Here is a 144179-nt window from a genome sequence, read left to right as displayed (position 1 = left end):
CTGTGAAAAGACAAGGCACTGAAAATTAACAATTGAAATTTGCCAATTTCTTGTCTTTCAAACTTAGAGGTACAAGCACTTAACATATTTTGTCACTGACCAGCTCACTACGCAATCATGTCAAGACTCGTCTAGCTTTGAGCATTTAAATTTAAACATGTTTGATATAGTATAATAGTGTCTGCTCTGAGTAGTCTGAAGCTCATTCAAGTGATGAAAAAATTGATCTTAAACCCCCACGCTAACCTGTGCCAAATGTCCTTGGAGATCTGCTCTATTTTATGCAGACCAGTGCAGACTCTCCAGGATCTCGAAAATCAGTTGTCATGGCAAAATCAGTTGTAATCGGGCATTTGTGTAGTGTGTTCTTAGCTCAAGTGAAGGCATGTAAAGAAGAAAACGGGACCCAGAATGGAACCTTGGGTTACGCCACACCTAAAGTCTGCTGAGTAGAATAAAGAGCTATGTCATGTTTGAAAACATATCGTAGAGAGAAGCATTGGCTTCAACTTCCAGCCGCGATGGCTACCGCTTGAGCAACACATTTTCATTTACTGCCATAGGTATAACTGTCAAGACAGCAGTTGATTAATGTCTGGGTTGCAAGTGCATACAACTCTGGTTCACTCAGTTGAATGCTGTTGAATGAATACCTCCTGAGAATTGGCTGTGTACAGAGGTGGTGCGCTAAAACAACTATAAAGAAAAAAATCAAATGAAATTTCTGGAGCTGAAAAAATTCCACTCCCAACATTGATATTCAACTATAAAACTTATCTGACTGAATTAAAATATTGGCCTTTGTTTAAACCCTCTGAAATATTTGTCTCCTTGATTTTAAAGATGAAGTTGCATCTTCAGGACATGTGAAGCAGGAACTGCAGTTGGCATGAGTGGTTGTGGTATACCACAACAACAAGAGTCATTAGGTATTTCAGCACAAGCACATAATATAACGATTTTCTGAAACACTGTTTTCTAGCAAAGAGCTTAGTTAACAAATTGTTCAAGTTGGAATTATTACATTTTTTCTATAATTTAAATGCTCCTCTCATCTAATTCTTTGGAATGTCATACTCCAAAAAGATGCCAGCAATTTATTTATTTATTTATTTATTTTTTGTCAGAGACAAATATAATACTTGAATCTGAATTTGTGAAATACAATACATTCCCCTTCCATATGAGTGCCATCTTTAATATATGACAACTCTGTCCCTGTTTGAGTGTGGCAGAAATGCCAGAATGAAGGGAGCTGTGCACTTTTTTTTTTTTAGCTTCATAGCCCACTTCAAAGCCATTAGGTCCTCAGAGTTAGATTAGTATGCCACTCACATGCACAATTGGCTGTAAGCAATAACCGTTGAATTACTGGATAGGTTTATGACTGAAGTAAGACCAGAGAACACGTTAATATTTTACTTTCTGTCAATATTGTGGCACAGCCAATGATAAAGTAAAGGTTAAATAATGGTAAAGACAACATATGGAACAGAATGGGATCAACAATGGGGGGAAAAAAACGAGCCTTTGGGATTGGTGAAATTATGTGACTGTGAATACTGCAACATACTATTGTTGATGGACAATTTAAACAAATGTTTATGATATACATTCACTGTGATTCAGTGTATTTTAGATTAGTGGCTGTTAAGTATCTGTAATATGACAATGATACAACTTTGATAGTATAAGTATGTTATCATTTATGTAAGCCCTTTTAACATTCAATGAGCTGAATTTGATTTTTCTTCCTAATTGGTATTGTATATAAAATATGGATGTAATAAGTAAAGATTTGTGAAGGCAAGTATATAATTTAACCTGTTAGTTTTTATATAAAATTGACAAAAATAAATAAAACGAAAATAAGTAAATAAAATAAAAAAGACTCTCTTCATCAAAGTATTTTGATAACACCAAGCTATTGGAATTAGCTATCATTTGACACGTTTTCTTGTTTGTTTGTTTTTCCCAAACCCACTAGGAGGGCATCCCATGTTTTGACACAAAATGTTGATGAGAAGTATAGCCAAACTACTCATTTTTATCATACGTAACGGTGCCTTTGGGAACAGTCCCTGTTTTTGACCGCCATTGCAGCAGTGGTGAGCAAGAATTCCATTTATAATTAAAAGCACGATTTCCACAGTAAGTAGAAAGAATACAAATACAGTGTAATTGTATGCATTCTATCAGAGCTAAAAAAAGAAAACTAATTGGCGCCGATTAATCAGCCAAACTGACCGCTAATCAAAATATTATTTATATACATGAAGTCTGACAGTACAGATAAGGGTAAACATAAGCATGCTCCAGATTATCCTTTGCACAAAACAGTTCTCAGTGCTTATTTGGAGTATGCACAAGCCCAGCCATGAATAACATCTCTTCGGCTTCACTGGTTTGAAATCCATGTGCTCTGGTATGCTACTAAATAGCAGATGAACCCCAGAAGCTTTAACTGACCAGCAGCTAATGTATTGGTACAAGGTGACCTCGGGGAGCCCTCGTTCAGGCTCTGTCATGTTCCTTTTGCTCAAATCAGAATTACCCGTAAGTGGGATTTGTAGAAAAGGTCAGTGTCACCCTAGTTTATCAGAAGAACAATGGGGAAAAAAAGGGATGAGGCTTAAAGGGGGCAACAGTTTCTGTATCATGGCAAGGTCATATGAGGCAAGGTGATGCGTGCTAGTGTAAAGTGACAATTTAGACCCACATGGTGTTAAATGTGAGGTCAAGCAAAAACTTCCACAGGTTTAATTGTCACTGAAAATATGTCCTTCATAATTTCCCTTCTCATTAAAGGTTTTACTTGTGCAGAAAGTTAATTTAAGATAACGGTGTCAGATAAGAGTGAAGTAGCTGCGGTGTAATGTTATTACTGTGATGATAGGTAGTGGACTGGATAAGCAGGTTGTAAGGTTTGGTTGTTATGTTGTAATGTTGATGGCAGTGGTGGCAGTGTCTTGATTACATTCTGCTGTCTTTGAGCGTCTCAGAGCTCGCCTTGATCTTGTCTCAACTATCTCCTACCCACAGATTTATTAGGCCTCTGTATAGGCTGTTGTCAATATCACAACCTCAGGGTGAGTCGCTTATTAATAAACATGTTGATATTACTTTAGGAGTTGTTTTGTATCTGCTTTGTTGTACAGCAAAGTGTTGAATGCCCTTAGGTTATACTTCAGTGCCAAGAGTTTTCCTCACCTCTTTGGGAAGGTCTCTGTAAACATTGTCTTGGTAATCATTAGAGTATGGCAGGGCTCACTGACAACATCAGTCTCAGAGGGATCTCTTGACAGCCCCCTTTAATTCTTTATGCTGGTATTTTTTACAACTTAATTTTACCCCGTACCTTTGTCCTGGTAGATCGTCCTTGATATTGTACCAACATGTGCACCAAAAGGAGAGTGCCAAATCTGCAATATGTCTCCTGGGCAGGGCCGTTTCTGAACATTTTGGGGTCCTAAGCGACATCTTACAGTGGGGCCTGCCCAAACCCAAATCACTGTCATTTTAATATCCCTGAATGAAAATGAATGACTAGGCATACGTTATCATCAATAAAGCTTTTAATTAACAAATAAAGCACAATATGAAAACCATAAATAACTATGTACAACATTTTTTTTTAGAAAATGAAATTACACAAATATTAGTTCAAGAGAATAACACATCCTTTCAGTGCAAATTACAAGATTATTCTAATACAATTGTTATGGATATGTGTTGGGGTCTTTCTTTCCCCTTCCGTTCTATTTTTCTTTTCTTTTTTTGTGCAGAGCTGATTGTAAATATGAGATGCCACAGCTATGCTTATTATTGTGTGTTGTACGCTGTGTGACGCCTGGGAGATTTACCAAAAAAAAAAGAAGAGCCTACAAATCCCAGTGCAGATTTCCTGTGTCGTCACTAGCGATGATGTAATTTTCAAAACTATGTAGCCAGCGAGTCCATGGTACCGGAGGCTCGCCAGGTAATGCCAGGAAGGGGGCAGGTGGTGGAGAGAGATATCAGCCATCCTCGTCGCCAATATTGTATTTAGAAATCACGTCAGGACACAGCGCTGTCGCTCGACACAACCGCTACGTTGCATTCTTTATTTAGACTGACCCAGCATCACAGGCAGACCCGATCAAACAACCCAGAGCCCGCAGGCATCACCAATCGATCCCAGCACAATAGAACAGCACCAAATCAAATGCAGCACTGTCGATGTGTGCAGACGTAACAGTCACGTCCTGCCCATTCGTTTGGCGGGAAGGGCTGAATTGGTCACCGCCGGCGGGCACAAGACAAAAAAAGTGAGGGAACGGTATGGCACACGCCAGGCACGTAGCCAGGTAGGTGGTTTTCGTGTCTGAACTCCCCCCGAAACCCCACGGCCCGTCTGAAATGGCACCAATAATTATTTAGTTATCGTTTTGATTATTTGTCACCGCCCCTCTAGCCTACTCATACACTGCATCTATCGTGACTGACAGACGTTAAACCTGTTAAACATGATGTATCTTATTGGTCTGTTTCGTAAAACAAATAAAATCACAGGCTTTTGATTGGCTCAGGGGTCTGACGAGTCAGCTAAGCAACCTGCCACTGGTTATGCTAGCTAAATGGTCGATCTATAGTTTGCTTTTCAAAAGCAATGGAGCCGCCGAAAGCTACCTGTAAATCAGGCAAGAGCAGTAAAGTTAATATTCGTAAAATCAGTGATTTTTTTTGTTTCAACGTGTCCCGACTCAAAAAAGAAAAAACAAGAACATTACAGATGATCTGGTCACTAACGTTACCGATTTCCCGGAGCAAGTGTTAGCAGACCCACTGCCCTCCTCCTCGGAAACGGAGCCAGAGTTAGCAGACCCGGCCCGCCGTCCTCTACCTCAGAAACGTTTTCACACGACTTTGTGGATTATATTGGTGGGAAAATATCAGACGAACAGAGAAGAGAAATATACTCACTGGACTGGACGGCCAATATCGGACAAACATTCCCTACAAAACTAGGAGGTAAACTACGTTTCCAACGTCATTGGATTGACCCGTTTAGCTGGCTAGTATACTCAACAAGGTCCGACGGTTGTTTTTGTAAGCACTGTGTTGCGTTTGCAGTCGAGCATGTTGTGGGCAAGGGAGGGCACAGAAAAGCTGGCAAGCCAATTAATGTCCACTTCTCAGACTGGAAACATGCTTTAGAGACGTTCAAAGACCACGCACAAAAGGCATATCACAAGGATGCATGTTTGAAAGCGGACAATTTCCAAATGGTTCTCAACAATAAAATGGATGCAATTTCACTGAGGCTAGATTCAGAGAGAAAAAAGCGAGTCCAAGAAAACAGAGAAAAACTCAAAAGCATCATTGCAACGTTGATTTTTTGCGGTCGCCAAGAACTCGCCCTGAGAGGTGATATTGATTCAGGACCAGTGACATTGAATGAGCCAACTCACAATGACGGAAATTTCAGGGCTTTACTCAGGTTTAGGGCTACATCTGGCGACACAGTACTGTTACAACACTTGAGTAAATGTGCAGCAAACGCTAGCTGCTGCAGTCCTGATGTACAAAATGAAACAATCAGCATAATTGGATATGTGATAACAAACAAACTGGTGCAGAAAGTAAACTCCGCGCAGTGTTTCGCTGTGTTGGCAGATGAAATGAAAGATGTTTCAGGGCGGGAGCAGCTTTCTGTCTGTGTCAGACACGTGAACCAGCATGACAGCCAATATAGCATCAGAGAGGATTTGTTGTCCTTTGTTGATATCGAGAAGTTAACCGGGGAGGCAATCGCCAATTCAATCGAAAGTCAGTTGACAAATGCAGGCGTTGATTTACAGTTTTTACGTGGCCAGGGATACGACGGCGCATCTGCCATGAGTGTCCGTTTAAATGGTGCCCAAGCTAAAATCAAAGAGAAGCACAAGCAAGCAGTTTATGTGCACTGTGCCAGCCACAGTTTGAATTTGGTCCTAAACAAGTGCTGCACTGTACAAATGGTGCGAAATTGCTTTGGAATTGTCTCGGAAATCTGCACTTTTTTCCATGATTGGGCTTTGCGCTCTGCCAGTCTGCGACACGAGACGGAGCGTCTTTTACCCGACTGCAAGAAAACGCGACTGACGAAGTTGTGTGAAACGAGATGGGTCGAACGCCACGACGCAATATTTACATTCAACGAGCTTTTAGACCTTGTGCGATCCAGCCTGCAGAAAATCAGTGAAACCTTCACAGGAGACACATCTGTTAAAGCCACTCAGCTCTTTAATTCAATTGACAATGCAGAATTCATGCTGTCCATGAATGTGAGTGAGAAGATGCTTGCAAAAACCTACCACCTGTCCACCTTCCTTCAGAAGGAAAATTGTGACTTGGCGAGTTGCGTTTCAGCTGCTGATGCTGTTATTAAGCAGGTAGATGAGATGAGGGCTAACTCTGAGATGGAGTTCAGGCAGATTTTCCAAAAGACCTCTTCCCAAGCAGCCAAGTATGGGGTTGAATTTCGACCACGAAGAGGCATGGACTGCAATGAGGAGCCATTGAAGGCCTGTGAAAATCACTACCGGCAAAAGCTTTTCATAGTCATGCTTGACTTTTATTCATCACAGATGAAGGAACGCTTCAGCAAACACGGAAATGTGATCTCCAACCTCTGCTCCTTACTGCCATCTAAGGTCAGCATGCTGAACGACAGCTCAGCTCAAGCGCTCTCCAACCTGTATCCTGATGAAGTGTCACCGCATCTGGAAGTTGTAAAGTCAGAAATTGACACCTGGCGGGATAAATGGAAAGATGCAACTTATGTTCCACAAAATGCCATTGAGGCATTAAATGCCTGTAACAGTGAGTTGTTTCCAAGCATCTTCAAGTTTCTCCGCGTTTTGACCACGCATCCTGTCACCAGTGCCCATGTCGAGAGAAGTTTTTCCCGTCTGGGAAGGATCAAGGACAAAATGCGCAGTACAATGACGGAAAGACGGCTTAATGGACTGACATTGCTCTCGGAGCACAGAGACATTGTGGTGACGCCGGAAGAGGTACTGGACATCTTTTGCAGACAAAAAAGACGATTGGACCTGCTTTTATAAGGTAAGACCCACTTTTATTTATTAATTAATTGATGATTATCTATGGGCCATTAATACGTTGAAATTTACCGTACGGTTGGGTATTAGGCTATAGTATACAGTGTGGGAATTTTATTTACCGGCAGCTTTCGGCAGTGTTGCCCGACCCCCCCCCCCAAATATGTTTCTGGCTACGGGCCTGGCACACGCAGAGCCCTAGAAAGAGAGAGTTACTTCAACTCCGTAGACGGCAATGGGCCAATTATTTAACAGCAATGGCGGATCATGGGAGCCCCGGATAGTTCCAAACAGTGCGACCCGGGGCAATAGGATTTCTATGGCGAAGGAACGTTTCTCGCATTAATTAAAGGTTAATTTTCAGGTAAGAAGCTACAGTTGACGTTTTAATGATGACCATTTTACAAGCACGTTTGAATCAAACTAACGACGTAATTTAAAGCGTGACAGCTCGTCAATTTCAAACAAAATATTAGTTTTAATGTATCTACACATGCGCATACAACATGTGTCACGTTGGAATGTATCTCTATATATATATAAATATAAAAATATGAAAATATTGGTAGGTACCAGAAATCGCGGCTAAGCAGTTCATTTAAATTACCCGCCAAGCTCCGTTTGGAACTATTCGGCGGCTACATGAACCACGTGACCCTCTCGCGTCCTGACCCCTCGTTGACGCCACTCTCGCTTTCTAGGGCTCTGGGCACACGCTCGGCGGAAGCAGCGACGTTCTCCTACACACCTCTCTCTCTCTCTCTCCACTAAAAACAAGAAACTTGAACACCGGCTAAAATGAAGAGGGCTGGCTGCTCACGGGAGCTGGGATTGCATTATTCGGACCACTGAGAGGAAGCGTCCTCGCGGGGATCCCGAACCAGCCCACGGCTGCAGTGACGTAAGCATGGCTGCCAGTTTATTCATCTCTGTTTTCATATATCAGCTCTGTGTTTGGTTTCCTCTCCATTCGTTTCACGTTGCGCTACTGCGGTGGCGAGCTCCGCTTGTTTGCTTGTCGCGGTTGTACCATAACACAATATAAAAACAGTAAACTAGAACATGTTCAAGAATATTAACAAATCGAGTCAAGATGGAGACCTGTGCGGTTAGTGGGTGGTGAGCTCCGAAGCTATAATTTGTACGGCAATAAAGAGAGACGGATAAACCCAGCATTGTGCCTACGTTTTGAAAAAGAAGAACACTGTGAGTAAATGGAACAGCGCCTAAACACGGATTTCTTGTGAAATAAACGTGAAAAAGTACACGCTCACTTCCTGGCTTTGCGTTAGCCTAGTGTAAACTACTAATAAGACACGTTAGCCCCTAGCTAACGGGTCTGACCCTTTAGCCGAGCGGTTAGTGATGTCGCCTTGTGGTGCAGTACACGCCGTATCGAGTCCCGCACCGGGCAAGAAAATAACCGGTTACATTGGTGGCAGCGGTGGGATCCGGAAGTGTGCAGATCCTCAGAAGTCTCTTCGGAGCGCGGGGAGGGTGACGACTGTACACTACCAATAAGACACGTTAGCCCCTAGCTAATGGGTCTGACCCTTTAGCCGAGCGGTTAGTGATGTCGCCTTGTGGTGCAGTACACCCCGTATCGAATCCCGCACCGGGCAAGAAAATAACCGGTTACACTAGTGCTAGCTTAACGTCAAGCTCAACATGCCGAAAAGAGATTCTGGAAACAAAACCTGCACATCACCGCTTGAACAAGAAGTCGAGGGCTTTGATGGTTTGTGCTCGCCGTTAGCTTTTACACCAACTAAGAGCCCGGAACCGAAGAAACAGCGCCCCTGGGATGGTGAAGAATCGGAGGGCATTTCAAATGCTGATATCCTAAAAGCGGTGATTGATTTGACAAAATGCTTCACTACTCTTGAGCAAAACATAGCCAAGAACACCGACGCCATTACCAGTGTCCGAGCAGCTGAAAATGATGGCAATCCAATTCAAGTAAACGAAAACAAAGAACATATGAAAGAGATTTCGGGGCAAGTCTCCCAACTGCAGAAGAGAGGTGAAGAGGCTGAACGTTACAGCGGGCGATGGAATTTACGCCTGCATGGAATGAGAGAGACACCTGCAGAAAACATCAGAGGAGAAATCATCAAGCTTCTCGCATTGCCCGCTCATGAAGATAAGGACAAGATGGGCTTTCTTGTCGACACGGTGCATAGAGTTGGAGTGCAACGGGAAAATGCAACTCGGCCCGTCCTTGTGCATTTCACAAGGCGATCCTTCAGAGACAAACTCTGGAAGATTTCCCATGGCAGTGGGATCCTGAAAGAGCGGAAACTACTCCTCAAGGAAGATTTGACACAGGTCGACAAAACGGAAAGAAACAAACTCTGGCCACTTGTGGATGCAGCCAGAAAGCAAGGAAAACGTGCCGGTTTTCGTGGTGCACAAGCTTATATTGAAAGAAAAATGGTGACCCGTTAAGTTAACATTGAGTTTAACACTCACAGTGTTCCAGCAAACAAGCCACAGTTGGATTGACTTTTAATAATACTAAATGGTTTTAAAATGCACAGTTGAGTGGGTCGGTACTTAAAGTTATAGTTGAGGGATACTGTTGGTAAGTACCTATTTCATTATCTTTCTACCATAGTTAAAAGTTTTTTTTCAGACATCAGCTAATCGTTTGTTTATTTTCTTAAAGTATGACGAATTTTAAGTTTGATGCATTAAGTTTATGTTCTATCAATGTAAGGAGATTACGTCATAGCACAAAAAGGAAGGCAGTTTTTCTCTTTAGTAGGCGTTATGTTAATAATAATACTTGTATTTATATAGCTCCTTTCTAAAACAATGTTACAAAGTGCTTCACAAAAAAAACATACAAGACAGGAATAAGTGTAAGATCAAATAAGAGTAAAAATAAAAACAAATATCAAACATTTGTCAAAGCTTTCATAAAAAGAAAAGTTAAGACTACATTTAAAAGCAGCTAAAGACTTAGTTCGTCTTAGCTCAGCAGGAAGAGTATTCCATAGTATGGGGGCTCTAACAGCAAAAGCCGGATCACCCTTTGTAACAAACTGAGACCTGGGAATAACTAGCAGGGCTTCATCTGCAGACCTTAATGGTCGAGGGGGGACACACCAAGTCAATAAATCACAAATGTATAAAGGAGCAATACAATTTAAAGCCTTAAAAGTGAACAGTAAAATTTTGAAATCAATTCGAAATATAACAGGGAGCCAGTGTAAGGAGGCAAGCACAAGAGTGATATGGTCATGCCTCCTTGTCCCTGTAATAAGCCGAGAAGCGGCATTTTGTACCAACTGCAGACGGTGGAATGAGCCCTTGCTGATACCAGAATAAAGTGCATTACAGTAGTCGAGTCGATAAAAAAGCGTGTACAACTTTTTGCAAATCGGCAATTGATGAAAATGACCAAATTTTGGAGATTAGCTTGAGTTGGAAAAAGCATGACTGAACAACATGTTTAATTTGATTGTCAAAACTGAGGTTAGCATCGAATATTACCCCAAGATTCCTAGCAGCCTGTTTAAGATTACCTGACAGACCACCAAGATTGGTAGCAAACGGACTGATGGAATTTTTGGGACCAAACAGAATGACCTCAGACTTACCATCATTAAATGTAAGAAAATTTTTGGACAGCCAGGATTTAATGTCAGTGAGGCAAGCTGTGAGATTTAATAGGGCGCTAGGATCGCCGGATTTTAGTGGCATGTATAACTGAGTGTCGTCAGCATAAAAATGGTAGAGCACATGGTGATTTTGAATGACCTGGCCAAGGGGCAGCATGTATATAGAGAAGAGAAGAGAAGGGGACAAAGAACTGAGCCTTGAAGGACACCACAACTCAACTGAGCCACTGAGGAGGTAGAGTTACCCAGAAGAACAGAAAAAGATAATGTAGATATAGTTTTCTTACAAGAAACTCATTCATGTAGTGATGATGAAAATTTTTGGAAATCCCAGTGTAGGGATATTTTTCTCATGGCTCAAATCATTCTGCTGGAGTCGCAGTGCTACTAAATAGATTTAATGGTTAAAAAAAAAGAAAAAAGGAAGGGCTGATTGATAATTGGTCACCGCCGGCGGGCACAAGACAAAAAAAGTGAGGGAACGGTATGGCACACGCTCAGCGGAAGCAACAGCATTTTTCTACACACCTCTCTCTCTCCACTAAAAACAAGAAACTTGAACACCAGCTAAAACGAAGAGGACTGGCTGCTCATGGGAGCTGGGATTGATGTGACGTAACCATAGCTGCCAGTTTATTCATCTCTGTTTTCGTGTCTGTGAACGTTCTCATTCATCCAGGTCATGGTTATCCAAAGGAGGCTTCCTCAGTTCGTGCCTTTCTGACTAGACCAAGCTAGTCTGACTGGCTGGTGATGAGACTCAGTATTTATCCTCTAGGAGTTGTTGTCAGAGCTATTGATATGCGTGGCTCTTTTGTGTACCGATGTTATGGCCGCGCCCGTCGCCATCGGAGCTATTGATTTACATTTGTTTAGCCGCGACGGTCGTTGGGGGTGTTAATTCGACTTCATTGTTCAGTGGTCATGAGAGTTGTTGGAGCCGTTAGTGACCGACTGTTGTTCTTGGAGGCTAGGCTTCTTGAGTCTCCTGGGTAGAGATGAAAGGACGGCATTGTAAGTGGGAGATAGGTGGAGTCGCAGACCTCCTCCTCTGTTGAGGGATGGTTTTTCCAGTTTTGCATAGATTGCTTCCTTCACCCCTCTTTCAAACCATCTATCTTCTCTGTCCAAAATGTGTATGTTGCTGTCCTCGAAGGAGTGTGTCTTCTCCTTTAGGTGTAGATAGACTGCTGAGTCTTGTCCTGAGGAGTTTGACCTTCTGTGTTGGGCCATCCGTTTGTGTAGTGGTTGTTTGGTTTCTCCTATGTATAGGTCAGTGCAATCCTCATTGCATTGTACGGCATACACCAGATTGCTTTTCCGGGTGTGTGGTACACGGTCTTGCAGCACTCAGGCCCAACGAGAAGAACACAAACACCTGAAGGGAGCTTTAAAAACCTGCGGCTACCCCAGTTGGACCTTTGTGAAAACTGAAACACGTTCCAAAAAGACCAACCAGGTGAGCGACGAGGAGAAAAGGAACAGAAGGAATAGCACAGTCATCCCATATGTTTCTGGGGTCTCCGAGAAACTCAGGAGAATTTTCAACAAACACCGCATCCCGGTATACTTCAAACCCAGCAACACACTCCGACAAAGACTGGTTCATCCCAAAGACCGTGTACCACACACCCCAAAAAGCATGTGTATGCTGTACAATGCAATGAGAATTGCACTGACCTATACATAGGAGAAACCAAGCAACTACTACACAAACGGATGGCCCAACACACAACCAAGACCTGTTGTTTCTCAGACAGAAAAAAACCCCAGGAAGTACTCTTGAACCTCCGGTGATGGCCCCATTTTCACAGATTGAATGGTGAATGACTGACATCTGTTCTTCGTGACTAATATCTGGAGTAAAGTCCAAGATGACCGAGAAGTACTTTGATCTTTTTAACTCTACCATTACTATGTCCTGTATTTTCAAACTGATTGAGCCAGTGAGTTAATTTTGAATGATGTTGCCAAGGTAGCTGCTTTGGCTGAATTGCCCACTTTGAACATGATGAATGTGTTCTTTCATGACTGGATCAAATCTTGCAAGGAGCTCCACCTCCTTCATAAAATTTCCATTATGCTCTTCATAAAGGGTGGATGAAGAGCCCCTCAAAGCTAGGTTTCTCTCGGCTAGTGATTTGTATAATAGCAATCAGTGTTGTAATTACATCTTGCCAGTGTTGTCTTTCAGCTTCCTGCAGAGAGCGTCAATGGTACTGCCAGTTCTATTTAGAATCTCCAACTCTTTCCACTTTGCCATATTTGTGGTGTGTTCTTGGCTGTTCTCATGGCTTTTCAGTAAATTGTCAATGTTTGTCCAGTCAGAGTCCTTCTTTTATTAGTTTTATGTCTTTTGGGAAGAATGATTTGCAACAAAAGCAGGTAACTGTGTTATTCTTTCTGGAATAAATAAGCCAGCTTCATTTGATCTTATCTCTATTTACTAGCTTTCTTTACATGAAATGGGTGTGGAAGCTCCTGTCATCTGTTCGTTTTGGGAGCGTGAAATCTGGGTTGATTTGAAATGGCCCTCTCGATATCATTTCCATCTTGTCGGCATCTGTGAGAACAGATGGCCAGTCTCCTGGATCCACTGGTGGCACACTGGACAGAGGATGAGTGGGTTGTGCAGGAATACCTGGGGTGGTTTGTGGCTGTTGAGTTGATGGACCTCGAATTTCTTCATCTTCTAATGGGTGAACTGGTGGTGCACTGGATGGATCAGCATGTTGTGGTTCAGAAGTAACTGAGGTGGTTTCAGACTGTTGATGTGATTGTACCTGGGGAATCTGAATCTGGATTAGTTGATATAAAGAAATAAAAGAAAATGTATCATTAAATCACTATAATATCAATTACTGTATAATACTAATATGTATATTGTGGGAGCCATTTAACCTGTTTTAGTTAATTTGTTGTTTTTCTGTATATATGTTTCCTTGCATCTCTGGGAAGTGATAAACGGTGTCACAACAATATTACTATTAATGTTAATATTAGAAGCCAAAACGATACGATAACACAACAACGACACTAATCATCATCAAACTTGTTCCTCATAGCAACATCATAATGAGCAACAGTGCTCACTCTATTCAAACAGACTTGAAAGAACCCATCCCATTATAATGAGCAAGCAAACTAGGCATCTTGTTTAAATAAATAGCAGCAGCAAGGTGGTTGTAACCTACCTGATGGCTGACTTAATCCAGTTTCCCCCTCTGGTACTTGTGCAGCTGCACTAAAAACAAATACACAGAGTCAAATTTAACAAAACAAAAACCATGCCGGGGTAGGTCTACACTATGCGGCTTTATTAGCCAATAAGCTAATGCTGAACATCTTTATCGAATAGCCAACAATGCACTTTTATCTATTAATTCAGTCCACACAGATTGATATATCAGGATTCAAACTACAAGGGGTGCTTGGCTCCCCTTAATAAGACTCCCCTGAAAACATCCATAATCCAAGCCGTTTATCCAAATTTGGGTCACGGGATGCTGGAGCCTATCCCAGCAGTCACTGGGCAGCAGGCGGGGAGACACCATGGATAGGCCGCCAGTCCATCACAGCGCCGACACATGATTTGTGAAATTTTAGGTGGTCTTTAAAATATTGACAATATGTACAGTGACTGACAATGTGTACAATATTGACAATAATAGCATTTCTATTTTTTTTCCTGTGTCTTCATCATCATGGATCATGTGTAAAATTAGGCGATTATTGATGCATGATTCATACATGAGGATCACTAATTCACTTTTAATAGATACTGGCATGAATGCAGGCAATTCTTGCCGTCACCATCGAAGTGTGGCGGCGCAATCAGAAAAAAAAACTTTCTGAAAAAAAAAACAAAGTCCCTCACAGTCTGTGTGCCGAATCGTCATTATTAATTTCTATTTTTTAGTCAGTATACAGATAGCTATGTCAAAAAGAAAACAACGGCACTTAGTTGCAAATTTTGGATTTACTAGCAAATCTAGGACAATCGAAGAGCAACCAGAGCAACGGGTGTCTTTGACAACTGACGCTGATGCTACACTTGCTGGAATTGCTGTCAGCACAAACCCGCCAACGCCCGGTGTGACAACGCAGGACAAGCCGACAGAAGAAGCTGGAGATGGGGGTAACAGCTTGAAAGAGGAAGAGGCCGATGATGATGCTAACTCCACCTGCCCCTCTTTCCCGCCTAACTGGACCAGCCAGCAGTGAAGGGAATCGAAGACTTGTAAGACATAGCTATTTGTTAAGGGTGGAAGCTTGGGATGCACAGTATGGAAAGACGCAAAAACCTTTCTGCTTTCTGAAAAGGTAATTGGTATGCACTTATCGGAAGAGCGCATTAACGGGGATGTAAGCAGCCACGCACAGAATCAGTTGTGCAAAAAATAAATAAATCTATAAACATCGTGATAGCATAGCACACAAAAAGACTGTTGAAGTTGCAGCAACCAAGAAGATTCTGCCAAACAAGGTACTCAAGATCAGTTCTAAGTTAATGGAAGAAACAGCAACTTCATTCAGAACTGCCTATATGGTGGCCAAGGAAAGGCTGGCTTACAAAAAAGCTCGCTCCTTTGATGAAGCTTCAGGAGCTCAATGGCACGAAAGTAGGCACTGTATATGAGTCAGATCACTTGTGTGTTGAAATTGTAGGCCATAATGCACAGAAAATGCGGAAGAAGTTTGTTTAAAATATTAAAGAGATCAGTTCATGAATCAGCATCACCATTGATGGAAGTTACAAGATAAAGCACCAGGTGAAACGCTGGAAAAGCTTTGTACAGCAAGCAGGACATACCTTCCCACCTCATCTGAGTGTGAGAGGGGGTTTTCTGCAGTTAATAATACTATTAGCAAGACCCGCAATAGGTTGCATGAAACGACCTCTCATCGCTCCTTTTTGTTGATGTTAATGGGCCCCCTTTGGAAGAGATTTGACTCAACACCCTTTATCACATCTTGGATTAAATCAGGTCATCACCAGTCCACATCATGGGCTTCTGGAAGAACAGTAAAGGAAGCTGATCCCAGGCCACTGGTCCCTTCTGTTTTAAGGTAAGGGCTATTCTCAGTTAACTGTATTATTCACTGTTAGCACTGTTTTGTACGTGATGGGTGTTAATAAGGACCCCCTTGTAGGCAGCCTGGCCTATTTCCGTTGGAATTTACAATGCTCATGCTTGTGTGTTGTTATAGGCTAGTTTGTTGATACGTGACCCTCGCATCTGATGTCTTTATTGTACCGAGAAATTATTGTGCTCATCTGTATGTGATGGGTAACTTTAACTGTTGTTGATGAGGACTCAATCCCTTGTAGGCAGGCTGGCATGCTCTGTTTTTGATACATTTGTGTGTTTATAGGCTGTTTTGCTATTTGACCTATCCGTATCTTATTTGTGCCGAGAAACTATGCAGAGTGTACTCTGCCCTGCTTTAGTTGGCCATATTGTAGCATACTGTGATGTTTGGTTTTGATACCCGTGTGGAGGTTTAATGTGGTCATTAATTGATTGTTATAATATGTTGCTGTTGTTGAATTCATGGGTCACCTTATCCAGATAACATGGAACCACAAGACAATAAAGCCAGACCAAATTACATGAGTCAAAATAAATTTATTTTGAGCGTTTTCAATGAACATATTGCTCATAGATTGCTTTGTTAGGCTGTTGTTTACATTGTTTTACATGCCTAACAGAGCGCATTTCTAACAAGATGGCACCCCAGTCGCAACATACAAAGCGGGTGACGTACCTTCACATTCCCTTTAAATCAGATGTACTGACATAAAGCAAGTAGGCCTACATGCTTGCAGCTATAAACGTTTCTTTGCAACAAGATTCACATTCAGCCCTTTCTTTGAGGCATATGCAAGCTCCCCCAAAAGCCATGGTATAGTTCACACTGTATGCTATTTGAGATCGTATCATCCATTCTTAGATTTCAGGAGACAATTCTCCTTCTGGCAGAGCTGTGCTGCTATGGAGTGCGTCTACAGGTGGTGGATAGTGGAATGCTCCCTCAAATATGGGGGACAATTGCGGACCAACAGCTCTGGTTGCTACCAAGGCAGTGGGCCATTGGGTGGCACTGGTGGACCTATAAAAAGCTGCAAAGGCCCCATAAAGGCACTGTGACAAGGCGTTTGAAGGTCGCCTTTAAATAGACCTGCTCTACACTGGGCAGCAGCAGTGTAGTACCTGTAGCTAGTGGATGAGCCAAACCGTCTGGCCAACAGTAGCTTCAGGACAACAGGAAGCATGCTGGAAACTCTTGTATCTGGTCTCCTGTACTGCGAGCAGAAGGCAATGGTAAACCACTGTCTATTTCATTACCGAAAACCCCAAATATGCTTAACACTATGAAGGCAGTTGTTGAGCGTGCTTTTTAGGCGGCCAACATCATAGCTGATGATGCTGAAAGAAGAAGAATTTACGGCTCTGGCAAGTTAGCTGATGTGCAATGTTACCAAAAAGCCAAAGAAGGCAATTGGCTAACTTAGGCTAGCTAGCCACGTCGTCGTCGTCTTCTTCTTCGTCATCGTCGTCATCATCTTCTCCTTCTCCTGGGTCCAATCCCATTGTCCACACTCATGGACTTTGAGGCACGTGAGGTAAGTCTGCGAAGGCGTAGCTGTCCCACTGTCAAATTGTCGAGTTCATGAGGGCTCTCTCGCAGAAAGTTTGAGCCCTTTATGCACACTTTACGTAAGTCCGCCTTTCTGCAGACTTTGCCTGAGGGAATTACCCACAGTACATAGCGTTGTGGCGCTAAACACGGGGTTACCAGGGGAAGCCCAGAAGCGCAAAACCCCCCCCAAAAAACTGTAAACAAACGAGCATGGAAGGATCCATGGAGATGTAGGTGTTCAGCCTGGCATGTTAGGTGTGCCGGTATGCCTAAAGAAACACTACACGTCCCTGATATCCTCCACTCCAAACTCATCCAACTTGCTGTACCAGCCCCCATTAGCCAGTGGATTAAAAACTTCCTGACAAGTCTGCGGTGGTGTAGTGGTCTGAGCATTGGCTTTGTGTTGATGCAGTTGCCCACTGGGGACCGGGGTTCGTGCCCCGGTCTCGTCAGATACGACTATGGCTGGACTCGAAACGGCAATAATTGGCAACTCTGTATTCGGGAGGGGGATGGAGTTGGCTTGTGTTTGTCACATGAATGTGTCTCTGTGTGTGTCGGAAAAAGCAGTGGTTCAGTCTGGATTTGCCTTGTCACGAAAGTGGGGAGGCGTCTCCTTCGAGACTGCCGGCAGGAGAGATGCATTTGGCGAATGCATGCGGTACGAGGGTGGGTGTTTGAACTAAAATAGGGATCGATTGGCCACTAAATTGGGAGAAAAAAGGGAAAAATCATAAAAAAATAAATTATAAATTATATATATATAAAACTTCCTGACAGACAGGAGGCAGTGGATGAGGCTGGGGAAAATCACATCCAGCAACCGGACAATTGGCACTGGCACCCCCCAGGGATATGTGTTCTCCCCCTCTACTTTTCTCCCGCTACAAAAATTATTGCATCTCAGTAGACCTATCTGTTTAACTTCTCAAGTATGCGGGCAACCATCATTGGCCTTATCTGGGATGGTGACGAGTCTGCCTATAGACAGAAGGTTGAACATCTGGCCTTCTGGTGCGGCCATAACAACCTGGAGTTGAATACGCTCAAAACTGTGGAAATGACAGTGGACTTCAGAAGGAGCCCCCAACACTGCACCCCCTCACCATATTCACCATGTTCAAAAGCACGGTGTCAGTGGTGAAAACCTACAGATTTCTGGATTCCACAATCTCCCAGGATCTGAGGTGGGCATCCAACGTAGACACAGTCATCAAAAAGACCCAGCAGAGGATGTACTTTCTCCGCTAGCTAAGGAAGTTCAACCTGCCTCAGGAACTGCTGATTCAGTTCTAATCTGCAATAATCCAGTCTGTTCTCTGCACATCCATCACTGTCTGGTTTGGATTGGCAACCAAAAACGACAGGGATGGACTACAATGGACAGTTAAGTTTGCAGAAAAAAATCATTGGTGCCAACCTGCCCTCCATTCAGGATTTATACATCTCCAGAGTCAGGAAATGGGCAGCCAATATCACTGCAGGCGCATCACACCCTGGCCACAACCTGTTCCAACTCCTCCCCTCTGGTAGGCACTATAGAACACTGTACACCAAAACAACCAGATAATAATAATAATGATAATAATGGATTACTTTATCTTGACACCCAAAGCGCTTCACAGTGAAGGGGGGGAAACTCGCCTCAAAATGCAGCCGAGAAGCACATCTACATGAACCCGGTATAGAACAGCAGAATCAGTTGTAATGAAAACATTTTAATTGAGAGATGCGTGACTAAAGACACACCCAGTGTAAACAAGGAGTAGAACTGACAAGAGATCGGATATGGGTATTACAGAGGTTCCTGTTGATGATTACTGCTGTTTGAATTCTGCCCCCTATAAAAACAGTTTCTTTCCATGGGCTGTCATTCAAACGAACGCTTCACACTGTCAAATAAATCCAACTATTTTGCATATGATGTACTATACATTGTATGTATACTAGTATGCTCTGTCATATCTATCTACCTCAGCCATTTCAGCATCTCTGATATATTCTCTGAACCATTGCACTTTATTGCCTCTTCTTTCGCCTGTATTTCACCTGTATATAGTCAGTCCTTGTGTATATAGCTGAAGATTGTTGTGTTGTAGTGTTGTTATTCTGATAAGTACATTGTGACAGCCATGAAACTGGAATCAAATTCCATGTTTGTGCAAACTTACATGGCCAATAAACATGATTCTGATACATTACCAAGGATTTGAAGTCCATCTGAAACGGCATTTCGAGAGTATCCGATTTCCGTATTGTGACATATTTCCGAGTGAAACAGGATAGACAGATAGGAAATACATTGGGAGGAATTTGACTGAATGCTGAAAAGTGGATGTGTTGCTAGCTAGCTAACTAATGAATCTTAGTTCTGTGCCGCTAAAAGTTGAAGATTTATTGATGGGTGGATGTCATAATATTATTGGTTGAAATTGGTTCGCTCAAGCCTACCTAAGTATAGATTATGTTTTGTTTTACAGGAAGAAAACATGATTGGATTTCAATATAAAGATACAAATAAGTGGATTTTTTGTTTTTTGTGTGTTTTTTTTTGGCATATATTGTTAAATAGGTGCACAATATGACCAGGGATGTGATATGAAAGGGTTAAGGTATTTTTCATTTTACCTCGACTTTAAGATGGTAAATAAAGAACACATGAAATCAGAGGAATGCAAGCATACGCTATATTATGGACCTAGTTTATTCATCAACCATTTCATTTATTTTTTGCTTAATGAAGCTGTTCAGACAAAAACGAGTAAATTGACTGACAACTACATCTCGTCCACTCTGTAAGGCAAGGGCCTGGAAGACATTCAAATCAGGCCCCTTAACTTAAAAGTAAAAAATGCACACAAAAAAAGGAAGTCCAAAACCCACAATAGTATGAAACATGTTATGGCGTCGTCAAGGTAACGTGATATGTTGCAAAGTACTCTCCCATTCCTATTCATACTATTGTGAGCCCCTGCAACCTCTCACCCTCAAGCACTTATCGAGTGATGTCAATTAAGTCTGTGAGGATTCAGGGCTTAGGCCTTAGGGGGGACATTGGGATTGGGCCTTCCTTCTTCTTCCTTCTTCTGTGAGGTTTTACGACAGTTGGCATCCATGATGTTTCATTACTGCCACATTCAGGTTTTATTCTCCCCCAGTTTCCATTAATTTTAAATCCGTCTTTCCAGTCCAGTCGTCCTCAAAAAGCTAAACAACCATTTCCTCTATTCAACAATGTCTCCATAGTAAAAAAAAAAAAAAAGCCCCATAGGGGTCCCCTGGTGGTTAGGGGGCCCATTGCAGTCACTTATATTGCAAATAGGCAAAAATGGCTCTGCTCCTGAGAGCATAGAGCATATTAGGAAGTACTGAAGGTAATTTGTGGTTCAGGAGAAAATTGGCCATTTGTCTGTCGTGGTAAGCCCATTCCCCCATTACCTGTACAGACCCATTATAAGCAACAGACTAAACAGTCCTCATGATTTGTAATTTTTGGACAAATGAACCCTATGTAGTATGTTCTAGGCTTGTGTCTTCATACACACTATATATGTATGTATATATGTATATATGTATGTATGTATGTATGTATGTATGTATGTATGTATGTATGTATGTATGTATGTATGTATGTATGTATGTATGTATGTATGTATGTGTATATATACACTACCGTTCAAAAGTTTGGGATCACCCAAACAATTTTGTGTTTTCCATGAAAAGTCACACTTATTCACCACCATATGTTGTGAAATGAATAGAAAATAGAGTCAAGACATTGACAAGGTTAGAAATAATGATTTGTATTTGAAATAAGATTTTTTTTACATCAAACTTTGCTTTCGTCAAAGAATCCTCCATTTGCAGCAATTACAGCATTGCAGACCTTTGGCATTCTAGCTGTTAATTTGTTGAGGTAATCTGGAGAAATTGCACCCCACGCTTCCAGAAGCAGCTCCCACAAGTTGGATTGGTTGGATGGGCACTTCTTTGAGCAGATTGAGTTTCTGGAGCATCACATTTGTGGGGTCAATTAAACGCTCAAAATGGCCAGAAAAAGAGAACTTTCATCTGAAACTCGACAGTCTATTCTTGTTCTTAGAAATGAAGGCTATTCCATGCGAGAAATTGCTAAGAAATTGAAGATTTCCTACACCGGTGTGTACTACTCCCTTCAGAGGACAGCACAAACAGGCTCTAGCCAGAGTAGAAAAAGAAGTGGGAGGCCGCGTTGCACAACTGAACAAGAAGATAAGTACATTAGAGTCTCTAGTTTGAGAAACAGACGCCTCACAGGTCCCCAACTGGCATCTTCATTAAATAGTACCTGTTAGAGCCTGTTTGTGCTGTCCTCTGAAGGGAGTAGTACACACCGGTGTAGGAAATCTTCAATTTCTTAGCAATTTCTCGCATGGAATAGCCTTCATTTCTAAGAACAAGAATAGACTGTCGAGTTTCAGATGAAAGTTCTCTTTTTCTGGCCATTTTGAGCGTTTAATTGACCCCACAAATGTGATGCTCCAGAAACTCAATCTGCTCAAAGAAGTGCCCATCCAACCAATCCAACTTGTGGGAGCTGCTTCTGAAAGCGTGGGGTGCAATTTCTCCAGATTACCTCAACAAATTAACAGCTAGAATGCCAAAGGTCTGCAATGCTGTAATTGCTGCAAATGGAGGATTCTTTGACGAAAGCAAAGTTTGATGTAAAAAAAATCTTATTTCAAATACAAATCATTATTTCTAACCTTGTCAATGTCTTGACTCTACTTTCTATTCATTTCACAACATATGGTGGTGAATAAGTGTGACTTTTCATGGAAAACACAAAATTGTTTGGGTGATCCCAAACTTTTGAACGGTAGTGTATGTATGTGTGTGTGTGTGTGTGTGTGTGTGTGTGTGTGTGTGTGTGTGTGTGTGTGTGTGTGTGTGTGTGTGTGTATATATATATATATATATATATATATATATATATATATATTACCAGTCGGGAAATATCCCATTTGTTTTCGATCTAAAAGTGCAGTTTGTAAAAGGGCTGCCTTCTTGATCCTCAAATGACTTAAATTCTTAATGTCAGTGCTTTCCACTGGTCTGTGTTCCTTCCCCCTGAGAATAGAAAGCCAATGACATATTCAAAACCCCAGAACTCATTCATTCTGCTCAAGAGTTTCCATCCCCTTTTCAAGTCCTTTCCACAGAAGGGGAGCTCATGCAGAAAGGATTTGCCCTATCCAAGCATTGTACCTGCTGTAAATGATAGATTTAGGGAGAGCTAGCAAAATGGCAAAAAAAAAAAAAAAATCTCTTTGACATAAGACATGACAAGTGAACAGACATAAAAAAGAAACCAGCACACAGAAAATTGGATTTTCAAGAGGGCCTTGTCTCTTAAAAAAATGACCAGTCATAGGGTGTTAGCGAGGCAGGCTGGCTTTCATTAGCCTAGTCATTTGGCACCATTGAACCATGAAGATGGTTAAGTGATATTATGTTAACCTCCTGTTTTACATCTAGAGTGAAGATTAAATGTAATTAGGTGGCTTTTGTACTTCCCTCATTGTCTCTGGGTAATTGATGACTGACTGAAGTCATTTGCTGAGTGTCTGCACTATTGTTCTGGTCTCAGGCCTTGGCGTCTGCCATTTTTACAATGATTGATCGAGACCACAGACATCATTTAGTTCGCTCCATCTTCAGCCTCCAATGAAGCCATATCAGAAGGAAAACACTATCCAATTTTTACCCCTCATACCATTTACTTTTGCCCAGTGTTAACTGAACAGATGGTGTAATCAAAGGTAAACTTTTACCCTAAATGTTGGAACTGATATTGGTGCTACTGGGCATATTTGCAAAGAACAAAACAAAAAAACATTACTGTGCCAGGTGTGGAAGCAAGAAACTAAACTTTTTTAGTGGAGCTATAATGTACCTCTGTGCTCTATATTGCAGTAACCCAGTCTGAGCACAATTTTGTTACTTGGTTTCATCACCTTTGACAAGGCTTATGTGTAATGTAATGGAACACAGAGGAATCCGCAAAAATGAATGAAATAAATGCATAAATATGAAAATCCAAAGAGGAGTAAATATGTTTTTGTTTTTTTTAAATACATTTGAAAAACAACTGTTGAATCTGTAAATTTAACGATAGGCTTGGTATTTTTGAAGTTAGGCCCTATTTTACATTCTGGCATAATGGTGAGCAGTACAAATAATAACTGTAGTATTCAGAAAGTTAGGGAAGAGGAAAAGAGGAAGGCCAAGGAGGAGGTTTATGGATGTGGTGAGGGAGGACATGCACGTGGCTGGTGTGACAGAGGAAGATGCAGAGGACAGGAAGAAATGGAAATGGATGATCCGCTGTGGCGACCCCCTAATGGAAGCAGCTGAAAGTAGTAGTAGTAGTAGTAGTATTCAGAAAGTTAGCGGAGTAGCCTATGTCATCAGGGTCCAATGCATTCAAATGGGGCAGCAATGAAAGAACCTCAAAAAGACTGTACATGTGTTCCTTTACAATACAGGAACCTCATAGTACTGCTGTAATTGTCCTAACTTATTTAATGGTTATTCAGAAATAATGTTGAATGATGGAAGGGGTATTTTTAAATGAGTATTTTTCATTAATGATGCAGTACCTTTCAACCAGGTGAAAACTTCTTTTCTGGAATACCTGGCGAATGAAAAGGAAATCGATTGAATGAGGTGATTGACTCAGGAAGTCAGCTCAGCTGTTCATCATACCGAACAGAGAAAAAGTCCACGAGCTTTAGTTGGGGTTTTCTGACTACCTTTTTATTCTTCCTCCTTGATATGTTATGGGTTCGGTTTCTAAACTCTTGGCAAACCAAGCCTCTCCAAAGCCATGGCTCACACTCGCACTTCTAAGCAAAGTATGCAGTGATCGCAGCAAGCTGATGCATACTGAAAGCTTTTGAAAAATGCAGATATAGGCAAAAATACTGGGAATCTGCTACCTTTCTATGCTCCTTTTTTATGTTTTTAGGATTTGTGCAGTAGTTGTTAGTTACAGTGCTTAATGATAGCGGTCAACACTCATGAACAAAGTTGTTGTTCATCTTGACCCCCTCCCCCCGCCTTCCACACAAAAGGGCAGCTACATTTTACTTGTTTTAAACCTTCTTAGTTGGGCCAAGTTGTTAAATTTGACCTCAGTCTCCAAGCAGTCTGAGCAGAGTGTACATGATATTACAAAGGCTGCCGGCACATAATTTTTCCCTGTCTTATCTGGCCTGCAATATGATGATGATGGTAATGGTGATGATGATGATTAGAGTAGCTTTGGGGCTAGAGTCAGATGGGCCCTGATTCTCCCCCTATCTGCAGATGGTCTGACCTCTTTGTCCCCTGAAAGCATGATACCTGTAAATGCCGTGATTATGAGCAGAGCAGGCTGCATAGGTCCACCACCCCTCTCTGTGCAGATGAGTGGAGAAGCAGTAGGCAAGAGGGAGAGACAGATGGAGAAAGATGGAAAAGATGGAGAGAGAGAGAGACAGCCCCCCCCCCCTTTATTTTCTGCTCTTTGGCTAATTAAGTGTTATTACCTGACACAGCAGGAGGTACCTGAGAGATAATTGTCCACAGCGACAGCTAAATATCCCAATCTGGAGGTGAAGCCAAAAGCAATGTTAAAGGTCACACGCCATTATGCATACTGCTGATCTAATTAATGCAGCAGTCTGTGAAACGACCCACTGCTATTTCATAGGCAAATATTTCTTTGATAAACATGCTCAGTTTCTCTTGTCTTAATGAAAACTCCTCTTGTTCAGAGGAAGGGACTTCATTTTTTCTCAAGCTGTTACTCCATGAGCAGCTTACCAATTTTGGGTTTCATGGCCACTTGTGACGATGTGTCTTTTGTTGTTACATCTGAACAACAAATACCATAAAGCAACAAACATTCCAACTAATACATGGGACATAAATGGGTTTTCATTCTCCAACTTGACCATTGCTAGTACTTAACCTACTACAATCCTGATGTGTGCTGTGGCATCCCTTTGTTGAAAAGTTCTTGGCAACATATATAGGTTTGTAAATTGTGAAACTAGTGTTAAAACTACAATGAAAAGCAACCCCACAATGAGAGTGTTTCTGTATGACTCAGGCAGTGGTGGGATCAGTCAATATTGCATAATAGCGTCTTTATCATGTATATACTGCTGATGAGAGCACTGTTGCAGCTAAATTCTCAACTTGGTCCTTTATTCTTTAAATTTGAATTGGCCATGTAGTTAAACAAAAATCTATCTAGTCTAAAAAAGTACTCTAAAACCAAGCAAGCACTAGCCAAGCCTCTAATGGCCAAACATATTGATCATAGATAAAAAAATAAAATAATAACGTTTCATACTAAGATAAAACCAAAGGCTTACAATTGGCATGGAGGATGTCCACAACTATTTGGTCGGGGCCATGGTCAAGATGTTCAAGACTTTGGGTTTTGCGAATGGAGGTAATCGTCAAGCTAGCCATGAGGGCGCACGATTTACAAGACTTGAATGAGCAATCATCAAGAAGCAGAAAAACCAAGTAATGAAATTAAAATATGTATAGCTAAGTAAATTACTAAATTACCTGTGCTTAATCTGCAAATAAGATCCTTGAACACTGGCATGAGACTGATTCAGATTTATGTTAAAACAAGTGACTATAAGCAAAAAACAATCCTTTCACTTTATGGTAACCGATAATTTGATTCAGAAATAAGTTATTTATCCAAATTATATGCATATACTGTATTTTTTTTCTAGCTGATGGGCTATTTGCCAAATGTGCTGTGTGTCAACAGATGTTAGTGTCTTCAGCTGATTTGGTACTTGTGGATGAAAATTTGTGTATGTCTCTTCTTCATAGGGGTCATATGGAAACATTGCCATTGTGGCCTTTACAGTGTGGTTTCTTTGATATTGTTGTGTGATGAGCAGTTGCTTTCCCTTTTTATGTAATTAGAGGATTTATTTTCATGCTTTACCTTTTAGTGTTTGTGTTGCCTTTTCGTATCTCACTTTTGTTATATGAATTGTTGACATTCTTTTGTGTTTGCATTTGTGTTGCATTAATTTGTTGTTTAATCTTTTGTACAGGTCAGACAGTGTTAGTGTTTACAGTGAATCCAAACTAAACAGTTCAAAATGTGTTGACGCTTGCTCAATAATCCAGGTAAGAAAATCAAAGAAAGTTGAATCAGTTCATCTGGAAAAACATTTATTGACAAAAACGTTCCATCACTCATCTGATAAGTGACGTCTTCAGTTTAAACTGACTGTGTCCTCATCATCATGGATCATGCGTAAAATTAGTCTATTAATGATCCATGAGTCATACATGAGGAGCGCTAATTCACTTTTAATGAATATACCGACATGCATGCAATTCTTGCCATCACCATCGAAGCATGGTGGCGCAATCAGAAAAAAAACAAACTTTCTGGAAAAAAAAAACTCTCTTAGCCCCTCAGTCTGCATGCCGAATCGCCATTATTCATTTCTATTTTGTAGTCAGCATAGAGATAGCTACGTCAAAAAGAAAACAAGGGAGCTTGGTTGGAAATTTTGGATTAACTAAAAAAGTCCAAGCCAATCGAAGAGCAACCAGAGCAAGAGGCATCTTCTACAACCGACACTGATGATACACCTGATGGGATTGCTGTCATATGGGATTGCTAAAACACTTGGCGAACCAGCCAGGGAGGCAGTTGAGGAGTTCTGCGACTGGAAGTTACAAGAGAAAGCACCAGGCAAAATGCTGGAAAACCTTTGTACAGCAAGCAGGACATACCTTCCCACCTCATCTTAGTGTGAGAGGGGGTTTTCTGCAGATAATAATACTAATAACAAGACCTGCAATAGGTGCATGAAAACAGCCTCTCATCGCTCCTTTTTGTGGATCTTAATGGACCCCCTTCTGAGAGATTTGACCCAACACCCTTTATCACGTCTTGAATTAAATCAGGTCATCGCAAGTCGCCATCATGTGCTTCTGGATGAACAGTAAAGGCAGCTGATCACAGGCATCTGTGCTCGCTTCTGTTTTAAGGTAAGGGCTATTCCCAATTAACTGTATTATTCACTGTTAGCAACTGTATTGTATGTGATGGGTGTTGATGAGGACTGGATCCCTTGTAGGCAGCCTGGCCTATTTCTGTTGGTATTTACAATGCTCATGTATGTGAGTGTTGTTCTCGGCTAGTTTGTTGATACGTGACCCTCACATTTTGATGTCTTAAATTACCAAGAAATTATTGTGCTCATCTGTATGTAATGGGTAACTTTAACTGTTGTTGATGAGGACTCAATCCTTTGTGGGCTGGCTGGCATGCTCTGTTTTTGATTTAATGCTCATACATTTGTGTGTTTATAGGCTGTTTTGCTATTTGACCTATCTTGTGTCTTATTTGTGCCGAGAAACTATGCAGAGTATACTGTGCCCTGCTATAGTTGGCCGTATTGTAGCACACTGTGATGTTTGGTTTTGATACCCGTGTGGAGGTTTGATGTGGTCATTAACTGATTATGTTATATTATATTGCTGTTGTTGAATTCATGGTTCGATATGGAATTACAATACAATAAAGCCTGAGTCAAAAAGCCCAGGGCTATTTTTTATTCCGGCTATATTATTGATGTTAGCTCCCTGAGCTAACAAATAGCTATGCTGGCTGACTCGTGAGCTAACTTTACCAAACTAACCCTTATCTTGCCGACCGTGGGGCTTTAACTCTCTCCTGCTTTATGATGAAGCTTTCATCACAATTCTTTCAAATAACATTATTTAATCACTTGAAATAAATCAAACCCCAGACATATCCATGGCAATTTACAGCAGAATTCCTGCACATCAGCTTTGCCAAACATTGGCTTATCAAACCACAGTAGGAATTTGTACTCATGCAGAGTGGCACGTCTCCAGGGCTCACCGTTTAGAGATAGTGCTTCAAGGTATAATTTCCCCAGACCAGACTTGATTTGTCAAAAACAGGCACTCATTTTTTTTTAATTTTTCATTTCTTATATATATTTGTCATCTTTTTAACATTCTTTATTCTAAGCCTTCTCAGTCCCCAGTGGTGGTGATATCATTTGATGTGTAAAAGGCTTTTGAACAGGTGGAGTGGGACTACCTTTTTTTTACTTTGCGAAAATTTGGCTTTGGTGCTAATGTTATATCCTGGGTCAGATTATTGTACTCGTCCCCGAAGACCTCAATATGTACAAATGATATAATCTCTTCATTTTCCCAGCTAGGGTAGAGGAACTAGATAGGGTTGCCCTTTAAGCCCCCCCCCCGCTCTTTGCCATAGCAATAGAACCTCTGGCCATAGCCCTGCGTAGCGACAACAACATCTGTGGTATTCATAGAGACCAGGAACATAAGACATCACTTTTTCTTGATGACCTGTTGGTTTTTGTATCTGACCCCTTAATCTGCATCCTTAAGATCTTGAAGGATTTTGGAATTTTTTCCGGATATAAACTCAATTTACATAAAGGTGAACTAACCCCAATTAACTCTATGGCAGATAAATGTCCACATAGCTCACTTCTGTTCAAGACAAGATTACAACTAACAAATTTACTTATCTTGGCATTGTTGTAACGCGGAGATATCATGATCTTCTTTTGGGGGTGGTTCCCTTTTTCTCCCCAATTGTATCTGGCCAATTACCCTACTCGTCTGAGCTGTCCCTGTCTCTGCTCCACCCTCTCTGCCGTTCTGGGGAGGGCTGCAGACTACCACATGCCTCCTCCGATACATATGGAGTCACCAGCTCCATCTTTTTACCTGACAGTGAGGAGTTTCCCCAGGGGGATGTAGCGCATGGGAGGATCACGCTATTCCCCCCAGTTCCTCCTCCCTCCCGAACAGGCACCCTGACCAACCAGAGGAGGCGCTAATGCAGTGACCAGGACACATACCCACATCCGGCTTCCCACCCACAGACACAGCCAATTGTGTCTGTAGGGACGCCCAACCAAGCTGGAGGTAACACGAGGATTCGATTCGGTGATCCCTGTTTTGGTCGGCAATGGAATCGAATCTTTTAAATGTAACTTTCTAACTCTGATAGGTCTGTTAATTTTCTCATTCATCCAGGTCATGGTTATCCAAAGGAGTTGAATCAAGTGCAACTGGACTTGGTATACGTATATCCGTGAAGACGTTTCGCCTCTCATCCAAGAGGCTTCTTAGTTCGTACCTGTCTGACTAGACCAAGCTAGTCTGACTGGCTGGTGATGAGAGTCAGCATTTATCCTCTAGGATTCATTGTCAGAGCTATTGATATGCGTGGCTCTTTGTGATCCGATGTTTACCAACGCCCGTCGCTAACAGAGCCATAGATATGAGTGGCTCTTTTGTGTACCATCGTTATCAGAGCTATTGATATGTGTGGCTGTCCTGTGCTCCGATGTCCAGCCGCGCCCGTCGCCATCGGGGCTATTATCTTTGCATTTGTTTAGCAGCGATGGTCGTTGGGGGTGTTAGTTTCGACTTCATTATTCAGTGGTCATGAGAGTCGTTGGAGCCATTAGTGACCGACTGTTGTTCTTGGAGGCTAGGCTTCTTGAGTCTCCTGGGTAGAGATGAAAGGATGGCATTGTAAGTAGGAGATAGGTGATGTCGCAGACCTCCTCCTCTGTTGAGGGATGGTTTTTCCAGTTTTGCATAGATGGCTGAGTCTCATCACCAGCCAGTTAGACTAGCTTGGTCTAGTCAGAAAGACACGAACTGAGGAAGCCTCTTGGATGAGAGGCGAAACGTCTTCACAGATATATACCAAGTCCAGTTGCACTTGATTCAACTCCTTCGGATAACTCTGATAGGCTGTACTAAACTTGATCTGGAACATTGGTCTAGGCTCCCTCTATCTCTCGTAGGTCGTATTGATGCAGTTAAAATTAATATCTTACCCACATTTTTATATCTCTTTCAATCTATACCAGTTTATATTAAAACGATGTTCTTCTCTTCACTAGATACATTTATGTCATCATTTATTTGCAATGGAAAAATGCCTTGGATACGCAAAGCTTTCATGAAGCTGGAGGAATAGCCTTACCAAATTTTCAGTAAGATTACTGTTCCTCTAATGTAAGAGCACTGTCCTTTTTGGTAGTCTTACGTCACAGGCGCCGAAATTCCATGTTGGTTAGCCTTTGAGATGTCATCTGTCTTTCATGTATCTTTGCATTTGCTTGTCTGCTCAGCACTCCCTTGGGCTCTCCCTATATCCAAATTTACTGATAACCCATTGATATGTGGGTCTACTAAGATTTGGAAACAATTTAGACAGCCTTTCAAATTTAAAGATCTCCCTATTTGTACGTCCACTACAAAACATTTTTTTTTTTTAAATCAGTCTTTTGTCCCCTGTATTTCACTTTAGAGGGCCTATTTATTGATGACGCTTTTGCATCTTTCGATCGGCTGTCTGAGAAGTTTAATGTACCTTTTTTTTACTCACATTTTCAGATATTTGCAGATTAGTGATTTTACTCGATCTAACTTTAATCGTTTCCCAGTTGTCCCTCCACAGACCTAACTGGAACACATTCTTGAAATTAACCCTGCTGAAAAATGGTATATCAGTATATGTTATTATGCAAATAATACTTTGGCCAAATACCACTTGAACCCCTAAAAACAATCGATGGAAGAGTGATATGGAAATGTCTCTCCCAGGGGACACTTGGGATTTGGTAATTAAGAGAATACACTCTTCCTCTTTAAGCACAGGACATGGCATAATTCAGTTCAAAGTAGTGCACCGCCTTCATTGGTGCAAAGAGAAAATGTAGACCCAATATGTGACAGATGTAAATAAGCCACTGCCAGTCTCTTACACATGTTCTGGTCCTGCCCGAAACTAACTCAGTTCTGGCATTCCATCTTTGAGGCCTTGCTCACTGTTTTACATTTCTCACTTGAACCTTCTCCTCTGAGTGCCATCTTTTGGGTCATTCCAGCTGGTGCACATTTACATGCTACTCAGGCAAATCTGTTTGTCTACACCACTCTATTATTATTATTATTATTATTATTATTATTATTATATTGCTATTATTATATTATCTATCTGTTATCATGAAGTTGAAATGTCTTGGAGCAAAGACGGTTCAGCCGTGAAACGGCAGGCCACACAAGACCACAGAATGGCACCGCCAAGTGCTGAAGTGAATAGCACGTAAAATCGTCTGTCCTCGATTAGAACACTCATTACCAAGTTCCAAACTGCCTCTGGAAGCAACGTCAGCACAAAAACTGTTCGTCAGGAACATCATGAAATGGGTTTTCATAGCTGATCAGCCGCACACAAGCCTAAGATCGCCATGCGCAATGCAAAGCTTCAGCTGGAGTCATGTAAAGCACACCGACATTGGACTCTGGAGCAGTGGAAACGCTTTCTCTGGCGTGATCACACTTCACTATCTGGCAGCCTGATGGACCAGTCTGGATTTGGCGGATGCCAGGATTACACTACCTACCTGAATTCATAGTACCAATTGTAAATTTTGGTGGAGGAGGAATAATGGTCTGGGGTTGTCTTTCATGGTTTGGACTTAGCCCCTTAGTTCCAGTGAAGGGAAATCTTAATAATACTGCATACAATGACAATCTAGAGAATTGTCTGCTTCCAAATTTGTGGCAAGAGTTTGGGGGAGGCCCTTTCTTGTTTAAGCATGGCAATGCCCCTGTGCACAACGGGGGGGTGGGGGTGGGGTGGGGTCCATAACGACATGGTTTGATGAGTTTGGTGTGGAAGACATTGACTGGCCAGCGCAGAGCCCTGATTTCAACCCCATGAAACACCTTTGGGATGAGTAGGAACGTTCACTGTGAGCTAGGCCTTCTCCCCAACATCAGTGCCCGACCTCACTAATGCTCTTGTGGCTGAATGGGAGCGATTCCCTGCAGCCATGTTCCAAAATCGAGTGGAAAGCCTTCCCAGAAGAGTGGAGGCTGTTATAGCAGCAAAGAGGGGACCAATTCCATATTAATGTCCTTGGAATGAGATCATTAACAAGCACATGTGTGACGTTCAGGTGTCCACATACTTGTGGCCATGTTTGCCTTAATTTGTCTTAAAGACGCACTTTAGTTAAATACCCCTACAATACAATGGAAACCTATGTTTTCTTTGGTCTAAATGTACTGTATGTAATGGTTTTAGTCCAAAAAAATCACATTTGCTGTGTTTTTCACATATTGGCCATGGAGCTCAAGCAAACGCAACTGCTCCTTATCAAAAGTCTTGCAACACAATGCACTTGGTGTGTGTGTGTGGGTGTGTGTGTGGGTGGGTGGCAGGGGGACTTGAGTTTGGTGGAGCACCTGCTTGTTTGTGCATGTGATACCATGCCTATAATTTGCATGCTCATAATTGGATTTTTTTTTTTTACATTTAATTTACTAAGGATACCAAAAAGACTTAAGAAAACTAGTACCAATTTCAAATTTTACCAACAACCACCACATTTCGAATAGAGATAATAACTACAGAAGAAACAATGGATCTAACCTCTGCCATAATGTGCTTGAACACAATATGCCTTAAATCATGGACGGTAATCTGTGTGCTAATCCAATTTATCAATTGCTCCTTGTTTGTGTGAAAACAAATATAAACGATTCTTTGCTTCAGTTGAACAGCATATGCATTGTGGATGGCTTTGGTTAAAGAAAAAATAACATGACATTTTGATGTATGACTTGAGTTCTCCAAACCGGACCTGGAGAAATCATTTGAAAACCGGATGTCTCGGAAACGTGTAGTGTTTTGTGTAAATGTACGTCAAACATAAGTGAACATACCCTCTGAAGTAAGCACTCTGAGACAAAACACAATCTGATGCATAATTGTAAACTGTACAGAGGAAAGGCTCCACCAAGGTTAATACTGTAACCTTTGAGTTTCTCTAGCTGCTGACTACTGAGCTTAAAAAAAAAAACCCATACGATCCTTTTCAAAGGCAAATTGGATTGCCATCAAGAGTGATAAAAAGATGGGATAACGCGCTTAAATATATTTTGGAAAATGTGTCCATATCCACCCATAATTCTCAGTTCTGCTGTGCACAGATATTGGCTTAGAAACACAGGACATAAAACTGTTAGACAAAGTGGGTATGGACTTAAGAAATATGGCCGATAGTTCAGTTGCTCTAGTGGTACAATTAAGTATTATTAATCAATTTGCAGTTAGGTTTTCAAACTTCTAATGGAATATTCAAAGAAACCTCGCTGAAACCATTGTAATTTGCTTTATTGTGAGACAACAGCCAGTCACCTTTGAAGTTTTTGCCAAAGATAAACAAATATATAAAGATATCTATATATTAGAGGAAAAACCATGACACAACTCAATAAATTTAAGTACTTAATTGTTCTCTAATGAGGGAATTTAATCTGTTTGACTTGAATAGGACTCTTTGTTTTTGCTGGGAGCAAGCATAACATGAATAAATAAACAAGTACTGGCGTGCTGTTTTGCTATATCCCTTTGCTTTGACGAGCCAAAAGCGCCATGGATACACTTTTAATACAGACAGTTATTGCTTTCTTTATCTTCGCCACGCAGAGCAAAGAGAGGCCCGTTCATAAAGAATGAACAATACGAGGCACTGACAGATAAGTGAACGCTTCACTATGAGTGACCAGATTTTGTTACAAGCAGCTAACTTCTAGTAGCGTGTTGTTCCGAGCTGTAATAAACCGCACCTGCCGCCACGATTGGTTCACAGCAGACGGGTGATGCTAAAGCTTACCGAATTGTGTAAAATTGATTTGTCACTATTTGCAATTGCAAGAATCCCATTATCGGGTGACCGTTTTGCAATATTTATGCTTCTCACCCTCCTGCCCTATTCCCCCCACCCCCCGCCCTTCTCGTCAACCAATCATTCAGCAAATGCTAATGAGCAGGTGCCGGCCTCGCCGTCCCTCAGACACCATGCCTGAAGACGGACATATTGATCTTTCAAGATTGATCAGAGCAGAGATGATACAGCAACATTACAGGATTTATTCGGGTTCTAATATCTTGCGTCAGGACTTTCCCCTTGGGACGGGGCTCCACAGGCTGAGTACTTTCATCATCCAAAGTATCAGAACCTTTTTACAGACTACAACTTCAGCTCCTCCAGTGGAAAGTAGCTGTGACAGTCTCCACTTAGCAGAGAGCCTGGCTGTATAAATAAATTCTAACACAGTTTCAAAACTATAGCTGTTTATATTTAATGTGTTATTGTCGGAGTCCCCCCCCCCCCACCCACCATTTCCTCCTCTCACTAACAACAAAAAGCCTCTCTTGATTTGCATTCACTCTGCAGTAAAAGTTAAAGAAGTCGAAAAAGCTATTTCTCAATTCTTTAAAAAAATGGCTTCACCAAAACAACACAGTCTTGCATCTCAAAATATCATATTAGTATTCATCAGTGGACAAGGCTAATTATCTCCACCAGGCGGTAGTCTGGAAGGGATTATGCATGTGTGTGTGTGTGTGTGTGTGTGTGTGTGTGTGTGTGTGTGTGTGTGTGTGTGTGTGTGTGTGTGTGTGCGTGCGCACTTATGAGTGTATGATGAAGAACCTCTCGTGGTTGCTGCTTCAAAACCTTCGAAAGACGTTTTTTCCTTGTCATAGCTGCTCGCTCTCTTCGTTCACTCTCTAGCTCGCTTGACCAGCACTGCCCGAGCTGAGTCAACCGTGCACATGCGCGACTCACATCTACAGTTGAGTCAGATCAGGCAGCAGTAGTGTTGAAACCAAAGCATTATGTATTCGTGTAGGAGTCTTGAAAGTAAACGAGTCGATCATATTTTGCAAGACAACAAATCATTCGCTGCTGATCTCAGCACAGGAGACCTGGAGGAACACGGGATGAACCAAAAATAATTAACCTTATTCACCTCGCCGCCACGTGGAGGTGACATGTTAAAACCCCGCTTTAAAAATACAATTTCAAGAGTAGGATTAATCAGTCAGTCGGAAATCATCTCGGTAGCTACAATAACATATTTCCCATGGCTGAGCTTTGTTTTCTTCTTGTTTTAGAATGAAGGAAAGTCAATCAGCAGAGCAGCCATTCACTTTGATTCATTTATATCATGAAAATCACGACAGTTAAACACATTTGATGCCTTTAATAAGGGCTTTGAAATTATGATAGCCTGATCTCTGTCATTTCATGTTAGACTGGGTCACCTTCATGTGAGGGTCCCCATAGGAGGCTGCACATCCACAGACTGAAAGGCAAAACGTTTTTGTTAGGTAGATTTTTTTTAGATTGAGCTCTGCAGATTATCAATTTTTTTCCCCATAGTTCCCGCTCAATCGACTTGGGTGTTGCACAATAGTCTTATAATGGCAGGAAAAACACTGGTTTTTCTCTGTGTGTGTGTGTGTGTGTGTGTGTGTGTGTGTGTGTGTGTGTGTGTGTGTGTGTGTGTGTGTGTGTATGGCTTTTCTCCCAGTAGGTGAAAAAATGGTTTGTTGCCAAGTCCAAGTACCGGAAAAGGGGAGATACGCCTGGCGGAGATCTGCACTTACCGAGTGCAGTCCTCTAGTTTGCGATGCATTAGACCCATTGACGACAAGTGCATATGCTGACACTTACGCACGCACGTACGCTCGCATGCCCACAGAGTACTTTTGCTATTTATTTGCGAAATCTGATAACCCAAATGCATGAGAACCTCCGTATAAAGGTTTCCCCCAGAGCAAACTGCAGTTTGTTCAGATTTGAGCAGGGCGGCCGGCACAGGCTGCTCTGCACAGCTGGCGGGGGAGCATGCCCTGTTTTGTGTGTGTGTGTGTGTGTTGGGGGCTTGGCAGGTGAGCTCCTGTCACAGCAGAAGATGGGTCGGGCCCGTGATGCGCGTGCTGCGTCGTTGGTGGCGCTGACGGGGAGGGGAAGAGGGGTCAGTGGTACCTTCCAGGCGTTTCTCCTCTCACCCCCACCCCCACCACCACATCCCATCTGTTCCAAGCTGACAGGCTGTAAGCCAAATAACAAGTCAGCATCTGTCCTGCAACTACGCCTCCCCGCGCCGCATCAAGACATCAAACCCAAACGGGTCGCTCATGGAGGCGGAGAAAAGGTTGGTGTCCATTTGAAATACTGCCCCCTTTCTCGCCCCCTAATCACACTGTCTCCTTCAAAACATACAGTATCAATTATACAACATGCCACTTTGGCTGGAGTATAGACTCACACTGCCAAGCTGATATGGGGTTTTTTTTCTCATCATGCAAAAGCTTAACAGCAGTTTCCTACAAAAGATGTATTCGACCCCCCGCCTCCCCCCGCTGTTCGCTCTCATACTCTTTTAAGGCCAGATTGATATTCTGTATTTAAGATGCAAGCAGCCGAAGCACAAATGGTGATTTCCTTTGGCGATACGGCCTCGTCCTGCTGCAGCCTGTTCAGAGAAAGCCTGACAATACGAGCCTTAAGGAGAGGAAGCTGGTGTGTGTGTGTGTGTGTGTGTGTGTGTGTGTGTGTATTAAGAGGATGTTAGAGAGAGAAGAAAAAAAAAGACATTTATTATTAACAATAAATCATATATATTTGAGAAGTATTCGCATGAATGGCTTTTGGTTGGGGAAGATTCAGCCGCTGACATTCATCTTTTGCTCCACACTTGGTTGTTGGGAAAAGGGGCATTTCGTTCATTTTTCATGTAAGGGTGGGCCGAGAGAGAGCTAAATATCACATTTAAGGAAATAAGGAAACGCTTCTGTCTGATCAGCGTTGTGACCTTGACCTTCAGCCAGAGAGGCAGAAACCTATTAGACAAGTTGATTAGTAGGTGGCCTTTGTCAACAGCAAAAAAAAAGTATTTAGATTTAGCAATTGATCAATAATTGCAGGTGTGTTCTCCTTTCTCTGTAGGCATGAGAAAGCAGTATTTATTTAAATCAGTCTGATGCCAGGTATCTGCAACACAGTACAAACTGAAGTACGCTTCTGTGTCCATATTGACACGTCTACTGAGATAATTTGAGGTGCACTTTCCATCACCCCGCAATTTATTTGGTACCCACATCCCTGTTTTTCTAACAAAACACCGAGGGTGTGTAAGAGTAAGAGGCTGCTTTGTTGAGTAAAGCTGTACTCCCTTTGTGTGTGTGTGTGTTTGTGTGTGTGTGTGTGTGTGTGTGTGTGTGTGTACTTGCAGAAAAATGGTCCTCAGGGCTATAAAAAAAAAAAGTCAGTGAACCTTGCTCTTTGCACTCGGGTGTGCAAAGCATGGCAATTGCTCAGTCCACTGCACAGACTCCCCATATTTGCTCCTGCCTTTGGGCAATATGTTCATACATAGACAGCAAAATGAGTACCCATATGGTCCTTCCAAAGCCAGCACAACCTCAATAATGAGTGCTCTCATTAGGCAGTAGAACTTCTGACTTTCATGTACCATTATAGCATGGTAGCAGAATTTGCGCTGGCCAAGGTTGAACTAAGCCACTGAACCAAGGCATGTCCAATTTCAGCATTAATGCAGGCTGATTTGTTACCTCCCAAGCTACACTCGTCATTTCAGCATTTTCATAGACATGAACGCTGACGAAAGCTGAAGTGTTGTGAATTCGAACGGAGCAGTGAGTAAATTCCCCCAAATCCCCCCCTGCATGTTCCCCTCTTGAGTCTGACCCGCCCAGAATCGCCAGTCAGAGGTCATTTAGCTCACCTCTGTTGTGATTAACAGAATTTTGGATTAGATTTATTGAAATATAAATTTTTTGATAGAGTTGAGCATTAGTATGGATTTTCCATCCATCCATTATCCAAGCCGCTAATCCCAACCGGGGTCGCGGGATGCTGGAGCCTATCCCTGCAGTAATTGGGCGGCAGGCGGGGAGACACCCTGTACAGGCCGCCAGGCTATCACAGGGCTGACACACACACATTCACACCTCGGGACAATTTAATATGACCGATTCACCTGACCTTCATGTCTTTGGACTGTGGGAGGAAACTGGAGCACCTGGAGGAAACCCACACAGACACGGGGAGAACATGCAAACTCCACACAGAGGACAACCTGGGATGACCCCCAAGGTTGGACTACCCCGGGGTTCAAACCCAGGACCCTCTTGCTGTGAGGCGACTGAGCTAACTACTGTACCACCGTGCTGCCCCACACATATATCCAACATATCCACAAAAAAAAAATTCACTGTCCAGGAGAACGAACGCTAGCCAGGATGACTGTCGGAACTGCCGGTCTGCATGAGCTAGCAGTTAGCTTAGCTTGCCCTACTTCCGCATCCTGTCAGACTGCCCTCGGTGTTTCCTTTTTTGGGCGCAGCTCTGGGCAGGGATGTGGTCCTTGGGCCCCCCCGGACGCAGCAGACCAAGCTCCCTTAGCCGATCTGACGCCGGCTCCCCCAGCCAGACACCCTCGACACATCTCCCCGCACTCCACACGACGACAGCAAAAATACAGTCAACGCCAGACTGCCCTCGGTGTTATAGGAACCGCCAGTCTGCATGGGCTAACAGTTAGCTTAGCCTGCCCCGCTTTCGCATCCGATCAGACTGCCCTCGGTGTTATCAGAACTGCCGGTCTGCATGGGCATTTCCATATCAATATACATTTCCTGAGTGGGATTTTCCATAGCAAAGTCAGTTGTACCTGTCCAAAAAAAAAAATGCATGGATGACAGCCTATGAGCAAGGCTGTGTGTTGATTGTGGTCTCTTGGCATGTAACGATGACTATCTTTACCAAATATAGCCCGATATTCAAGTAACATCCATCCTCTCTAATTTGTTGGTGACCTCATCATTCATATATTATAATTATTCATAGTTCTTATTATAACAACTATATTTCCGTTTCACCTAGCTTGCTCCCTTGATGTAGACACAGTTTTCTAAACTTGTTTTCTTTCCACCCGCTAGATCTAATTTACTGATGTACGTTGCAGCGTTGCTGTGTGACTCGATGCTTTCTCTGTACCAAAACATCCAAGTAAGCCGCCGACTCGTTTGTCTACATCAGATACGTTGTCGCTGTAAACACTGACAAAGTATCGAGTAACTTCTCCGCCTTCGACTCCCTCTCACAAACGGCAATGTCACTTCCTTTAAAATAATACCAAAAAAACTCACTGAGTGTAGACACGAGGAGAATCCAATCTGCCGGATCCATCTTCTCAAACATTATTCACACGTACAAAAAAAAAAGGAAAGGGAAATAACTGCTATTGAGATCTATCCCTTTTGCATACTGAGATAAAGAACTTGAACCGTATCATCCTGTATTAGTGCACTTTTCTACACTGGAAATACAACTAGACACCTACAGTAATCTTTATGGACATTTCTGCTCTCGTATCTCTTACTAATAGTGAGACGTCTTCAGCCGATCTACCCTCGGGTTATATTTTCCTTTATTGATACGTGTTACATGTGCCAAAGTGTGTGTCTAGCCACGGGAAAGAGGAGTAAATCAATATTTTCTAATGCATAACACTTTTTACATATAACACGGTGTGTTTACAAGGTGTACAGACAGGATGCATTCAGAGTGGGTCCAGACGACTGTCTGACTGAAGTATTGATCAGAAATGTGGCAGCCTAACTGAAATACTGTGACGCTGACTGCTGCAGTAGAAAGAAGAAAAGAAAGAAAGCCACATTATTTTGTTATCATACAGGTTACAGGATGATATGAAGCAAAGCTCAAAACTCCTGAGTAAAACTAGTCGGGGACAAATAGAAGCAAGAGAAGAAGAAAGCCACTTTAGGTTGTCATCGCACAGGTTAGAATGAATTTGTTCTCTGCATATAACCCGTCCCATTGTATAGGAGCAGTAGACAGCTGCAGCTCCTGGGGACAAACTCCAGTTCTTCTTTCCATTGCCTTGCTCAGGGGCACAGGCAGGAGTATTGACCCCTAATGTGCATGTCTTTTTGATGGTGGGAGGAAACCGGAGCGCCTGGGGGAAACCCACGCAGACACGGGAGAAACCCACGCAGACACGGGAGAAAATGCAAACTCCACACAAAGGAGCTTGAGACAGCCTGGGGTTCGAACCTAGGACCTTCTTGGTGTGAGGCAGCATTGCTAACCACTGGGCCACCGTGCTGCCAATAAAGCATCATAGCCAGACTGTCTGTACATCACCGCATATGCTTCACTTTCTGTATTCAGAGTAAGTCTGAAGGCTGTAAATTCCCTCTTTTTTTGGGGGGGGGGTTCTCCCCCCTCTTCTCTCTTATTGTACCTGGTCAATCACCCCGATTTCTGAGCCGTCCCGGTCTCTGCTCCACCCGCCGAGCCGGGGAGGGCAACAGACTACCACATGCCTCCTACCACACATGTGGAGTCACCAGCCGCTTCTTTTCACCTGACAGTGAGGAGTTTCACCAGGGGGACATAGTGCATGGGAGGATCACGCTATTCCCCCCAGTTCCCCCTCCCCTGCGAACAGGCACCCCGACCAACCAGAAGAGGTGCTAACGCAGCGGCCAGGTCACATAACCACATCCGGCTTCCCACCCACAGACACAGCCAGTTGTGTCTGTAGGGACGCCCGACCAAGCCGGAGGTAACACGGGGATTCGAACTGGCGATCCCAGTGTTGGTAGGCAACAGAATAGACTGCTACGCTACCCAGACGCCCATAAATTCCTTCTCTTGTCACATTTCTTCTTCTTCTTAGATACATGGATTACATCCAGCATTATTATTAATAACATCCGCTCTTTTTCTGGAAATGGACTGAACAGAGTAATGGAGGCGAAAGCTGTGACCTTAAGGATTTCATATGCACCAAGGTCGTAAAAGGGACGTGATAGGTTAAATAGGGATTTTAACCCTACATGCCAGTCACACCTGGATTAAGTTCACTGTAGAGCACAGACACGGGGAGCTTCGCTCAGCCGAGACCCCTGACAAGATCTTGCATTATAGTAGTGTAATGTACCTCTCCTTCAGCGGGGACCTCCCATGTTTTCTTAGCAAAACAGAGCGAGTATCAATCCCATCAGCTGAAGCTTCTCCAGCCTCTCGCTGCTGAGTAAGAAGCACCGACGAAAAAAACAAGTGGCTTTTATGCAAATCTGACATTTTCCCCAGCCTGTTCCACAGAGCCAGCTCCTCTGTTTACTAGCGGTACCTGGCGAGGTTGCTGCTGACGTAGCGGCCCAGACGTATTCAGCCCTCTTCATCTGATCAAAGCATGCGCATCTCATATACAGTAGTTACATACATACAAGTGTGAAAGCTCAGGTTGATTGACGGCACATGTCAAATTGAGTGCCGTTCTAACTGTCAGCCTCTTTGGGATTAAATTGGAGTGCGCGGCTGGCATTTTGAGGCAAAGACATTTCCTGTCAATAACTAATGTATTGAAAATACCAATGCAACCAAATCGCAGCAGCACGGCGCCGTAGCATGTAAACAGACGATCTGTCTCCGAAACTGCACAATTAGCTAACGTATTAACGCCTCAGCATGTAAGTGCTTAAGGTGTAATTCTATTCACACCTAGTTTAAATGAAGTGCATACTACAGATCTACTACAGTGTTTCTGCATTGCCCACAAGCGGTTTACATTCCAGATCAAGCTGCCGATAAGTTTATGTAAGGTTTATAAGATGTATTAGTTTTTTGAAATGTCATTGCTCGAGGTAATATGCGTGGTATTTGTGAGCGTTGGTGCTTTGAATGCCAGCAACAAGTATGTTTGTTACATGCAGGCATGTATGGCATGTCTCGCTTGTCCAGGCCCGGTCTCTGTGAGAATGCATCGGACCTTTTGATCTGAGAATAATGCATGCATCAGTGCAGCAGGTTGCTGAAACCACTGACACGCCACAGATGTAAATAAATGGCACCATTTACTGAAATGGTAAAGGAGCAAGTATTTAAGTTCTACGTGGCTGGAAATTAATACATGTATAATTGTATATTGTAATGATTGGACTGTGAGAGTGCTACGTTTGTGTTAAAAAATTCTGTCTTTCAATGTCCTGCATTGTAAGACAATATTGAAAATGTTAATTTATACAGCACATTTGGTGAGTGTATACTTACATATGCTGCCTAGTTGTGGAGACTGGGTATTGTTACAGTTCAGAAACACACATATAATGCAGTCCACTCTTTTACATTTTTTACATATGTCAGTTGTGTCTGCAAAATTTTTCCTCACAGTTGGTATTTCGTCCATGCATACAATGAGCCCCCCCCCCCAACCTGAATGATGAGCACCTTCCCTCCTGCGAGACTTTAAATAAAGCCGGCATCCTTGGGGAGAGCCTACATAAAACAGTCCATCTGCAGCAGACCTCTCTGTCTACCTGAGACATGGCCAAACCATGGCACCATTATCTGAAGCCAGAGGAGGCGATCTCATAAGACATCTGTACTTTCTGGCAGAAGAACATAAAGTCAGCGACATGAAAAGCCTACATGACAGGAGTAACAAGCCTGTGTGTGTGTGGAGGGGATACTGGAGCGGCACAGCAGCCCACTGTTGCCTCACAGCAAGAAGGTCCTGGGTTCGAACCCCAGGCCGTCCCAGGTCCTTTCTGTGTGGAGTTTGCATGTTCTCCCTGTGTCTGCGTGGGTTTCCTCCGGGTGCTCCGGTTTCCTCCCACCATCAAAAAGACATGCATGTTATGGTTAATACTCCTGCCTGTGCCCCTGAGCAAGGCAATGGACAGAAGAACTGCAGTTGGTCCCCAGGCGCTGAAGCTGCCCACTGCTGCTGTACAATAGGATGAGTTAAATGTAGAGAACACATTCATTGTAACCTGTGCAATGACAAACTAAAGTGGCTTTCTTCTTCTCTTGCTTCTATTTGTCCCTGACTAGTTTTACTCCTGAGTTTTGAGCTTCGCTTCATATTATCCTAAATGAGAAGCCGAAAAAGGGAATATTTCTAACACTTGAGAACATTTTCTTTGTCTCTACAGGTGACTCCCCTTGTCACCAAAAACATAACAGGAGGTGAAAGAGGGTACTGCAGGGTCTCTCTGGTTTTAGGTCTTCAGTGTTGTAATTTCAGGGTTTTTTTCACCCCTCCTTTGTTCCAACAGACTCGACTTGGCATGTGTGTTAAAAGTGTCTCAATTTACTTTTAAATATGCAGTTTCTCCAAATGTCCAAGCCCACCGGGATGTGACCCGCATGACTAATCCCATTTAAGGGGGAAATAACATGCATTAGGGATTTCACTTATGGCTCGTCTATTTGCATAATTTTGTTTGGCAACTCGGAAAGGGGCTATTAACAGCACAAAGACAGGGGTTGTAAAGGATAGGGGCGAGGGCAGATCAATACTTTTATTTCAACATCTTTAGCAGCATCGGGGACCAGATCAGGAGGCATCCACTAATTCAAATTCGTGCTGGAGCCTGCGATGCTACCATTACTTCCTGATAAGACAAGGCCGCTGTACTACTACCTCTCTTAATCTCTGACAGATGCATCAGCTCAATCAATAGTCTTTCACTTTTCTTTTTTTTTAAAGCTCCAAAGAGACGATTGATCGCCGGGAGTTGCCTCTCGCTCATTTCCACTTCTCTCACTCCTCATTATTGTTCCAATTAGGGGTTCTCCTGAGGCTTTATTTGGGGGTGGTGTTAACAAGTGATGACCCCCCCCCCGCACGCTCCAACCCCCCTACTGCAGTTCACATCAAGCACCGGATGTTTGGCAGAACAACCTTTGACACCAACTTTATTCCAGTCAAGGAGTGGGAGCGCAATCCGAACAAGGGGATTAGGCGGGGGGGGGGGGGGCTGTGTTTGGGAAGCATTGTGGTGGTGTTGCGGAGCTTGGTGGGGTGTGGGGGTGTGACCGGGGCTGATGCCAGTGAGGAGGAAATAATCACAATGTTGCCTTCTCATGAATTATTAAGTGACCCTCTGCCTATTTTAGCACAGCTCAAAACGCTGCATCTTCATCTGTGGCTCTGAAGCGGAGGAGCAAAGGGTGTATGTGTGTGCGTGTGCGTGAGTGTGTGTATTTTTTTTCTTCTGACAGCTGTATTACTGCTGATAAGCAGGACTTGTGCTCGCTGATCAAGTAGTGAGACAACCATCCAGAGCCGTAGCGGTGGAGCAGCAGCAGCAGTGCTGTAGTCACAGCGAGCCGTGGTGGCGGAGGCAGCAGCTTCAGTATCAGTCGCAGCAGCAGCAGCAGCAGCAGAAACAACAAACTCTCCTGTCTCTTCTCCCCCCCCCTCCTTCTTTTCTGGAGTTGTATCCTGTTCAGAGGACAAAACGCTGAAGGAGGAAGGAAGGAAGTGATCCAGGGCTTGATAGCTGCTACCAAAAAAACAAAACCCAAACGCAGACCTGGCTGCCCCCATGCCTATCGAATTTGTTTGCAAAATCAAATTTGCAGAGGAGGATGAGAAGCAGAAAGCAAAGCAGGATGGGGACAGGGAGAGCCTGATTGAGGAGAGCTGCACACCTCCGGCCAAGGACTTGGCCGGATTTGCCAACTCCTGCTCTCTTCACGGGATTAACCACATCTTTGTCTCCGGTCGCCTGGGCATTCGGCAGACCTTTTGGGCTCTCGCCTTCCTGGCTTCGCTGGCGCTGTTCCTCTACCAGGCGGCAAAGTGTGCCATCTCTTACCTGGAGCATCCTCACGTGACGGCGCTGAATGAAGAGGCGACCCCCGAGATGGTTTTCCCCGCCGTGACTATCTGCAACATCAACCGCTTTCGCTTCTCCGCGCTCACCGATGCCGACATCTATCACCTCGCTAACTTGACGGGTCTGCCGCCGAAAAACAAGGATGGACACAAGCCCACTGATTTGGAGTATCCTGCCCCCGACATGCAGGACATCTTCAACAGGACGGGGCATCAATTGGAAGAGATGCTCATGAGCTGCAACTTCAGCGGGCAAAACTGCTCGGTGGAGGACTTCGCTGTGGTGAGTGAGGAAGTTTGTAATAAGTTGCTGCCGTACGCTTCTCACGTAATGAGCCATTTCTCTCACGTTACTTACGGTCTCCATCAAGTTTCCTCAGTGTCAGGACTCGGACACAGTATGTCAAACTAGTTCAGAGAAATTGTCCACATTACAGACAACCTGCAGGAATAGCGTGTCACTCCGGGGTAGTTCTTGTTCATACAAAACTGTAAGCGTGAACGTTAAAGGGGGGAAATCGATAGCGTTAGGGGACCATAATTGAAATTCTCAGCGTGCTCCGGTAGCCATCTCTGAGAACCATGTGGTTCCCCGGATACAATTCTGTATGCGAGCTTCAGAGCTTTGTCTTAGTCATTGTGCTTGTATCTTTTATCGAGTTCTGAGCAGCAACGGGGTTTGTTTTTTTTCCTTTCCTTCCTTCTCGTTTTTGCAGCCGTGGGTTTCGGCGTGTGGCAGATTCTAATATGTTATGGAACAAAGGCTGCTCCCAGGGAAAAAGAAAATGGAAAGCTTCTTGTATGTGGTTGTGTACTTTTCCGGGGAACCGGTTTCAATGCCTCCCCCCGACTCCAGCAGCTGAAAGTGCATGGCAACAAAATAGTCTTTTAAAATAGCCGACTCTCTTCCTCTCTCTCTCTCTCTCTCTCTCTCTCTCTCTCTCTCTCTCTCTCTCTCTCTCTCTCTCTCTCTCTCTCTCTCTCTCTCTCTCTCTCTCTCTCTCTCTCTCCCCCTTTTACCACCACCCTCGGTCCCTGTCTGCTCTCTCCCCGTCTCTATCTGACATTGCAGAGCGGCTGCTTCTGCTTCGGCTCTCGTACCTTTCAGGGGAGAGAGGGAGTGCCCCACCACTCTGTATTTCAATCTGGCCGCTGTTAAGATTAAATATTTAGAGACAGACATACATGATTTTTGCATTAGCCAGATTGACTAAAAGGAATGAAACAATTTCCATAAGAGTGTGTGTCTTTGTTTAGCCGTGTGTGTGTGTCTGTGTGTGAGACGAGAGAGTGAGAGGGAAAGAGTTTGTGTCTGTGTCCTGTGCACTATTTATTAAAGCCACTGTCCTTGCAAGAGATGGATTTCCCCCCCGTCTCTCCAGGAGGAACAGGAATATGCAATTGCTTTAGTGATGATAAAGTATGGCTGTCGGGTCTTAATAGGCTGTGTTGAACACTGATACGCTCACCTTCGTGAGACCTAAAGATTCGGTTTCATCACAGGGTTTGCAAATCATTACCTTTGATGTGCTATATTGCAGACCAAAGAAATGGCAGCAATCACATCTCCCCCCCCCCCTTGGTTTCTTTAACATTGTATCGACAGATATCTGTTATTTTATCTTTCTTCCTACTAGTAGCCTATATATATATATATATATATCTGCCTTCAAAGACATGTAGCAACATTGTAATCATCTCTAACACAAGAACACATCCCGACACATTGTATTTTTATTTGTATTTTTTTTGTCTGATCTTTTTACCTGGCAAATGAAAATGTTTTTGCTCCTACCAGCAGCCGAAAAAGTTGGACCGCGACGTGACGAGACAACATGACTGTAAAAAGTTTATAGTGTGCGCTGAGCACATTTGATGAGGATACCCCGTGACACTCGGACTCCCCCCCCCCTCCCCCTACCCCCCAACAGCTTGTCAATTAGCAGCCGCTTCTGATGTCCAGGAAATGTCTGTCCCGTGTCAGCTGTTCAGACAGACCTCTCATGGCTACCCGTTGATGCCGGGGATGACTTCATCACGGATTAAGATCCTGCCCAACAACCCCCCCCCCCCCGACACTGTTTTCTTCTTCTATGGGCTCCGTGATCGGCATTTTTTGACGCTGTCAGTTAGATTTGTTACAGGCTACTTGCTGCCGCCGCACATGACAAGTCACTTAGTTGAACCCCCTGACCCCCCTCCACACACACACACACACACACACACACACACAAACACACACTTAGGGCAGCACTACTGGGAGCATATCGGGAAGGCAGGGACTGGGAGCTGTGGAACCAGGCGTGGTGGTGGTGGTGGGAGGGGGGGTTTGCAATGCACTAACAGATATGAGGCTGAACATCGGAGGGGCAGATAAAAATGCCCTCACATGCATTTACTTCCTTGCATGGGTGTGTGTGTGTGTGCATGCGTGTGTGATTCCCATAAAAAATGAATGGGTGCACCAAGTTTGAATATAAAAGGAGCCTGAAAATAAAAGGATGCCATGATTATAGGTGATATGGTATTAATCACATTAAGTGTTCATATGCCCACACCACCTCATAACACACATGCACACACACACACGCACACACAAACAAATAGTGATCCATACTGTAGGTGATTACTCTTTCTCTCGCGGGGCCTACGTCAGATTGGCTTGCTGCTTGTGCTGGCTTGCGATTGATCATTCCGGGAGCTCCAGATGTTTTGTTTAGGTAATGGCCGTGTGGCGCTCTTGGGAAAGCCGCGTGATGAAAAGTAATTGAAATAACGGTTGACATTAGGCAGTTTCGTAAACCAGATCTTCCATCATGTGTGATGTTTTGCATATTGTTCTCTCAGCAAAGAACCTCTCATGGATTTGTCGTTACTTCACATCAGGGCCGGCATGACTGATGTCGCTCGTGCGGTCGAAGCCCAGCATCTCAAATCACAAGCCTTGCATTCACAGGAAACGGTCACAATCACCGTATTGAGCTTTTTCGGTAACGCCATCGCATCGATATAAACATAAATCTGAGTAGAAGGAAGTCTTTTCTGCAGCCTGGAAGAACAAAATTGTCTGGCTGATCTAATTTGGTGCATGGAAATACATAATCGCCCAGCGGAGAAATTTGTTTTCTCCTCTTACCGACATTTGTGGACCGCTGTGATTGTTTGATGTAGATACTAACGGCGTTCTTTATAATTAAAGATTACATTATTGACTTGGATTAATTGCGGCAGATAAAGCTGAGTCAACAAGCCATGAATAAATAGATTTGTATTTCACTCGCCGCTCGGCTCTTCATGTATTGTGCGGTGCGGTGCGGGAGCACGGGCGAAGCCTCCGGCTCATGTAAACAGAGGCACTGGGCCGCTTGTTCTGACTCACAGCTGTGTTTGCCGCTGCATTATCAGATTTTGCTCTCAGCAAGGACGGACCCCTTTTGCATATATTCATACAGTCAACTCAATGGCCATAGGACGAGTGCACAGGGTGATCTATAAAACCCGAGCTAACGGCGACACCATTAAAGAGCCCTCTCTCCCGCAATCCGTCATTCCCCGAGACCAAAGCCCCTTTTGTAGGGAGGGGAGGGTGTTTTCATAGATAATTCGATGTTTAATGGCACGGGCCCCAGATGATCTTGATCTCGCCACCGCCGCCATTTATCACATTGTGATGAAATCTTTGGCCACATTAATGTAAATCAATACTGTAAAGAATTGGCGCGGAGGACTCTTCCCCAAGAGCCGGTGGTAAGCAGTGACGTGTCGGGGGGACGCCTTCTTCGATCCTGCGTTTGAATGACGGATGAATGAACAAATATTGAACACTTGGTTCGACGCGTTAGAAAAATCACGTGATGAAAGGGCGGGGGGGGAAACGAGTTCACATCAGAAAGTGAATTACTGGAGTTTAACTAAGAAAGGCGTGAGTTAGTCCCGCTGAACAAGCCAGGGTCGCCTGCAAGCGTCTGCAGAGGACTCAAAGGGTCTGCTCGTACAATAGACCAGCTTTCCTCAGAAAATAGACTCTATTAGTAGCACCAGCCTGCAAGAGTCCAATAAGCGAAGGTGTTGTCTGACTTCTTACTGCCTGCATGTGTAGCGCACAGTCTCCGCTTTTGTTTCATCCTGTTGAAACTTCCCTCATGCTCTCCTTCTTTGTTCGGTGGTGTGTGGGGGGGGGGGGGGCGCTGTTCAGCTGGCACCCGCTCCGTCTCTCAGGGTGACATGTCTGTCTCGGAGAGTGCTACACATGAGCAGATGACTGTGAGAGCGACATCCGGATCCCTGATGGGTTCAGCGTCTGCACGCTCCACACGCCACTGCCCCCCCCAACCCATTACACACACACACATGTGCACAACCTCGCCCGTCTGACCGCCCGCTTTCCCCTGGCGAGGAGACCGAGGCCCGGGGAGCGTGAAAGTGACTGGCTATCTGGAGCGTTGCCTCAAACAGCCTGTCAATTAGCTGTATACAGTTCCACTGCGGTGGGTGTTCCCCGCAGCTTAGCATGCTGTCAGATATCTGATACACACACACACACACACACACTCATGCACCTCCGCTCTAGATTCACACCCATCACTCAGCACCAACGCAAAATGTTATTACCCGACTCATTCACCCCACAAACTCTCTCTCTCTCTGTCAGTCTCTATTGTCGCTCTCTCTGTCAGTGTCTCTGTCGCTCTGTCTGTCTGTCTCATGCTCTCTCTCTCTCGCTTTCTCTCTTTTTCTCTCTCTCGCTCACCCTCTCTCTCTCTCTTTCTCTCTCACACACACACACACACACACACACACACACACACACACACACACACACAGAAAGTGAGACACAGACACATCTTTTCCACCCCGAGAGCTCTTATAATTACGTATTCCGGTCCCAATTGGTGCTTGATCCTCAGGCTATGCGGGGACTACCGTTGATGTAACCCACTCAAGCCCCACCCCGGTCCTTCCTCGCTCTCCTCCTCCTCCTCTTCCTCCTCCTCCAGCATATCAACAGAGGGGAGATGAATTACCGTCCAACTGGTCGGCTGCTCCTGCTGTTATGCATCACCAGCACCTAATCAGATAAAGCCCACCTGTGGCCAGCCACTGGATAACGCTGCTGTGCAAACAGTTTATACTGGGGGAGCTTCCCCTTCCCTGTCATCCCTAAGCCGGTTTCACTGCTCCGTGGTTTGGACCGCTTGTGATGAGGAGAATCTGAAATTTTGACATGGTTTATAACGGGCGTCCGGGTAGTGTAGCGATCTATTCCGTTGCCTACCAACATGGTGATCACCGGTTCGAATCCCCGTGTTACCTCCGGCTTGGTCGGGCGTCCCTACAGACACAATTGGCCGTATCTGCGGGCAGGAAGCCGGATGTGAGTATGTGTCCTGGTCACTGCACTAGCGCCTCCTCTGGTCAGTCGGGGTGCCTGTTCAGGGGGGAGGAGGAACTGGGGGGGAATAGCGTGATCCTCCCACGCGCTACGTCCCCCTGGTGAAACTCCTCACTGTCAGGTGAAAAGAAGCGGCTGTCGACTCCACATGTATCGGAGGAGGCATGTGGTAGTCTGCAGCCCTCCCTGGCTCGGCGACCGGGACTGGGACAGCTCGGGAGAGTGGGGTAATTGTCCGGTTACAATTGGGGAGAAAAGTGGGGGGGGGGCATGGCTTTTAAGTCAACAATGAAGGCTTGCAAAGCCATGGTGCTACCCCACCCCCCGGAGTCTTTCACTCACACAGACATTTGTCTCCATTTGACAAGTAGCCAGCCAGAGCTGTAGGTGGTGTTAATGTAGCGATGTGTGCACGTCCACTCATTCACACGCGTGTGTTTGCAGGCGAGAAGGGAAAATGACTTGTATGTGAGATGGAATGCTTCTGCATGCAATCACACGGGGCAAGAGTCTGCCAAACAGCACGAAGGACTCGGCTCACAAGATTGATCACAGCGACTGACTTGTTGCCCGTCCCACAGCAGGGATCGATCCATCCCTCAGTCAGATTGCTTCTTTGCCCTCCCCATTTCAGCCGCGGTGTGACTAATTATCTTATGCTGCTGTTTTGGGCTCCGTCCTCGCCGCAATTATTAATGCTTCTGGAGTTGGGCAAGAGTTTAATCTTGAGAGCAAGGTATCTGTTTGGATAAGTGTTTATCTCGCCCCCAATCCCGATCAATACCTTCTGTCTCCTTTTCCCCCCAAAAGGTTGTTGAAATTATCAAATACAAGATGACGCGCAAGTAAACAGCATTTACAATGCATTTGTTCTTAAGATAGACACTGTTGTGCAAGCCTCTGGCGAAGCGTCCTCTAATCACGTCCTCGTCTTCTTAGCAGCCGCTGAGAGCTCTTTTTTTTTGTTGCCTTGTTTCATAGTTCCTGAATACATTAGCGGAAACGCTGGTGAAAAATTAAACAAGCTGGCTTTTAGGCCACAAAAGATAATGGATTTTTGCTTTTCCATCTTTTTTTTCCCCAATACGGCTTAATTACATTGAAAATTCAAACATATGTGCCATTTCTGGCAAACACATCTCTAATAAGGGCCACTATGACTTGGATGGAAATGTCATTGGGATGCCATTGAGCCAAAGGAAATTGCATGGAGTGCAAATGTCAAAGCAAATATTTACCCCTGGCATCGTTGGAACACGAGGCCGGAGTCTGTCTGCTCGGCTGGACAGTCGGCCCTTATTTCAAATCCCGTCTAATGTCACACACTTGGCTGTTCCTCTTGCTTTTTATGATATTTCACAAAGTTGAGGACGTTACCAAACACCAAAAACGCACTGTCCTAGCAAACATGGATCTCTCCCTTCTCTTCTCCTGCCTCCGAATATCGATTCAGACCGGGTTTGACCTACAATACATGAACATTAAGGTGTTATGACAGGTGTGAGATTATGTCTGAATCCATATCCATATGGAATGGGGGCTGCGGTGGAGGCTGTTTGAGCCAACCCTCATGCGTGATGGTGTCTGGTAATGTATACCTCACGCCCTCCCCCCTGGGAAAAACTTGCCACGAATTGTCAAATGGCTTCACGGTGGCTGAGGGCGAGCCAACAACCAAAGCACCCTCATCCCGCTCTTGTTTTTCCTGCCTTGTAATGGTTATAGCGAGGGGAAATAAGTGACATAATTCTACACTAGTTAATAATGTACACCTAGCTTATGGAATGATATGCTATGTTGGTGAATGCTGAATAATTCAAGCTAATGCCGTGCTAATGCCCTGGCCTCCTGCTGGCCATTATTGCAGTCATTTGCTGCAGAGCGGCCTTGGGTTATGTCTTTGATAGTTTATTTAGCACTGGAAGGAATAAACAAGCGTGTTGATAGAATCTCCTCAAGGTCCTCAAGATGCCAGGGACAACAGCACCCCCAAATACAACACAAAGGGACAAGTGACCGACACACTATGAACGATATTCACCGCATGCTTTAGTTGCATGAGGCAGCTTAACCTACAGAGCGATGTCCCACTTTCAAAGTGTCCCCTTCCCCCAGAATGCTCCTGCGTGTAACGTGCTTACCTGGAAGGCAGCCTGTTGTCACGCCACGCCAATGTTGACAAACCACTTGACCTTCAGATGCTCTGAAATGTCATGAGATTTGGCACGCCGTTCTTGATTTGCCATCTTTCATTTTGTCATCCACGCGTGACATTTCACCAAAGGGGGGGGGGGGTTGTCTGAGGAAATACCTCGCTGTGAAATGAGCCAGCTGGGGGAAGAAAAATAGAATCACGCGTATTAAAATATGTCTGTTCATATGTTAGTGCAAGTATTTACCCGCTTGTTAGTGCGTCTCTGCATTTGTCTGTCACTGCGAAAGGAATATGAGGGGAACAAATAATGCATGCACAGCAACAGCATGCCGTGATATGCCATAGCCTCGCTGCTAATTTGTTATGCTAGCTGGACTCCTTAGGCCTACCTAGCAAGACGGTACAGTACTTAAATGTGCAGCAAATGTGTGAAAGTATTTATGCCGGAGGTGTGAATTAATACATTATGACAGAGGAAGGGAGCGACGCACCGAGGGCCACAACATTTAGGACGGTGCCGTGTATTGTTTTCCATTGCTTATAATGGAATATTTTATTGAAACATAAAAAGGCTCCTGTCGCCTCTTCCCATTTCCTCCTCCTCCCTGACATGTGGTGTTTCTTGGGGATGCTCAAGCTTTTTTCCCAGGTGTAATTTGTATCACGCTGTACACACCGGCTTTATTCCATGTGTCCGCCTCTCATACGAATACGAACCCACCGTTTGTTTAAACACGTGTGTGTGTGTGTGTGTGTGTGTGTGTGTGTGTGTGTGTGTGTGAGTGAGTGTAAGCCTTGTTCCCGGATGGTGTTGTCAAGATTCATTCCGGTTTTTCCTAATGTATGCTAATGAGAAAATTGTGTGCATTTGTCAATAACGTGAAATACGGCCCTGCTCCCTAAACGCCGGCTTCGTTCAATAACCTATTAATGTTGAATCACAGATAACTTGGCACACATCAGGAAAGCAATCTGAAATTTGTGCTGACATTGATCCGGCAGGAAGGAGACCTATTGCTCCGATTAACACAGCTGCCCCGCGAGAGAGTCCCCCCGGCCAGCAGGGGCCCTCGGTCCTGGATCTGACTTCTTAGAGACTTAACGGACAAGTGCCTTAACAGCTCCATAGACATAATAGAACATTACTAAACTTTTTCCTAACTGTGTAGATGCTGTGAGAATTTTATATTTTTGTGTGTGTGTGTGTGTGTGTGTGTGTGTGTGTGTGTGTGTGTGTGTGTGTGTGTGTGTGTGTGTGTGTGTGTGTGTTTTCATGCCGAAGTAATATATTTGAAAACTTAAATACTGTATTATGGTTTTCTCTGCTGTCATTAGGGCATTATTATTATTATTATTATTATTATTATTATTATTATTATATCATCATCATTATTATCATTATGGTTATATTATATCGAATTTGTATCCCTGAAACATGTTTTACATGGCTTTCAAAAATAAGAAAAGGTATTAAAATTAGTTGAAAGTACATATATATATATATATATATATATATTTAAAATTTAAATGCTTTTGAGCAGTAACACTATATCTGCAGTCTAAAAACGTTTAGACACAAATGGTTTTTGTTGCAACATGTTACAACCAGTAAGACAGTGAATTTGGTGTTTGTTGTTGTTTTTGTTGTTGCTGTTGACAGGTAATGATGCATCAAACAGCCTCTACTCATATCTTATCTTTTTGCTATAAAGAGAGGTGACGATATGGGCATACCTTTAGTATAGTTTGAGGGTAACAAAAGTTTTCATTACTACATTATCGTCATGGGCTGAAAGATCAAATTATTTCATTCTCAAAGTTGAGGGGAGATGCATTATGCAGATATGTCCCCCAGATATTGTCGTATCCCGTCGTGCGGTCTTTAAAAATGGGGAAAAGATTGCCTTCCAATAAAAGACTTTACTTGCAAATTAAGTTCTAATGGGACTGTCATTAAATATTATATGTGAGCTCGGCCTCTGCTACCCTTTTCCCCATGTGTGTACGACTCCATTGTAGTGCATTAATAAAACATGAGAAATGTGAACAATTAATACTCTCGTATGTACCACACTCGCCCAGCTCTCAGTTTCGATTTAGATACCCTGAGAGCATCCAAACACAGGTTTACCTGCTCTGATGATGGGCCGATCGCACAGCCGTCACGGTCTGCTGTAGAGGAGCACACGCTGTAGCATGGGAGCCCTGCAGGAAGGAGATCATGCAGCCTGGAATGAAGGACATAAATGGAAAATTACCCTTGTAACCAAATGGGGGTAAAGTAAAACGATTTAAAAGACATTGCAAAAGCCAAAAGAGATAGAGCAGCCTCTAGTAAACATGTAAGTCTGAGGAGTGTTGCGTGATAAGGGGACCCATCACCCTGTACTGTGGTTTCTACCATATGGTCCTGTCTAGACTGGAGATGTTAGCTTAAATTTTAAACACTTCTGGTTCCGTGTTTCAGGAGTCATCATATCAGTTGAAGCGTCATTCTACATATGTATAATACATACACGTAGAAGCACCACGCTCCAGAGGTGTTTTTCCATAATTGTACAGCTGCCACTGTTGTACGTTCAACAACCAGTGGATTCCTATGCCTTTTGAGTCGTTTGTCTTGGTCGTGGCCAAATGGTATAGCAAATTAAAAAAAAAAATCCTCCTGATAATATCTGAAATTAATTTTTAAATGAACCAAAAATCCTGATTGCTGCCACTTACATACAGCATACAATAGCACTGAGGGAGGTCAGCATCCACACTGAACACACAACCCAGCTTGTAAAGTTTTACATCTTGCAGCAAAGTAGTACAAGTGCACGGAAATTAGGTCGTGTGTGTATGTGTGTATATATATATATATATATATATATTTGTGTCTTTCAGCCATTAACATTCAAGTATTTTGCATTTTGTGACAAACACCTCCATACCATTTACTCCTGTCTGTGTGTACACACTTAACACCAGCTCTGGTGATGATGATGATGATGACACCAGATGACTTTTCTTAAACTCCTTAAGAAGGAGCCAAGTTGAGCTGGTATCATTGATATATTCAGCAAGTTTGAATACCTAATGTTTTGTTATTTCCTTTTTTAAACTTAAAAAATGTGTGCTTTGTTATTTGAAATAACCTTATAGCTTCTTTTGAATACTTGAAAACATTTTTTTTTCACATGTGCGGTCTTTTTGTCTGCATGCACAACAGGTATTATATAGGTGAAGGTTATTTTGTCTGCATGTGTAACAGGTATTATACAGGTGAAGGCTATTTTGTCTGCATGTGTAACAGGTATTATATAGGTGAAGGGTATTTTGTCTGCATGTGTAACATGTATTATACAGGTGAAGGTTATTTTGTCTGCATGTGTAACAGGTATTATATAGGTGAGGGCTATTTTGTCTGCATGTGTAACAGGTATTATATAGGTGAAGGCTATTTTGTCTGCATGTGTAACTGGTATTATATAGGTGAAGGCTATTTTGTCTGTATGTTTAACAGCTATTATATAGGTGAAAGTTATTTTGTCTGCATGTGTAACAGGTATTATATAGGTGAAAGTTTGTTCCTCGTGGCCCTCACATACTGTTGGTGCCAGCCCTGACATATGTATGTCCAGTCCACACGTACACGGGTACTTTTGGGGTTTTCCTCCTTTGTTCTCAAAAAAAAAATCTCGTCCATACAAGCACTGTTTAGAAAAAATCTCTGTCCAAAAGAAAACACAAAAACACATGCTACTTCACATGACGAATGCACTGTCAAGAGCATGCCAAACCAACAGGGGCAATATACTAACCCTAAAGCCATGTCAGCCAATCAGAAGCCTGGAAAAAAAGCCAACAACAAGCCAACAACTCTTTTCCCTGTCTGCACATCAACACTGAAAAAGGTCTGTTTTCAGTGACCTAAAATGCAGTTTGCGTGTGGATGAATTGCCATAATGCATGGAAAAAGCTACGTTTTCAAAAATACCTGTGTTCGTGTGGACAAGCCAATAATAATAACAATAATAATAATAATAATAGAGTAGATATTGGACGCGGATGTCCCATTTTGAGAAGCGGGGCAGGCTAAGCTAACTGCTAGCCCATGCAGACCGTCAGTTCCAACAGTCATCCTGGCTGGTGTTCGTTCCCTTGAACAGTGTTTTTTTTTTTTTTTTTTTGGTTTGGATATATGTGTTAGTTTGGACATGTGTGTTCTTGTATTTTTTGGATATGTGTTTTTGTCTTTGTGTTGCCCTGCTGTGGGCTGGGGGAAGTGTTCTGGCTGCTTCCAATACCCAGTGTCATGAAAACTACATGTTCTAGCAGATATTTGTTGCACTTTCTATGTTCTCCAAAAAAAAAAAATTGCATTCACAAAGATCATTTTCACAGGACGTGTGAAATTTTTAAAATGCAAGGAAATCTTGTTTTAAATTTGCCAGTTGTTTGCCTGCATAGATTTTGTGTTTGCATGCCATCTGATCTGATGGGAGACTAAACGATGCTGCTATAATTAGACAAGAGCAAGTTACGGTTGTTTGACCTTACAACGAGATGAAAAATATATGTAGTGAGCATCATGCCCCTTTAAATGTTTTATCAATTATAAACCCTATGAATAAATATGACCAGTAATGAGGTATGTCATCCCCGCTGGTGTTTACGTGTGTCCTTGACATTCTCTTTGACAATAAGAAAGGGGGGTAATTACATGCTTCCAAACAGAAGTTGAAAGTCCGACGGAAGAATTAAATGTCAGTGGGCTTCGCTCACAAATCACTCTGCTTCTTTTCCTTCCGTCTCTGACCTTCACAGTGTCTCCTCCACGAAGAATTTAAAGGATGTTAACGTTTAATTAGTGTATATGCTATGATGAAAGCCATCCCCCGAGACCTATCAAATATGTTTTCCAAAAGCCCCCCCCCCAAAAAAAAACCTGACATTTAATTGATGCATTTAGGTTGTGGTAAATAATTAACTTTCATGACATTGAGGGACTTTTAGGGAAGTGTGACAAATGGATAAACACCCACATGGTCCCCTGAGCCAAAATGCAGTTTGCAGCTATACAGGAAGCCACAGGAGTAAATCTCTTGTGTTGCTGAATATCAGCGTAACGATTATCATCATCATATCTCTTGGCAAGGGCTCAATGTGAGGTTGACCATTAGGCTGCCCCAGTGGAAGTGCCCAGCAGCCAGATCGATAGTAGTAGCGGGCGTGATTGTGTTACGACTACACACTGGACAGAGCTTCGTAAAGCCCGCAGAAGGCTGGTTTGAATACAGGTGCCACGCCCCTTTGGCAAAGACACTTTCTACTCAAAGTGCAACTCAATGAGCCCGGCAGGAAACCAGAGATTAGATGCATCCCTCGCTGTCCTGCGCTGCGATGGAGCAGCTGGCTCAGGAGCTAAATGAGATCCAACCCCTCGGTTCAGCCCTCCTGCTGCTGCGGTGGTCCAAATTCAAACTGCTATTTGCCTCATTACCTGGCCGTCTCACTCGGCTTGTAATGAAGTCATTCAGCTGTCCTACATAAAGGTGTAACTCAATTCAATAGTGGGGGGGCACAGCCCATCTTAATTGTGGGGGTTCACACAAATACACTTCAGACAGGAAGCTAGTAGGAAGCAGTTGTGACATGGCACATCGTGATTTCTGCTTTACCACAGTATATTTACATGTTGGGTAGATGCACAGTAGGAGAATCACGGTTAGCTTCAGCAGAACAATAATCACATGTTAAAGGTCTTCTCTGCATGACTTGCATGCAACAATAGCAACTTCCATGCAAACCTCTTTGAATTATTAAAATTCCTGCTTTTGGAGCCCACTTCAAAGAAAGGAAATGGATCAGAAGCTAGCATTACAGAGAGGTCACCTTTGACCGCATCTCTCTCCGATGCAGGTTATGTGGGAGCTGCTGATCTCACCAGACCTGGCCTGTTTACAGAGGAGCTAACTGAATAAATAAAAAGCCTCCGTCTTTCACACAGCGGCACAAGTTGCTATTGATTAGCATCTGATTAGACGGTGCACGTAGGTGTACAGATTGTGTACAGAATGAGAAAAGGACTCCGATGTGTCTTCCTGTGGATATGAAAGGTGTCGGAAGTGTTCCCCCTCCCTGTCAACGATTAGTTTGATAATTATATATGGATTACGAGACTCCCTCATAGAGTCTGGCAGAGCCGTCTTTTTATTGATGTTTGTTTCAGCAATTTCAGCTGCTGGTTGACTTGGCAAACTGGACCGCAATAGGCAGCTAGCCAACCACCAACACCAACATGAGCACAGTTGTAGTTGTGGAGACTAAACGTGTGAGTGAGTGGTCATCCCTGTTGGTCGTCGTCGTTTCTTTCTAGCAGGCAACAAAGCTGCAGTTTTAAGATGCTGATTTACCTTGCAAAGGATATCAAAAATGTTGCCATATGTTATCATTGACTTTTTTTTGTTATTATTAAAACACAAAATTATATATTGATGATGTTTGTAATCTTCTTATCAGTTTTTAAGTGGATTCAGGTGTTATTTGCAGCTGTTTGAAGGGGATGAGGGTTAAGGCTCTGTTCGTCAGTCGTGCATGGGTTTCAGTAGGCTGTTGCCATTAACTGGGCCTCAATCAGCGAAATTACACATCAAACCCAAACACTCAACCCAAGTGGACAGAGTGACGAAGGACAATCGGTTGCTTTAGACCACAAAAACTTGTGAATTTGGGCATCCAGGTGGCATGGCAGTCTATTCCGTTGCCTACCAACACGGGGATCGCTGGTTCGAATCCCCGTGCTGCCTCTGGCTTGGTCAGGCGTCCCTACAGATGTGTCTGCGGGTGGGAAGCTGGATGTGGGTATGTGTCCTGGTCATTGCACTAGCGCCTCCTCTGGTCGGTCGGGGCGCCTGCTCGGCTGGGGATAGCGTGATCCTCCCACGCACTACGTCCCCCTGGCGAAACTCCTCACTGTCAGGTGAAAAGAAGTGGCTGGCGACTCCACATGTATTGGAGGAGGCATGTGGTAGTCTGCAGCTCTCCCAGGATCGGCAGAGGGGGTGGAGCAGCAACCGGGACGGCTTGAAAAATAGGGTAATTGGGGAGAAAAATAGGGGGGGGGAAAGACAAAAAAAACCCACCCCAAACTTGTGAATTTCTGAAGCTGTTTACAGAAATATCTGACCAATGCGGACGGAGCGGCACACTGTTTTATCTGACTGCAATTCACAACATTTCATTTCATGTCGCTTGAGTAATTGATTTAGATTTAGATGGCATAAATATAAATATTAGATAACTCATAGTCTATAAACGTGTAAAATACGTCACTTCCTGTGTGCAGTTAAGATTTCATGGAAATGCACAGGATATGATCAGCAATGGGCAAGTTGGCAAGTCCGTGTAACAAAGTTTTGTTTTGTTTTTTTCATTGTGGTCTTGGGGGGGGGGGTCAACATTATTGGCAATTAAAAGGCATTATTTAACATAGAAATGTTCCCTCAAGCAGTGTAAGGATTAAATGTTTGATTTAGCAACAAGTAGTGCTCGAGTATGTTTTTGCAAACTGCCTGAGGACTCAAAATTAAGTAGTTTTAATTGAGAACTACCCTTAGTGGTGATCGCATAGTTAAGTACATTTGACATTTAAAATCGGGTACATTTGCTTCACTTCTCTACCCCACCTCTTGTTAGAGGTGCGTGCTTGTTCACAGATTACCTCCACGTGTTACAACACCGGACTGCAGACAGGCTTGAAGGAAGTGCACAGGTGCAGAGCACTATGCAGGCTAAATTTAACTAGGTACGAGCCAGAGATTATTACCTAAAGTCACGCAAACAGGAAGACGGGGGGAATCTGGTGGATGCTGAAGATGAAGAAAGGAAAAACTTTGAAAGATTGCCACATTTGAGATGAATCGGCCCCAGCAAAACGGCCCCCGCTGTTGGCCTGTCTTTGTTACATGTGCCACGGACACGCCATTCCCCTTGATCCTGCTTCCCACGGATAAGTAAACACGCTCAGCAGAGCAGCAAACTACACAAGACAAGGGCAGCAGACGTCGGTAGCAGGGTTCTCTGTGAAGAGCCCCGTCCACCACCTAATTCACAGTGATCCCTAACCTTTAGATATGCATAGTTAGCAACCTGCGGTGCCACGTTCTGCATTTTGGTTGTGGTTTGTTTTGGGGTTTTTTTTAGATTGTCTGATATAAGAACGTTTAGCTCTTTTTCGGTAATATCCACGAAAGAAGAAACTTGCGAGTGAATTTGTTCATGCGCGGGCCCCAAAACAATCCCAGCGCTAACGATCTTCACATCCGAGCCTGTGTCCTTGCTGCGTCTGGGTGGTGTATCTGACAGATGACCTCCAACGCTGTATCCCACACAGCCTCCTCAGTGTAGCTCTGCAAACAGCATTTAGCGTTATTGGATGGCGACGGTTATTGGTTTGCACCTGCACCGAGCCAGGTTGGAAAAAGGCTAATGTTGGTATGCTAATGACGTCCCCAAGTGACTCTATGGCGCGTTGAATTAGATGCGTTTCTTTTTCCCTCATGGTTTTTGAAATACCCCTACATTTATGGGGTTAATATCATACCATAGGGTGGAATGGCCATATTTAGAAAATACATGTGTGACGTTGGAAACTATGTGGATGTTGATAAAAATGTGTGTCTGCCTCTAGTGTAGTTGTAGTACCATAATCCCTATTCAACTGAGAGGATTTTTTTTTCTGCGCTGCAGCTGTATTGTATTCTTGGTGGTATAATTATAGAAACCAAACATTAAACCACCTACTGTACACTTCATGCAGTAGAGGCAGTTAAACTGGATTTTACTGGCGTTGGACTCGATGTGCAATTTACTTTGTATAGTTCCCATGGCATTTAAGGTGTGACTGCTCAGCGTAGCAGAGCCGTTATTGAGTTGTAGAAAAATACAGGTTGGATACATAACTCCCCTTCAAGACGGGGAAGCGCTGGAGCTTACTGCTGCAACACGCCGCTCGTGCGCTTAAGAAAAAATAAATCTTTTGATCACACCGAGCAATTCACGCTCCATTTCTATCAGTCCCATCATCCATCTCGGCCCAGCATACGGAGCACAGATTTCTCTCCCTGCGTATTTTGTCCTTCAGATTACAGCAGGTTCAGGGGCCCGCCGTCCTCCCACCGACAGACAATGGGAGTCTTTGTGTGAGCTTGTGGGGCTCGGCCCGGTGCCGGGGCGACTCTGCCAGCGGAGGAAGAGATGTTGGTGGGGGTTTAATCCCCGCACGGTGAGAAATGAGGTTCCTGTGTACACTCTCTTGATCCTAGAACTTTGATCATGCCCTAATGTAATCAGGCAGTGGCCCTGATGTGACGGCTCTAGGAAGCAAAAAAGCCAGGAGAGGTGTGTGTGGGGGTGGGTGGGGGGGAGCAAACCTATCTGATCTGACCAGTAGAACAGGAAGAAAAAGAAAGGAAATGGAATTATTCTGAAGGTGTCTTTTCTCTGTTGCTGCACCGTCTTGTGGGTAATAAAGATTTCATGTATTCATATCACCCTGGCAAAAGTTGCGATCTATAATGACCTGGCATTTCTTTTTTAAAAGTAGCCAAGAGGCTCATGATGTGAATGTTAATCGGGGTCCCACTTCACATCAGGTGCAGCCGAATGGGATGAGGCTTGCTTTGAATTCGACGGCATCAAGGCTCCGCTTGTGTTTACACAAAAAGGTGTGTGTTCGTCCGGGTAGCGTGGCGGTCTATTCCGTTGCCTACCAACACGGGTATCGCCGGTTCGAATCCCCGTGTTACCTCCGGCTCGGTCGGATGTCCCTACAGACACGATTGGCCGTGTCTGCGGGTGGGAAGTCGGATGTGGGTATGTGTCCTGGTCGCTGCACTAGCGCCTCCTCTGATCGGTCGGGGTGCCTGTGGGGGACTGGGGGGAATAGCGTGAGCCTCCCACGCGCTACGTCCTCCTGGCGAAACTCCTCACTGTCAGGTGAAACTGGCGACTCCACATGTATTGGAGGAGGCATGAGGTGGTCTGCAGCCTTCGCCGGATCGGCAGAGGGGGTGGAAAAGAGACCGGGATGACTTGGAAGAGTGAGGTAATTGGCTGGATACAATTAGGGAGAAGAAAGGGGGTAACACCCCCCCCCCCAAAAAAAGGTGTGTGTTTGTGAGACACTGCATGCTTATATTGGACTGACTTTTGCATTGCGTACAGGACAAGCGCCAAGTGACTGTGCTTGTCTACACACACGGTAGACAGTACGGTGTCTGTACCTTTTCACTGTGGTTGAATTCCGCGGCATGTTTCAGAAAAAGGACAGTTGAATTAAGGTCGGATTCTTTGCTGAAGTCTCTTGTTCAAATTCACAAATTCTCCTCTTCAAATCCGGCTGTTTACCAAGCAGCTTTGCCGTCTCGCGTGTCAGAGCGCTCCCATATGTGCTGCACATTATTCTTGGCTGTCAGCTCGGCGATGATGTGTGAGGTGAAACACCGCCTGAACTTTAGAGGCCAAGTGTGTCAGGTCTCGGTGTAATAACTTCACTTTAATGGACTTTATCAGCGTCGGCGCTGAAATGTCATGGAGATTAGAAGCAGTAGGGAGGGAGGACGGCTGATTATTTTGGCGTTCTGTTTTGGTCCCCCCTGCTCCACGCGTGGTTGCTCCGGGATACTTTAAATGCTTTTCAGAAGCTCTTTAATGTGGCGTTATACTTCATCTCCGGATACCCAAATCCTCCACCCCCCTCACACGGAGCAGCCACAGGACCCGTGTTCTCCATTGGTAATGAGATCAGCAGGACTGAAGGCGATGTTCAGCACCCTCAGGGCTGTCAAACGCGTCGGCCTTGTTACCAAAGAAACGCAGGGTAAAAAAAAAAAAGTACACTTTTCCGACCAGATTTCAGACTTAAAGCTCTACCTGCCACGTGTTCCTGCCCTGGTACCCCAAAAAGAAAGTGAAATACGTGTCAAACAATTGGTCGTGAATAAAAGATGCCCCACCACATAGGATCCCTACCCATTAGTGTGGGACGAGAGACGAGGTATGGGATGGAAACGGGTTGCTTTTCGGACGCGACGGTGATGCGCATCAGGAAACTGTTCAGTCGCTCGCAGGTATCCTCACGTTTCATCTTCGTCTCTCCACTTGCGTCGTTAGTGTCGTTGACCCTGCCGCTGCTTTGGCTTGTGAGCGGAGGCACGTGCGCCGACTGCGTTGGGAGATCTGTGGAAAGACGTCTGCTGGTCTGTAGCGCTTAACCCCACCCGAGTCTTCACAGCCGCCCAGTAGCCGGTGCCGGTACAGACACGTCACCTAGTCCTGTCAAGGTCAACGGCAGCTGGATTGTTGAACGAGCAAAAGCTGTCCATTAGTCATGTCTCCACACCACTGCACTTTATCGCCTCTTATTTCACCTCTATAAGTCAATCCTTGTGTGTATATCTGAAGGTTGTTGTGTTGTGGCGTTGTTATGCTATGTTAAGTACACTGCGACACCACGCAACCGGAGTCAAATTCCATGTATGTGCAAAACTACGTGGCCAATAAACGTGATTCTGATGTATTTTACTGAAACACATACATGAGAGTAATGCACACTGTGCCCGTAACAAAGTCCTACAAATACTTTGGTCCAGAGCCGCATATAACACGTCTGTTTTTGTCTTTCGTCTCTATTCTGAACTAATGTAAAGATAGACGGCCAGAAAAGTAAAGATAGACCACCAGAAATGTAAAGATAGATGACCAGAAATGTAAAGATAGACGACCAGAAATGTAAAGATAGATGACCAGAAATGTAAAGATAGGCGACCAGAAAAGTAAAGATAGACCACCAGAAATGTAAAGATAGATGACCAGAAAAGTAAAGATAGACCACCAGAAATGTAAAGATAGATGACCAGAAATGTAAAGATAGATGACCAGAAATGTAAAGATAGACGACCAGAAATGTAAAGATAGACGACCAGAAAAGTAAAGATAGGCGACCAGAAAAGTAAAGGTAGACGACCAGAAATGTAAAGATAGACGACCAGAAAAGTAAAGACAGGCTGGTAACTGTTCATATGAATTATCATTACATACTGCATGAGAATACATATAGTTCATCATGGATGAACCACCAAATGGTGTAGGCTTGAACTGCAGAATAGGGCGTGCAGGTAGCGTGGCAGTCTATTCCGTTCTCTAACAACATGGGGATCGCTGGTTCGAATCCCCGTGTTACCTCCAGCTTGGTCGGGCATTCCTACGGACACAATTAGCCGTGTCTGCGGGTGGGAAGCCGGATGTGGGGGGTGTGTCCCGGTGGCTGCACTAGCGCCTCCTCTGGTCGGTCAGGGGTGCCTGTTCAGGGGAGAGGGGGAACTGGGGTGGAATAGCATGATCCCCCACTGTCAGGTGAAAAGAAGCGGCTGGCGACTCCACATGTATCGGAGGAGGCATGTGGTAGTCCAGATCGGCGGAGGGGGTGGAGCAGCGACCGGGAAGGCTCGGAAGAGTAGGGTGATCGGCCGGATACAATTGGGGAGAAAAAGTGGGGCAGGGGTGTAGAATAGCATAACATGATGTGGTAAAACTGACACTTTTTTTCCCCCCAAAACATGTAATGCACACTATGAGAGATAGCGGCTATTTAAGGCCTTTCCTTTGTGTTGACTATAGTGCGTCCTGCGTATGAGGGTAAACGTTATGGCAGCTGAGTGTGTGTGAACTGACAGAGATGAACTGATTCATTAGTGTGAACACCGGTTTGGCCAGACTTGGTCACACACATTAATTCTAAGGTTTGTGGTGCCTGTGTGTTTGCTGCCTATGTTCGTTTGTCTGTTTTTTTCCCCCTTTGTGTGTTTGCCATGTACATCCTTTCATCTCCACAGACTGCTCAGTGTGACTGCAGAAAAGTCCTGTTTCCTTCCCCCAGCAGACCATTAGCCTCCAAACTGAAAGACATCGCCGTTCTTTTTGTGTGCGTCTTTTTGTGTGCGTATGAAAACATGACGGCGTGTCATATTTTGCATGTTGACACAGACTCGGCCAGACAGTCACGCCTCCTTTGTTAGCCTTTTGTCACTGCTCCGCTGCAGCAAAAAGAATTTGGCCAATAACACACACACACACACACACACACACACACACACACACACACATGCTCAGAAACACTCACACACACACACACACACATGCTCAGAAACACACTCAGAAACACACACACACACACACACACACACACACACACATGCTCAGAAACACACTCACGGACACACTCAGAAACACACACACATGCACACACATGCAGAAACACACACACACACACATATTCAGAAACACACACACACTCAGAAGCACACACATGCTCAGAAAAAAAAAACACATACACTCAGAAACACACACACATACACACATAGAAACACACATGCACACACACTCAGAAACACACACACACACACACAGTCCTTATCAGTTTTACACTACTGAACAACATCGGGGGTCCCACAGGATATTAGGGGCCGTATCACATTTATTTTTTTTCCCCAAATTTCATTTTGTTTTATTCAGATTGTTCTCTCCCCATTTGTGTAGTCATCTGGTATAATGAAGGCCAAAGCAAAACGGCAGTGTGAGGTCATGATGGTCACAGTGCTTGCATGGGAGCGGTACAACATACATAAAAGTGAACAACTGGATTAAAGTGTCTTTTCCTGTCCAGTCGATGGCGCTTTGGCAAAACTTGCAGTTTTCCCGATGCATGACAGTTATTTGAAAATTCTCCTGGCCTCTTTTTTTCAAGCTGTTGATGACATATTTCTTAGTTTTGTCTAGTTTAGCTTTTTTTTTTTTGTGACATTTGTTGTCTTCTTTGACGCTGGTCGAGTCAATATGTTATTTCTATGTCCCACACAGCAAAGCCATGTGTGTTTACTGACACGTGCACGAGACACGGAAGGCTGACGGCTGTTCTGTGAGAGGGATTGATGGACGGTCGAAGGACAAACTATTTAGCTTTTTCACAAATTTTGCAGTAATTTCCCACAAATCTCCAAATCCCACGCACCTCCATGTTTATATCTGAAATCCGTTTTCACATCTCCGTTCCCCGATCCCGGTCTTGTTTTGTCCACATGGGAGAAACCACGGGGCCCTCGGATGGCTGGCTTTGTGTACTCTCAGAGGGACAGAAACAAAGCTGCCCAGCGGTGCGCCATTTCTCCACATCTCAGCCGATCATTTTCCTCTCTAATGCTCAATCCCAGCGGCACCAGCCAATCGATGCTGTTGAGAACAGTGAGCCGTCCGCTCGGTCCGCCGGCAGCGGCAGACCGAAAAAACACACTGAATTGATGACTTTCTATAAACCAAAGTTTTCCCCCCTCTCCGACCTCAAAACATGTTACCATCTTCCTCATCACAAAATGAATTAGCAATTCAAAGTGTGGCCCTGGGGTTGCCGGTGTTTATGTGGGTGCCCGGTGTGATGAAGGCTCACATTTGTTTCCTGTCACTGACCTGTCGCTCACTTGGCCACTGGAGCTGAAGGCAACTCTCATTACGGCTTCAAATACTTAGTGAGATTCCAACCCAGACCATTTAGGGGCCACCAGAGCAAAAGCAAGATGGAGAGCAAGGGGGCGTCCGGGTGGCGTGGCGGTCTATTCCGTTGCCTGCCAACACGGGGATTGCCGGTTCAAATCCCCGTGTTACCTCCAGCTTGGTTGGGCGTCCCTACAGACACAATTGGCCGTGTTTGCAGGTCGGAAGCCAGATGTGGGTATGTGTCGTGGTCGCTACACTAGCGCCTCCTCTGGTTGGTCAGGGTGCCTGTTCAGGGGGGGGGGGGATAGCATGATTCTCCCACACGCTCTGGTCGGTCGGTGGGCCTGTTCGGGTGAGTGGGGGGGGGGACTGGGGGACATAGCATGATCCTCCCACGCACTACATCCCCCTGGCGAAACTCCACTGTCAGGCGAAAAAAAGTGGCTGGTGACTCCACATGTATCGGAGGAGTCTGGTAGTCTGCAGCCTTCCCTGGATATGCAGAGGGGGTGGAGCAGCGTCCAGGATGGCTCGGAAGAATGGGGTAATTGGCCGGATACAATTGGGGAGAAAAAGGGGGGGAATCCAAAAAAAAAAAAAAGATGGAGCGCAAGGGAAGAAAAAGAATAAGATAAATGTTTACAAGTTAGGAAAGTCTCGGGAAAGCATTAGTATTCCCCCTGTCCAACTTTCCTCTTCTGCAGATGTTATGGCATCAAAGAAAGCTTTTAGACAGTACTGCCCTTCACAAAAAGTGTTGAGCTTGCAACCCCGACTCTCATAGTAGATTACATGGTGAGAGTCTGTCTGTCTGTTTTAAAACATTATGATAATAGGATCAATATTCCTAATTAGCACTTCTAAGGTGCTCTAAAGTAGTCATCAGATTTTGAGATTATATTTTCACCCTGTTGGATCAATTGGCTGTTTGAAGTGTCTCCTTAATAGTGCTACAGTAAATCTCAGGGCTCAAGCCTGCTAATGACGGCTCCTCTGGCTCTCAGGGACCTGCAGGGGATCCGGTGGACGAACCCGCCCTACCGTAGTCTAGCAAAAGCAAACTTGCAGTAACTTCCTGTCGACTTTGGGCTGGAAGATCTGTCTTCGCCACATTTGCTGTTGTGTAAAATACCCCATTTTAGAGTTAAAGAGCATGAAATTCAAATGACATCCAGCCCTATACATCACACAGCATCCAAAATAACAACACCAGCTGTTAAATGCGATTCAGCGCGGGGACCGCTGGTGGGCTGCTGAAGCATTCTCATGTAGGTGGTGAATCCATTTACAGAATTCACGGTTTTTCGCAAATTATAATCTAATGTATAAATTGTGCCCATTAACCTTTTATGAAAATGCAGAAGAGGAGACTGAGCGAGACAAAATGTTAGGATTATTTATATTCATGCAGCGGCATAGGTATCTCAGTACTCAACAAGGACATAATTCAGCCCGATTATGATATATGAACACGCACTTACTGCAAAATACACCGTATACAATGTTGTAGATAATCAAAGAAGATTGAATCAGTTCATCTGGATACAACATTTATTGACAGATACGTTCATCATGTATCTGTCAATAAACGTTGTATCCAGATGAACTGATTCAACCTTCTTTGATGTTCTTACCTGGATTATTGAGCATGCATCAAGACAAATGTTACAGATGCACAGGCATTTTTCTGTTTGCTGGGTGTTTTTTCCAAATATTTGTCTCAAATGCAGAACTGTAGCACAGCAGATTTATGGTAGCGTAACCCACTTCGACAAAGTCAGCTAAAAGTAAAGTACAAAGTAACCCAAATGCAGCAGTATTATGGTTCCCTCAAAGCATCCTACACATATTGAGTTTCGCACATCATGATGATGGACGATAAAGTTTCATTTATCAGAAAAATGAGTGCTTGCCAATCATTGATTGACGAATGAGGGGCGACTCTTTAGAAATCGATTGTCTAGAGGCACGGCATACTTTGGCTCCCTGGCTGTTCCTTTTTGTTCGCTTATGTGAATAAATATTTTAAAATAAATGTCAGCCCTCGAAATATACAAAAGAAAGTTCTTGTTATGGTGCTTTTATTGCATCACCACCAGCTCATATAAGGATGACAAGTCGGTGTCGCAGCTGGCTTCCATTAAGTTCAGTTGTGTGCATGTCAGCTGAGCTTTTATACATTTGGTGTTTGTCCGTTACTGACCCTAATTATGTAGATGTGGCATCAATCCTCTGGTTCCTGGGGATTGTGGTGCTGCGTTAGGGTCAGGGAGAGGTTAATGATGGTTACAGCTATCTGGGTGGTTATCAACATGCACTTAAAACTTGTCAAGGCCTGTATTTGATTTGACTGCTCTGCAATTACCCATGTTTCACGGTGCATGGGAGGCTGCAGCCTGCAGGCCAGTGCACAGGAGGCTGCCGAGTTTCACTTCAGTGTGTTTTGAATGTTGGTTAGATTTCAACCCTTCGCTGTATTGAAATGTCAAATGCAGAATGGTGTTTACAAACACAATTACCCATTTATAACAGAACAAAAAGGAGACAACACAAGCCCAATTGATGGCATGGAAATTAAAAATGTGGTTATACACCAAAGCCAGTGCATTCAGAATTTCAATATACTTTTTTTTTTCTCTTTTGCTCAGGTTTTTCCTGTGGGTGTGGGAAAGAATCGACAAACTCTGAGCCAGGACTATTCAATCTCGTAGCTATCAGTGAGCTAAATGTCACGGCTTTATTAGTTTTATTCTCTGTCAAAACATGGTGACTATCTGATCTTTTGTCGGGTGGTAGCCTGATCAATAAGAAGCTGGGTGGCCACTTCCATGTTCTGCATGAAAACATTGGTTTGGCCAACATTTTGTCTTAAACAAAACACTAACGTTGTCTGAAATCAATAGTGAGAACCTGAGGGAATCAGGTGCAACATGTTTAGCATTCATCTTCAACCTTCCTGAGCAACGTTTCCATTTAAATATTTCAACTACAGCTCGGAAATGTTTGGATACTCTTATAATCTTTATGTTCAGCGCTTCACTCAGCTTTATTCATGATTCATGATGCTAACACAGACATGTGGGTCGAACGCCAATAAGCCTGACTGGACAGTCACATCCATCAGGTCTGGAAAATCACGGGGAGCCTAAACTTTTTTTCTCCTACGTGGTCAATGTGGTTGAGGATTTGAGAGAGGTGGGCTTGAAATGAAAGCAGGTTCAGGAAGCGATACCTGTTTGCGACTTCAATGCTGAGATTAGGCAACTTTACAAGGAGGGGTTAATTAAGGTGTCACGGCTTACCTGGCATCCATGTAGTACTAGGTGTCCTCCGGCTCTCATCAGGACCAGTGTGACAGCAGCAGGGCCGTGACCGGGCATAAGCAGTGTCTATGGAAGAGATGGCGGGGCTCAGGGGTGCACTTGATTCGATCATCAACATAATGAGGTAATTTGAAACAGATTGCCACTGAGACAAATAAAAGGCACATCATCAATGTGATGGCCTGACCTTTGCCTACAAAGCATATAATCATCTTTTGCTCTGGATGGATATTCATGGTCACAAACGGCGGCGTCGCCTTAACCCTTTGGGGTTAAGTGGTGGGAGTGGAGTTGTCGAAGATGTGTTTTTCTTGACATGCAACCTTTTGTGGTGTTCTCACGTGTCAATCTGGCGTGAGGATGCTCAAGAAAAACAGAAACGACAAGAGGCTGTTCTTTTTGTTCTCCCAGAGTGTTTGTTTTAGTGGAGTTGTGTTTCACCGTGCATCCACAGACATGATATGTTGAAAGCGTGGTTTTGCATTCAGCTCGTATTTTTCCATGTCGGTTAGCCTTAACAGTGGTGCTGTTTTCGCTGATGCTGTTGTAACTTGTAAGAGAGGCTGTGCACCTGTGGTGAATGAAGAATCCTGTCGTGCTTTTGGCGGACGTGTACGGGGAAAGTCTCTGCAGGATTTCGACAGAACTCGTGGACCGACCATTGCTGGAGAGATCACAGGGCGTAAATACTCTTAACACTTTTTACTATAAGATCAGCACACATCACATTGCCCTGAAAAAACGGCAGCAACGATGCAGATAAACAAGTAACACAACCAAAGGACTGCTGTAAATTGATCTTGCTGGTCAGAACAAGTATTTGGTTGACTGGTTCTGTGGTGAACATCCCCATTATTGACTTACACCTTTGGGAACAGCATCCGGCACATGAGAGCATGGCATGTTGTCCCGGAACAATTTCCAGATGCTGGGCATGGCAAGTATACGACTCAAGAAGAGACACGCTGAAATCACAGCTCAATGGTGCAAGATGGGTCATCGGCTGCTACGCTACTCATTGATATTATGGTCATTCGTCATCTCGGTGCATCTTGCAGACGGGAGCAGGGAATGCTTTGTGATAGCATCTGTTTTTCATGGATTTTTCTTCTCCTTGAGCCACATCTCTAATCTTTCAGTTCTGCTCCTTGGAACCTAACAAACCGTTTAGAAGCTAGATTGAATTGTGGTTTCAAATCTTTGTTACGCAAATATACAATTACTATCATCACCCTTCCACTCGTGCACGTTTCAGCTGCTCTCCTTGGTTTCTGTAACACAAACGTGTGTGTCCTGCTCAATAAACTGTGGACACAGTTTGTTGATTTTTTTCGGGGGGGGGGGGTTCCCTCTTTTTCTCCCACATTATATCCGACCAGTTACCCCACTCTTCTGAGCCATCCCGGTCTCTGCTCCGCCCCCTCTGTCGATCCAGGGAGGGCTGCAGACTACCACATGCCTCCTCCGACACATGTGGAGTCGCCAGCTGCTTCTTTTCACCTGATAGTGAGGAGTTTCACCAGGGGGATGTAGTGCGTGGGAGGATCACGCTACCCCCCCAATCCCCCCCCGAACAGGCACCCCGACCGACCAGAGGAGGCGCTAGTGCAGCGACCAGGACACATACCCACATTTGGCTTCCCACCCGCAGACACGGCCAATTGGGTCTGTAGGGACGCCCGACCAAGCCGGGATTTGACCTGGCGATCCCCGCGTTGGTAGGCAACGGAATAGACCGCTATGCTATCCAGATGCCCCGTTGATGTGTTTTTGTGTTTGTTTGTTTTTTATCTGTCTTCATATGGAACTTAGAAAACCTACAGTAAACACCAAAAACAGCACATGGTGAAACAAACGACTTTCAATTTATCACAATATGCGATGACTTACATGTGCTTAAAAACAAAGTGTTTGTCAGCAAGTTCATTTATTTCATGTTGGACTTTCCTTTTTGGCACTACAGTAGATTGCATCATGGGGCGAAGCACTTCAGATTAGAAATGTCAATTTCAAAGTCGCACACTGTGCTTAGAGACGTTCAACCCCCTGGCTGATACCGCAGGACTGTGAAGAGGGACCCTTCTCTCTGATGTCACAAAAAAAAAAGGAGAAAAATCCACGCTCATGCTGCATTCTCATGTAGGCTTGATTGTCTTCACTTGGTGTGACATGGCTGTACACACTAATCCTCTGCAAGGTTCAGCCAGCGTGATTCAATCTGAGTAATGTCTCTCTGTCCCCTGTCCCCTAAACCACGCTGGCCTCTGACTCGTTTACACAGATTAAAGATGTGCTGTTGAAATGGGCTGCATCAAACTGCGACCTCTCTGGAGGCGGAACGAATGTCATTGTGATGAAGGTGAGCCCACTAATGCTGTATTATCTCTGCCAAATTGTTTAGCAGGTACAAGAGGTGGGGTGGGGGTAATGAATGTCCGGCGCACATACACACACAATTTCTCTACCTGTCTCTACCTGGTTGTGGGGGTGGGGTGGGGGTGACTCTCTTTAGCTGGGAGGGTTCAGACATCCACTCTGGGGATGTTTGCTGGTTGACAAGGCGGAAGCATTGAATGGACGTGGCGCTGTTTTGCCCTGGGAGGTTTCTGTCTGACACTGCCTGGGAGGGTGGACAGGAGTGTGTGGAGGAACAAAATGTGAGGGTCAGCACAGGACAGCCAGGCGGCACCTGCCGGGGCGTGAGTTAACATCCTTGCCATGAGCCACACTCATTACTCAACAGACGCGCATAGAAATAGGCTTAAATGCTGTTTTCCTGTTTTTCTTTTTTTTCCCTTTACTTTTTTTTTTTTTTTAGGGTGACAATCACTTGAAACTCTAAACCTACCTATCTTATTTCTGAGCATTTAGCTACATCATTCAAACACAACAGTCATATTCATTTCTGGAGATATTCTCAAAAAATTTTAATCTGATACACAATAATGTTTAAAAATGTGGTAAAGATTAAAGCACTTCAATGACTTAACTAAATGGCTATATAAGTGATATGATGTAGTCAAAAATAAAATCATTAAATCAAGTTTATTTAATTTAGTTGTTAAGAGTACTTTAACAACTTAAAGTGGTTATCCTCAATTTCCTCAGTTTTGGTGGATTTGGCATCTGGTTGGTTTTTATAGCAAAGTTTGCCTTGTGTGGTTTTATTTTTTGTAAAGCACTTTGAAGCATTGTTTTTAGAAAAGTGCTATGTAAATAAAGTTCTTCTTCTTCTTCTTATTATTATTATTATTTCAGTGTTCTCTTCAAAACAAATGTGATCGTGAAGGTGCAGAAAGTGTTCCTGTGCAGGTTCCAGTCTTCAACAGTCATAAACTTTGGTGTGACACCAATATGGTTTGCTTGGCTGTGCAGCACCACAGTATGAGTGGCATGGAAGATAATCCAGCAGTAGCGTGCATATTTTGGGGAAAGAAAACTGGTCTATCGAGCCATATCATTTATTTAATTAAATGTCAAGATGATGTTTAGCTTTGTATTTTAGCACCCATCACTTGTCATCATCTGGTGGTCACAATAGCAGCATTCGACATGCAGGTTCCTCCTCCTTCCTCTTCTTTCCCTTCTCTGGTAGACTTGGAAGTATCTCCTGTGTGGTTGCCATTGTGTTTGAATAGTTGGTGGCCCCAGCGGCACCATTGGAGAGATAGCACATAGAAGAGCAGTTATGGCTGCTGCTACAAAGATGCCAGAAAAGGTATCAAATATGGCCTTTCATTAAAAAAAAAAAAATTACAGATTACATCTTTAATTTGCTTTTGACATCTGAAATTTAACTATAAACAGTTTTACTTGATATGAATGATATTGATTATGGTGGTTATGTTTCTATTATTCCATTACATTTTTTCCATTCATTAGCGGTGACCTGGGTTGCGCAGTACCTCTCATGTTTTTGGACACTGGATAATCTGTTTTCAGCCAACTTGAATTTAATCAGCACAGAAATTAATACATCCCACTTGAATATACGGTATTGGCACCAAGGTAGAACCAGTATTATTAACACAATGGAAAAAGGTGACCATATCAATGCGGCATTTCAGGGTAAGGCTGCGGTTTAAACATATAAAGTAATTATCATATAGCTCACTGACCTTTTCCCTGACCCTTTTTAAAGGGTTCTCTGCTGACAGACACTAATTAACATGAGCCTCCAGCAGCTGACGAGTGTCTTCTGGGAAATGGTGAACAGTCCTTGTGCAGCAGAGGTCCTGTAAAACATAGCAAAAGGCCATTGGTTCATCTGTACCACCCTTCATCCTGCCAACACCACCACACAGAAGCACACACGTACACCACCCACCAATGACACGCAATACATATTACACTTGTTCCTCTCTCCCACTCCAGTGAAGATGGAGCTGGCCAGCTGCTCATACATATTGCTGTGGGGAAAGGTGCTCACCCCGGATGATACTTTTGCATTTACCCATTTAACACCGTATACTGACCATCAGCTGTAAAGCTGTCAGTCGACGTACTGTGCGCCCTTCTGATCTCACCACTTTCAAGACAATCTTTCTGATCTTTTACACTAACAAGATTTCTGCTGTTCGCATATGGAGGCTCCCCCACCCCCACCCCTTTTATTTTTTCTTGCTACACAAAGCTTGGAAAATGTAAAGCCGATAAAATATCCCCCATAGTTTGCAGTGCACAAACCGGTCTCCTGATCTTTGTTCAGCTCTACTAGCCAAGGTTAAATCACATCTATATTATTTTTCTGTATTCCCTCAATCACACCTCAGAGATATACATACAGCCGGCATGTGGAGCATCTGCCAAAGATTCCCCATGCCTTAAATGATCTGTGTAGCGCCGACAAGCTTTCCCTTCCTGCCTGCCATTTTTCACAGCAAAATCAATCGGCTGCATCAGGGAGCCTCATTTTCATCATCACTTCATTGACCTTCTCCCCGACCAAATTTCCTTTGCAACCATCTACCAATACAGCTGGAGGCCAGGGGGATCACAGTGCGTCTTAATGAGTTTGTTTGTTTTTTTCCCCACAAATTTTCTTTGCTTTTTATTTCTTTATATTGGGGAAGGGGTACGCTTGCATGTCTGTGACGTGCAGCAGTGTTAGCTGGAATTTAGTAAAGGCACTTACATGTTGCTGACAAAAGCATTGCACCACAAGGCAACTCCCCCCCCCTCCCTTGATCTTAAAGGCTTTGAAACATAATCATCCCTGTCATCGAGGTGGTCAAAAGAAGCACCTAGGTTAGATAAAAGCCCCTTTTCATCATTTTATGTTGATATAGCAAAATTCTATTTTTAAATTGGCTTTGATGGCGTCGCTCATGGCAGGGCGGTGGAAGCGCTCCAGTTATGGTTATACGATAGACATGAATCCCGCTCTAGCCAATATTGATAATGGTTCACATTGTGCATTTTTCTTTAGTGTGCACACTTGGAACTTATTCATGTAAACATACCACACAGCAGTCCAGGGCAACTCTGGATTTTATGCATCTTTGTTATCAATACCAGTCTTTTGTTGCTTCAGCCATGTAAGAAAGCTTTCCTTCTAGTGACTCATCGACATAGTTACTGCATCAGAAACTAGATGACAAAAGAGATGTTATTGTGATTGTATTTTTTTTCTTTTTCTTGGCTATTACTATAAAACGAGGCAAAACCCGCTGTGGAGAACCCCGAGAAACAGGGAATAAGCCGAAAGAAGACGACCATAAAAACAAGGCAGCATCCAGTGCATTGATCCTGTTTAAAAAAAAAGGACAAATTTGTTTCTCTGTTGCTATAGAGACAACAGTAAAGACAACGTATTTTGATGGAGTGAGACATTTTAGCATGCCAGAGCTCTGATTACTTTTCTATTGTGTTGTTAATGGTGTCTGGGCTAATTACGGAGAACACCTCCTTAACTCTGGCAATTACCCTAATGGTACTGGCTGAGCTGGTCTCGGTCTCGGATGGGTTTGTAAGAGAGGCGCCACCAAACTCAAATTTCTCTTTGGATGGCGGGCTGTGTTTACCTAATAAACCGCCATGTTAGCTCTGCTCTCTCCGTGTGACCAGTGACGTTTCCATTGCATTGGGATGCTATTCTCGGGATCTGTGATGTGATCTGGTGTGACACTCAAGTGCGTCCCCTGGACCGCTGGCTGACTCTTGAGTGCGTATGTGCCATCAAAAAATGGCTGGCTCTCCAGTTCCCCCTGCCATTCAGGGGGGATTGAATTGACTGTCTGGTGTTTTTTTTAGTTTTTTTTTATGTTGTTGTTTTTTTCCAGAATGAACCTTTGGGTCCTACCTAGACAGCCAGAGTAGCAGTAGAAGTCCCACTGAAAGATGTAGTCTGCTCCCATTGAAAGTGTTAAAAAAAATGAGCCAGAGGGAAATCAAAACACATGTCACAGTTGTTTCTTTTATTCCCACGTTCTTTCGCAAGATGTGTATGTTCCACCGTTCTGTTGAATGTTGGTGCACTGCAGTGCACTGTAACATGGTTGCAGCGACCTTTAGAGGCAGCGGAGGGTGGTAAACACACTGGTTGTTCAGATCTCCCAGCCGACGTGGCCAAGGCCTCATCCAGGGAATGTGCGCGGCTCTAATGGAAATCAATGAAACCACTGGCATTTCAAATGTGGCTTGATGAGATGTGTGAAGTTACCGAGAGAAAGTGGAAATGAATTAATCCAGAGAGTAAACGGATGCTGGCCGGCGTGGCGGGTGAATGACAAGAGGCTTTTTAAGCTCTTTGTCACGCTTGTCAGTGGGCGAGTCTTTGTGCCAGACATGGAGCAGGTGACCTGTGGCTTACCTCACAGTTATCTCAGAGCCGCCCTGGGGTTTTCTTTACCCAACCAAGAGCTCACCGAGGACTGATGTCTCCTGGTGGAAATCAAAGGTACACGGCACCAGCTAGATTCAAGATTCAATAACGTTATCGTCATTGTGCAAGCACAACGAAATTGCAGTTGTGTCGGCCTCAAATGGCGCATACAAAGAATAAATAAGATAGGAAAGCAATAAGAAATATAGAGTCTAAATATAAGTACTAAATATAAGCAGTATAAAGTGTAAAACACGATACATTTAATGATAAAATACAACTTACGAGGTGCAAAAACATCAGCAAAAATGCAGTAAAGGTGTGGTGGATAGATATGAAGTGGTTTAAAGTGTCATGTGAGTAAATATTACAAATATTGCACGGGCCCAATGGTGGCAGCACATCAGTCTCGTCATAAAGAGGAGATGTCTGAGTTCATTAGTGCCCACAGCTTTTGGAAAGAAGCTGTTTTTCAGTCTGTTTGTGTGTATGCGGATTGATCTGAAGTGCCTACCTGATGGGAGGGGCTGAAACAGATGTTGTCCAAGGTGTGTAATGTCTTGCACGATGTTCTTAGCCCTCCTTCCACAATGAGTGCTGTGAAGATGTTCTAATGATAGCAGCTCAATGCCAACAAAGTCCTGTGCTGTTTTCACAACACGCTGGAGGGCTTTTTTGTCAGCTTTGGTCCAGCTGCTACACCAAGCTGTCACGCAGTTTGTTAGGATGCTTTCTGTGGTGCATCTGTAAAAGTTGACAAGCAGCTTTCGAGGGAGGTTGGCTCTTCTTAGCCTCCTCAGAAAATATAGGCGTTGTTGTGCCTTACCCACAACTGCTGAGGTAGCAGAGGTCCTCTGTGACGATGACTCCCAGGAACCTGAAGCTGTGGACTCTCTACAGCCTCTGTGTTGATGTGGGCAGGACTGTGTGTGATCTTCTTAGAGGTCCTAAAGTCCCCAATAATCTTGTTGGTCTTTTTGGTGTTTAAGACCAGGTTGTTAGCACACCATGTTGTCAGGTTCTGAACCTCCTCGCTGTATCTGGCTTTGTCGGTGTCTGATATGAGCCCGATGACTATCATATCATCAACAAACTTAACAGTAGTGTTTGAGTTGTGGATGGATTGGCAGTCATGTTTGAACAGTGCATAAAGGAGGGGGCTCAGCACACAGCTGGGGGATGCTGGTGCTCAGGATGAGGGTGGAGGATGTGTGCTTGCCCAGTCTTAGTCTGGGGGCCATTGATGAGAAAGTCCAGTATCCAGTTACATATGGAGGGAGTTAGTCCTAGTTTGTCAACCAGCTTGTTTGGTATGATGGCATTAAATGCCATCAACAAAGAGCATCCTGATGTAGGTGTTGGGTCTTTCCAGGTGAGAGACAGCTGTATTCAGAGCCACACAGATAGTGTCCTCAGTCGATCTGTTTGTTCAAAGCATTTTGAAATGGCGGGTGAGAGAGTGACTGGCTGGTTACTACAGGTTTTTTGGGAAGGGGCATGATGGTGCTGGAGTGTACCCCTCCAGGTCTGTAGGAGCTTTTAGCGATTAAGTTTATTCAGATTTGGCAGATGGCTTAGCACTGATAGCAAGGACTTTGTGTGCTGGGACAAGAAATAAAGAGAGGTAGTGTGACTGTCCACAGTGGGGGCGGGGTGTGGCCCTGTAAGTGTCCTTTATGTTAGTATATACATGATCTATGGTGTTTTTCCCCCTGGTTGTGCATTTCACATGTTGATAGAATCTGGGGAGAACATTTCTGAGGTTTGCTTGGTTGAAGTCCCCAGGAATGATGAAAACTCTATCAGGTGTGTGTTCTGTTGTTTACTGATGGCGTCACGCATGTGCCCAGCGCTAGCTTAGCATTAGCCTGTGGTGGTATGTATACTGCCATGACAACAACTATATGTTCGCTGGGCAAGTGAAATAGTCTGCACTTAAGCATTAGATATTTCAGGTCCGGACAGCAGAATTTATCGATTGTGGTCATGTTCGTGCACCATGTTCCATTATGTAAACACAAAGTGCACAGCCTGATTTCTTACCAGAGTCAGACGTTCTGTCGGCGTGATGGAGCAAGCGGCCTGCTAGCTCAACTGCGGCAACTGGTATATTGTGATTCAGCCACGCCTCCGTGAAAATCAAAACACAGCAGTCCTTTGTAGTTCTCTGTGTAGCGATACTCAGTCTGAGCTCATCCATTGTTTTTGGGTTTTTTTCTTTACCCACACATGTGAAAAACCACAAAAAGATACAATATATAATTGGAAAGAGAATGTGAAAGATGTAGCTGGCCATACCGCACTTCACGCGGTAAGCGCTCCTTTGGCATCCTGATGATGTGACCGAGCCAGCGAAGTTGGTGCTGGGTGACGGTAGCCTCCATGCTGATGCAGTTGGTCTTGCGGAGTATTTCAGTATACGGCACTCGGTCACGCCGGGTTATCCTCAGGATGCATTGTAGGCATCTGATGTGGAAGGCCTCAAGCATCCTGAGGTGGTGGCTGTACAGGGTCCACGCCTCACAGCTGTAGAGGAGAGTCGTGATGACAACTGCCAAGTAGACAGACATTTTGGTGTGGAGGTTGAGGTCTTTGTTTTGAAAGACCCTTCTCCTAAGTCTGCCAAAAGAGGATGATGCTTGCTTCATCCTGTTTTGTATCTCCCTGTCGATGCTGCAGTTGTCAGAAAGGAAGCTGCCCAGGTATTTGAAGGATTCCTCTGTTGCGAATGGTTTGTCGGAGATGGTGAAAGTTGGTGAATGAGATGGAGGAGTAGATGCCCACTGGCATACTACTTCAGTCTTTGTCATGTTTATAGAGAGCCCCAGCCTACCATACGCCCTTGCAGAAGATGCAAGGGTAGCTTGCAGTGCCTCCAATGTGTGGGCCACAACTGCAGCCATCTGCGTACTGTAGCTCAATGATGTGCTCAGATGTAATTTTTGTGACCGCTTGGAGCCTATGGATGTTAAATAGGTTTCCATCTAGTCTGAAGTCCACAGTAACCCCACTGTCCTTACTGATTTCCTTGTGGAGCAGCAATGTCACACACAGGAGGAAGATGTTAAAATGAACCGGAGCAAGGATGCACCCCTGACGTACCCCAGTGCACACCCAGAAGGGCTCAGATTCCGGCCTTCAATGCTCACACGTGCCATCATCCCCACATGAAATTGTTGAAGGATGTTGACAAACTTTAGTGGGCAGCTAAACTTCAGGAGGATGTTCCATAGGATGTCCTTGTTGACTGTGTTGAAAGCCTTTGACAGGTCGATGAAGGCTATGAAGAGGTCCTGGTGTTGCTCCCTAAACTTCTGCTGGAGTTGCCATGCTGTGAACACCATGTCCACGGTACTCCTATTCCTCCTGAACCCACACTGCGACTCAGGCAACAGCTCCTCTGAGATTTTTTTTTTTTACCAGCCTGTGTAACATGACACACACACACACACACACACACACACACACACACACACACACACACACACACACACACACACACACACACACTAAGAACCACACACACACATCAACTCATTCATGATACATGCAAGTAAACACAAACACTATCATTAACAGACTAAGAGCATACACCCATGTGATATGGCTTAGTTTTTACGAGAAGAAAGATAAAGGAGAAAATAAACACAAATTCTATATATATATATATATATATACACTACCGTTCAAAAGTTTGGGATCACCCAAACAATTTTGTGTTTTCCATGAAAAGTCACACTTATTCACCACCATATGTTGTGAAATGAATAGAAAATAGAGTCAAGACATTGACAAGGTTAGAAATAATGATTTGTATTTGAAATAAGATTTTTTTTACATCAAACTTTGCTTTCGTCAAAGAATCCTCCATTTGCAGCAATTACAGCATTGCAGACCTTTGGCATTCTAGCTGTTAATTTGTTGAGGTAATCTGGAGAAATTGCACCCCACGCTTCCAGAAGCAGCTCCCACAAGTTGGATTGGTTGGACTGGCACTTCTTGCGTACCATACGGTCAAGCTGCTCCCACAACAGCTCAATGGGGTTCAGATCTGGTGACTGCGCTGGCCACTCCATTACCGATAGAATACCAGCTGCCTGCTTCTGCTCTAAATAGTTCTTGCACAATTTGGAGGTGTGTTTAGGGTCATTGTCCTGTTGTAGGATGAAATTGGCTCCAATCAAGCGCTGTCCACTGGGTATGGCATGGCGTTGCAAAATGGAGTGATAGCCTTCCTTATTCAGAATCCCTTTTACCCTGTACAAATCTCCCACCTTACCAGCACCAAAGCAACCCCAGACCATCACATTGACTCCACCATGCTTAACAGATGGCGTCAGGCATTCTTCCAGCATCTTTTCATTTGTTCTGCGTCTCACAAACGTTCTTCTTTGTGATCCAAACACCTCAAACTTGGATTCATCCGTCCACAACACTTTTTTCCAGTCTTCCTCTGTCCAATGTCTGTGTTCTTTTGCCCATCTTAATCTTTTTCTTTTATTGGTCAGTCTCAGATATGGCTTTTTCTTTGCCACTCTGCCCTGAAGCCCAGAATCCCGCAGCCGCCTCTTCACTGTAGATGTTGACACTGGTGTTTTGCGGGTACTATTTAATGAAGATGCCAGTTGGGGACCTGTGAGGCGTCTGTTTCTCAAACTAGAGACTCTAATGTACTTATCTTCTTGCTCAGTTGTGCAACGCGGCCTCCCACTTCCTCCCACTATATATATATCCCCCCTATATATATATATATATATATATATACACTACCGTTCAAAAGTTTGGGATCACCCAAACAATTTTGTGTTTTCCATGAAAAGTCACACTTATTCACCACCATATGTTGTGAAATGAATAGAAAATAGAGTCAAGACATTGACAAGGTTAGAAATAATGATTTGTATTTGAAATATGATTTTTTTACATCAAACTTTGCTTTCGTCAAAGAATCCTCCATTTGCAGCAATTACAGCATTGCAGACCTTTGGCATTCTAGCTGTTAATTTGTTGAGGTAATCTGGAGAAATTGCACCCCACGCTTCCAGAAGCAGCTCCCACAAGTTGGATTGGTTGGATGGGCACTTCTTTGAGCAGATTGAGTTTCTGGAGCATCACATTTGTGGGGTCAATTAAACGCTCAAAATGGCCAGAAAAAGAGAACTTTCATCTGAAACTCGACAGTCTATTCTTGTTCTTAGAAATGAAGGCTATTCCATGCGAGAAATTGCTAAGAAATTGAAGATTTCCTACACCGGTGTGTACTACTCCCTTCAGAGGACAGCACAAACAGGCTCTAACAGGTACTATTTAATGAAGATGCCAGTTGGGGACCTGTGAGGCGTCTGTTTCTCAAACTAGAGACTCTAATGTACTTATCTTCTTGCTCAGTTGTGCAACGCGGCCTCCCACTTCTTTTTCTACTCTGGTTAGAGCCTGTTTGTGCTGTCCTCTGAAGGGAGTAGTACACACCGGTGTAGGAAATCTTCAATTTCTTAGCAATTTCTCGCATGGAATAGCCTTCATTTCTAAGAACAAGAATAGACTGTCGAGTTTCAGATGAAAGTTCTCTTTTTCTGGCCATTTTGAGCGTTTAATTGACCCCACAAATGTGATGCTCCAGAAACTCAATCTGCTCAAAGAAGTGCCCATCCAACCAATCCAACTTGTGGGAGCTGCTTCTGGAAGCGTGGGGTGCAATTTCTCCAGATTACCTCAACAAATTAACAGCTAGAATGCCAAAGGTCTGCAATGCTGTAATTGCTGCAAATGGAGGATTCTTTGACGAAAGCAAAGTTTGATGTAAAAAAAATCTTATTTCAAATACAAATCATTATTTCTAACCTTGTCAATGTCTTGACTCTATTTTCTATTCATTTCACAACATATGGTGGTGAATAAGTGTGACTTTTCATGGAAAACACAAAATTGTTTGGGTGATCCCAAACTTTTGAACGGTAGTGTATATATATATATATATATATATATATATATATATATATATATATATAATATATAAACAAGCGGTATTCATAATAGGCCTTTAGCCTTACATGGCATAGGAAAATATTGGTTGGACCCAGCTTATATAGGCAGACCATATGGAGAAGTGATTTCATTGCTCTTTTAAACTACTGTGAAGATAAATTCAAAACATATAAAGGCAGAACATTCCATATTTTGGACCCTCAGTAGAATATACTAAACTGAGATTGGGAAGTACGGGAATGGGGGAGGGGGGGTCTAAGGAGAGAAGAACGGAGTATGAAATTGATGCAAATGTGTCATGAAAAAAAAGGGGGGAAGGTTCTTTTTAAGTAACCATGGACAAATAAACCAATCTAGAGATGGTTCACTTGATAATCCATTTTGTTGGTGAGTGATCTTACATTCGTGAGAAAAACACTAGCGGAGAGGGGTTTTGTATGGAGACACCCTTAGCCGGGCTAGCAAACCAACTTGCTTATCCCACTTCTGTTTCCTCTCCCTGCGCCATCTGCATCGCCTCCCCCCAGGGATAGGGATCCACGTTAAACCCGGTGGTCTGAGAATCTCCTGCGGTATTGTTTTTGAGTTGAAATAGTGTTTTGTACTGTCCTTGCTAATCTTTGAAAGTTACTGGCGGATGTAGTGGATGTTCACCCTCATTTCCTTGACTAGGGAGATGATACTACAGGCCCCGGATTACAAACGAGTTCCATTTTTGAGTCTGTTCTTATGTCGAACTTGTATGTAAGTCAGAACAGTTGCATACAGTTCACATCTAGTCAATTAGTCATGTTTGTCTTAGTATATAGTATATATTTTACCCAAAACATCATAAATAATGCAGTAATAATAATAAATCTAACTACAGTACAGTATTTATAATTGAAAGATAGAATGTGTGCATAGGTATAAAAAAAAAAATTAATGTTTCTAATTTCTTCATTTTAAACTCCCCACCTGCCACTGTCCCCAGAGTGGGTCCGACCGTTTGACGCCACAAACGAGAGCCCGCTCGGGGCTCACCTGCCCCGCCTCACCGGCTAAGTTAAAAAATGATAAGAGGGGCGTCCGGGTAGCATAGCTGTCTATTCCGTTGTCTACCAACACGGGGATCATCAGTACGAATCCCCGTGTTACCTCCGGCTTGGTCCGGCGTCCCTACAGACACAATTCGCCGTGTCTGCGGGTGGGAAGCCGGATGTGGGTATGTGTCCTGGTCGCTGCACTAGCGCCTCCTCTGGCCAGTCGGGGTGCCTGTTCGGGGGGTTGGAGGTGGAACTGGGCGGAATATTGTGCTCCTCCCATGCGCTACGTCCCCCTGGCGAAACCCCTCCTGTCAGGTGGAAAGAAGCGGCTGGCACGTATTGGAGGAGGCATGTGGTAGTCTGCAGCCCTCCCCGAATCGCCAGAGGGGGTGGAGCAGCGACTGGGACGGCTCGGAAGAGTGGGGTGGTTGGCCGGATACAGTGGGAGTGGGGGTGGGGGTGGGGCAAAACGATAACAGCGTTTCACCTCTCTGAACGCGTTATTATTTCCACTTCCATTTCAATCGTGATCGTTTCTTCGATGCGTCACCATCACTTGCGTCAGGTTTACGTTTGAAGCCATGATTACGAGGGTAACAACACGGCAATGTTAAGTCAAAACACAACTCGCACAATGTTCACGCAATCCGACTTAAAATGGCGACGACCCCTCGGTCCGACGAACTGCCTAAAACGCGCTGTGTTTGGGCGTCACGCAAAGTAGTCCGCCCGTTCGTTAGTACGAACCATTGTGTGTAACTCGATTTTTTTAAAACAATAGGCTTTACGGAGGTCGGTTCATAAGTACGGACGTTCGTACATCGGGCGTTCGTAACCCGGGGATTACCTGTAGTTAATATTAATAACAACAAGATGCACTGGTAAGAGGAGCACAAAGCCGCAGAGTCTGTGCGTGCCGCCACATCTGCCGTTGAGAGGGGAGGCAGAGCATGGTGATGGGCTAGTGTGAAATGCTGCTCTGTGATATAACTTTTGCAGAGGTACGGCTCTCGAATCAAGGCTATGTGGGCGATCAATGCGTTTTAGATGTCTCCCCCATGAGAGCCACTGTAAGATGGAGGAAACATTCTTTGCCAAAGGAAACGATGGGAGAGGGAGCGATACTGCCTTCTTGCCTGTTCTCCTAAACATGTAGTTCAAAGGTGATCAAGCAGCCCCCTCATCCCACCCCGTCTTATTGTTATTTTACGTAGCATGTCATGCAAGTCTACTGGAACAAAACATATTTTCTAGAACTGCCCCCCCCCACCTCCCCATCTGACCGATGTCAAAACAAGCTCCGGTGTACACTGCAATGGAACATTTATTGTCCATCTTACTCTGCAAATGCATTTCACAGATTCAATCAAGACAGCGAGCTCTCTGGTAGGAAGACATTCCTGCCTTCTCCTTCGTCCAATTTATTTGCTCTAAGGCATGCATGTTTTATTTCCGATTCCCCACTTGAAGGGTTTGGAAATCAGGGAACAATACAGTTGTGCCACGGTAAAAAAAATTTTTTTTTACTCCCCCCCCCCCCCCCCCCAATTGTATCCAGTCAATTATCCCACTCTTCTGAGCCATCCCGGTCGCTGCTCCACCCCCCTCTGCCGATCCAGGGAGGGCTGCACATGCCTCCTCCAATACATGTGGAGTCGCCAGCTGCCTTTTTCAACTGACAGTGAGGAGATTCACCAGGGGGATGTACTGTGTGGGAGGATCATGCTATTCCCCCCAGTCCCCCCCCCAAACAGGCGCCTTGACTGAGTAGAGGAGGCGCTAGTGCAGCAACCAGGACACGTACCCACGTCTGGCTTCCCACGTGCAGACACAGCCAATTGTGTCTGTAGGGATGCCCGACCAAGCCGGAGGTAACATGGGAATTCAAACTGGTGATCCCCGTGTTGGTAGGCATAGACCGCCTTGCCACCCAGACGCCCTTGGTAAATATTTTGATTTTGAAATGTAAATAAATGGCTGAATAAACTTAATTGCTAAAAGCTCCTATTATCAGCAAGTTGCTGGGTTTTATAGTCGATAGTTCTCGGTAAGAAGAGAAAGAGTGGAAAAACCTGTATTAGTGGTTTTGTTTGATAAAAACACACGCTGCCATTGTAACAAAACGACTTATTTGCTTTGTGTCACCTAAGTGTGTCCACATCCATTCTTGCTGCCTTGTGATCAAGGGTTTTAGAAAGAATCACATGTCAAAATAGCTTTCATGCAGCGGCCGTCTAGGAAGCATACCGGCAATGACACGGATGCTCGGTATAGTTAAACGAGTTTGTGGTTGATTGTGATGAAGGGAACGGAGCAAAGTTTGGAAGAAAGACAGGAGCGTGAAAGAGGCCATGGGCGGCAAGCTGCCCGTTTGGCAGGGAGACAGCTGCTCTAGCAGCTCTTAGCAGGCTTCTGTTGACTCTGACTTTGACGGTCAGGGATAAGTGGCCATTAAAATCCTATGATCACTTAATCCACCTGTCATTAGCCATCAAGTGTGCATTAACGTGAACTGGGGTTTTCTGTGGAATTCAAATGGCAAGCTCGCCTCAGCAAAAATAAGCGGAAAAAAAAAGAAAATGTTGAAAGAAGTTTTAAACTTGTCCTAAATGAAGTGAGCCGCATCGTCTGGTTGTCACTCTGCTATGTTGGGCATTTATCTCAAAAAGGCACCAGCAAAATAAATACATAAATACAGTGGCTGGTGTGACAGAGGAAGACGCAGACGACAGGAAGAAATTAAAACGGATGATCTGCTGTGGCAACCCCTAACGGGAGCAGCCGAAAGTAGTAGATAAATACGTAAATGAACAAGATCTTAAACTGAAGGTCTAGGTAAAAATCCACATTTTAAAAAAAAGAAAAGAAGCCAAATGGAGACCTAATGGTGACCAAGTCATCTGATCCATCCATCCATTCCATCCATTATCCAAACCACTCATCCTGCTGTCAGGGTCACGGGGATACTGGAGCCTATCCCAGTAGTCATTGGGCAGCAGGCGGGGAGACACCCTGGACACCACAGGGCCAACACACACACACACACACACACACACACACACACATTCACACCTAGGGACAATTTAGTTCGGGCAATTCCCCTGACCTACATGTCTTTGGACTGTGGGAGGAAACAGGAGCACCCGGAGGAAACCCACGCAGACACGAGGAGAACATGCAAACTCCACACAGAGGACGACCCGGGACGACCCCCCCAAGGTTAGATTACCCCGGGGCTCGAACCCAGGACCTTCTTGCCATGAGATGACCGTGCTAACTATTGCGCCACCGTGCCACCAAAAATGAAAAAGAAACAAACTTGAAACTTAAATCAAGCTTTGTGAAGATAAACAAGCATAATACACACAATAAAAACCAAAACCCTGCAGTCGGTGATGTCGTTCAGCAACACTTTTTCGAGCAGTTCCACTGAAGAGGAATGGAAGAGTGCCTTTTGTGGGCACTGTGACAGCACCTAGGGGGATTTTCCAGGGCTACGGTCACGTCTTCTGCCCTGTTAGGTCTGCTATGAAAATCATTTGTATGGAAAAGTTCAGACAAAAAACAAAAAGACGTTTAAATCTCAGTCCGTCAAATGTGTCCTTTGCACAGTGTCAGCGGTTGACCTGCAGGCAGTGTAGTTTGATAACACCATAGATGGAGATCTTAGTTCTATCAGTAATTGTATGTATTCTTTGACATCCATGACATAAACAGTTGTCGACTGAGCTGTCCATGATCATATGGGTTGCATACACAAACTCTGTTTTCATGAAAATGTATCCTTAAAAAAAACAAAAACAGTTTTCAATCGGTGCAATATCTTTTCCCTCTCATTTCTGTCTAAGAAAATGGTCACTGGTGTTGACACCTTGGTCAGTCTATGGAAGTTATCATTAATAGAGTCATTAGGAAGCTCTATATGTAGAAATGGATTTTCTGGTAATTGTTTTTGTAGCCCGAGGCTTTGGATGCGGATTTGTTTTGTGGGACTGTATTTCATTCGGTATCAAAGCGAAGGGTTGCTCATTTTCTGCATTAATGTACAATTTGAATAGCCTGGCCACCATGCCATTTTAATTAGCTCTACAAGTCAATACTGAGAATATTTTCCTTTTGACAGCTTAAACACCTTTTCCTTGTCCGAAATGTGTAAGAAAACACATTTCTTCAGTCAACTGGATTGACTAAGAAAGGTTCCATCTCTGTGTACTGCTAATTTACTTGCTAACGTTAAGTAGTTCAGTTTGTGTTGTGCCAAAAGCATTTAAGCAAGCTGTGAAGTGCAGCAGCATTGTGCTGCACCACGAGGCTTATCATCCCTGATGTACCAAAATGATAAGCATATATATTTGTAATGATTCACAAATGGCAGCCCGTGTTTGGCGGCCATGAGCCCTACTAATACTACATCCATCCATCCACCTGTTTTTAAACTCACGGGCTATGAAGTTCATGGACCTGGTAGAATTTTAAGACTGCACAAATGTTGTACAAAGCAAGATCTAATCTACTTCCTGGCAACGTACAACTGTTCTCAGATAGAGAGGAGGGGTGGGGGGGGGGTTCAATTTAAGAGGGAAATTGAATTTTAAGAAACACTGTGTTCGAACTACTCACAAAAGTATGTGTATTTCAAATTTTGGGGTAAGTTTGTGGAATGGTTTAGATGAAGATCTCAAGGAAAGTACAAGTGTAAGTCAATTCAGAAAGAGGTACCAAAAAAATTGTTTTAAAGAGGTACAAGGATGAGGAGGAGGCTTTGCTCCTCTCATGACCGTGACACCCATGGTGGATGCTGTTATTGTTGTTTTTGTAAATAATTGTTATTTTCTTTGGGGTTTTTTTAATTGTTTTTATTTTTTATTGCTTTTATTGTTTTTTTTTTATTGAGTCATTGTGAGATAAATATTGAGAATGACATACTCTGACATGTGAAAAACCACATTTATTATTTAGGTTTATTAATTAGGCATTAGCGAGGGGGCAGGAAATTATAAGTAGTAACTTCCTCCTGCTCCTGTTCAAACATATTTGTTGGATTCTCTATTGAGAATTCTTCTGTTGAATTCTTTTGGTTTTGTTTTTATCTTTTTTGTTTTATTTATGCTTGGTAATTTTTTCTTTTATGTTCGAGATACATTTGATTCAATCAGCAGGTAAACGCTACATTGTATCTGAGTATTCAGAACTCTGTCGCTTGTTTAAATAAACCTCTCTGGATGTGGCCCGATCTTGGTCTCACTTGCAATTAGGGCTGGACCTGTAGTTCACAAACTGTGCATTACCCGGGGAGGGAAATTGATCTCGGGGATTTATGGCGCCGTATTATGGACACCATAACTGACCTCACAGAGCATCAGCGGCGGTGGCAGGGAAGGAAAACAGCCATGCGGGTGAGATGAGGTCACCGATGATGTACAGGGAATGGGTGAGATAAGTAAAACACCACGTAGCACAGACAACATGGATACGATACAGAATTATTTGATATGATGTTAAAACTATTTTTCATATCTTACATATCTTATATGCAGTGTACTTTCAGTGGACACAATTAAAAGCTAAATATTAACTACAAGACCAATTTAAAACTAAATGAGGAACAGTTATTGGTATTTTCCCCCACTTGTAAATGCTTGATAACATTAACGCTGGTCTGACACCGCAAATAAAATAAGTTTCAGACTGGGATTGACTAATTTGCATTTTTTCAGGGATGTCAAGGTAAGAGTTTATGAGTGAGCCCTCCAGACAGACGAGGAGAATCCAAAGCATTGAATTACCTTTTAGTGAGGTCAAGTGAAAGTCATCAACAAAAGACTTCTTTTCTTTTCTTTTTTAAATAATTTCGGCCAAGTCATTCTACCTGGAGCCAGGTTGGTTGCTTTGGCCTTTTCTAAGCCCATCGACAGGGCATATCTATGTTTGGCGTGCTCTTAATGACAGATGAGCTGAGTCTGCTGCATCTCCTCAGCACCAGCCACCCTTGTGCATATTTCACCTCCCTCTGCTAATAAGGGCCGTGAGGTAAATCGCACGGTGGAATATGCTTTCCTGATGAGTACCAAATCCTCTTTTTTTTTTAAGTTAGCCGTGTTTGCTAAAATTCATGCCCATGTGGGAATTTCCTTTTTTTTTTCCCTGCCTGACGGCAATTGACAGCTGCTCAGTTTGCCAACACTATTTGGTTTTTTTATCTTAGATCCTTTAAGCAGGCCAGTGAACTCCAGACTTCCTCTTCACTCATATAGCAGACCCAGATTCTCTTCCCTCTCCTCCTCCTCTCACTAAGACAAGCAGCAAAATGAAAGATGGCAGGCAGTGCCTGGCCCCTGCTAGGATACTGAACAAAAATCAGTGGTGTAGGACACTCGCTCTCTGTGGTCTTCCCAAAAGCCACCAGGCAGGCAGGCGGGTGGGGTGAGGCGAGGCTCCGGGAAAGGGTGGGCTGTTTGCCTGTGGGTTGGGGTGGTACTCGTACAGCTTCAGATGGCTTGCATCCCCAACCCCGCCGCCCTCAACCGAACCAACAAACCCACCTCCACAGTGCCTCCGCCTCCCCCTGCCCCGGCCCAGCCCGGCGCTGAGTGATCGCAGACAGTCAGGGATGCTGGGTGCTGAAGGAGAGCGCAACGGCAGCAGGAGGCAGAGATAAGCCCCCCCCATACCTCTACAGATTAAACAGCAGGATTAACCTCTCTACTCCTCCACTGCCACCACGGCTTCTTCACCCCCTTATCTCCCCCCCACTTCCCCTCCAACATTTGCCACCATACATTTGTACAGTTGTCATGATGTGGGAAATTGCTTTTTAACCCTTTGAGACTTTGCACTGGCCCTGGTAATTGAAATGTAAAAAAAGGAGAGGGGGGGGCAACAAATGGAACAGGCAAAAAAATGAAACTACTGAGCAATAGTTTTCTTTTTTTAAGTTTTAATTTTTTTATTTATTTTTTGCCTTGTTCCAAGCAAGACATAGAATATAGCTCCTGTATGGAAATGGCAATAAAAAGAGAAGGAAGCATTGCTAAATATTGCCACCGGTGAAAATGGCTTCAGTCATTTTGTCTGCTTCTAACTTCTTTTCTTCGCCATCCGAACATCGATATCTTTGAAGATTCAGTTGCAACATTTGAGTTGTTCATGTTCAAAGGAATAACGGGAGCTGGCAGCACCAAGAAATGGTCCGGGAGATAACGTTGTCCTCAGCTGTACTACCCTGCAGCCAGACTACAGAAACCATCTGCAGATATTTATTTATTTTACACCCTAATGTTAACGGCTCCAACCATACTTCTGAAAATATTTCTGCCCTTCTTGGATATGCTTAGTTTCTGGATTATTGGATAGCAATCAAAAAAAAATATATATATATACATATATACATATAGTGTTATTCGACTAAATTTGAATTGAATCTATTTCGGGAAGCCAATCTCAGTATCTACTCAGCACCCAATGCATTTCAACTATCTTTGCCTAAGGTTCATAAAATAATTACACTGAGTCTTTACTAGCTTACTTTGAAAGGTTATGGCTTTGTTATTCCTACAGTAGTTTGATTTCAAGAGTTTTTTTTTACGCAAAAGCTTTTCTTCATCTTCAGGGTTGAGCAAGTGTAATCCACCGGCCCATGGTAGAACCAATTGTATATTATATAAATGGTAAATGGACTGCATTTATACAGCACTTTTCTAGTCTTTCGACCACTCAAAGTGCTTTACAGTGTATGCCTCACAATCACCCATTCACACACACATTCATACACTGGTGGCGGAAGCTGCCATGCAAGGTGCCAACCTGCTCATCAGGAGCAGTTAATGTTTCAGTGTCTTGCTCAAGGACACTTCGACACGCAGGAGCTGGGGATCAAACCAGCAACCTTCCAATTACGTGATGACCTGCTCTACCTCCTGAGCCATGTGTCTCCTATATATAGTATGTTTATACATTTAACCTCATGAGCAAAAACTTAACTGACCCATTCCGTCCAATAACATTTTATCATTGCATATTTGCATATTGGGCCCTGTGATGGCCTGGCGGCCTGTCCAGGGTGTTTCCCCACCTGCCGCCCAATGACTACTGGGATAGGCTCCAGCATCCCCGCGACCCTGAGAGCAGGATAAGCAGTTTAGCTAATGGATGGATATTTGCATTAGTTTTGACAAAGTGACCGGGGAAAAGGCATTCCCAATAATGGCGACATTGTAAGTCCTATTGTGTACTTAAAGGCGTCTATCTGAAGGTATTGCCCAAAATACTTCAGTGTATTAAAAGAAAAAAAAATGTTGGTTTTGGCCGTCAGGTTCAAGATGGAGATGGGGAAACATCTAGTCTCGCACCCTTTCAGACAGAGTGATTAGCATAGGACCCTTCGTGGTAGGTAGCTGTGATAGGAGGGCTAGGCTAGTGGCCAAGTGAGCTATGACGTTCCATTGATCCAGAAAATTGCTGCAGAGCCAGCCTTGAAATTAGTTTAAATTGCTGAATCAAAAAATGTTATCCTGGGTTCTGGCAAGGCCAGCGTAAACCTTCTGCCTCTAATCCCCAGACTGATGTGAAAAGTTGTCAGGGATCGTGTCGCCCACCGCCACAATTGATGGGGGAATTTGGATTCCCTCTGACAGAGAGAGACACATGCAAGCAACTGGGATTTGACTTGGATGGCACTTACGGCTGCTAGGGTCGTGACTTGGTTTCAAATCTTCAAGCATGAGGAATTTGGAGTGTGATCTACCAGTGGCTTTGTACTTTTCAAATCAATTACACACCAACACTTTACGCTGTGGCAACCTCACATCCAGAACTCTCGGTTTTGAGCTGAGAGGTTAGTGTTAGCTTTACTCAACAGCTCAAATATTGGGAAAATAATTTACATTCAGACACATAGCTTGCTTTATCCCTTTGCAGTACTCTGAGAAAAAGCAATAAATGCAGTGTTTGAACCATCGGAGGACGGAAGGATGGAGCAGGTAGGGATATGTCATATGTAAACATCCCTAATGTGGACTAAATGCTGCTAAGAGGATCACTGAAGTAAACACAGTGGTGGATTAGAGTCATATGCATTCAGTCATAATGATGATTATTATGTTCTACAGCAGAGTTTTTGATGAAGTACGCAATGCCCAGGGGCGTCATTTAGGTAAAATAATTACAATAACAGTAATAAGCTAGTGACAGTAAATTTCCAGCAAAACATGTGGTGCAATTATTTAAATACAGTGGTTAACGTAATCAACATAATTGATTTAAATGGTCTGCTCTCCCAGCTTTAGTGTACTTATACACGCCTCGTCGCCATCAAACCGTCTTGTGAAGGACTACCTTGGGACCTCAGTGTGAAACAATAGATTCTCATCGACTCGTCAAAAGACTCATCTCATGCTTATGGCTGCAGAACAGAAATGAGTCAACACATTTATTTGACTTGGACGACCTCGCAGCACACTTTACAAAACTGAGACCTTACTGTTTGCCACTCATCTATTAGGTTTTGTGACTTCGAATAATGAAAATTATATTCAGTTGGTCCGTGTAGGAGGATCAAGTTATTTTTATTCTATTGAAGTTTATTTTTTAATTTGTCATGGTATTGTATATTGAGCAGGATTAAAATACACAACGAAATTGTTGACAATGAATTTAAGTGCCCAGAAAAAAAGCAGAATTTAATGAATTTGTTTTTGTATATTGTTTTTGTTTGTTTGTTTGTTTTTTTAATATTTATTTCTTGACATTAACAGATGGCACAAACCAGAGGGTTGTTTAAACATTCGTATCCTAAATTTGAATTGGCAGATTACCTACTTTGTGTGCTCTATTTTTTCATGTTTGTTTTTAGAGAATCTAGGGTCCTTGCCTTGTTCCCTAAATAGTAAGTAATAATGGCAATGTGAAGGCTATTGTAAGTAAGAAAAAAAAAGAAAACATCTGCCAGCGGGGGATATTCAGGTGGGGGGCATGTATTATACCTCACTTTGTCATCAAGCGGAGGCCCCTGGCGGGGCCTGGTTTGTTCATGCAAATCCATCACATTTTGCCCTTTTGTGGTAAAGAACAAAACACGTTTTTAAACACTGCCCATGATAATAACAACCATGGCATGTTAGAGAACTGTAATTTAAACCTCGTGTACTCAGCCGACACCTCGAGTGGGCATGTTATCGTTTTACACATGTTGATTGTTGTAATTACATGGCAAATAGATGGCGAACTCTAAATCTATTGGAGTTCATTTCCTTGCTAAATTGTGCCCCCACCCAGGTGTGCCGGGGCTGAGCACTAATGGCCGGCTGCGCCACAACACTAACACTGGTCTGGCACTCAAAGAGATACAGATGTTACCTCAGCCAATCCCTGGCAAAAACACAGGTGTTTAGATTTATGGTTGGAGCCCCCCACCCACCACCACCACCGCACCCCCTCAGCCTTCCTATTCATGCAAACCATCCACCTTTTTCTCCCTGAGCGGACTGCTGCATATTCCCATCAAGTTTAGTCTCCTCCATCTTCCTCCTGCTGACTTTGAAAAATGCCAGTCATAAAAGATAACAGATGGCTTTTCATCTGCCCATTTGACCGGGGCAAGCGCAGTCCCCCCCTCCCACCCGCCTCCATTGTTTGTTAAGCATGTCCCATAACTGGATATCAGCAAACCTCCAGTAGGAAAGCTGTAAAACTCATCTTCTTTCATCTCTTCTTTTCACCTCTCGTGGCAAAAGTTTAGACTATAAGTGGGAGAAGCTTTGAGCTGTAATCCCCCTCACTGCTGACAGGAATAAGAAACTTGCCCTGAAGGCCGATCAACAGATTTTTTAAGTTACTGTGTGAAAATCTTTGAGGATAAGAGAATGCCCCACTGAATACACCGGGATTAGTGTGTCCTTTACGCGTCTATTGATTTATGTCATCGCAAAGACCACGCAGTATATTACAGGCAGATTAGAAGACAGTATCTGTCCACATTTAAATGAAAAGCAAAGGGGCTTGACAAGGACACTTCAAACAACCCCTTGAACACCTTTATGAGTTGCCGAGTACGTTTCTTCACTACAGGTTCATACTGCGATAATTACATGAAATATTAAAGCCGAAAGATCAAAGCCCCCCCCCCCAAAAAAAAATCTACTTAGCTACTAAGCAGGGCCGCAGTTTTGCGGTCAGAGACACTATTTCAAGCGCCAAAAAAAAAAAAAAAACGGCTCAGAATTTTAGGATAATCTCAAGGCAACATACTGGTTAATAGCTAGCATGTGGCCACAGGAGAGCTCAGTGTTGTGTGTCCTCTTAAGGCTCCCACTGGGAAGAGGCAGCCAGGAGGCTCGGCCATGTGTTGTGTTTGCTGAAGGTCTGAGCGCCACTATAGCCAATACTGTTGTGCTATGAATGACGCAAATGCCAAACACACTCAAATGTGGACGGCTATGGCATAAATAACTGACGATGCTGAATAATCTCTGATTTATGACTCTGTGCTTAAGTGTCCTCTAAAGTTTCCTCATTTTTGAATGGCGCTCTTTCAGACTGTGATTTAGCGATGAGGACACAATTTTCATATTGAAAGTCCTCTGTAGAGAGGACACATTTCCCAATCAAGACAAGTAAACAATACAATGAATGAAGGGAAATGCACTATACCATGGGTACTACAGAAAGCAGGGTTTATACACTAGTTTTACAGTCATGGATAACACCTGGAAAATGATAAAATTGATAAAATCAAATGACCTGGAAATATGATTGAGGTCATGTAAAATGGTCAAGTTATGCTATAAAATTTGATTTTTACTCACTAGGATTGCATAATTCCAACATAATCTTTAGCTGAGATTGCATATTTTAGCCCTATTTCTGTAATTGAGATTACACATCAGTGTTTGAAGTTTGGAAGTATCTTCTTCTTCTTCTTCTTCCTTCGGCTTGTTCCCTGTTTCCCAGGGGTCGCCACAGCGGATTTGATAGTTTCCGTTGGTAGCCTGCGAGGTCACAGCACCAATGGCAGTCATTGTTAACCCGAGCCTTGACCAAGCCGGTATGGTCTTGTCAATCCGCATAATGATTTGGCAAAATGTTACGTCGGATGCCCTTCCTGACACAACCCTATGGATAGGGGCACAGGTAAAGTGCTGGATGCCATCCCAGTATTCATGGATTTTTGCCCATGTCTGCTGCCACTGTTTGAAGTTTAGAAGTATGTTCAGTGAAAATGTACACCCAGCTAAGTCACACAGTCCATTTAGAGACTGTTGAGACTTTCACTGATTTTTAATAATCAATAACAGCACTTTCTTTAAACAATGGCCGTCATGTATATCCCAGCAAAAGTCATGGAAATGACCTTGAAAAGTCCCGCAAAATAATTTCTTAAAAAGAGTGGTAAACCAGAGAAAGTTAAGATAAAAGCTACTGTATTGTATTTGTGATATTGGGCTATACAAATAACATTGACTTGACTTGAGTGAGTCAGAGCCATGCGTGCAGATTGCCGGAATATTCCACGTTAGGGTCACTCATGATGACAAAAAAAGAAAACGGCATACCTTTGAGTTTCACTCTGCAAAGCTGCACCGTTGTTAAACAGTCGTGACGCTGACGTCCTCCTGGGAAATTAAAAACATATTGTGCCACAATTTCCCTGTGACTCCGAGCGTCCCCGGGGAATAGCACTTTTAAAATTTCTAATAAAGGAGACTTCAAATTACAGAGAGGGGACCGGGCAGTAATTAAGCTGGGGATTTCACCAGGGTCAGGTTCTCATATTTGTCTGTATATACCCACGGTTTGGACTCAACAAGAGGCGTTTTGGTGTATTGAGGTCACAGCTCATGGGTAAAACAAACTGTTTTAAGTCTACAGCAATGATATAGCAATGATGTATGTGTTACAATAACGTGGAATAATAAGATGATGAAATCGTCTGACGTACAGAGAAATCTTGCAGATCCAATGATAGGCACATTTTTCATGCTTTTTGAAAGCTGTTTTTCCTTTTGATATTTCACTCTGTTATTTTTTTTCCCTCAAAGTCGAATTCTGTCGCCTCATTTTCCAGGTTACCTTAGGTTTTATCACAGATTTAGGAGGTCTTTGTGTTAGAGGCCTCCATCAGTTGAATTTTCCCCCATACCAGATCCTTTGCCAGTCTGTACGCACCATTATCTCCATCTACCAGCCTGCAGATGAATATTCCACAATTACCTGCAATTCTGGAAAGATAATAAAGTAAGTGACTGACGGTGCTCTTCAGATTGTTATATTGCATGGCATTTTTCCGGATTGAGATGTATGTACATATCAGCTGCTCCAACTCACACCGCCTATTTGATCGGCACACTGCAGATTTCATGTGTGCCTTTGCCGGTGCATTGGCTTATTAAGGAGAAACAGGTGTCTTTCCCCACCCTATTGATATTGTGAAAAATTAGGCCATGAAATTGTTTGCCTTTTCATTTCCATCTGCTGAGGCACTACCTTCAAATGCCACATGCACCTTTAATTCAGTTATGCTCAGGATGACTGTGCAAGAAGACTGAATTGGAAATGTGTTATGAATTTAAACTGATGATTTTTTTTAATCATTTTTGTGTCAGAAGTTGTATTCCAGTTTTATTTCAAAAGATAATGAAATGGTTTGATGGATCATGACACTGTAAATGCTTTCTACTCAACTCCTGATGAAGCTCTCTGCACTTGTATTTTGCCAAAACTCATTTGTCTGTGTTTGTATGATGCATCAGGTGTCAGGAATTTGCTCTTTTCCTGTTATTAGTTGATGTGGTCAGTGCCCTGATGGGTCGAATGCATACCACTGATAAGTACATTTGACACATATGGAAATGAGGTGAAGTCTGTCCTGTTCATTTGGTTCACCTTGATGCTTGATCAATACACAGATATTCATGGATCCTTTATCCGTCCGTTACATTTGTTTCACCTTGATACCTGATTAATACACAGATATTCATGGATCCTTTGTTTAATCCTTTAAAAACTCAAATGTATAAATGCCATGAAACGTGTATGTGATGAATCGTCTTTAAACACCACTGCTTTTGAAACAATTCCAGTAGTTTAGACACAAATAAAAGGCATTGCATAGCCTAATTTATTGATACTGATATGTCTGGCACTCATTAGCATGCAGATGTCTTGTTTCCCAATTTAAAATAAATGGAAGTGCTAATTGTATTGTAGAGTGTCTTGTGTGTAGAAAAAGACACACAAAAGGAGTTAACTGAAAGATGTGTAATGTTTGAAACATTGAGTGCATATATGTATCATTTAAAGTGCATATCTTGCAGAAAGGGCAAAAGCGTGGAGTGCAAGATAAAACCCAACTCTAGCATGAATGTGCAGCTTTTAAATCAATGTCTTAATTGAGCCTTTTATGTTTACTGACAACAGAACAATGTCTGAAAGTCTGCTGTGGCTCTTTGTTTTGTTATCAGACTGAAATTGGGGCTAATATTTTACTTGAAGCCTTCATTCAGTCTAAAAAGTAGCCCACTCAGAGGGTAGTTATAAGCTTCTATGCATTTTTTTTTCATGATTTAAGTACCCCTCCACTCAAAAATTTGTTTTTCTTGTGTCTGTGTCCCCTAAAAAAAATCTGGCCTTGACTCTACTGACATGTATCTGTGCAAAGTGTGTCACAACAGCGGAGTTTTCACATTCTTCTGCTGGGGGAGGAGCTGTCTGTGCAACTAGATTTGGTACGTCACAAATCCGAAAGCCAATCGCTGTCTAATATGCAAATGTTGGCGGGCAAGGAAACATGAAACCTCCCGAGCAGAGCGGACTTGTCTGTACCGAGAGCGAGTTTGCATTAGCATGGTGGAAGTTTTGACAGCAAACGTGGTAGATTGTGCAGTTTTGAGATAAATTTAAAAAAAAAGTCACTATACTGCTGAACTGGCTGGAATTTCTTTACAGACATCCGGCTCCACATGCCTACAGACCCGGAGGGGCCGCGTATCTACTGTGTTCATTTCAGTGAGCAGTGTTTCCATAGCCTAATGCAAAAGCCACTGGGTTTTCACAAGACGTTAGTTTTGAAGTCTGATGCTGTGCCGACTGTTAATCCTGGGAATGCGACAGCGAGAGGGAGACAGTATGTAAATTATGTATTTCTTTTACTCAACCAACAGTTAAATGAAAGCGTTCTGCATGTAACAGCTTCCCTGTGTGACTTATAAATAGCATTAACTGCGTTAGCTTTTTGCTAGCCGCTGCTAGTTGTTTGCTAATAGTAAAACGCTCGACTATGTATTTAGCTCACCTTTCAAAGTTCGGCCATATGAAACGATGCCGGCGGCCCGAGGTGCGTCGTTGTTCGCCTGAAAAACGGCGCCGTGTGCAACGCAGAAACCTCTTCTAATCTGGACCTCGATCCCGAACGGGCTACCGACCCCCTCCAGCGGCGCCCCTGAAGGCTTCCGTCGTCACGCGCTCTGAGGCCTGACGGGGCGGGGGGCGTGGTTTCCGGGATTGGTCCCAAGCAAAACTCTCGGAACCATATAATAGCGGTGCACGTCGCCTCGCCCTGACGTCCCGGCAGTTTTGAATTTTAGACTATTGCCAACGAGCCTCTTGGTTGGTTGTCAAGATAAATAAGGCAAGGTAATTTTATTTGTATAGCACCTTATCATGACAGGACACTCAAAGTGATTTACAGGCAAAAGATAAGAAAAAAGCATTACAAAGGCATAACATAAGATAAATACAATTACAGATAAATTTTATAAAAGTACAGACGAGTTTAAAACTGAGTTAGTAAAATAAATAAAAGTGCCATAAAAACTGATTAAATAAAAGTAACAACAGTCGGAGCAGAATAGCAAAATGTGCAAAACACACTCACACACACCAAGAATTTAGCCATACACTGTTTTTAAAAAGTAAGGTTTTTAACCTCCTTTTAAATGTCCAGTGTGGGGGCCTCTCTTACATCCTCAGGCAGGGCGTTCCATCTACTTGGGGCGTAAATACAAAATGCAGCTTCCCCTGCTCTAGACCTAGCACGAGGGTTGGTTAAAAGACCACTGCCATTGGACCTGAGCGTTCCTGCTGGTTTGGAAGTAATTAGAATGTCTTTTATATAGTGTGGTGCAAGGCCATTTAGTGCTTTGTATACAATTAACAGAATTTTAAAATCTATTCTAGTTTTGATGGGGAGCAAATGTAGAGATCTAAGAACAGGTGTAATGTGCTCATACGTTTTAGTTCTGGTGAGAACACGTGCTGCCGCATTTTGAATTAGCTGTAGTTGGCACACGACTGATTTTGGGAGACCAGTGAATAGTCTACATTTTATAAACGTATGGATTCATTTCTCACAGTCTGATCTTGATAGAAAGCCCCATAGTTTTGAAATGTTTTTAAGATGATAGAAGGCTGATCTTGTGAGATGATTGATGTGGCGCTTAAAATTCAGATCACCGTCTATGATTACACCAAGATTTCTAGCTTCACTTTTGCACTCCAGAGACAGAGAGCTGAGATGAGCTGCAGTTCTCTGTCTCTGAGTCTTTGCACCAAAAATAAGTATTTCTGTCTTGTCTTTGTTCAGTTGTAAAAAGTTCTCTGACATCCCTAGAATAATATGGTCAATACACTGAATTAGGGAATGTATGGGATCTAGGTCATCAGGAGATAGGGATATGTACAGTTGTGAATCATCTGCCTAATTATGGTAATTCACTTTGTGTTTCTTTATAACATGTGCAAGTGGGAGCATATAGAGACTGAACAGCAATGGTCCAAGAATTGAACCTTAGGGTGCCCCACACATTATACCCACTTTGTCTGAGGAAAAGTCTCCAATAGACACAAAGACCTGCCTGTCCTGTAGGTATGTTCTAAACCAATTGAGAACCGGGCCAGAGAGGCTGACCCATGTTTCTAATTCTAATGTCATGATCAACAGTGTCGAAGGCAGCACTGAGATCCAGGAGCTCAAGAACAGATCATTTCTTAGAATCCGTGTTCATATGTAGATCATTGACAACTTTGATAAGTGCTGGTTCAGTGCTATGGTGAGATGGGAAACCTGATTGATAAATGGCTAGAAGGTTGTTTGATATTAAATAGATATTAACTTGTGAATAAACTTTTTTCAAGTATTTTGCCAAGGAATGGTAAGTTGGAAATGGCCCAGTAGTTGGCTAATAGCTGTCACATCAAGGTTACGCTTCTCCAGAAGTGGTTTAATGACAGCTGTCTTATAATAATAATAATGGATTATATATATATAGCACTTTATCTAGACACTCAAAGTGCTTCACAGTGAAGGGAGGAAACTTACCTCAACCACCAATGTGTAGCACCCACCTGGGTGATGCATGGCAGCCATTTTGCGCCAGAACACTCAACACACATCAGCTTGAGGTGGAGAGGGAGAAATCATTGAGCCAATTAAATGGGGATGATTAGGTGGCCAGATGGAGACAGCCAGCTTGGGAATTTTGCCAGGACAATAGGGGACCCCCTACTCTTCGATAAGTGCCATGGGATCTTTAATGGCCACAATGAGTCAGGACCTCGGTTTTAACGTCTCTGTTGAAGGACAGCATCTCCTACAGCACAGTGTCCCTGTTACTGCACTACGGCATTGGGATTTTGTTTTTTTGTTTTATTAGGACCAGAGAGAAGACTGCTCCAAGCTGGCTTACCGACACCACTTCCAGCAGCAACACAAGTTTCCCCAGGAGATTTCCCATCCAAGTACTAGCCAACCCCACACCTGCGTAGCTTCTGTCATGCAGCAGAACCAGGTTCAACTTAATTTGGGCACCCACAGGGAAAAACCTAAATCGGCGCCTATGGTTGTTATGATTTTGCTTGGCATCTACCACTTATTACTTGAGAACTAGAGATGGGATGACAAAATGGATCTAGAAGAGGAAGCTATCATTTGATGTTTGAAGAGAATGGTCCAATCCCAATGTCCACACTCACGGATTGACAGACTTTGAGGCACGTTCCCACTAAACCCGTAAGGGTTTAGGGCTGTCCCACTGTCAAATCATCAAGTGCATGAGGGCTCTCGGAGAGATTTTAAGCCCTTTATGCACACATTCCATAAGTCCGCATCTCTGCAGACTGCCTGGTTGCGACATTAAACATGTGGTTACCAGGGTAAGCTCGGAAGCTTAAAAAAAAAAAGCTAAACAATCCAGCATGGAAGGACACATGGGCACATGGGTGTTCAGCCTGGCACACTGGGTGTGCTGGTATGCCTAAATTTACAAAGAAACACTACATTAACAAGGATTTAAGATCATGCATAAAAAACACATGAAATCAGAGGAATGCAAGCATATGCTATATTATACACCTAGTTTATTCATCAACCATTTCTTTTCATTTTTGCTTAATGATGCTGTTTTGATAATAAAAGAAAAACGAGTAAATTGATTATTTGACTATTACCTCTTGTCCACTCTGTAAGGCAAGAGCCTGGAAGACATTCAAATTGGGTATTCTGTCCCTTAAGTGCCTTGGCTATGAAGAAAGTAAAAAACGTAAAATAAAAATGTCCCAAACCCGCAATAGTACAAAACATGTTTTGGCATCATCAAGGTAACATTATGTCTTAAAGTGCTGTCCCATTCTTATTTATACAATTTAGAGCCCTTGCAGCCACTTGCACAATTACCGGATGACGTCAATTAAGTCTAAGGGTTCAGGCTTTAGGGTAGACATTGGTATTGGACCAATGGCGTCAGATAAAACCAATCAGTGATGACGAAACCCATCTGACATCTCTGCAACCCGCTTGGAGATGGGTCTGGCACGCTTTGGCCTGACTCCGGCAATGGCCATCTCGGATGCGACTCGGCATAACTTGTCGCATTAGGAAATATTTGTGATTTCTAGAGTGAAAATTGGTAAATGCAGACACCAAAAAGTTATATCTGAAAGCCTTGGCATTGTTATTAAATAAACTACAAAAGATCAGACATCTCTACTGACTGCCAGGCTGTGGCAGGCATTTGTTTCTCTGTGTGCGACAAGGGGGGAACCATGGTATAGACATGGGGGGTTCAAATGAAAGCCCTCCCCAGAATTTTTTTAAAGTGAATTTCCCACAATTTCATATAGTTATATGAAAATTTGCACATTTAGAACAAATAGTTTTGAAGACTTGCACTGTGACCAGATATCATTATTTTACCAGAAGAACAATCGTTGACCTTGATGATAGTTTAAATTTGAATCTACTACTACTACTTTTGGCTGCTCCTGTTAGGGGTTGGCACAGCGGATCATCCATTTCAGTCTCTTTCTGTCCTCTGCATCTTCCTCTGTCAACCTAGGCACCTACATGTCCTCCCTCACAACATCCATAAACCTCCTCTTTGGCCTTCCTATTTTCCTCTTGTCTGGCAGCTCCATATTCAGTATCCTTCTCCCAATATACCCAGCATCTCTCCTCTGCACATGTCCAAACCATCTCAATCTTGCCTGTCTTGCTTTGTCTCCAAACCATCCAACCTGAGCTGTTACTCTAATATTCTCGTTCCTAATCCTGTCCTCTTTCATCACTCCCAACGAAAATCTCAGCATCTTCCACTCTGCCATCTCCAGCTGTGCCTCCTGTCTTTTTGTCAGTGCCACTGTCTCCAAACCATACAACAAAGCTGGTCTCATTACCATCTTGTAAACCTTCCCCTTAACTCTTGCTGGTACCCTTCTGTCACAAATCACTCCTGACACTCTCTCCACCCGCTCTACCCTGCCTACACTCTGTTCATCACCTCTCTTCTGCACTCCCCATTACTTTGAACAGTTGACCCCAAGTATTTAAACTCACCTTAGTCACCTCTACTCCTTGCATCCTCATCATTTCACATGTGTATTCCATCTTGCGCCGACTGACTTTAAATTCCTCTTCTCTCCAGTGCATACCTCCACCTCTCCAGGCTCTCCTCAACCTGCTCCCTACTCTCACTACAGATCACAATGTAATCCGTAAACATCATAGTCCACGGGGACTCCTGCCTGATTGCATCTGTCAACCTGTTCATCATCATTGCAAACAAGAAAGGGCTCAGAGCCAATCCTTGATGTAATCCTACCCTCCACCCTGAACCCATCCGTTTTTCCTATTGCACACCTCACCACTGTCACACTGCCCTCACACATAACCTGCACCACTCTTACATACTTCTCTGCCACTCCCAACTTCTTCATACAGTGCCACACCTCCTGTCTCAGCACCCTGTCATATATTTTCTTTAAATCCACAGATACAATGTAACTCCTTCTGGCCTTCTCTATACTTCTCCAACAACATTCTCAAAGCAAACATTGCATCTGTAGTGCTCTTTCGTGGCATGAAACCATACTGCAGCTCGCTAATCATCACCTCTCCTCTTAACCTAGCTTCTATTACTCTTCCCCATATCTTCATGCTGTGGCTGATCAACTTTATACCTCTGTAATTACTACAGCCCTGCACATCACCATTTTTCTTTAAAATCGGTACCAGTGTGATGCTTCTCCATTCCTCAGGCATCCTCTCACTTTCCAAGATTGTGTAAACAATCTAGTTAAAAAGTCCAATGCTGGAGCATCCGGGTGGCATGGTGGTCTATTCTGTTGCCTACCAACATGGGGATCGCTGGTTTGAATCCCCGTGTTACCTCCAGCTTGGTCGGTCGTCCCTGCAGACACAATTGGCCGTGTCTACGGGTGGGAAGTCGGATGTGTCCTGGTTACTGCATTAGCGCTTCCTCTGGTCAGTTGGGGTGCCTGTTTGGGGAGGGTGGGGGAACTGGGGGGAATAGCGTGATCCTCCCATGTACTATGTCCCCCTGGTGAAACTTCTCACTGTTAGGTGAAAAGAAGCGGCTGATGACTCCACATGTATCGGAGGAGGTATGTAGTCTGCAGCCCTCCCTGGATCAGCAGAGGGGGTGAAGCAGCAACCGGGATGGCTGGGAAGAGGGGGGTAATTGGTGAAGTACAGTTGGGGAGAAAAAACATTGAAAAACTCCAATGCCATCTCTCCTAAACATCTCCATGCTTCCACAGATATGTCATCTGGACCAACTGCCTTTCGGCTTTTCATCCTCTTCATAACCCCGCACTTCCTCCTTGCTAATCCACCACACTTTCTGATTCACTATCCCCACATCATCCAACCTTTTCTCTAATTTTCTTCATTCATCCGCCCCTCAAAGTACTCCTTCCACCTTATCAACACACTCTCCTCGCTTGTCGACACATTTCCATCGTTAACCTTCATCGCCCTAACCTGCTACACATCCTTCCCAGTTCAGTCCCTCTGTCTAGCCAATTAGTACTAGTCCTTAGTGTCCAACCTCTCATACACCTAACCCTTTTCCTTTGCCTTTGCCACCTCTCTCTTTGCTTTACTCCGCATCTCCTTGTACTCCTGTCTACTTTCTTTATCTCTCTGACTATCCCACTTTTTCTTTTACAATCTCTCCCTCTGCATACTTTGCCATACATCCTCATTCCACCACCATCTGTCCTTCCAGATTTCTCTCCTTGACACCATACCTACCCATCACCTCTGTTCCCTTCACCAATATGCCCATTGAAGTCTGCTCCAACCACCACTCGCTCCTCCTTGGGTACCCTCTGCACCATTTCATCCAACTCACTCCAGAATTCTTCTTTCTGTTCCATCTCACACCCAACTTGCGGGGCATATCTGCTGATAACATTCATCATCACACCTTCAATTTCCAGCTTCATACTCATCACTCTGTCTGACACTCTCTTCACCTCCAACACACTCTAGACATACTCTTCCTTCAGAATTAACCCTACCCCATTTCTCTTCCTATTCGCACCACAGTAGAAAAGTTTGAACCCACCTCCGATGCTCCTGGCCTTACTCCCCTTCCACCTGGTCTCTTGCACACAGTATATCTACCGTCCTTCTCTCCATCATATCAGCCAGCTCTCTCCCTGTACCGGTCATAGTGCCAACATTCAAAGTTCCAATTCTCACCTCCACACTCCTACCCTTCCTCCTCTCCTTCTGCCTCAGGACATGCCTTCCCCCTCTCCTTCACCCAACCATAGCATAGTTTCCACCGGCACCATGCTGTCCAAAAGTGTTGGTAGTGGTCGTTGGTAACCCGGGCCTTGACTGACCATATTTGATTTGGCAAAGGTTTTATGCCGGATGCCCTTCCTGACACCCCCCCCCCCCGTTTATCCGGGCTTGGGGCCAGCACTAAGAATGCACTGGCTTGTGCATCCTCAGTGGCTGGGTTAGTTGATCATTTAAATTTGAATATTCTACTTTTATTACTCGTTTTATTTACTACTGACGTGTAGGCCTAGGTGGCTAGGTTAGTTACTTTAATGTTAGGCTGTTTTGGTTTTATTTATTTATTTATTTATGATTTTTCACTTTTTCTCCCAATTTAGTGGTCAATCGATCCCTAATTTAGTTCAAACACCCGCCCAGCATACGTTCGCCAACTGCATCTCTCCGGCCGGCAGTCTCAAAGGAGACGCCTCCCCACTTTCGTGACAAGGCGAATCCAAGCCGAACCACTGCTTTTTCCGACACACACAGAGACACATTCATGTGACGAACACAAGCCGACTCCACCCCCCTCCCGAAGACAGCGTTGCCAATTATTGCTGCTTCATCGAGTCCGGTCATAGTCGGATCTGACGAGACTGGGGCGCGAACCCCGGTCCCCAGTGGGCAACTGCATCGACACAAAGCCGATGCTTAGACCGCTACACCACCGCGGACCCTCAATGTTATGCTGTTTAACTAGCTATATAGTAAGTATATAAAGAACAGTGTACAATGTAACAGTTACCAGAAACATTAGCTATTGCCTCATCTACTAAACTAACACTACCTATTCAAGTATCTAGTAACTTACTGTCTGAAAAAAAAAAAAACTTGTATGCCCGGCTACCGGTGTCTAAACAGACATCTCTCCCCTGACTCTATCTCCCTCATGCTTCTACTATTCTTTCCACATTACCGCTATCTTTGATTAGGCCTAAATGTATTTTTATGAATTACTTTTTAAATCCTTTTTTATTGTAGCATATGGTTTTCTTATTTTTATTTTTTATTTTTTATATGTGAAGCATTGCGTATAAAATGTGCTATATGAATAAAGTTGCCTTGCCTCATAAGTAAGGGTAAATTAACCGAAAATTAAGACGAATGTGAAGGATGAATACAGATAGTGCTCAGAAGAACACAAACATGAGGCGAATATTAAGCGGTTGCTTTGGAGAGCTGTTGGACTGCTTGAGATTGAAGGCCAAGGTAGGAAGCGGCTGGTAGCCAACAGGCAGAGGCAGCACCCTTGTGGATCTGGATAAAGCGGAATGAGCAGCAGCTGAACCAACCTGGTGATGGGCTAAACGCAGTGATGGACAGCAGGGGTAGTACCAGGATGCTGGTTCTACCGTCGAACCCCCCCCTCCCCCAAGATACCAGTTGTGATAAACCCTTATTATATTTTGCATATATACACTTGTAAAGTTTTATTTATGACGTCTGTCAAGTGGAGCGCTTTGTCTCATGCAAAACAGATTCTGCATAGAGGTTAGTAGGAGATGGCGGGGAGGGGGGGGGCCTGCTGGGATGTGATACTCGCAGCAATACCCCGAAATCACAGCTCTTGTTTTCCACTATGACACTTTTCAGTCATTTCCATCAGCTGAAGTTAAAACCTCAATCACCATTTGTCCAATTTTTGAAGTATCAGTAATTGGCTGGCTCATTGCAGTAATCTCAGAATTGCAGCTGTCAGTTCTGTTGTACTGCCTATACACACTATATATATATAGATACACACAATATATTGCTCCACTATTTCAAAAAAGACACTTACAGCAGACAGAAAGTACATAAATATAAACAGCAAACACTGTAAATCCTTCTTAAACAGCACACTAATATAAATGTTAAAAGTGCATGTAAAACCTCTCCAAGCCAGTGCAGACTGTCAGTCTTATTTTATATAATAGCAGCTTTTACCCAGCCATTTTGACACGTCCCAGACTGATAATTCCCATGAAGCCAAGCTTAACTCAGGTTCGCTAGCTGCGAGGGCAGGTCCTACGATAAGTAGGACACAAGTTAACATTATTTCTTCCCTCCTTTTTCATTTTCCCTGTTTATTACATTGAGGAAAACATTTAAGACAGTCCACATAAATTGGTAACCATAGGATAGAAGATCTAACACCCTCTGGCACCTACTGCCTACTGACCTGTCCCCATTGGGCCCACCATTACTGTAAATAATGTCCTCTCGGTACTGTTTTTAAGGTTTTTATCAATCAGTTTGAGAGTGACAAATGTCTGTTGCAGGGCTACTCTTTTTTCTTTTTTAACATTTGCATTACAGATTAGGCCTTTTAAAGATGTTTGATCAAACTTAATTGAAGATAAGGCCAACTTTATCTTTAGCCCAACAAGCAGCAGGGCTGAGCAGGCTGGGAGTGATGGATGGTCTCTCCTAGCTCCTTACTTGTTATATTCTTTTCGTTTTTTTTTCTTTTCTTTTTTTTGTTTCCTTCCTCGTTGTGCTTAAAAATGACCCTTCAAACCGGACCAAGGGTGGAAACTAGTGTTCTTCAGTGCGCTGCTGCAGGAGGACGCACTTCCCTGAGTAATCCTTTACCGTGGTTCTTACGGGGGCCTTTCTTAGCACCAGGGCAACCCTTGAAACATCAATATCAGGCATCTGCTGTCCCCTGCGGGCAAGTTCAGCTGATGGTTTTCTGTCTCTGTATGAAGGTTTATTGGCAGAGATGGAGGCGCTATGGAAATGCACTGACATTGATTTCTTCATCCCCATGCAACACACTGATGCATCGACTTCGATACTGAGTAGTTGGAGCCATTTCTATTTTTCTTCTTTTTAATTTGCCACACTTTGCCAGTGCTGGAAGAAAGAGAATAGAGTTTGATCAGGCTGAGCCAACACGTACAAACGCGTGTACGGTGCAGACTCATTTAGATGAATCACGTTCATTTCTTCTCTGGTGTGCTTTTCAGGTTATATATATATATATATATATATATATATATATATATATATATATATATATAGAGAGAGAGAGAGAGAGAGAGAGAGAGAGAGAGAGAGAGAGAGAGAGAGAGAGAGATGGATGGATATAGATAGATACACTGCAGTGTCCTTGGAATTTTACGACAGTAGTTCAACCTTTGAAAACATCTGAAACCGGCCATACGCCGGTTTGAAAACTAAATTACGACCAGTGTAGTCAGGGTTAAGAGGGTGGTTGTGTTAAAAGGATGTCTGAGGCAAGGTGCAAAGGGTAAGGCTTGCTTAAACTACTAGGGTGACCAGACGTCCCCGATTTCCGGGGACAGTCCCCGTTTTGGATGTCCTGTCCCCGGCTAAAGTTGTCTCCGGAAATGTCCCCGATTTCAGCATTTTATGTATGGTATACGTCTTGATTGCGCGCAGACTAGAACACAGAACAACGGTGTGTTAATGTTTCGATTGTGGAGTTAGAAAACAACGAGACAGGAGACGTGAGAGTAGACGTAGTCGAGGTAGTTTACTAGCTCCAACTTAGCATGTCATACATTCGACACTGAACTGTGAACCGGAAGCGGAAGTGCGTTATCTGACCCCTCGCCTCTTCCCTTAAAGGTACACCGTCCTCTTAGGTGAATGTCTCTCGTTATATAGATGTGGGTCACCACACAGGCCCCCCCCAGAATTCACCTACACAAAACAATGCAAAACAGCAAAAGTGCAAGTCATGAACATAAAAATAGACTCTACAACAGAACAGTCAATGACATAGTGCAAAGTCACGGGGAAAACAGGTGACGAGTCGGGGGGCGGACCCTGCGGCCATAACGGCTGCGCTTCACAGGAGGGGAAACAGATGGGGCCGAAACCCAGGCCATAGGCGAGGCCGAAGCAGGAACAGAGGCAGGTGCCGGGGCCGACCTAGGAGGGCGCCCCCCGCCGCGGGGGTAGGGCCAATTGCATTGGCTCCCCAATGTCCAAGTGAGCGGGCTTAAGATGGTCTATAGCGACCCGCTCCGGCCTGCCCCCCATGTCCACCACAAAGTTCTTATCCCCCGCCTCCAGGACGCGGAAAGGCCCGTCGTATGGGGGCTGCAGCGGGGACCGATGGCTGTCGGGCCTAATGAAGACGTACCTCGCCGATGGCAGATCCTTGGGGACGTAGGACCGGGGGAGGCAGTGTTGAGACATCGGAACGGGAGCGAAGGCACCGGCAGCGCTCCGGGACGCACTGAGGTGAGAGGCGGCCGACCAGGGAGACGTAGCATCCGGAAGAAACTCCCCCGGAACCCGCAGGGGCTGGCCATACACCAGCTCAGCGGAGGAGGTCTGGAGGTCTTCCTTCGGGGCCGAACGCAGGCCGAGCATGACCCACGGGAGCCGGTCCATCCAGTCGCAGCCAGTGAGGCTTGCCCGCAGAGCGGCTTTCATGTCCCGATGGAACCGCTCACAAAGTCCGTTGCTCTGCGGGTTGTACGCCGTAGTGCGGTGGATCTTCACCCCGAGGTGCTCAGCGACCGCCGTCCAGAGCTCCGAGGTAAACTGGGAGCCCCGGTCACTCGTGATGTCACCAGGCGTGCCGAAACGGGCCACCCAGCAGCTGATGAACGCCCGTGCTACCTCTGCTGCCGTCGTGGAGGACAAGGGAATAGCCTCTGGCCACCTGGTGGCCCTGTCCACAACAGTGAGGAGGAACGTATAACCACGGGAGGGGGGCAGGGGACCCACCAGGTCAACATTGACGTGGTCAAACCGCCTCTCTGGAACCACAAACGGCGCCAAAGGGGCCTTGGTATGGCGGTGCACCTTGGCGCGTTGGCACGCCACACACGAGCCGGCCCAGGCTCTAACATCCTTACGGAGCCCAGGCCAAACGAACTTGACGCTCACCAGCTTGGTCGAGGCCTTCACTCCCGGGTGGGAAAGGCCGTGGACGGTGTCGAAAACTCGGCGCCGCCAGGAAGTAGGCACCAGGGGGCGCGGTTGACCGGTGGAGATGTCACAGAGGAGGATGGTGTTGGCCGCGTCGAACGTCACGTCCTCCAGCCGTAGCGCCGTAGGGGTCGACCGGTAGTCTTGAACGGTCGCGTCCTTGGCTTGGTCCGCTGCCATAGCGGCGTAGTCGAGTCCCAGGTGAACGGCGTTAACAACCGCCCGTGAAAGGCAGTCGGCGACGAAGTTATCCTTGCCCGACACGTGTTGTATGTCCGTGGTAAACTCGGAAACCGCCGCGAGATGGCGCTGCTGACGCCCAGACCACCGTCTGAGGTTTTGGCCATACAGAACGTCAGCGGTTTGTGGTCCACGAAAGCGGTGAACTGTCGGCCCTCCAATAGGAACCTAAAGTGTCTGGTTGCGAGGAAGAGACCCAGTAGTTCCCTATCAAAGGTGCTGTATTTGCGCTCGCTCTCACGGAGTTGTTTACTGAAGAACGCCAACGGCTAGCGTTGGCCAGCGCGGTCTTGGCGGCCACAAAAGCCTCGTCCATCCCCGAAGACCAGTCCAGCTCGTCCTTAACTTCTTACCCCGCAGGGCCTCATACAGGGTACGCATGATGTGGGCGGCACGGGGCAGGAAACGGTTATAAAAGTTCACCATGCCCAGGAATTCCTGCAGCGACTGTACAGTGCGGGGGCAGGGGAACATGGTGACAGCCTCAACCCTGGCAGGGAGGGGAACGGCCCCCTGTGGAGTGATGTGGTGCCCGAGGAAGGTGATGGACGACTCCCCGAACTGACACTTAGCTGGGTTGATGATGAGGCCGTGTTCGCTGAGCCTGTCGAACAGCTGTCTGAGGTGCGTCATGTGTTCCTCCGCCGACGCGCTGTTCACGAGGATGTCGTCTAAGTACACAAACAAAAATGGCATGTCGCGGAGCACATAATCCATAAGGCGCTGAAACGTCTGCACCGCCCCTTTAAGGCCGAAAGGCCTACGTAAGAACTCAAAGAGCCCAAAGGGTGTGATGACAGCCGTTTTTGGGACATCCAGTGGGTGGACCGACACTTGGTGATACCCCCGCACTAAGTCGATTTTGGAATAGATGGCAGCGCCCGCCAGGTGGGTAGAGAAATCTTGTATGTGCGGTATGGGGTACCGGTCGGGGGTCGTGGCATTGTTTAGGCGACGGTAGTCCCCGCACGGGCGCCAACCCCCGTCGGCTTTAGTAACCATGTGAAGAGGGGAAGCCCACGGGCTGTCAGAACGGCGGACAATGCCGAGGCGCTCCATAGTCGAAAACTCCTCCCTGGCTATTGCGAGTTTGGCCGAGTCGAGGCGTCGGGCCCGGGCGTAAACTGGGGGGCCCACTGTGGTGATATGATGTTCCACGCCGCGCTTGGCCACCGCCGAGGAGAAGGTGGGTGTGGTGAGCTCGGGGAAATTTGCGAGCAGGCGTTGGTATGGATCCCCGGTGGAGAGTGTGTTAGCGAGGCACAGCGCTCCAGCCCCCCCAAGCGTGCAGGGGTATAACGCAAAAGAGACGGCATCAATCACGCGACAGTTTTTAACATCCACCAGCAGGTTGAAAGCACAGAGGAAATCCGCACCTAGGAGCGGGGTGGATACAGCAGCCATCACAAAGTCCCAGCCGAAACGTCGGCCGCCAAAACACACATCCACATGTCTGATACCGTACGTCCGAATGGACGTGCCGTTGGCGGCGTCCATCTGGGGGCCGTGACTGTCGGTCATCGTGTCCACAGCTTGTGCTGGTAGTATGCTGCGTTGAGCGCCAGAGTCAACCAGCAAGGAGTCTCTGATGAACAACAGCTTGCAGTCACGGCCGGCGCCCATAGCCGTTAACGAGCGCCGGCCTTGGCGTTTCCCTGAACCCTGTAACTGCAGGGTTTGCGACACCGTTTTGCTTTTGCCCCAAACCTGGCATGGTAATAACAGAGCCCGTCGTCAGGTTGGCGGCGGGCTGTCACCGCAGCCGCGGTGTCCATATAGTCGTACACAGGTGGTGGTGGGGCGGTCTGGTGGGGTAGCAGGGCATGCACAAACTGTTGTCGGTTGGCCAGGAAAACCCTGTCTGCTTCAGCAGCCAGAGAACGGTAGTCCTTGGAGGCGGCGAGAGGAGAACTGGCCAGTGCTGTGCGTACAGGTGCGGGGAGCTGCCTCAGAAAAATGTGTGTGAAAAGAAAGGCCGGATCAGCCGATCCCAGCACAGACAGCATTTTTTCCATTAACTCAGACGGTTTGCCGTCGCCGAGGCCATTCGGGGACAGTAAACGGTCTGCCTTCTCCAGCTCCGACAGTTCAAATAGTTTCAGGAGGAATGTCTTTATAGCATCGTACTTGCCAGCAGCTGGCGGAGCTTCCAACAGTGTCATTGCTCGCGCCGTTGTCGATGCGTCTAACGCCGCCACTACGTGGAAGTCCTGCGTTGCATCCTGCGTTATCCTTCTCAGCTGGAACTGGGCTTCCACATGTTGAAACCACGGCCGTGGATTATGCTGCCAAAAGTCGGGTAGCTTCACAGTAGCGGCGTAAATGCTAGCGTTAGCAATAGCCATGTTGTTAGCACCGGCGTCGGGAGCGGGTACCGCGGCAGCATTATTCCCGGCGTCTTCGTTGTCAGACATACTCGTATTAGTAGTTCGATCACGTTGGGGTCACCAATGTGGAGTTAGAAAACAACGAGACAGGAGACGTGAGAGTAGACGTAGTCGAGGTAGTTTACTAGCTCCAACTTAGCATGTCATACATTCGACGACACTGAAGTGTGAACCGGAAGCGGAAGTGCATTATCTGACCCCTCGCCTCTTCCCTTAAAGGTACACCGTCCTCTTAGGTGAATGTCTCTCGTTATATAGATGTGGGTCACCACACGATATTAATAATAACAAAGAAACAACGTAGTCTCTCGCCCTTCGCCTACTGATTAGCGAGCTACGCGAGACCAGATAGATAGACATCGTCTCTACTAATCTCTATGCGCGAGACCGGTAGCTGGTGGTCGCACTGCTGCCGATGCACTGCTGTTGCTAGGCTACTATGAAGCCCGAGCGAGCAGAGAGCGCGCGGAAATCAAAAGAAGAGCTCTCGTCATTCGTGCCATGGCTTCTGTATTGTCACTGATCCAAGGCTTGAGGATTTTCGGGGACCTGGTCCTGGCTGGATTTACTGCGTATACGGTAAGTACGTGTGTGAAGAACTTTATTTTGTGTGGGACTGTGAGTTGGGCTAACTGTTAGCATACGTGAACCATGACATCCGTCAGCTAACAGTTAACGTTAGTGCCAACATCCCTCATCCCCTCACCCTCGACATCCCTCAGCTAGTCAGTGTAGCACAAACAGTGTAACATAAGCTAGGAGTGGCCACACACTGGCACACAGTAAGAAAAGTTACATTGGAAATAGCGACTCAGAAGTAGGCTAACGTTACAGTAACGTTACGATTCGAGTAGAAAGACTGAAGAGCTTTTGTGAGTTTGTTGGCCAGGAGTACCACAACACATTAGGGCACAGCAATGTTCGCTGGCTGTCTATGCTCCCTGCACTAGAAAGAGTGCTGAAAATGTATGCACCACTGAAATCCCTTTTTCTCTCTGAAGAGAAATGCCCTGTTGTCCTGCGAAGGATGTTTGAAGATCCACTGACTAAGCTGTGGCTGGCCTTTGCCCATGGAAACCTGACCATGTTCAGTGACACAATCAAGATGCTTGAAGGCCAGGGCCGCTGTGCTGTGGAGTCTGCTGCAATTCTGAGAAACCTAGAGGCAAAACTGACTGCACGACATGACGACAACTTCATCCCAGTTCTGGTCAGAGGACTCCTAAGGGAGCTTGAAGAAAATGGAGCAATGACGAGAGACACCTTTCTAACCACATCCCGGTCATTCTTCACCACCGCTGTCAACTACATGTAGGCTTGGGGAAAGCACGCAGACTCTCTCTCAGACTTAAACTGTCTACTTTTAAAAAAGACACCTCAGCGTGAGGAGATTGAGAAGGCAGCCACAAGACTGAAAGAAAAGTGCCCCAGTGTCCACATCGATGAGGATACACTATTTGACGAGGTCTCTGCTCTGCATGAATTCTTGAAAGGGGGGGGCACTTGAAGACTGGAGAAAAGATGAGACACCTCTCTTTCAGAGATGGAGCACAGTGTTTTCTCACTTTAAAGCAAACGAAATCCCACAAACTAACCTGGCCAGATGTGACCTGTTGTCCTGTGCCTACCTGGGAGTAATGCACCAGTAGAGAGGGTGTTCTCCCTCATGAATGACATTTGGACAGACAGCAGAAATAGATTCACCGTTGAGACCATCAAGGCCATGCTAATAGTGAAGAACAACATCAACCTCCCTTGTCAGGAGATCATGGAGATGCTAGCCAGCAACAAAACCATCCTGAAGAAGATACATTCTTCAGAGAAATATGCACATTAGGTAAGGGAGAGAGAGAGAGAGAGAGAGAGAGAGAGAGAGAGAGAGAGAGAGAGAGAGAGAGAGAGAGAGAGAGAGAGAGAGAGAGAGGCAGAAGGAGAAACATGACCTGATCCTTAATGCATTTCTATACAAAAGCTGTGTTGTTGTTTAGTCTTTCTGATGCTGTTACATGGTTAAATTAGTTAATGGTACATTTCAAATCCCTATTCTCTCAGTTTTGTGCTCATGTTCTCTTCTACTCTTATCCATTCCAGACTACCAGGACCACTGACTGGCTCTCCTGACAAGATAAGTGGAAGAGCAAACAAAAAAGAATATTGTGTATTCTATGTATGTGTATAATACATGACCATATTGTGTGTGATTTTTTTAAAGGGGCACTGTCATGCTATACTATCTTAAGGCTATTTGGATTGAATGTTTAAATTATATGAGTAGGTTTTGTAAACATTGTCAATGTAACCCTGTCCTAGAAAATTTTCATTTTCCCATGCCAAAACCAGTCCAGATGATGTAATCTGGACTGGTTTTCTCAATGACTACAATGATGAGTAGAGATTCCATTGAGGGTCCATAACTCAAAAATCTCAAATCCGATTTTCACGATTCTTTTTTTAAAAATATGAAACATAATATTGTAACGTTAGATTAAAATGCAGAAAACATACATACATGAATAAGTATTCTTGTTTAAATGTGTATACATTGGTCAAAATTAATGAAACTGTAATTGTCCCTGTTTTTTTTATTTCATCATGATAACATTTGATTTTTTTAACCTCAAAACTGGAAATGTCCCCGGATTTGATTTGAGAAATCTGGTCACCTTCGCTTAAACACGCACTGCACAATGCACCCGCGGTCTTTTGCTCATGCCTATGGCGCCTCGTGACACATAAACAGGGCTGTGCAACGTGACGGTATAGGTCTTGTGACAGTAGAAAACGTCTGTCGTTTCTTACGAAGCGCTGTCGTTTATTTCATTGTGTCGCAAATCACACTCTTTACGGCACTGTTTTTCGTCATTTGGGCGACCCTTTCCGCTCTTTGCCTGTGTCCGTGCAGACAAGCATGGAGGACAGTGAGCGTAACGCGGAACGCGGCGGTTCTGAACAGAAGGACTCCGGTCAGCCAGGGCAAAACGAGGGGCTTGCACCCAAAAGAGGGGCTACCTCTACCGCGTGGACGTGGTTTGGGTGTGAAAAGGCTGACACGGACCAGGAAACCGTACTTTGCAAGATAAGGCGCACGCTGGTCCACACGACAGACTCATCAAAACTCCGGTAGCCTCTTTTACCACCTACGCGACTACAGTTGAAAAGTGTTCTCTGTTTACCTTTTTATATGTTACACATAGATATTTTATATTTTGTTACATGCTTAATTGAAAATGTTAGCAAAAGTTCTAAATAAAGAGAGAAATAAGTATGAGGAAGTACCTTTTTATTTGTGGAGTACCTAACCGCTCGACTCGCGGTGCGGGAGATTGGGGTTCGCGTCCCGGCTGCGGCGGTTCCTGCGGTTGCGCCCCCCCCCCCCGAATTCGCTACAATGTAATTCGCAATGTAATAAGAAATAGGCCCTTCCATGCGGTTATTTTATATAAACTATGTATTCATTGAATTTACGGGAAATTTGCAATATCGTGATATGTATTGTAACGTGCATGAATAAGTAGACACGTTGGCCCTTGGCTAACGTGTCGTAGCCTTTAGCCGACTGGTTAGCGTTGTCGCTTGTGGTGTGGGAGCCACGTGTTCGCGTCCCGGATGCGATATTATGAACCCTACATAGGCCTCGCCAAAATCCCGTTTCTGGCTTTGTCACGTGTGCGCCACCGTAGCAACGCGAAAATATGTTGTTATGGGGTTAGCGCTCATCAAGGAAACGCTGTACACCCACAATTTAACCTGTCTAAGTTATCCACAATCAACATTAATATAATACCAATAACGTATCCAAGGAGCAGAGGCAGACCTTGTAACCTAAAATTGTTAGGTTAGTCAACTTAAGGCTATTCTTTCCCTCACAATCATAATTTCAACCCCATGGTTCACTTTTTAGACGATTCATAAGTTATGTAACTTAATATTTTGATTATTTTTAATCAAAACCAAAAATAATCTAGACTTCCTGCTTAATTTCGTTTTCAGGGCAAACACTTAAATCATAAGACAAACATCCTAGTCATGTCTTTCACTTCATTTACCAGAAAGTTTACATTTTCTACTATTAGCCGCGAGATTTGGGACAGGGTACGGGATTTTGGCGAGGGCTATGTAGGGTTCATAATATCGCGTCCCGGATGCGTCGTCCTGAGCTACCCCCCCCCCCCTTGAATTTGCTGCAGTATCGTGATATGATATTTTGGTCATATCGCACAGCCCTACGTAAACCAATACCTAATATCGACGCCGGTTGGACTGTACTCTTAGTTTCAGCTTAAGAATGTAGTGGATGTGCGGGTCTCTGCAATCAGAGTTTAGAAAACGGTGTTGCTATCGATAGTAATTTTTCAGGTATACATCATCACCCAATAACTTCTGGAGGGTAAGGCATCAGAAATGTTTACATATCTGTGCTGTAAGTTGTTGTCACAACTCAGCTAAAACACACATGCTCCGTATCTGACACCCGTCAAAGAAAATTATAGATCTAGGGGGAAAGACGCGGAGGACGATTCTTGTTGGTTCACAGCTGTCTTGTTTATTAATAGAAATTGTAAGTTCATGGAGTCCGACTGCTGTGATAGCGTTGCACACCATGTGCTCTGGAGGCGTCTCACAAAAGGAAATGTGCTGCAGCTGCTTCCCACCTACAGTGAACAGAGCTGACTGTATGTGTATGTGTGTGCACGTTGGACAGAGTGTTTGTTCACATGCATTCACGGGAATATCTGTCGGGCATGCAACATTTTCATGCATTTGACCATCTCTGGCTGACCTCGTGGCTGGTCAGAAAAATAATCAAACCTTAAATGGTCCAATAGTCATAATATAGACGAGGAACAGTTAATTGATTTTTTTTCACTCATTGTCCCTAAAATCTATAATAGTCTTGACAACCCATTTATGAAATGGCAGTTTCTGACCCCCGGCATTCCTTTCCAGCTCTTCGAGGGTTAGATAGTTTTTTATTTAGATAGTGATTTTTGAATTGAATCTTCTCATCTTTTCACAAGGAAGTGCTTGTCTGCAGAACATGGCTAAAGAAAGGTTGGGTGACTCCTGTGCTAATTCTTTGTTAAAGGAAAATAAATTTCTGAGAGTTGAACTGTTTTTGTATTTCCTCTTGAATTAATAGATATCCTAACCTAAACCGCTTAGGACAAGGTCAAATCCAGACATTTTTAAAATGATTTACCTCAGCCGGAATCCTGTTTATTTAATTCATGTCAGGAAAACATACTTCTTTGAAGGCTGAATTTTGAGTTCCATTTGACTATTTACATTCTGGGTGTGTTTATTTATTTAATAGCCCATTAGATTTCAAAGTACAGTCATATATATATATATATATATATATATATATATATATATATATATATATATTATACTTGGCCAATTATTCCACTCTTCCGAGCCGTCCCGGTCGCTGCTCCACCCCCTCTGCCAATCCGGGGAGGGCTGCAGACTACCACGTGCCTCCTCCAATACATGTGGAGTCGCCAGCCGCTTCTTTTCAGCTGACAGTGAGGAGTGGGAGGAACACGCTGCCCCCAGTCTCACCCCCCCCCCAAACAGGCGCCCCGACCGACCAGAGGAGGCGCTAGTGCAGCGACCAGGACACATATCCGCATCCGGCTTTCCACCCGCAGACACAGCCAATTGTGTCTGTAGGGACGACCGACCAAGCTGGGGGTAACACGGGGATTCAAACCGGTGATCCCCGTCTTGGTAGGCAATGGAATAGACCGCTACGCTACCCGGATGCCAGCACAGTCCTGTCTGAATGTGTGACTATAGAAATAAATGTGAATTAGTGATATTGTAACGATCACACATAAGTAGACACGTTAGCCCTTGGCTAACGGGTCGGGCCCTTTAGTCGACTGGTTAACGTTGTCGCCCGCGGTGCGGAATATACGAGTTCGCGTCCTGGCTGTGGCGGTTCTCGGTTGCCCCCCTGAGTTCGCTGCATTGGTGTCAGAAGTGGGATGGTGAGACCGTAAGGTCATCGGAAGCGCGTGCGCCCAGAGGTGTGAGGGCATAGGGAGTTGATATGCTGAAGCGCGGGGTCGCACTTCCCGAAGGAGGGGGGCTAGTGTAACGTGCACGGATAAGTAGACACGTTAGCCCTTTAGTCGACTGGTTAACGTTGTCGCCCGTGGTGCAGGAGATACGGGTTCGCGTCCCGGCTGTGGCGGTTCCCAAGTGCTCTCTGAATTTGCTACAATATCAATTAAGTAAACGATCAGCTCAGGAGGAGTCTGGCATATATAGTCATCCACTGTATAAAAAGCTCAGACCTACGTTTTAAACGGAAACTATATTATCTAACTGTATAAATCATACAGATTTATACAGTGAAATTTCCCGTCAATACTTGACAGGAAATTTAAGGATTGGGTGGTTGGTATCAAAGTGGTTCTATTGTTCTTCATATATTTTGAACAAGCAAAGTGCCATTTGGCTGCATTATTTTAAATCTGTCTTACTTGAAGCAGCGGGAACCAAGTGTTTACTCTGTTATTTTTCACCATTGTCATTTTGACAAGACTAATGGAGTTCAATAATGACCTCTATAACGGTAATGATCATCTCGACCTCTACTGCACATTTCCCAAGAGCACAGTGTCACCGGCCACCTCGGCCGGGACTCGGTCGATTGGTAAATAACAACCAACAGCGTCACTTCGGGTAAACTCCAGGAGATCAAATGCACATTGACAGTCGTGGCAGTAACCACAGGAAGCCTTCCAATATTTTGAGCCCCTATCACAAGCGAGTTCCTCAGCTGACAGTCAGAGCCGGCAGAGCAGCCATGGGACTGTCACTACTATGGGATTTACAGAGTCCACACATCAACCCGCTTCTAATCCACACTGAGCTCCGTGGCCTCTGAGTTGCGGATATCAAAAGCTCCTGCTATGGTGATACAAAATGAAAATCAGTTAGAAAGCTTTGTCATCAACTTCCAAAAAGTTTGTTTTTTTCTTCTTCTTTTTTGGGAGGTAGATGCAGTGACCTTGTTAGCAGGGGGTGGACCCGAGTTGTTTTTGCCCTTGAAATCTTGGGGCTTCACGGGCCTCTTGGAACGCATCCACCAGAAGTCCACTGGCAGCACTGGAGTCCTCATTCCACCACACCTGGGAGAGTGGCGTCCGGCCATCCTGCCCATAGCCAACCATTGCGTCTGACCCTTCACTGGTCATCCCTCTTTGATGGGCTGACAGAGTCATCATCTTCATCAGATGATATTAATCTGAATTTCGTTCATGATCAATAATTTGATGTGCGTTTCCGTTATGTCCCGGCGCTGCAATAATGCACCAGAATCAATCGAGAGGAGCCTGATTAGATGACAAATGGGTGTGCACGCGGGCGTGCGTATGTATTTGTGTGTGCGCGTCCGTGCGTGCGTGCGTGTGTATGTGTGTGTGTCTGCTCCACACCTCTGTATCCATCAGCTCCCCTCAGGCTCCAGCTTTTGGATGCAGCTCAGTCTAATGGACTGTGTGTTCTCCTTTTGACTCCAAATAAGTTTTTTTCCCCGCTCGCGCTAAATCGCTAAGCAGGCTTCCTTTACTCGGCTGATTTATGTAGTGTGGGAAACCTTGTCCCAATGCTCGTAAATGTTACAGGATTGAAAGGTAAATATCTTTTCCACCTGTGAGCGTAGCCGAATGGGGTTGGAGGGGCGGGGGTTGGGGATTTGGGTGAGCCTTCGTATGTTGCACTTCTTGCACCACCTTGTGAATAAACCAAGGGTTGCATTGGCATCGGAAACGCGGACATGGCGCTCCGCCGCGTCCCGCCGGAGACGACGAGGCGAAGAAAACGGTGGTTTGTTCTAAAATCGTGAGCAAGTCTGCAAGCCGCTTGTAATCCTCCTCGGCGTTTGCCGGTGTTGGATGCCTGCTCCTCCTGATCTCCTCACGATGTGTAAAACGAAATGACAAGTGAACGTGGCCCCTTGTTTATCTTTTCCCCCGTCCTACCCCCGGAGGAAACGCTGTTATTTTTATGCAGACGATTCATGTCACCAGATAGTAGATCCTGCTAATTCTCCCCCCCCCCCGGAAGTTTCATCAACCTTCACACATGGCTGTGTTCCAGCAGATATCATTTCCCCAGAGCTCGGTGGTGGGGGGGCGGGGGGAGCTGGAACAACAGAGCAGGTGTCTCGGTTATGATGAATACTAAATAAAAAGGTTGATCAGGGAACTGTGACTCTGTTTCTTGGGAGAGCGTCGAGTGTCTGAGGGAATGAGAGAGAGGGGGTGGGGGGGAGTCGGGGAGATGTGAGAGATTGAGAGCTTAGGAAATGAAAGTCTGTGTTAATGACAGAGGTACCTTAATTAAATCTGAATATCTAAATGGCTGCAGAAAAACAAAGTCGACAGTTAGACAAATGCCCGAGGCGGGGCTGTTTGCTAGCATGGCGCCCAGGGCAGATTTCTTCTCATTTCTATCAGCATCTACCAAACAGAATAAATGATCAGGACAAAGAGCAGATTGGAGCGATGGAGGGGGGGGGGGCAGGCAGGGGGGTTGGGGTGAGGTTTTGAACTACAGTTGGTGTGCGTTTGATCGGAGATCTGCTTTCCGTCTGTCGTGAAAGCTGTAGTAACATAGATGGTATCAGACTGTACTGGACTTGCTGTCCTCTCAGCCATCCCATGTCCCTTGCGTAGTGTGTGTGTGTGGGGGGGGGGGCAGGGACCGGAACTTAACCAGGGTTGGCTGCAGGAAAAATGTCGTTATTTTAGGTGATTGGAGGCGCAGTCAGTATAGTTAAATACACATTAGAACCAGCAAGCAGGTTCATTAATTTTAATGCAGATTAAACCGTTGTGACGTCGCATTGAAAATGGCTCCGGAACACAATAAGCATCGTTCTGTCAAAGCTTTCGACTGAAGGGCAGACTCGGGCCCATAATGAGTTCAGTTCGCTTTTCAAGCGAGGCCCCGGCCGGCAAGGAAGAATCCATCTCCATTATATTTAAAAACTGATTAGAGACCCGTCTCTCTCCAAGGAGGTCTAAATTAATTATCTCTATTATAAAGTTTCTAATCACGTTTCTAAAGCCGCGTCTTCGCGGGCTCGCGCGGCCGTGATGTGGGCCCGAAGCTGCCCCGCCGTCGAACTGGCAGCCGCCTCGGTTCCGACGGAGTTCCTCGCGCCAGGCCCTCCTCCGTCTGGAGGCTCTTCATTGTGAGAGACAGACAGAGAGACAGAGAGAGAGAAATTCCTCTCCACATCCCACCTGGAGTTGTATTCACCACAACCCGTTTTTCCGAAGTGCGCATCTCTGTCTTCCATTAGCGAGGGGAAATGATAACGGGGGGGGGGGGAGGAGGAGGGGGCTGTACCACAAAGCAAGTCTGCTAAAACTAGCCGAGTTCTTTATGCAGTGTGGCGCCTCTGCTTCTCCTTTGTTGCTCTGCGGAGAGAAGGAGCAGTAAAAGAAGAAAAACAGCAAAGACAAAAAAAGAAAACCCAGAAGAAGAGAGGCCGTAATGACTGAAATAAACCCTCGGGTTGGTTTTGTGTCGATGCCATTCATCCTCTTTAATGTACAGACGCTGTCAAACGGAACATCAACCTTCTCGAATGTGCCGTTATCTTCTGTTTGGTTTCATCATGAACACAGAGCGTTTTATCAGGCGCCGCTTTGCATTCGTAAAGTTGTATACGCACATTGGAGGATCTTTTTTTATTATTATTTATGTTTTTGGGTCCAGAGTGTTTCAGCCGTCTCCTACATTTGTCCTTTACACCATAGCATAGCCGAGCCGCGTGTCCCCTGCGCAGTACAGTATAATACAGTGCAGTACAGTATAATACAGTACAGTACAGTATAATACAGTGCAGTACAGTATAATACAGTACAGTGCAGTACAGTACAGTACAGTATAACAGTGCAGTACAGTATAATACAGTGCAGTACAGTGCAGTACAGTACAGTATAATACAGTGCAGTACAGTATAATACAGTGCAGTACAGTGCAGTACAGTACATTGCAGTACAGTACATTATAGTACAGTAATCCTCTGGGTGTTTGCATCATTTTTTACTGACACATTGACGAAGATATTTCTCTTTTTTTTTAATCCAACGTTGATTTAAACGTAAAACTATATTCTTTTTGGGGTTGTTTTTTTTTTTTAGCTCTTTCTTTCACACTCATAACAGGGTTTAAAAGACTGTAAGAACAATAGTACAGTGAAATAAGATAACCCATGCCTACCTGTTTATCCTGCCATGTTTACTAAGAACACTGTAAGTGGAATTTTTTAGCTTGTATACAAGTTAACTTCTTCCCATTATCAGCTCTTTAACGAAACTGTGAGCTGATACGAGCTCGTAATTTCATACCCATTGAGCCATGGACTCTACAAGACCCCTGAAGGTTACCTGTAGTGTAAATGCAGTGTTTTAAATGGTGCTCCAAAGTGTGTGTGGGGGGGGGGTGTGGGTGGATGGTGCAGAGTTGAGAGGCTGCCATTGAGACGGAGGTTAATGATGCCGGGCTTTCCGTGCTGCACATTCCGAAACCAACCGATGAGGCTGCGCGTGCCGGCGTCTCCTCCGTTTAGCCAAATAGCCATTCTCTGAACGAGTCCGAAAAGGAGCGTCTGCGCACGCACCGAGGGTGACGACCCCCCACCCACCCCAGTATGTAGAGATGTTAAAGCGATGACCCACGACGAATCTGTTTAAGGTTGCTTCCGATAAAATCTCACTTTGACTGAGGAGTGTGCACACACACACGTATACACACATATATGTATATATATATATATATATACACACACACACACACACACACACACACACACACACACACACACACACATTGACACACTGAGGAGCCAAAACATTATGGCCACCTGCCTAATATGCTGTTGGTCCTCCATGTGCTGCCAAAAAAAAGCTCTGACCCATCGAGGCATGGACTCTACAAGACCCCTGGAGGTCACCTGTTGTATCTGGCACCAAAACATTAGCAGCAGACCCTTCCAAGTCCTGTAAGTTGTGAGATGGAGCCACCATGGATCAGACTTGTTGGTCCATCACATCCCACAGGTAAGACACTCAGTGGGATTGAGATCTGGAGAATTTGGAGGCCAGGGCAACACCTTGTACACTTCATCATGTTCTTCAAACCATTCCCGAACAATTTGTGCGGTGTGGATTATCCCGCTGGAAGAGGCCACTGCCATGAGGGGTTACCATTACCATGAAGGGGTGTACCAGGTCTGCAACGGTGTTTAGGTAGTTAGTGTAGGTGGTATGTGTCAAATTGGTGTCCACATGAATGGCCGGACCAGAGCTACAGACTAACTTTTTTCACCACCGTCCCGGAACCGTCCCAAAAAAATAATTTGAACCGTCCCAAAGTCAGTGTAAACCATCCCAAATTCTAAATCTTTGTACTTTGTCACTGCCATCTATAGTGGTTACTTGCATAAAACACACAATTCAGTTGATTAGGAAATAAATGTTTATCCCATCCATTATCCAAACCGCATATCCTGCTCTCAGGGTCGCGGGAATGCCGGAGCCTATCCCAGCAGTCACTGGGCGGCAGGCGGGGAGACACCCTGGACAGGCCGCAGGTCCATCACAGGGCCCACACACACACACACACACACACACACATTCACACCTAGGGACAATTTAGTACGGCCGAGTCACCTGACCTGCATGTCTTTGGACTGTGGGAGGATACCGGAGCCCTCCGGAGGAAACCCATCTTTATTTAAATAATTGCTTTGATTAAAAAAAAAAGTCTTGACATTAGTAGTTTTAATTATGTATTGTATAAGCTGCTTAAAATTGGTGTTAGGAAGTTAAACAGGTTATAATTCACTCTCCAATATCTATTTTATATTGCTGTGAAAATATCAACAAATTACTCCAAACAGCTGTGTTTATTCCAGTTTCTCCTCGAACATTTGAGCATGTCGTGATAATGTACAGAGCTTCTCTTACCGTCTGAGAGAGTGAAATTAACTGTGTGTGTGTGGGGGGGGGGCAACTAACTGTGGAGCAGACAGCAGACCGCAGCTCTGCTGTCTGCTATGCTCACATTTTAGAGAATGTAATTCATTTTTCCTCATTAATGATGTATTATTTCACCACCCGCAACCCATCCGCTATTAATAAGAGCACATGGCTAAAGTTAGCCAGCTAATAGGGCGGCACGGTAGTGGTTAGCACTGTTGCCTCACAGCAAGAAGGTCCTGAGGTCGAACCCCAGGCCATCCCAGATCCTTTCTGTGTGGAGTTTGCATGTTCTCCCCATGTCTGCATGGGTTTCCTCCGGGTGCTCCGGTTTCCTCCCACCATCAAAAAAGACATGCGTGTTAGGGTTAATACTCCTGCCTGTGCCCCTGAGCAAGGCAATGGAAAGAAGAACTGGAGTTGGTCCCCGGGCACTGCAGCTGCCCACTGCTCCTGTACAATAGGATGGGTTAAATGCAGAGAACACATTCGTTGTTAGAATACAATGACAAAATAAAGTGGCTTTCTTCCTTCTAGTAGCCAGCATCCCGCGCTGAGTAGCCAGCATCCCACGCTGAGTAGCCAGCATCCCGCGCTGAGTTGCCAGCATCTCGTGCTGGGTAGCCAGCCAGTGAAAGTAACTAAAGTAACAGCACGAGGAAACATGCTCCGTTGTACTTAGTGAGTGCTCTGTTCATTTCGTCATTTGCTAAGCAATAGTTTGAAATAAATTTGTAAAAAATCATAAAGTCCCTTCCGTCCCGGAGGCGTCCCACAGAAGATCTCTGTTCATTCCAAACACATTCTCTATCGTCCCCGGGATGATGGGGCGCCGTTACTCTCGAGTCATGGACCGAAACTGGGGTCTCCCATCAGAACATTGCCCAGAGCATCACACTCCCTCCATCAGCTTGTCGTCTTCCCACAGTGCATCCTGGTGCCACCACTTTTCCAGGTAAATGGCTCACACATACATGGCCATCCACGTGATCTAAAAGAAAACGGGACTCATTGGACCGGGGGACCTTCTTCCACTACTCCAAGGCAAAGTTCTGACGCTCATAGGTCCATTGTAGGCGCTTTCGATGGTGGACAGAGGTCATTGTGGGCACTCTGACTGGTCTGTGGCTACGCAGCCTCATACACAGCAGGGTGCGATGCACTGTGTGTTGTGACACATTCCTCCCAGAACCATCATTAAAGTTTTCTGACTTGTGCCACAGTAGATCTTCCGTCGGTTCCGACCAGATGTGATAGCCTTCGTTGCCCTCATGCATCAATGAGCCTTGGGCGCCCAACACCCTGTCACCGGTTTGTGGTGTGTCCCTGCTCAGACCACTGTCAGTAGGTACTCACCACTGCCGACCGGGAGCACCCCACAAGCTTTGCCTTCAGAGAGTCTCTGACCCAGTCATCTGGCCGTAACAGTTTGGCCCTCGTCAAAGTCACTCAGGTCTTTCCTCCTGCCCATTTCTCCTGCATCCAACACGTTGACTACCAGAACTGAGTTTTCGCTTACCCTCTAATCTACCCAGATGTTGACACATGTGTCCTTGTTTGGAGATGATCAACGTTATTCGGTTCACCTGTGAGTGGTCCTAATGTTTTGGCTCATCAGTGTGGGTGTGCTTTGTGCACCTCCAGTGGCACCGGTAGGGCCGTTCAGCAGCGATGTGTTGTGTGCTCAGTTCACACGTCACCATTGTTTTGCTTGTCTTGCCTTGAGCTCAAAAATGCTTGCAAAGCTGTAATTTGATATCTCTATGCATGCTCAATAGTCCACGTGAGAAAATCACATAAAGTTGAATCAGTTCATCTGGACACAACCTTTATCGAGAGAAACGTTTCGCTGCAGGTATGCCTGCAGTCAGCGGAGGCTGGAGAGGTCACTCAGATGAGTGATGAAGCGTTTCTCTCAACAAACGTTGTGTCCAGATGAACTGATTCAACTTCCTGTGATGTTACTTGATTGAAATAATTGAGAGGTAATCTACGTAGAGCACGTCGTCTAGTAATCAGAGGGTTCCTGGTTCGATCCCCGGCTCTTCCAGAGAGCGTGTCGAAGTGTCCTTGAGCAAGTCACTGAACCCCCTAACTGCTCCTGATGAGCGGGTTGGGGCCTTGCATGGCGGCCTCCACCGCCAGTGTGTGTGAGTGGGTGAATGTAAGGCTTACACTGTTAAGCACTTTGAGTGGTCAGTAGAAAGCGTCATAAAGACGTAGTCCGTGTACCGTAAATACTTGGCGCTGGCGTCCTTCTTTTCCTCGCCAGTACAAGTATGTCCCTTAGCAGTGCAGTACTGCTCGTGTGAATACTGTGCAGGGAGAGACGTGCTCTCTGCAGATCGCTGTTGTTTGCTTTTATGAATTATTAGAAAGATTGCAATTATTATAAATTGAATATTTTCTGTTTTGTTTGGGGAAGTTTTGCACCGTGTACAAATATATTTTCCCCTCAATCCCTGTATCTCATTTTCCTCACTTGATAGTATGTTTAGATGGGTTGATACTGTAAGATTGTTAGACACTCATACCTAAATATTGTCAAGAGTTTTGTATGTCTTAAATATGCTTTGCATCCCTTGTATTTCTTTCGTCTTCTTTTTTTTCTTTTCTTTATTTACATCGTTTGTGGTTTTCAGGATCCCGAGTCAACTTCCTTGTATGTGCCCGACTTGGTTGACTAACAATAAAAACTTGACCTGTGTGCAGAACGCCAGCAGCAGTGATGAATCCCGCTAATGGACGTTGTCTCACAGCTGACTCATGGAGCAGGACTTTACCAAGGCTGCAGAAACGGGGAAAACTGTATATAGCGTATTGGCCTTTGGGGGGGGGATTGAAATGCACATGTAAATATTTGGGGGGGGGTTGCCACGTTGTGATCTGCAGCTTTCTGCCAGAGGCCTGTAATAAGCCATTAAACCAGGGAACATCCTGTCTCAACCTTAAACCTGTGTGAGCCAGGCTTAATGGTTCTCAACTGCCAATCAAGTGCAGCGGCTCGTTCTACCACCTTCTGTAACTGGATCCAAATCCTCCTCCCACGTACCTCGGCGAGGTGGCCGGTGACACGCAGCCTCGCGTCTGCAAATGGATTTCCTCCAGAGAAAAGCCGAACTTATTGTTGTAGCTTATTTAAACACCCCCCCTTCCCTTTATGACTGTCATTTGACAGCTCCCCAACATGTCTCCCTTTTAAGGGTTTACCCCACTTGGGCTTTTGAATTGCACAGGAAGTGGAAGGCCCCTGAATGTATTTAAAATGAATGGAAAAGTTTGGAAATGAGTGGGTTTTAAAGGGGAAAAAGTGAAGCACTGCCAAAAGACTTATAATGACTTCTTCGCATTAAGCCCGGTTAAAGTAAAATTGTCCAGATATATATGTGTATGACGTATGGCAAGGCATGTTTCCAAAAAACCCATGACAGTACATGGTAATTATGCCCGAGGAATCAATAGAAGGACACAGAACTGAATTGCTTTTCTTATGTATTCACTTGTCACCACAAGAAAAGGCTGTCAAATGGAATAGATTTTTTTCTTTTTTTTACAACTCTCAGCGATACCAAAGTGAAGAGTAGGTGAGTCTCATGGTAATTAGCTCTTGCATGCATCTCAAAATCCTCCTAGGAGTACAATAGCACTGTCCATATTGGTTTGTGACTAGCGTGTGGCTGCCGGTTTCCCAGCTTGTCAACAGCACTGCCAAGTCCCTTCTTGGGAATTGCCAAAGTCGGTCCTGTTACCTTCGCTAAATTTGGTGCAAGATGTAACAAGAGAAAAATGCCCCATCAATCAGATTTCAGATGCCGAGTCTGAGACAGCGAGAGAGAGAGAGAGAGAGAGAGAGAGAGAGAGCAGGGCTCTGAGGCTGAGAAATAAATCAGCGGAGGCTCTGCCAACAACCATTTCCTGGGTGCGATGATGAGAAAACTTCGCCCCAGTCTCGGGGGACATCATTTGTGAACACCTTGGCATCCTCTGCGGAGCCCAAAGTTTAAAGCAGAGAAACCCCGGCGCTCGGTCGTGGTGTTTTGAGCGTTTACGACTCTGAAACCTCCTTTACCTCCGTTGCCTGCTGGGATCAGATAAAGTGCGTCTGCAGAGGCTTAAGTGTGTCAATGAAGGGGGCGGGGGGTGGAGGGGTGGGGATCGAGGATAGGCGCAGCTTACCTCCTCCTAGTTACATCACGCCAGTCGAGGAGAGATTAAACTAACTCAGTCTAATAGTGCATGTCAGTCAGACACAGTTGCACCGTGAATACTTGATTCCTGCTGTGCAACATCATGTCAGTTTCTGAGTTATGCTACCCCAGCTGCCCGCGTCGTGCCTATTCGTCTAGCTAATCGTACACATGGGAATGGATCTCTGCAGCACCAGAACCAGTTGTGCAGTATGATGATCTGGGTTTTGCAGTTTCAGTTGGAGTTTTGCATTTGTTCAAGCCAATTCTCAAATAGCTGACAGTCTAGTTTCTTTATCATAGAAGGTACACCCAGGATCGCCCAGATCCAGGCAGGGTGCAGCTCCCTGACTACAGCTGCACCCGAAGAGGGCAGGCCGAGGGTGGTCTGACAGGACGCGGAGGCGGGGTAGGCTGAGCTAACTGCTGGCCCATGCAGACTGGCAGTTCCTATGACACCGAGGGCGGTATGGCGGAGGCCTCGCCTAGCGCTGACTGTGTTTTTGGTGTCGTCGTGTGGAGTGCGGGAAGGTGTGTCGAGGGCGTCTGGCTGGGAAAGCTGGGGTTGGATCGGCTGGGGGAGCCTGGTCTGCTGCGTTTGGTGGGCCCGGGGACCACGGCCCTGCCTGGACCTGCGTCCGAGGAGGAAACACCGAGGGCAGTCTGGCAGGATGCAGAAGCGGGGCAGGCTAGGCTAACTGCTAGCCCATGCAGACCAGCAGTTCCGACAGTCATCCTGGCATTCACTCTCTTGGACAGTGAGTTTTTGCACTGCTGTGGGCTGGGGGAAACGGTATGTCGTGTAATTTCGTGTGCGCAGGTGCATGGAATGAAATGACAAATAAACGTTCCTGATTCCTGATACGTATTTATATTCTCCACACACACACACACACACACACACACACACATATATGCACTTTGATCAAAGGCCTCAAGGTCTACCAACATGTAAACTGCATGTTTGTTCGTAAAGACAAAGCCTGGTCCTCGTCCTGCTGTGGTGACTACTGTGGATACTACAGAAAGCCTGCTGCTGCTGCACAGAGCGAGTCCATCTGTCTACTCCACCATGCACCACAGTTTTGGCTTTGATTTTTGTTTTTTTGTTTTTTTCTGCAACCTTCCGAGATTAGAAACCAACCTCTGGTCCGTCTATCAGAGCGTGCATTAGACATCCCAGCACTTGTTAGGAGGCTCAAGCTGATATCTAAGACAGAATACGTATAAGAGACGGCTATAGAAAACACGCCGGCTATCTGTTCAAATGATGCTCCTGACGTTGTCCTCGGCTTATTCCGCCGTCGATTGTCCCCGGCGTCCCGCTGGCTGAACTCCCCTGCCATGTGATTTCCACTTTAATATGTTCATTACTGGCCTGCTTGTGACCATCTGCAGGAAATTCACGTATTAGGCTAATGTCTCTCTTTTTTTTTTCTTCCTTCCTCCCAGACTGATGGGCATAATGAAAGGGGATGCATCTCCCTGAGAGACGGCTGCTGATACGCGGTGACATGATAGCTTGTTTAAAAAAAAAAGTGCTCTCTGTTATTGTCTTTTGTTTTCTTTTGAAAGGAGATTAAAGAATCTCTTGTGCCATTTGATATATTTGCAGGACGCCGGTTGACTACTGAGCTGCCCGTGCCGGGCCTTGTGTGGCGGCTGGTGCCCATGTATGAGCTATTCATTTTATTATCATTCTGGCAATGAACTGTACTTTATCAAAGCTTATGTCGTGATAGCAAAGAAACCACCACCACCACCACTGCCCCCTCCACTGCTGGCATGTTATTTCCTTCCTGCAGATTGCATCCTGAATCCAGAGGATTGTAACAGACACTGAATAACGGCGCCGCAACCACGGTTCAGCCCCGGCTTGTTTATTTTCCGCTCCATATCTCTTACTTCATTTCTATGCGCTCCTGTGAGCTTGCCACGGCGGGGATGGACAATGTCATGTTTATGGTGACGTCCCTGATAAAAAATAAATAATAATTCTCCTCCACCATACCCCCCCACCCCCCACTGCCTAGGTGTACACCAGATATGGGAAATGCTACACTTTCAACGGCAACAAGACGACGTCCAGGAAAACCAAGCAGGGCGGGATGGGGAACGGGCTGGAGATCATGTTGGATATCCAGCAAGATGAGTATCTACCCATCTGGAGAGAGACAAGTAAGCCACAGATCTATTTGTCTGATGAAATCCTGTCTAGTGTTACACAGCATGAGTTAACACCTTTCGGAGGTATAAATCAATGACACCTCTCTGAGCCACGGTGCTGCACGCGATGCTTTGTTTGATAGCAGTCCCACAATATGAATTTTAAAGTCCTGAATCCTGCCGATGCTTTAATAACAAAACAGCACGAGACACGTGGTGCAGCATAGCAGTTGCGATGATATTTATCTAATTCTTTGTACTCACACTTGACTAAAAATATTGCTTGCAATTAGCATCAGGCTGACTCCCAGCTCTTGGAGAGAAAGCCACCTGAAAATTCCCTCATACTCCTTTTTAACTCCCCACACACATCTCTCCTCCTCCCCCTCCCCCCCCCCATCATCTGAAAAGACGAGACGTCCCTGGAGGCCGGGATCCGAGTTCAGATCCACAGTCAGGACGAGCCTCCCTACATCCACCAGCTGGGCTTTGGGGTCTCGCCGGGATTCCAGACCTTTGTCTCATGTCAGGAGCAGAGGGTACGTCCTCCTCTTGACCACCCCCAACCCCCCCACCCACCCACCCTCCCATCTCCACCACCTCCACCCCAGATTACTACTGTTCACCTGCGGGAGCCATCTGCAAGCTCCGGCAGGGGTCTAATCAATCTCTGTGTGCTTAGCTGACCTACCTGCCCCAGCCCTGGGGGAACTGCCGCTCCACCAGCGAGCAGATGATCCCGGGATACGACACGTACAGCATCAGCGCCTGCCGCCTGCGCTGCGAGACCCGCGAGGTGCTGCGCGAGTGCAACTGCAGGATGGTGCACATGCCCGGTAATTACACCGCCCCACAGCTGCCCTCAGCCCCTCCAGTCTATTTTCCGTGGTCTTTATGTGAAACCACGCTTTGGTTGTGTTAACAGCTGCATTCAAGTCTGAACCCAGCTCGTGGCTCTAAGAAGAGAAAGGTCTCGAGTTACGGCCACATCAGATCAGAACTGTCTTTAACGAGAAAAACATTTCAATTCATTTCTAATTGGGTCCTCTCACTGACCCAGGATATATCTTCTCCACCAGATGATGACATTTACGTTCCTTACTAAAATAATTGGAATATTTACTGTTAATTTTTGTGTGGCAGTTATTTGTCCCATTTAAACCAATACTGAATAAATAAAAAGCTCAGCCTCACAGTGCTATACTATTATTCTACTTTGAAGGGGGAAAACTAACGCAGGACCTCTGTGAAAGTCTTTTAATTTTTTTTCGCCGAGGGCTGAAATGATCTGCTGAACTTTCAGAGGTGTTTAATTTGTTTAAATCTCATGCCCTGGGATATTATCGTTGAGTTGGGGCAAATATTTTCAAATGCCAAGCGTCTTATTTGTGAGCGAAGCTCTTGAAATGCACAAAGTGGGGTTTTTTTTGTTTTTGTTTTTTTTCCTTCACTGGGCAAGAAAGATTATTTCTAAAAACAAGTCTTAATGTGTTTCCCAGCCTTTTATTTTGTTTCTGTCAAACAAATAATGTGGCGTGTTTTTTGGTGTGTGGATTTCCATCATTTAGGGAGGACTGTTTTAACAGGAATCAGGAGCAGTCGAACGTGAATGTGTGGAGTCTTGCTGCTCACCTTCACTCCCAACCCAACTTTACTGCCCTCAAATAAACATTTTCCACTGCAAAATGGAAGAAAACAAAAGGTTTTATTCAAAACAATGACTCCAGCACAATTTTTGCCACCACTGCTCTACCTGCACTTTATCACAATTAATTGTGCTGCTGCTGGAAACCTGTCATTAGTGGCCTGCTTGATGTGTTTGTCATTGAGAAAATGACTCATTGATTGGTTTTTAAAGACTTTCTAAATATGCCTTAGAGGTGGAGCCAGCGTGCTCCATTTCTCAACGCAATCAGGACTAGACGTCCAAGTTGGCCCAGCGTTGTAGATGGAACTCATCTCCTCCCCCCCCCCACGTCTGCCTTCATTCGGAAATGAATGATACACTGAGGCGCGCCGCTCACCGCCGCACCTCTCATATAGCAGCGGACACGGGTCGCTGATCACTTACCCCTGATTGATCAGACTCATTTTCTGTTGTGTTTTCTCTCCAGGAACTGCTGATATCTGCCCTCCCAGTAAAATCAAATGTGTTGATAAAGCGCTCGGTAAGGAACGATCTCTCTTCATTTCATTTCTCATTACAAGAAGTGGTCCAGGATGGAAATGGTAGAAAAGACAGTAAACATGGAGAGCATTTTCTTTTTCATGTCGTATGAATACCTCAAAGGTTAATGTTGGTGTTTTAAAATGACTCTCCCCTGCCGTTGTTCGTAACGAGCTTGGTAACGGCGCCGCCATCTCTTGTGTAACCAAATGGATGCTCCGTCGCTGCATGTCTACATGCTCACACACCTCAGCAAACCTCCAGCCCATCCTCCCTCTCCTCCACCCATCCTCCCTCTCCCCCACCCATTCTCCCTCTCCCCCACCCATCTTCCCTCTCCTCCACCTATTCTCCCTCTCCTCCACCCATTCTCCCTCTCCCCACCACCGTCGTGACTGTGCAAAGGTGCCGTGGTTTCAACGTGATTACGGCGGCAGTAAACGAGATCGTTCATTACGGTGATGGGAGATGTATAAATACAATTATGATCTCCTAGCCAAATAATCCAGGAATTTAATTATTGTCCCACTTCAGTGAATTCCCACTCCATTCAATGGGCGTGTGAATGAAATCTTACAGATATCTCTTATATAAGAGTGAGCCATATTTAAATGTGACGTATTCTCTATTCAAATAGTTTGAATAAATTCACCCTTTGTGGACGGTAATACATTTCAAATATAATTTCTGTTATAGGTGGGTCTTTTTTTCCATGCCAACTCAAGAATGGATGCTGTCCTGCTCCTGCATACAAATAGCCTAATTATAGGAATTATAAAGCACATAAATCATTTGATTTTTAATTGCCGTTATCAGTGTTGCCCCCCTCCCCCCGCCTTTTTGTTTGGACTGAATGGAACTATAATTTGAAAAGAGAGATTCGAGAAAGCTATTTACTGTGGTCTGTTGGTACCGCTTACCGCCGGATGTGTTTGCACGGCATTGTTTTTATAGTACTATTCTTGTGAATATGTATTTGTCTTTGTCCCGTGCACGTGTGTGTGAATAGCTTATGCGGCCACCTTATTTGTATGTGGGTGTAAGTACATGTACTTTTGCGACGGCCCTAAATAAGCATGTGTTTCGGCATCGGTTCACTCGGTGCCATAACCGCTGTTCATACTTGTTAAATGGGCACCCCAGAGAAGAGCGGCTGGAGGATAAAAGCCTAGAAGAACAATGGGCGGGCTAAATTCATACATAGGGCTGTTTATCCATGACCAGGGCATACCCTGTAGTGCATTAACAAAAAGACTTCAGAGTAAGTCATTTTTTCCTCCCCACTTCTTCCAAACAGCATGTTTATTATAGAACCTCTATTTTTATTCTGGCTGAAGTGTCTTACATCAACCTGCGGTGGAGTGCTCGCTAACCCACCAAATCACATTACATAGCGTTGACCGAGGTTATCCCAAATAGACGAGTGTCTCTTGTGTTTCAGCACTGCTTCAGAAGAGCACCGGGGACACCTGCCCATGTGAGACTCCATGCAATCTGACCCGCTATGGTAAAGAGCTCTCCATGGTCAAAATCCCCAGCAAGGGCTCCGCTCGCTACCTCTCCCGGAAATATGACAAGTCAGAGGACTACATTAGGTATGGAGGAGGAGGATGTTTGGTGACCCTTAGCTTGATGGTCTCCTCATGGGGCATTAACAAGCACAACGCAAGTGGATTTATATTATACGGCTTTTTATTCACTGTGTGCAACCCCCCACCCCACCAAGGCAAACGTGGTACATTAGAGTCAATGCCATTTTTATTTTTATGCGTGATTACATTGTAAGATTATATTGTTGGTGCGCTGTTATGCTGTGCTCCCACTGATCGACTGATGCTTTGCAATGCACATACTGGTAGCGGACTCTGCATGTCCCGGGAGGTCGCTGGCACAGGTGTAGCAGATCACGCTGTCGGTGTTCATCCTGTTGCTCATCGCAGTTTAACCCCGACACACCAGAGGACCTCTCAATCCTTTTTCATGATCTTTGTTAATTGGTTTGGGAACATAACAGGAGCTATCATGACCACTTATGATGGAGCGTAAAAATGACACGGTACACTATGTACCCTGTGAATTAAGTCAATATTCACAGGAGTGGCATGAAAAAAATAAAAAGAGCAATTAAATGTTTGCATAATTTGTATTCAATAAGAAATACTGACAGTCATGGTCTGACAGGACGTGGAAGCGGAAGCGGGGCAGGCTAAGCTAACGGCTAGCCCATGCTGACCGGCAGTACCGACAGTCATCCTGGCTGGCGTTCGTTCCTGTGGACAGTGATTTTTTTTTTTTAGTTTAGATATATGTGTTACCTAGTGTGTGTGTTGTTGAAGTTCTTGTGGTTTTTGGATATGTTTTTTTTCTGTCTTTGTGTTGCACTGCTGTGGGCTTGGAGAAATGACAAAGTGTTCCTGATTCCTGATTCACATTCTCTTGGTTTCCAGAGACAATTTCCTTGTGTTGGACATCTTCTTCGAAGCTCTAAACTACGAAACCATTGAGCAGAAGAAAGCGTATGACGTTGCAGGTTTACTAGGTAAGATTACCCTTACTGCCATCTTGTAGTTTTTCCTCATAGGTTTGCAGGTAGGTAATGCAAGACGCTCTGAGAGGAGCTGCATGTACTGTTTATTGCTATCAGTATGTGACAGCAACAGCTTCAATCACACTCGTGCAAAGTATACCATCAGCAGGTGTCCATTGTGTCTGACTTTGAAAAACGTTCACCTCTGTTTAGGTGACATTGGCGGCCAGATGGGCCTCTTCATCGGTGCTAGCATCCTGACAATCTTAGAAATACTGGATTACGTCTACGAGGTACAACTTCTCTCTTTCCTACTTTTCCCTGCCCTTTCTGGCTGCACAGACCCCTGCAAACATGGCGCAGGCGATATCCCAAATTACACAGAAAACATACACTCTGAATCAACCACAGCTGTTTTCCAAAACTCCTCTGCGGCGTACCAAAGTCCTCTGATCCAAGTCTCCATGCTGGATTAAAGAGAGGACTCGCCGCTGTTCTTTCACTGCATGCTTTCTTGTCCCGGATGATGACAAAGCTGATTCTCTAATAAAGATTCGAATCGTCATCAAATTTAGTATCGTTAAAATGAAATTTTCTGTACTATGTGGACATCCAACGACTGGTGGTATCCATGTACATGCACATAAGTGCAAAGAGCTGAATTAGAAACGAGAAACTCATTAGATGAATGTCCACCGAGACGTTCACAAAAGACGTGGCGCCAATGCTAATGAGCCGGCGAACTCCTGTTTTAGCTCGAGACTGCTCTTTAGCCAACAGACAGCCAGACATGTGTGCGTGTACTGTTATACTGGAGTCCCTGGCTGCGGTGTGTTGCAGCTTAAAGGTTGGCATCGCACTGAGTGACCTCTCAGCCCTCCTAAGTCTTGAGTCTCGTGTCTCCCTCTGCTCTCTCTGCTGCCCTGCTCTGGTTCGATCAAGGTGGTCAAGCAGCGGCTCCAGCGTCTGCTGAGGCCACAGAAAAAGGAGGAGAAGAACAAGCAGCCTTCCACTACCGTCGCAACTGTGGGTCTGGAGGAAATGAAAGCAAAAGTAGGTGGCAAATGTTAACTACACCGTCCGCATGGCTTCTTAAAAGGATCGTCCCACTCTTTTACCACCTGGGTCTTATTTTAATAGTTTCTGCCAACGTGCATATTGATTGTATCATTTCACTCACTGGCTTCATTTTGGAGATTAAGGACATGGGACCACTGCTATAGAAACATCTTTACAACAGCATCTTATGATGCCATGGGTCCTTAAACGTGTCCTTTGAACAAAAAAAGACCCTCATATTTCAGGTAGACTGTGTATGTGATTTTCAGTTATCCACAACTTTTCTATTGTACCGGCCGGGGCGTTTATTGATGGTCACCACTACGGTAAGTATGGACTGCTCATTCCTGCAAGCTGAACCAGGGAACAGCTCAGCAACATAATCGACCATTGATCATATTGCACAATTTTGGGAAATAAGTTTTAATGTGCACTCTTATTTTACTCGCATTAAATAACTGACTTACAGTGATCTTGTTGGGGTATGTCTGACGCTCGTATTCTGTAGCACTGTAAGACGCATTTGTAAATCTGAGTCGAGCCTGTGTCCAAAAACTCTACTAAGAAGCCAGTAAATGGGGCATCCAGGTAGGATGGCGGTCTATTCCGTTGGCCTACCAACACGGGGATTGCCGGTTCGGCTCACCATGTTGCCTCCGGCTCGGTCAGGCGTCCCTGCAGACACAATTGGCCGTGTCTGCGGGTGGGAAGCCAGATGTGAGTATGTGTCCTGGTCGCTGCACTAGTACCTCCTCTGGTCAGTCAGGGCGCCTCTTCAGGGGGGGACTCGGGGGGGATATAGCGTGATCCTCCCACGCGCTACGTCCCCCTGGTGAAACTCCTCACTGTCAGGTGAAAAGAAGCGGCTGGGGACTCCACATGTATCGGAGGAGGCATGTGGTAGCCTGCAGCCCTCCCCAGATCAGCAGAGGGGGTGGAGCAGAGACTGGGAAGAGTGGGTTACTTGGCCAAGTACAATTGGGGAGAAACGGGGGAGAAATTAAAAAAAAAGAAGCCAGCAAGCAAAATAATATATAATATTATAATTAATATGCATGATGGCAAAAAGTGTGAAAATAAGATCCAGTTTGTAAAAAAACAAAACAAAACAGAATTATCTTTTAACTTTAGGTGAGAGACTCGGGGAAATCTATTGTATGTAGTCTATTTTATATTTGATGTTCTAAAAAAAAACTACATCCAATGGCTGTGTGTAATGGCTGCTCATCTTTATGCTTGCTCTCCATTGCCAAACAGGAGCCCAACGACATGCTGAGGAGTCACCCGGAGGGAGCGTACGCCAACACCGTCCTGCCCAACCACCACCACCACCACCACCACGGCGGGCGCCACGGGGTGTTCGAGGACTTTGCTTGCTAAGAGACAGCTATTGTTTCCCGTCCCTGATGACAGCAAAGGTGTGAGCTCTCCGTGCTGCGACAGGGCACATGAACAGACCCTTGGCATCTCCATCTGACCCTCCTTTGCTGTCACCAGTGAAAAGCTACAGCCAAAGCCGAACACCAAATGTGTGTTGCTAACAGACTACTAATACGTACAGTATGTAGGCACAAGTTGGACACCACACACACACATACACACACACACACATACACACACATCTATATATGTATATATAGATGTGTGTGTGTGTGTGTGTGTGTATATATATATATATGTATATATACACACACATTTATGTGTGTGTGTGTGTTTTGTTTTTTTTGCCAGGGTGGGACCCCCGATTGACTCCCCCCTCCCTCCAGTTTTTGGGGTTTGTTTTTCCACCTCCAGTAAGAAGCTGGGCACTTTGCGATTTCAGGACCAGTCGTTTTTTTTTGTTTTTTTTTGGTACATGATCACCACATGGGAACAGGAAAAAAAGACCACATGTCATCTTGATCCATGACTCGTACTCCGAGAAAAAAAGAAAGCAGTGTGATTTATCTGTCACCTTTCTGATTGGTTTCCGTCACCATCGCTCCCTTATACCGTCTCCCCTCGTCCCCGGGACACACGCCGTGTCACACTGAACCATTACACCACTGTGAATTATGTAATTACTTAAAAGAGATATTATGACTACCGTCCTATACTGAGTGACACTATATCATGAGGAGAACCATACCGCTGTTACGTCAGCCCTAAGTGTGAGGGGGGAAACAATGAATTATTTATGACGAGTCATTTTACATTAGCTCGGATCTAGAGGATCTAGAAACATCCGTCCACAGAAATACACTTCGTCTGGTTCGTGGTCAAGGTGGTAGAGAGTAGCATCATACCTGTACATAAAACCCAACTTTTAAACCAAGTTCTAACGTTCTGTTTCAATGGTTGCTGTTTCTGTTTAGTTAATATATAAATTATATGATATTGATTTTAGGAGGTTTATTTATACATTTTAGAAGACGTTTATAAGAATAGCAGTCATGATTGTAGCATTTCCTGTATACATATTTATACGCAGCTCCTTGTCAACTCTATTGCTGAAAATTTAAACACCTTTAGTCGGAGCGACAAACTACACCGCTGTGTGACGGTCCCTTTTATTTCCGTAAGGTTGCACATTTACTGATTTTTTTTTTTACCAGTTGAGCTCTCGCCGCTGTATCATTTCTGTTTATTTTCAGAGAAACACAAGCTCGGCTGGTTCCTTCTCCGAAACGTTTTTAATTCAGCACTGGACCTGGAATTGAGTCATGGTTATCTCACCTCTCGCCCCCCCAAAACCTGGTTTGCAGCATCATTCACAGTCATCCCAGCTCTAAGCTGACATGAGCAATAAGCGATGGGAATCTTTTTTTGTTGTTGCCAGGTCGTGTCTGTGAATGTGGGAGCCGATGCTGTGTGGCGAGTGTGCAGCAGGTCTGCACAGGGCCTGCAGGCTGCTGCAGCCTACACGCTGCAGCAGCCTGCATGCACGCTGCAGGCTGCTGCACACTCGCTCCCGTCTGACTCATTTTACAACACGTTCTCGCTGAGAATAATCTCTGAACAGGGTTTTGAGATGCAAGGTGACTCGGTAGAGAGTGTTCTTTTGAAAACGGTGTGTTTGCTGGTTTTTCTTTGTAGTAAAATTAACAACGATCTCGCCCGGAGACTCGTAGTTTTGACCTAAACCATTTTACCTACCATGCTGTTTATTTGGACATAGCTGGGCAATTTACAAAAACGCAACGCATAAGATGTCATTCCTGTAATGGACTCCGTCTTTTTTCTTTTTTTTTTTTAATGTGCATTTTGTTGCCTTAAAATTGCCGTTTTATTACTTCGGTCCATAAAGACGTACGGCAGTCATCATCCTGTCACATCCTCCCCCCGTCCCCTGTCAAGTAATCATTGACTATACATAGCTGTTTAATATTCATAATCATGTGTCACTCTGACATTTTCAAAAGGTTCCCAATCACGATCCCTGATGGCGTCCTGTACGGGCCGTGCATAACAATCTCATCCTCTGTCATCAATAATTGTAGCTATCCTCAGACAAGTCACACGGGGGCCGGGGCGCTGAGATGAATATGGGGCTGCATTAGCCATGGAAAAGCTTTGTTTGTAGTCAAAGCCTTAAGCCTTCATAGAAAGCTTCTTTCTTTATTTTTATTTCTTATCCTAGCCGTCCCTGTGTCCCGGCTGTGTCGTACCTCATGACCTGGCCAGCAGAGTACCCAAAGCCTCTGACATAGATGTTCCAGATGATGGTTGATTTTTTTTATTACTTTTTTGCAACCACATGCAACATGCTGTGCAACAAATTGGTGGGCTTGCCTGCCTGTCTGTCTGTGCTGCGGCACACGGAGGAGGCCTCCTCATCCTCAGAATAGCTTAACCCACTTTTACCGCTTGGCCCACCGCTCCCGTTGTTTTCGGTCCATCTCTTTCAGCTACGACACACATTCTCTTTCTGCGACGCCAGTTTGCATATTATATGTCGACAAACATCACACCGAGTTCAGCCTTTCAGCAATATTGAGTTTGTATTCCGTTTTTGTCTTTTTGAAGATGAATGTTGTGCACAAAGCAAAGAGGAAGGCTAACACATCAGCGCAAGGCTGACACAACTGGCTGTCAAGGTCTCAAAGTCAAAAAGCAATTTGGTTGACACAAATGGAAGTGATTTGTTCCAGCAACACGGGATGCTTACATTTTGTACAGAAGTCGAATCTTGTGACTGTTTTCCTCTGTTAGAACACATTTTATAAATGTTATGGTAAATACAACGACTATTAAAGTTTAGATTGGTACACCCCTGCCTCATACATCCAGAGCCAGCTTCACTTCTTACCCGTGTTGAATTCTGTTTGCTTCCTGCAAAGCTACCCCACCGCATTACGTTTATTCATTTATTTATTTCTCTCCTGAGTGCCACTTACTGCAACGTCACCTCATTACAATAAAAGAGAAAATCATTTTACAGGCTTAGAGATGCAAGTGCAGCGTGTTCAAGGTCAAATGTGGGGAGGCGTGTGGCAGAAGTGAGGAAGAGGATGGTGAGCAAAATACATTAGACGACAGAGAAGCCTGACAGGCCTTGCTCACTTTTTACAAACATGGGGTGTCCGGGTGGGCGGCACGGTGGCACAGTAGTTAGCGCGGTGGCCTCACAGCAAGAAGGTCCTGGGTTTCGAGCCGCGGGATAGTCCAACCTTGGGGGTCATCCCGGTTCATCCTCTGTGTGGAGTTTGCATGTTCTCCCCGTGTCTGCGTGGGTTTCCTCCAGGGGCTCTGGTTTCTTCCCACAGCCCAAAGACGTGTAGGTCAGCTGATCAGCCGTACCAAATTGTCCCTAGGTATGAATGTGTGTGTGTGTGTGTGTGTGTGTGTGTGTGTGTCGGCCCTGTGTGATGGCCTGGTGGCCTGTCTAGGGTGTCTCCCCCACCTGCCGCCCAATGACTGCTGGGATAGGCTCCATTATCCCACGACCCTGAGAGCGGGATAAGCGGTTCGGGTAATGGATGGATGGATGGATGGGGCATCCCGGTAGCGTAGTGGTCTATTCTGTTGCCTACCAACACGGAGATCACTGGTTCGAATCCCCGTGTTTCCTCCGGCTGGGGCAGGCGTCCCTACAGACACAATTGGCCGTGTCTGTGGGTGGGAAGCCGGATGTGGGTACATGTCCTGGTCGCTGCACTAGCGCCTCTTCTGGTCGGTCGGGGCGCCTGGTCGGGGGGGAGGGGGAACTGGGGGGGAATAGCGTGATCCTCCCACGCGCTACGTCCCCCTGGTGAAACTCCTCACTGTCAGGTGAAATTAAGCGGCTGGCGACTCCACATATTTGCCAAAGGTGGCCCGTATTTGTTTTGTGATATTTGGGACATAGTCACTATTTACCACACGGGCCACTTCAGGGTCACATCCAGATTATATGTTGCCGAGAGTGCCGCATCTTTGCCAAAAAAGGTCACATTTGATTTGGCATATTTGGGCCATATTTGCCATTATACATGTGGGCCACTTCAGGTTCACATCCATTTTGGCAGGGCCAGAAGATGGCCATCAGTGCCGCATAAATTGCCTGAAGTGGCCCACATCCCGATGCTATCTGGGATGTATCGGAGGAGGCATGTGGTAGTCTGCAGCCCTCCCCGGATCGGCAGACGAGGTGGAGCAGCGACCGGGACGGCTTGGAAGAGTAGGGTAATTGGCCAAATACAATTGAGGAGAAAAAAGGGAGAAAGAAAATCCCCACCCCAAACCCCCACCCCCTCCGGAAAAAAAGAGCACGTCATCCTTTGGAGTTTTCCCAACGCAGTGTGTAAACGGCTGTAGTGTGAAGCTGGACGGGTCATACGTCTGTTGGGATTGTGCCGTCTTCTGTCGACACTGTGAGCTGCCGGCCTGCCCATGTGGGAGGAGAAAGTCCTGGGATCACATGTGAAACCAAGTGCAAAATAATGACATACAATTAGCTCGCAGCTGCTCTGTAGTTATGTGGTTTACAGCGTGCTTCAGGGTACTGCATATGGACCCCTGGAATACTAACGCTGTAATTACTTCTGCAGTGATTTCCCTGTTTTTAGCCGACCCAGACGTTGGGAATGGGCCTGGCCCGTGGACACCGAGGCCCTGCACGCCTTCCCTTCCCTCCACCACAGAGGAACGGTGACGTCGAGACTGCAAGATAAGCCGTGACAACTTCCAGTAAAACTGATGCAGCCCTATTTTTCCATACACAATCCCTGTACGCAGCGGCCTGCAGGCCGG

The 144179-nt window shown here is 44.7% G+C and overlaps 1 protein-coding gene across 1 annotated transcript; it reads left to right on the top strand.

Annotated features, from left to right (window-relative positions):
- The first annotated feature begins 44720 nt into the window (after window positions 1-44720).
- asic4a (acid-sensing (proton-gated) ion channel family member 4a) lies at window positions 44721-139349 on the top strand. Its single transcript, XM_056289665.1, has 10 exons — window positions 44721-45296; window positions 132084-132228; window positions 132628-132755; window positions 132899-133052; window positions 134331-134384; window positions 135825-135978; window positions 136831-136922; window positions 137124-137203; window positions 137853-137963; window positions 139227-139349. The coding sequence occupies exons 1-10, from the start codon at window positions 44721-44723 to the stop codon at window positions 139347-139349; spliced, it is 1617 nt and encodes a 538-aa protein (XP_056145640.1).
- Window positions 139350-144179: the final 4830 nt, after the last annotated feature.

Source organism: Lampris incognitus, chromosome 11 (assembly GCF_029633865.1).
Source record: "Lampris incognitus isolate fLamInc1 chromosome 11, fLamInc1.hap2, whole genome shotgun sequence".
Taxonomy (NCBI): Eukaryota; Metazoa; Chordata; class Actinopteri; order Lampriformes; family Lampridae; genus Lampris; species Lampris incognitus.
The sequence above is the reverse complement of the archived record's forward strand: the minus strand, read 5'-3'. Positions and strand labels throughout refer to the sequence as shown.

Excerpts from the sequence above, each read along its gene's own strand:
- asic4a (XM_056289665.1), top strand. The coding sequence starts at position 44,721 with ATGCCTATCGAATTTGTTTGCAAAATCAAATTTGCAGAGGAGGATGAG. Across the intron at positions 132,229-132,627 it reads ACCCATCTGGAGAGAGACAA|ACGAGACGTCCCTGGAGGCC; the intron begins GTAAGCCACAGA and ends TCATCTGAAAAG. Across the intron at positions 133,053-134,330 it reads CAGGATGGTGCACATGCCCG|GAACTGCTGATATCTGCCCT; the intron begins GTAATTACACCG and ends TTTTCTCTCCAG.